We start from the raw sequence: 142,305 nt of genomic DNA, 5'->3' as shown, positions 1-142,305 counted from the left end.
CTTCTTGGGAATTATTAAACCCGAGCAATGTGGGACTTATCATCCCACCGTTCTTCACCCTCCCTCACAATCAAGGCTCTAATACCACATCGGGAGTGTTAGTCGAGTCGAACCAAGCTATTTTGTACAATTAGCATTAATTCTTTAAAAATCACGATACACACAAGACGTTTTTGTTTTTGTTTTTAAAAAACGTACCCTTAGCAAAAACCGCAATGTAAACTTGCAACATATTATTTTAAAAAAATAAACCATGAAGATTTATATATACATGTTGAGATATTTTACTGCTTTTATTTGAAAATTTTGGAATTACTCATTAATACCTTTCAAATTAAAGCCTAGTACCCCTTCGGTCTTTAATATAGGACTTAATTATTGAATTAATTTTGATCTTAAATATAAGATCTAATATCATACTTATCAAATTTTCCTAAATCATTTCTATGAATATTCCATCAACTATAGTTAAGTAAAAATGAGAAGGAAAATATTAATAAAGATAATCATGGTATTTTAGAAAAAACATGTCATATTTCTTATAATTAACTAATTTACCTAACTTTCTTAATCTAATCAAATTAGTTAAATAGATCTTGCATTAAGAATTAAGAGTATAACGATATCAAAATTAAGGAAAATTGCTTCTACTTCTGTATTTGACTGGGGATATATCAAAATCAAAAATAAGAAACACACAAAGTAAATAGGGGCATGGTGGGGGCAAGCAAGACAAATTAATTAATAGTGATTAATAATAATAATAATAATAATAGTTAATAGCATGGAAATGAGGGACTAGTATGAGGCTGGAATGATGGCTTATGATGAGGGGACGTGAGGTTAATAATTTAATAATGAGGATAATTGAGAGAGTGTTTGGATACAGGGACATGGTGTCCCAGAAACGTGGCACGCGTTTCACAGCTATTAGCTGGCACTTTCAATTGCTACAACCAAACAGGGACCCATCATATAATGGATATGATCCACACAGAGAACTTGTTATTTGGCTCTTGTGCTCTTTAATTTCTTACCCAATCTTTAACAGCTTCCAGATAAGGATTGTACCCAATAAAGCTCTTAATATCCATTTATTTCTACAACATTTATTCTCATGCTTCAATAAGGTTTATATATAAATATAACCTGATTGACTTGAGTTGGGTTGGATTAGTTAAATGAAAAAAAAAAAATTGCCAACCGAAAAAAAAAAAGAGTTGAATGAATCATCATCATCAATTTGTTTTTAAAAATATTTCTCGCGCGTACATTCTCCATATACCAAGTAATCTACTGTATTAAATTGATACAATTTTTTAAATGTGTTTTTATTAATTTTTCTCTCTCTATATTTATAAATTATTTTCATCTTTTTCCAATGAAAATTAAATAGGAATAAAATTAAAATGATCATTAATAATTCTACAAGCGATTTATACTACTTCAAGTTCTAAATATAACATCTATTTTTGAAATCAAACTTTTTTCTTGTAGGTAATTTATAATAAGGATAAGAGTGATACACTAGACAAAAGTTTAATAAAAATAAAATTAGACAGGTATCAAGTCAAATTTTGCAATGGCTTTAATGTGAGAACACCCATTAGTTAATGGATTGACTGTGTGCGATTAATATCAGCAATTTTGTTAAAACAATAAGAAATGGGATGGATAATGGCAAAAGGGGTATTATAGTTATAATTAAATTGAAATTGTCAAAAGATTTCCACAAGTAGTAATGTGGTATCAAAATAGTACATAATTTTACAAATACGTACATGCATACATATAGTCAGTAGAGAAATTTAAATAATTTATTAAATATACAAATATCTAAAATTTTCTATTAACCAACAAATGCAAAGGCGAATTTAAAACAACGATAAATTTAATAGAACAATTCTATTAAACTCAAATTTAACAGCAATTTTAGTATATGTAAAGCTGAACTCAAACCAGCGTGTACTCTTTTGAATTTATTTACAGGTCATATTTAATATTTCGACTTGAATTAAAAAAAACTTAAATCTTATTAATTCTGTTTTAAAATTTAATAAATTTTTAACTTTATTTTTATTTAGTATGTACTATGAGAATAAAGTTTATATAATAATAACTGAAGGATAAAACTATACATATAATCAATAAATTGAAAAAAAAAAATAAATCTTCTCTGTATTTTACAAATAGGACTAGGAGCATCATAATCTCCCTAGTTCAAACATTAAGGTATAAGAGGGACACATATTTTTTGTTTCGAAAATAATTATCTTTAAATAAATGCATTAGGGTTAAGAAAATTATCAATTAATAAACAATTTAGGTTATACGAAATTTTAACTGTATTTAACTAATTAAATTATTATTTCTTGGATTGAATCAAAGGTACATCTTCTTCATATAGATGAGGGAATTACAAGTATTGAATTCCACAGGAAATAAAACAGTCAAAGATGATCAAGTCAGAATAAAATCATTGAAATCATTGACTGTATGTCAAAGATTCTTTGGAGGTGTTGAAACGTGGTTGTAATTAAATTAACCAACAACATATCAATTTCCATAAGAATGATTATGAAGCGAAGCTTAATGACAAAATGATACTTCATGTTTCACTTATAGAATCAGATTTATACAGTTAATTAATATTAATAATTAATCCAAATTTCAACCACTAGTTCAGAATGCATTGAACCATATACAGCTCTCAACATTGACTGGCTGCATAATTTTCTAAGCGGATCTTCACCTCTTGAGCTTCAGAATGGGACATAAAATGGGTCTGATCATATCATGCCATTCATTATTTTAATCCAAAGATTATTAATTTATTAATTAATAATCTCATTATAATCTCAGCTGGCAATAAAATTCAACCACCAAGATTTCATCACGTCTTATTACTTGGTCAATTCATTTTGTCAGGTAAGGATTAAATTACTTATAGCAACTACTCATTTGATTTTTAATATAGATCTAATTGTTAAGTTAATATTACCCTAAATATAAGACACATTTCTTATATTTATAATTTTTTTAATTACCTTTCATTATACTCCGTAAATCATAATCAATTAGGGGAGAGAGAGAAGGAAGGGTATTGAGAAAGATAATTATAGTGTTTTAAAAAACATATCATATTTATTATAATTAACTAAATTACTCTAACTTTCTTAATCTAATCAAATTTGTTAAATGAGTCTTATATTAAGTATTAGAGGAGTAATAAGTTTCCACTCTAATCATATTTATAATTATAATTTACTTCCAGCACATTTCACCAAAATAAGAAAAACCCTAATACTCATTAATAATTCTGTTTAAAAGTTTCACAACTTTTCAATTTTATTCCTATTAAATATACATATTTTAAAAATTAAGTAACATGTACCAACATTTAATGATAGGTGAAAAGGGAAAAACTAATAATAAATAATAAATGACATGTCTTATAATTATTATCAAAATATTTCTTCTCCCTTCACGACTAGAGTGGCAATTGCAAGAGAGGGAGGGGTAACATGTGATATTTAAAATTAAACAAGAATCACAAGTATAGCTTCCCGTGTAATCATTTCTTGAATGTGAATTCTAGCCATACTAAGAGAGCTAGGTTACGATGACAGTAACTTCTTTCAGCTAATCGTTTATAATACTTCCTGTCATAATTATAAAACCTCATTTATAATCTGTAAATAAGACCTTATAATAAGGACCAGGGATAGTATTAGTGAATCAAGGATTAAGGAAGTTAAAATAAACTTAAAAAATGTGGGAATTCAAAAGATTGGTGGACATATGCTTTCCTTGTCTGACTATATAAAAAAAATTATGCTCATCGATCTCTTATGTATGAAGCTTTGGAGGATTCTCATGCAGAAATATAATAATGGTATTATTTCGAATCTTCACCGGTTTGTCAATCATCATGGGATTCAATTCTTGACAATTCCACTTCATTGATTTATTCTCTCTTGTAATACATATAACTAACTAAATATTGATTTAGTAATAGCCAAAATTTCATCAATATATATCCAGTAGGAGTCTGAAATAGTATATATATACACTAGGAAAAAAAATTAGTAACACCAATAGTTATATAAATATTAATATTTAACTAAATATTGGTAATTTGATTCTCATCCAAAATCATATATTTCTTACTGTCAACAACAATAAGTTTTATCCCACAAAATAAGATCGATTATCTAAATCACATGATATTATTGTACTCTTCTGATAATCAAATCCATGGATAGATATATAGTTAACCATCCAATGATTCTTTGCATATGAAACAAATTTAATTGAAACAATTTTGCTTTTTTACCCTTTATATATATATATTAAAAATTTACTTTTTGCTATCAATAAAGAATACCCGGTGTCTGTGGGAACCAATTGCTCAGCACCATTACTACAGTGATAGGCACAATTCAATTGGAACAGTGACAAAGGAGGATTCTTCTTGTTCCTCACTATCCCTACCTTTTCTTTTCTGATTTTTTTCATAACATTCTTTTTCATTTATAAAGCATTTCGTAATTTAATTCAACCAAACAATAAGAGAGATAAAGCAAAGCTTATCTTTATATAGCTCACAAAGCCCCAAATACGCCTCACATTTGTGGATCTTTCTTTCTTTTTCAATAAAGAAAATATAATACTACCTCATGTCCTTAATATAAGACCTTATTTATTTTTATTTTGATCTTAAATATAAGACCCCAATCCATTTTATCTCTCATATTTATATTTTTTTTTTTCAAGATAGTCCTTCTAACAATGATAGTTCTAGCTAATACACTTGATTAATAAGAATATTTTAAGAAAGACACCACCTATTTATTACAAATAACTAACTTAACTTCTTTCCTTAATCTTTTTAAATTAGTCAATTAGCTCTTATAATTAGGACTCGATGTGGTATTTCTTCCACCTCGAGCGCTGATCATGAACTCGATCGCCTTTCCACTAAATATCTTCAGTTCATATAAAGTATGCTTATTAATTCTCTTATTACAACATATATATCAAAGCAACCATTCAATCTTTTGGGATTCAACCATATTTTGTTCATTAGTATTCTCTTATATCATTTTATTATAGGATCTATTTTTGCCCTATTTAATTTGGAAAAGATGTTTGAATCATGCAACTTTTTATCTTTATAGACTATATATTTTTCAAATACAAATATAAGAGAACGGCTATAATAATAATAATAATAATATATTTTTAAGCAAAACTTTTTATATTTATCTTTTCTATGGCATAACAAGTATGGTTTATATAGATTAATTTACTAAATCTATTCTACAATAATAATATTTTTAAATTTTGAGACATGTTTCGACAATTTAAATATCTTCCATAAAAAGATAGAGTTAACATGTTAGATTCAGATCCTAGTAACAACAGTAAAAATCACGAACATGTTGCCTGTTAATTAACACACACATAATTTGTGTGCGTGTGTGTGTTATCTTTGGCTGATGAAAATTAAATGAAAAACAGCATAAAATTTTGTTTTGTGGGTGTGCGTCTGATGATAAACTTGCTTTATTTGCGTATTACGCGTGATTATGAATATCCGAAAGCTTACAAAATAAAGTTGAAGCATATGAAAATCATGTTTGATCACAGCTTTTAATTTGATCATCACTTTGGTCAAAGCTAGTCTAATTGAATTCAATTCATATTTATAATCACGTGCTTATTTTTGTTTGATTTGGCCACTGATTAACGTTGTTAGATTATGATTTGGCTTAGAGGGTGTTTGGCAATCCTCAGAGAAGCACTTTTTTACAAAACGAGACAAACTTCTCCACATATTTACTTCGTAAACCGTAAAAACACTTTTGAAATATTGATTTGGTTTCCATCCAAATACCCCATTAGCATCATCACATGCACCAACCAAACAAGAAAACGACTTGATTCATTTCTGTCATTATCCATCCTCACGCAGAAACCCACCAGTTTTGGCTCTAACATATGGATAACTTTAGAATTTGTTTGGAGTTCCTTTCAAAGCTGACTTTTAAGTAAGTTTACGTATGCCGAACCAAAACTCTTTTTACATATTTACCTCATGTTTTATAAATCACGTTTAAAAAGCCACTTATAAGTCAATCCAAACAAATCCTAAAACATCATTTTTAGGGGTTAATACTACTATCCTTATAGTTTAATCAATTTTTTCTGCTCTCTACAGTTTCAAGTTGTTAGTTTTAGTTCTTATGGTTTCATAATTATTTGGTCCGAGCTTAACGAATAGTCCATATATTTTTAATGAATTTTGATTTTGGTCTTTATACTTAAATTTAGACCGGGCACTTATAAAATTATAAGGGCCAAAACTAATAGTTTGAAAGTAAAAAAAACCAAAAATAAACTGCGGTGAATTCTCTAAATATGGTAGAAAAAGAATAGAAACAATCCTAAGGACCAATAGTAATAGTAACTCCTTTTTTTTTTTTTTTTAGTAAGACCATCAGTTATCTTAAGCAAGCCTGATTAGGACTTAGGCCAGTCTTCTCACCAATTCGCAGGTTAGGACCAAACCAGTACGGCTCAGTTATTAGACAGTGCATAATTATTTTTGCCAGGTATTGGACTGCATAGTGCACTGACAGTGTTTTTCCCAAATAGGAAGGGCAGAGAAAAATAAGATGAAAAACGTACTATAGGAAGCAAACTTCCAATCAAACATTTTTTCCGGTACGGTGAAAATTCAAAAGTGAATCATTTAATAGAGCGTCTAGGCCGTCCAAGCGTAACACGGGTGAATCAAAAAGTTCATTTGGCTGCTCTACTGTTTCAGAGGAAAAGCCTACCATGTAAACACTAGACCGTTTCAATATGGAAAAATTGGAGATAAATACCAATTGAAAAATTTAATTGGCAAATCATTTCTAAGATGATGGGTTGCACAAAAGAAGATGAATTATACATAAAAAAAGAAGAAGCTGAGTTGCAAATAATGAAAGATGACATGCAAAAACATTATTTGAATATAAGAAACTAATTTGCATTTAAGGAATATAACTTGCACACAGAGACAGTTTAGTTACATAAAGAGAAGATGTGACGTAAGGAAAGATGGATTGCATATAAGGAAAGTTAAGTTGTACAAATTGTTTAGAGATGATTTGCTAATTAATTTCTGAATGAGAAATTTATCCCTATTTTCTCTTAGAATATTTAAGCCTATTTTAATTTAAATTGAAAAGATAAAAATATATAAATTTTTTGAGAATTTGTAGTTTGGACTTACCTTTGCATATGGTTTTGACATAAAAGAAAAGAGTAGGTAGACTTGCATGAAGGTGAGATTATGAAGAAGGGGGGATGCTGTGATTCCATTAAATGAGACTGAATAAAAGTCTGTGAGACTGTGACTGCTAATTCATAATGCACTGTTCATCAGACGAAGCACAGCCTGATCGATAATAATGCCACACATCTGAGAGAGAGAGCTGCAGATTGATGGGGTAAATTATGCAGCTGCTCGGCTCCTTTTTTCCCCAGAGATGAACTTTGATGAAAGCACATTTTCTTGCTGCATCACATTCAAAGACGCCCACTTGACCGAGTGGTCGTTTTCTTCTTCCCTTCTTCTTTTTGGAATTAGAGGATCTCAAGTTACAAACAAAATTGAACCTGTGACTAATAACCTCTTACTTATAGTAAAGTTTTTGCGCTACTAAGCTACAAAATCATTGAGCGGGTCTGCTCCTACACTGTCACTATTTTTTTTTTTAAAATTATAACTAAATAGGATTAATACTTAATTAGGGAGTGCAACCTAAAATTTTAACATTGTGTTTGAACATCACATTTTCCCCCTTTTTCTAAGAGGGTATGTGTGTGTGCATATGTAAGGCCATTTGTTTTTGGTGCAAAGAATTTGGCTCTTTCTAGAATGCTTGACTCTAAATCAGTCACTTTCTTGAGGCCAACCAACCAAACCCACTCCCATCACCTTTCCGCCAAGGAAATTCAACAAGGAGAAGAAATTGTCAGCCTCCTCAGGATTATACTCTTTCTCATCTTAAACATAGGAGCTCGCAGACATATTTGGTTTGGTCCTAAATACTACATCGGATCTTTAATATAAAAATTAGATGACTAATTTGAGTAGATTAAGAAAGTTTGTTAAGTTAGTTATTTGTAATAAATCTGTGTTATCTTTCTTAGAATGCTTTTGCTAATTATGTGTATTAACTAGATTTACCATTTGATGGAATATTTAACATGTGCAAGTGCAACTACTACAAAAACTATTTTAAAAAAAATTGATAAATATGAGAGGTAAAGTTAAAGTAGATTGGACCTTTATATTTAGAGCCAAGCTGAATGTTAGATAAATTTATTTTGTCTCCTATACTCATAATTTCTTTCTTCAAACTATTCCTATTAATTAGATATATTGGAGAAGGGTTTTCATATGAATATAATTTTTATTGCAAATAATTAAAAAGATATCTTAGAAAAATCAACACATATTTTTTAGTAAAAAAAAATATATTTTTGCAAATAACTAACTCAATAAGTTTTTTAAATCCCTTATAATTTAGTTATCCAGTCTATATATTTAGGACGGTGGGATTATATAATTTGAAAAACAAATGAATAGTAAGTCAGTAATAAAATAACCATCATAATTGATTCTGCTTAGTGTATATTATACGATCATATGTGAATGAAGACAATTCTAGAACACATATAAAGACTTATAGTTATCCTTTCTAAAAGATCAATAATCAAATGTTAATAAAGTTAATTGCTCTCGACAAGGGTCTGATCTAGAACAGCCATTGGGGGAAGATTGACTTATTAGTCCTTAATCAAATGATTAGTCCTTATCATAACAATTGACATTTAATTTGAGCATGGGGGAAAAAAAACAAATGACAAGACCCTTTTCTTATCCTCCTCCTAAAAAGTTAAAGACGATGAGTGCATTATCTATATATATGTGTGTATGTATGTATATTATCATTATTTAAGGATAATTATTTGAAGGTAATCATGTCAGATTTAGAATTTGTGGCATTCACAATCTAATACCCCTCCAGTCCTTAATATAGGATTTAATTGTTGAGGTGATTCTAATCCTAAATATAAAATCTATTTCTTATATTTATCAATTTTTTTTAAATTATCCCTATGGATACTTCCTCAGCCATAATCAAGTATAAAAGGAAGGAAGGATATTAAGAAAGATGATTACGGTGTTTTTAGAAAAAATATGTCATATTTTTATAATTAACTAACTTACCTAACTTTCTTAATCTAGTCAAATTAATTAAATAGATCTTATATTAAAGACCAGAGAAGTACAGAAGAATATCCCTGAGAAAATGCTTGGTTTGGAGTAATAATGCCAAGCAAGATATACAGTAGGGCTGTTCACGGGACAGGCTCGTCCCGATTCCGTCCTGATGAACAGTAACAGGACAGATTTTCTGTCCCGTGTCCCGGCCAGTCCCGGTCCTGGTCGGGACGGGACGGATCCGGGACGAGACCGGGACGTCCCGAACTTTTTTTAAAAAAATTTTCTTTTAATTTTTTAATATTTTTAAATTTTTAAAATTTTTTTAATAAAATCTAATTTTTTTTAATTATTTTTTTTGGACTTAAACCTTATAAAAACATCTTTTTATTTTCTTTTTTATTTGTTTGGCACTCTTAAACAAAAGCTTAAAATATTACATATAATAATCATTAAAAACTCTAAACAAAAGCTTTTACCACAATAAAAACTTGCTAAAAATTCTAATCATCAATAATCTCAAATCATTAACAAATATAAAAACTCTAAATACATATATCCACAGTTCCATACAATAGTCTCAAATCTTAAAAAAATATGAAAAAAATGATATTATATAAATATGATAAAAATTAAAAAAATAAAAAAAGGGACCGGGACCGGGACGGGGACGGGGTCGTCTTGTCCCGTCCCTGTCCCTTTTTTTGTCTTGTCCCGAAAAATTTCGAGACGGATCCGTCCCTCCCAATAAGACCGGGACCGGAACCAAAACGGGCCGACGGGACGGGCCAGTCTTGAACACCCCTAATATACAGTATCCCGTATTGTAATTAGCTACAAATGAGATAGGAGCTTCTGGAATTGCAGCTTCAACTAGAAAAATTCTAATCCTTAATATAAGAACCAGTTGAAGGGTTAAATTTAATTTTAAATATAAGATCTTAATTAATTTTATCTTTTAAATTTATAATTTTTCTCCTAAATATTTCTATTTATAAGTTGTTTTCACTAAAGAAGATAATTTACGAAAGCCAACCTATATTTGTTATAAATAATTAACTTAATTAATTTTATTAATATTTCCAAATTAATTATCTACCTCTTATATTAGGGATTGAAGGTAGTTATCATAGGATGACGCTGAAACAAGTTTTACCGCGGTAGCTGATTCACACTCACATATTAGTGTTTTTTTGGTCGACCCGGAAATTTCACAGTGATGCTTGTAAATTGCGATGTATCATGATATATATAAAAAAGCTTATAAATTTTCACATAATCTAAGAAAATAAGGACTCTTCCCCAAATAATCTGAATAATATTTCCTGACCAGAATAATTTCAATATTGAAATTTATTCAGAACTAACATTTTTCAGTGGTTAATATATAAAATAAGATTTATTTGAAAAAGAAACATACTTTTCTCAAGTGGTACAAGACAAAAATAAAGCTCCAGATTGAATCAAATAAAAAGTTCATAAGACTTCTTTCTCAGATATTATACTGGAAATAAGCTTTAAAACAATTCACAGAAGCCCAGAGAAATCGCCTAAGAACAACCCCATTTTGATGTTCAAAATGGGCCTTTGGATCGTATCATCACACGTAGCCTCAAAAGGCATGTATAATTCAGCCCACTACTCGCCTTACCTTCCCTCCCTGGTCGGTGGTACAGGAGAAAATTGCAATAAAGTAGAGAATTAAATATAAAAAAATTCCTTAAAATCATTAAATTATTTTGAAATTTCAAAAGACCTCATTACAAGACATTTTATTTTTCTAATTATCAAATTATTTTTATCTTTTTTTAAAAAAATATACATTGATAACTAAAAGAACAGTATTGACAATTTAAGATGTAATGATTAATATTGGACAAGTACTAACAACATATTTTCTTAGTACATCATAAAAATATAATGCATGAGTTGTCACTATCTTTTGGAATAATTGTTAATCATTACCCCCTCTGTTTCTTATTATAAGATTTTTTTAACTAAATTGCGTAGTTTAAAAAAGAGTTAAAATGAGTTAAAAACAATTAATATTTAACAAATATATATTTTTTCAAATATACTCCATATATAAATGGGTAAATGTGAGAAAGTAACAGTGAGATAAATGAAGACAAAGAATGTATCAAATGCATTAAATTAGGGATAAAATAGGTAATAATGCATTAAATGTTTAGACAAACTCAAAGAGGATCTTATAGAAAAAGACAGATCCATTTAAAACATTGAATCTTATAATAAGAGACGAAGGGAATACACTTTAACTTATTAATGACTGCACTTTCAGTTGTCAATGCATATTTAAAAAAGAAAGATAAGGAAAATTTGGTGATTAAACAAATGAAATATTTTCTTTAGGACTTCAGAATAATTTGACAATTTTAAGGAACATTTTCGTATTTAATTCTCTTTTGTAGGACCTTATTGCAATTTTTTTGTTTGATATAATTATAATTATAATGCTACCTTTGGTCCTTAATATAATAGTTTATTTGAATTTTATTTTGGTCTTAAATATAAAATTTTAATTCATTTTATCTTTCATATTTTTTTTTTTAAGATAATCCTTGTAATAATAGTAGTTATAGTCAAGACACATGATTAATAAAGATGTCTTAAAAAAGACAATATATATTTATTACAAATAATTAACTTAATTAATTTTTTTAATTTACTCAAATCCGTTAACTAATTTAAGAATCGGAACTAAGATAAACAAAAAAACAAATTAAAGAAAAAAGTTAAATAATCAGAAGAGGGAAATTATCCAGTCAATACGTCCGGGTGGCTAAGGAGACGGACTCGAAATCTGTTGGGTTTTCCGCCTGCGCAGGTTCGAGTCCTGCTGTCGACGCATTTTGAGCCGTCCGATTTTGTGACGTCCTAGCACCAATCAACGGATATTCAAAAAGTATTTAAGTGGGGTCCAAGAAGAATCCCGAGCTTAAGCAAGTAATGTGTTCATTATTAATGAATCCGCGTTTTGTATATGATTAATTACATCTTAAAATATGATTTGCATCCTGACGACTAATAAATCAATTTTTATTAATTATTTACGCATAGCATTTGAAACTCTAATAAATTATATTATTCATGAGTCATAAATATTATAATTTGTATTAAACATTTTATAAAACTTTGTATTATCATCAGGAAAAAAAATCATTTATATTAATTTTTACTGCATAAAATAAATATGTTTTCATTTTTTTCTATGTGCAAGTATTTTGTTCGAAGTAATTTAATTTAAAGTACTGTTATCTTGTAAATATGAGTATCTTTTAATCGTGATTTGAATTTTAGCTCACTAACTATTAAAACATGTTTTGCTTTGATTAAAAAACTAAGTAAGCTAATTGTTTAAGAATTTTTTTATATAAATTTTAATTTTGAAAAATGATTGTATTTGTAATATACTACCTCCGGTCCTTAATATAAGACTCCGTTTGACTTTTTGTTTGGTCCTAATTATAAAACCCCAACCCATTTTATCTCTCATATTTATGTATTTTTTTCCAAGATAGTCCTTCTAATAATGATAGTTCTAACCAATACAATTAATTAGTAAGGATATTTTAGGAATGATAATATTTATTTATTACAAATAACTAACTTAACTTATTTCCTTAATCTCCTCAAATAAGTCAACAGGGTTTTATAATTAGGACCGGAGGTAGTAGTAATTAGTTTTTAATAATTTCTACAAATGTAAGGTAAATTTTCTTTTTCTTTTTAATCTGTTCTTTTCTTTCCCCTTTTTTTTTTTCCTTGGACGGACTGGAAAATTGATTTGCGATCCTTCTGCTTCAACCGCCTGGCTAGAACAGTGGTGACCAGAGCATCCTAATCTCACTTTCATACACACTTTCTCTTCATTCCCCTCAAAGCTCATCTACTTCATGGACAGAGAATCGCCAGCCTCTTCATCATCATCATCATCATCATCACAACAAGCACAATGACCAGCAACAATCTCCCACCACCCGAAGATGCTTGGCTTGATACCTGCCACAAGTTGCTGCCTCGTTGGGAATCTCATTCCCTTTCTCATCAGGTCCCTCTCTCTAATCCGCCCAAACTTAGTCTCACTTCCTCAATTGGATTCTGTCCCGTAATTTTCCACTTATCTCGTGAGTTAGGGTTTGATTCTTTTTCGTCGGTCAACTTCTTGCTTTTCATGTTATTTAATGTTCATAACTTGAGTCCAAAAAAAAAAATGTTCATAACTGTGCCTTCTGTGTTGATTGGTAATTTTTTTCCAATTACCTTTCCTCTTTTGGAACGCAATATACGATTTCTTTGACGTTTCTTGTGCCACTCCCCTTCCACCAAAATCGGTTGCGTGTGAGCCGTGGAGTAATGTCTATCTTTCATCAATGAAGTCCAGTAATTTTTTGTTGTGCAAAATGATAAGCATGCCTGACCCTGCTATATTGCCTGATTGTTACTTTTCTGTGTAATATGATTTCCTTGCATTGTCAATTTTCACTGTAGGATGAATACGTGTTCATGTCCCCGCACACGGTTGGTTTTTTTTTTTTTTTGTTTTTGTTTTTGGGGCCTGACCCGCACACGGTTGATTAGTTTGGTTGAATTTCCTGCAGTCAACAATTCCTATTTCTATATCAAGAGTTAACCAAGTTGATGCTGCTAGGCTCGATGTTGAAATGTCAGCTATGTTGAAGGAACAGTTGGTTAAAGTGTTCTCTTTGATGAAGGTAAAGTAATGTCTTGCTTTCATATGTTATGAAATTAATTAACGTAGTAATCTTGGACCTTCTCTGAACATCTTTTAAATTCTCGTTGTTTTTGGATTTAGCCACGTAGTAATCTCGGACCTTCTCTGAACATCTTTTAAATTCTCGTTGTTTTTGGATTTAGCCAGGAATGTTATTTCAGTACGAAGCTGAGCTTGATGCTTTCCTTGAGTTTCTTATTTGGAGATTCTCAATTTGGGTTGATAAGCCAACTCCAGGAATTGCTCTCATGAATCTGCGGTATAGAGATGAGCGTGCAATTGAACCAAGAGAAAAGGGTAAGAAGGTCTGAATATCATTTAGTTGAATATGTGATATGTTTGAGTTAAAAAGGAGAGATTTAGTTTTCTGTAAGTTGCACAAGGCTATTGTTGGTATTGCCAGCGTTATGAATGACTGTCCTGTAAATGGTGTAGATGCTGATTTGCTCTTAATATCATTTTGTGAAACGTACGAATTAAGGTTGATTCAAATGTATCTTTCAAGCCACTGATGTGAAGTTTTTCTTGTATTGAGCTTGAATCTCTATGTCATCTGTGATTCTTCTCCTCTGGATTATGTTCACATGATGCGCCAATAGAAGGTTGAAATATGATCATGTGGAGAGGCTTTTCCTTGCTTTAAAATAACCAATAACTGAAGTGAGGAAAATTTACTCTGATCTTTCAGTGACCAGTAACCACTGCATGTATATTGTCATTAGAGTATATTCATTCTAGTGGTATGATGGCCTGTACAAACTTATTATAGTGTTTCTTGCATGGTAACTACCACAGTCAGAACCGGTCTTGAGGGTCCTGGACTCACTGTTGCTCAGAAGATTTGGTATTGTATTGCAACCGTTGGTGGTCAGTATATCTGGGCCCGCATTCAATCCTTTTCCGCTTTTCGTCGGTGGGGTGATTCTGATCAGGTAATTTCTTACCTTTTTGGGTCCCCAAATTGACAGATGCTTTTATTCTCCAGATGGAGGTGGATGGAAATGAGTTCTCATTTGGTTTTTATTTTATTTAGAGGTCACTGGCACGCCGGGTATGGATCCTTATACAACGTATAGAAGGAATTTATAGAGCTGCTTCATTTGGCAACCTGTTGATATTTCTTTATACCGGAAGGTATTTCTGTTCATCAAATGCTATTTTTATGATTCATGTATTTTCAATTATTTTCTACTCTAATTGAGTGATTGGTTTTCTCTAGTGTTGACTGTTTCTAAGAGTTCTCTAGGATGAGTGCATCTCATAATAAACTCCGCTATTATGCTAATCTTCCTTTTGCTTGTGCTAATGTAAAGCAGATATAGAAATCTCATTGAAAGAGCTTTACGAGCTAGGCTTGTCTATGGGAGCCCAAATATGAATCGTGCTGTTAGCTTTGAGTATATGAACCGGCAGTTAGTTTGGAATGAATTCTCGGTAATTTCCTCACCAACAAATCTAGTATCTTGGTGACTTGACAGTACTTTTGAAAGTAGCTTTTTGTTTCAGTGTTTTCTGTATTGAAGTTGATCTGCATTGTGCCCATCGTTTGCTTATAGTGATGAGAAATTTGCTCTTGCTGATGGTTATATTTCGATTGAAATGAGATTTAGACCTTGGATTGTTTTCACTGTTGAACTCTCATACTCTATTGCTCCCCCAGTCCTTTTTATAAGGCACTTGGAGCGGAAATTTTTGTTTTTTCCAAGAAGGCATCATATGGGACGTTGGTTACATTTTCTCCATATTGCCCTTGTTTAATACTATTGGTTTATGTTTCTCACTCATCTTTTCAAGAAGGTGTTTAATGGGGGTGTAATTGGGAACTTCTTTATTTTTGAGACAGAGTTAATAAGTTTTAAGTCTTTTCTTGGTGCCGATGAAAATGCTGAGAGTGACTTATAAAAAAAATCAGAGGGAGTATTTATGTTTCTAGTTTGTAGGAATATGCAATTGTTTTTTGCCCTCATTTCCCGCCTTGGAGTTCATATGTTGTTCTGCTGGCAGGAAATGTTGCTGTTGCTTCTTCCTCTTCTTAATTCATCGTCTATGAGAAATCTCCTTCGACCATTTTCGAAGGATAAATCCTCAAGTTCAGATCAGGATGACAACATTTGCCCCATTTGTCGTTCTACTCCAACCGTTCCTTTTGTTGCTCTCCCTTGTCAGCACAGGTGCATTTCTAGACATACAATCCAACTATTATGTTGATGGAACCTGGAATTTCTATCTGTGAGAGTATCCTTTCTGTGTGTGTGCTTTAAATTAAAGAAATAGTCATTGAAGGATCAAAATTTCTCTGAATACAGATATTGTTATTACTGTCTTCGAACACGCTGTGCTGCTGCTCCATCATTTAGATGTTCCAGGTGTAGTGAGCCAGTCGCTGCTATGCAGCGGCATAATGGTGGTGTCACAAATGGATGATTCATGCGCAGGGAGAACAACGGAATAGTATTGGAGAGCATTTGATCAACATACAGAATTAGCGATATATAAAACACTACCCAGAATCAGGGTGGTATTTTTGTCCCTTTTGTGTTGCTTCCCTCTTAATATATTTTTTACGAAGAAATCCATATCTCATTATAGATTTGTAGTTATAGGTTTATAGCATCTCTTCATCCATTGAGTGATGTATCTTATTTTGTAGCAATTTCCGGTGTTTCCACGCCGTTCTTTCTTTGTTTTTCTTATTTATTTTTGCAAATCAAGTTATAATCATTCATATAATGTTCTGTTCCTCTGTAATGTGGTTGCTTCGATGTTGATTATCTCGCGGGCGTTAATTTTGCATCCACTTGATTCTGAATTGAACAATGTTAAAATATCGTGGACGATAATTGAAGGTGATTTGAGTTCAGTTGATAGAATATTGGGCCAAATTTGTAATTATGATTTCACAATCTTAGCTGAGAAGGAAAAAAAAACTATCTTTTGATTAACCTTTAGCTTATGTTTTGGATTGTAGTTATTTATTTATTTATGTTCTGCCTGACAAATTGCTTTTCTACTTTATTTATTCATGCAAATCCAATTCTGTTATTCTGGGAGTCAGGGAGGCGGAAATATGGCGTGCAGCCAACTTCAACAATTTCGGCCATATCGGATCACCTTTCTTTTTCTTTTCATTTATTTCTTCTTTTTCTTTTCTAGTAAATGCTAAACTGTATGTCCTAAATACTAGCTGTATTCTTAATATAAGAATTAGTTAAAAATTGAATTTGATTTTAAATATAAATCTCAATTTATTTTGTTTATCATTTTTTATCCAAAATACTCTCCATAAAAAAAATGATTTCAATAATTTAATGCACATGATTGAAGATGATAGTTTAGGAAAATTAATATGTATTTCTAACAACTAGTGAATTTAATTAATTTTTTAAATATTTTTAAATTAGTTATCTAATTTTTTTTTTAAAATTAATATCATGGAAGACCGTTTTCTAACTCTTATATTAGGTAGTAGCCCCTTGTTCACTGAAACGTGGTTCGGTTTTGCACTCCACGTGTTGAAAGAAAGCACCGCTGATGCTAATTCTAGTTTGCAAGGCACAAGTCTATTCCTTGCAAGATGCATGTTGAGCTTAAATGGGCAGACTGGACGCCCTCTGGCCTAAAAGCAATTAAATATTGAAAAATTGTTGAAATTTTTCTTATTGAAATTTGTTTAGAGATTTAGTTACAATTCATAATATGTAACTATTCTTTAGTTACGTGCAATTAATCTTTTATGCATGTGCAAAATGACAGGCATTTTACATAACTAAAGATACGTTGCACATAATTAGAGAATAATTGTACCTATTTAATTTGAATCCTTTCAAGCAAAAAAAAAAATCTTAAATAGGGGTTTTTTTAGCAATCTTTTTCTTAATATTTTTTTAGTTTAAGATAATATTCATTCCGTTTAAATGATTACAGAGAAGGGAGAAAGTTTCAACACGTCAAATTCAGTCAAAGCCTCTTTTCCCCCTTTTCCTTTAAGTTTTTTTGGCTGTTTCCGTGCATGATTAAAATGAAAAGCTCATAATTCATAGAAAAGGGGAATTAGATGAGACCGCTTGGGATGAAGGATGTTGGTGAGAGTGGAAGACCAACGGTCAAACTCAAATTCTATCTCATCAATTTCTTATCATCATCTTCTTCCCCTCAACACGTGGCGTGTGGAATCCAGAAGCTTTTTATGAAATAAAGAAAGAGGAAAATTTAAAGGTGCGAAACAATTCCAACTTTGTTTGTTCTTTGGAACATTAGGGATCATGTTTCCTTTTCATCTATTCGTACTGTGATGGGAAAAAATTGCCGGGACAACGGATGCGTAAAGGGTTTCAACAACTTGGCAATTTGCAAAACTTGTCTACTTGCACAACTTCCCCACGTTATATCTATTTTGTAAAGTATAGTTAGAATTTGAGCTTTTTTTCCCCCATCTAATTAGAGGTGATGATCCTCCGAATACATTTTCTCTAAGCTTACGATTTGGTACGAAGGAATTGGAAGAGACGGGGGAGGTTGAAAAATTTTAATGAGTTCGATTTAAAAAATTGAAATAGTAGGGTTTTAAAATTTTAATTAAAAAATATATAAGATAGAATAGGAATAAAAATTTAATTAAAAACTTTAACTCTACTTTTCTAATTTTTTAAATCAAGCTCATTAAAATTTTTACCCCCTCTTTTCCCTTTCTCTCATACCAAACGTAAGGTAAGTTAATATTATTATTGGCCCTTATAATTTGATCGAATTTTGACTTTGATCTTTGTAGTTTTATTTATTGATTTGGATCCTTATAATTCATAGATTTAGGGGAGATTTGGATATAGCCAAACCATGGTTTGAAAAATAGCTTTTGGAGAATAGATTATAGAGAAAAGATTTTTTGAAAAAATGATTTTAATAAAGTGAGAGTGTTTGGATAGTTATTGTCAGAAGTGCTTTTTTATATATAAAAATTTCTAAAAAAGAAATAAGTTTAAATGATAACATATAAGATATATTTCATAATATATGTTCATTTGAAGTAATAAATTTGTTAATATATATATTTGGCAACGTAATAAATAAGACATAAATAATATAAATAATAAAAAATTAATTTTTATATATTTAATAAAATAATTAAATATGTTTTTAGGAAAATGATTTATTTTGCCAACAAAAAAATATTATTATTTCACCGTTGGAAAAGAGGCGGAATGGGAGAAGAGGCACTGGATGTTTTTCACTGTTAAGTGAAATAATGATGACTCCAACTCTTCAAAAGCAAAAATGGGGATGCGTATATTTTTCACTGTTAAGTGATTTTGACACAATAATGATGACTCCAACTCTTCAAAAGCAAAAATGGGGATGCTTATACGAAAACCATGGTTTGGCTGGCTAAAACCATGATTTTTTCTAAAACCTGGGTTTTAAAAAAAAAGAGTGTTTGGCAATCAGGCCAAAGTACTTTGAACTGATTGCCAAACACCCCCTAGTCTAAATCTAAGCATAGATACCAAAACAAAAATTCATTTAAAGTATAAGGACTTTCCATTAAATCAAATCAAATCCCTGTAAAAATATAAGATAAAATACAATGATTTGAAACTACAGCCATCAAATTTTAAATTTGACCAAATTATAAGGAAAAGTAATTGTAGGAAAAAGAATATAAGTATCTTAAATGATATAATTTTTATACTATTTTCGTGAAATGAATAGACTTAAAGGATTCAGTTCAACAAACAGTAAGAACCAATAGCAGAGAGGAGCAACTTGAAATTTTTAGGGAAAAAAGAAAAAATTTGAAATTTGGGAAATGAAATTGTTTTTGGGTTTGTTGTGTTGTTTATTGTTAAGCTCCTTGTGGATTTATCAGAATGCTTACACTTTCTGATTCTCCTGGTCGGTGCCTTGTCATCTCATGTTATCCCCGCCCAAAAGCAATGCCTTCCACATGCTAGAAATTTCGTTTTCTCAGACAAAAAAAAATACAATTAAAAAAAAATCCAATAACATAACTACATAAGTAGTTTTCTTTGAACCCACTTTTACATGTAATTTGAATTTTAAAAAAAATATTATCGATTTAATTATTTTGGCTATCACGTTAAAATAATATAACCACAATTTTATATTGCATGAAAATTTAATATATTAGTTAAAGATTAAAAATGATGTTTTCTAAAATAATTAAGATTAACCAACAAGCTATTTTTTGGCATGTTAAACAATTTCATCCTGTTAAAAAAAGAATACAAATTTAAATTTTGAAAAAGGCAGTAATTGATTACCCCAAAAAATAAGATTAATACATGTGGGTTAAGTAAATTGCGCTTGAGCCGTCTCAGTTCGTTCATGTTGTCGGTACATTGTTGTTGATAATGTACTCATTTAGTCTTGTTTATAAAATATTTTTAATATATTTTATACAGATAAATAAATTTTAAAATACCTTAACTGTTGAAATATAATAAATTTTTAATTTTATCACTATTTATTATATATACTTTTAAAAAAAAACCTATTTACACTATAATAAATGAAGAACAAAATAGTATATTTATGTTAAAAATTTAATAAAATATAAATAAGATAAAAAAAAAAACTTCTCTCCCTGTTATAAATAGGATCAGATGAGTATGTGTTTAGCACGCCTGATGAGTCATCTAACTACCCCCTCTCTCTCCTATATTATCATAATACCCCTATCCTTGCATATCCTATTAATATGATAAAGACATTGAAGACATAATTTTATTCTTTTTTTATTATATAATTTTATTATTGTTTATAATGTATATTAAATAAGGAAAAATTAGAAAGTTGTTAAATTTAATTATAGAGTTAATAACTTTAAAATTTTTTTATGTAATACATATTAGAAATGATTTATATTAACCAATTATTGTGGCTCATAATGCTTAAATAATTTCGATCGAGACGTGGGAACGCAACTCCAAGGGGCCAGGGGCGCCGTCCGTATGGATCCTTGCAAGCCCCCGAATCCGGATTAGTCTAGGGACGTTGTTACGGCTAAAAGAATTTCCCTAGATACCGATGGGTAATCAAAAAAAATAATAATAAGTGAGCCACATATTTAATGGTGTCAGAACTGAACTAAGGAGCTTGTTGTTAATTATTGTCATATTGGGTGAGGAGTATTATAATGAGCCAGTAAGATTCCAAATTTTTGTTTGTACATGTGAACCTGAATTATTGCTTCCTCCACCACATTCCCCCTCTTATTGTTGTTAATTGTTATTATTGTTGTTATTATTATTATTATGCATTCTGACATTGATCTCAATACCATTATTAGGCCCTACCTCTACCCTATTCCTACCTAGCTCAGCTAGATATGTCTCCAAAAACAATCCCAACGTGTCATGTTGTTATTATCTATTTATTTTTCTTTTTTTAGTTATTTATTCTTTAAAAAAATCCCACAAAAAACATCGCTTCAATTTCAAAATTTAAATTAGTTTTATTTCATCTACTTTAATAGTTATTAACCTTATTTAATAAACAAATAACAATAAATTTTTGTAAAAATTCTTGATTTGAGATTTCAAAATTTAAGTAGTATTATTGTGGGATTTTCTTTTTATCTTTGTATTTTCTTTACCATGATACTACTCTACTTGAATTTTGTTAATAGTTATTTTACAATTTTATTTTATTTTAATCAAATTATTGTCATATTTTTAATTATGTCCTTGTTGTTTCACATAATTTTTAATCAGATCTCTTAGATGCCTAATAGGAAAAAAATCACAAGGAGATAATAAGAAATTAGATAAAATTATAATTAAGTACTTGATAAAAATAACTGTATAGACTTGATTGAAAATCAAGTAAAATTATAAACACACAAAGAAAACTATAGGGATATGATTAAAAATAGGAACTGACAGATTAATTTTTCATATTTATTGCTTTGGTTTCGTTTCAAATTTATATATTTATTAATGTTTTAATAAAAAGTAGTAAATAATTACATGTTATTATTCATTAACTTTTTAAAATTGAAATATATTAATGATTATTGGGATTGTATGTTTTGTGACTTGTGTTGCGAGAACGCTCATGATTTTTTTTTAATTTAATCTTTTTTCTATCATATTTCAAAGGAGACTTGAATCTTTTAAAATTCAGGCACTTGTACGCTATTAAGAAAAAAAAGTGGGAAATTTCAACCATATTCCAAGAAATGGACTTAATTAATCTAAAGTTTGTTGACAACTGAAAACAATACAATGACAAGTTTTAATGTAAGAAATGACAATTGATTTATACTAATTACTTGTTATTAAAACTTTTTAATAATTAAATTTTTTTATTGAGACTTTATGGTAATTCTCCCTTAAAAAGAGAGAGAAAGATGGATCTGAGTAATCTACACGCTCATCCTCTCTGAAGCCTTTTGTTTTACACTTCTAATTATAAAAAAAACTTTTTACTTAAAGACAAATTTTTTTAATAGATTTATATCTCATAGAAGGAAAATCACTTAAAATAAATTATAATTGCGCACTCAATTTAAATAGTGTAAATTATATTTTAAAAGTAGGTTGTAAACTCCTACTAATCACTATATTAATATATTCATAAAAAATCATAAACGGATACACCCCAAACCCAAATTGAGGAAGCTAATGAAGCTGCCACTAAATACTATTAATTGATGTAATTAATTCACAGAGAGCTCTTAAATCTTAATGCACTGCAACCCATCAGCTTTTCTCTTTCCAACCTCAACTTTATTATTATTATTAGTATAATAAAAGCGAAAAAGCATCCTCAAAAAGGAATGCTCGATGAAAGAAAGAAAGAAATTAAAGAGAACTCATGAAAATCAAGAGCCACAATTCAAAGTTTAATCTTTTCCTCTCCATCTCTATAAAATTCTGAGACTCTCCAACACTTTCAAGTTCCTTCATCGACAGGTCCTCTCAGAAAATTGAAAATACTGTGATCAAATTTAAAGCTTTATACCATATATATACAGCCTCCTTGTTCGACTTCCTCCCAATCGCATATCAGCAAGTTAGAGAGAGGAAGGTAAAGTAGGAAAAAAAACCCCCAGAAAATTAAAGAACAAGAAAACTTGTCTGGGTTTTCTGGTTCTTCTGAAGGTCCGGGCATGAACTGAGGAGAGATCTGTTTCAGTAAGTGATCGTGGACATGGGTGGGAACCCTAATTTGTGGAGCAATATGCATGACGCTGCTTATGTTCTTGGATCTTCCATTCCTTTCAATCCGATCCCTCAAAACTCCGAGCCTCGTCCTTCCACCTGGAGCCAACTCGTCTTGTAATTCTCTCTTCGCTCTCCATAATTGCTTCCTGTGTCTTCCAAATGTTTGATAGAATGGTTTATTGAACTTGATCCAACAACTATGCTAGCTAGATAGCTAGCTTTCATGGCCTGTTTGGAAGCTTGATTAACTTCCATATTCTTATCTCTTTTCTTTGACCCAGCTTAATCATGCGGCATATCTTCAGTATTGGCACTGATAATTTTCCTTGGGTTGGTTTTGCGCAGCTCAGGAGCACCGGGAGAAGAGAAGAGACTGAGTTTTGATCATTTTGAAGCAAAGAAGTTGGGAAGGTGGGAAGAACAAGTTCTGAATCCAACCCTGTCGAGATTTCATGTCGACGAAGGAATAATAAAGCAACAGGGTTGCCTGTACGGCGGCCATGGCGGTGGTGGTGAGGAATTTCAGGGTACTCATTCTTCATCTGCAGGTGGGTCAGTAGTAGCTAATTGGTCACACATGGCGGGTCCTGTTTCTTCTTCCCCTAGGTCGTCTTGCGTCACTAGGCTGACTAGTAGTAATAATAACTACAACACTGTATGGGATTCTTTCTCTTATAAGAACGCCGACACTAGGAAAAATCATCTTCCTGCTGCAGATCACTCGTCTGAGGTAAATATTAATCATTAAGACTTTCAACCTAGCTAGTTTCTTGATTTAAGCATCTATGAAAACATTGTATTTTGAAAGTGATTAATTAATATTTTTTCTTATGATCTATCTATCCATGTACATAGTGTAGCACAGCCACTGGGGGAATCTGTAAGAAGGCTAGGGTTCAACCAACTTCAAGCCACCCTCCTCTCAAGGTCATCACCTGCAAATCTCTCTCTCTCTCTCTCTCTCTCTCACTCTCTCATCATCTTATTATATTTGAAGGACAAAAAACAGGTATTATTTGTAAAGTTCCTGTTATTATCTGGTTCGTGCCATACTGAAACTTGTGATATATAAAATAGTAAAATACTACTATGTGTACTGCCTCCAATCCTTATTATAAGTTTCAAATAAATAATTTATGGATAATAAATAATTAGTTAAAAATAATAAATACGTTAGAAATATATTTTTGTTTTTAAAATACCCTTATAATAAATAGAAAAAAATGAAAGAGAATGTGTAAGAAAATATGATAGAGATAAATAATTAAGGGTAATATTAGAAAAAAAATGTATTGAATGTCAAGACAAACCCAAATTAAACCTTATAAAATAGACAACATCTTTTTCTAATTTTAAAATTTATAAATCGAAGCGTAGGAAGAAGTCGAGTATATGATGAGGTTTTTTATACTTCATTAATACTAGTATATTGTTCATTCTTGTAATTAAAACGTTAAACTACCTTAATGAAAGAGTGGGTGGCCGTCTCTATCAAATTAAAGACAGCATTAATTAATATTCTTTGTGGTACTGATCGAAGCAATTAAAGGTGTAATTAATGGAAGATGTGAAAATATGAACAGGTGAGGAAGGAGAAGCTGGGGGATAGAATATCAGCCCTTCACCAACTGGTTTCCCCCTTCGGAAAGGTAACTACCTCATTTAATTAAATTTAATTTATACTATTCCACATTGATGACCTTTAAAAAAAAAAAAAACAAGTCGTTCTTATCGTTTCTCTTGTCTTCCGACAAACTGGTGTTTATTTTTTTAATTCTTGATATATATATATATGTATGTGTATGTGTGTGCGTGTGTGTTTGTGTTTGTGTTTGTGTGTGTATGCATACTATTAAATAAAAGAACAAAAAGGAAAAGAAAAGGATGACAAGAGTGGGAAATGGTTTGCCTGTGCAGACTGACACAGCTTCAGTGTTGTTCGAAGCCATTGGATATATCAGATTCCTTCATGGTCAAATTGAGGTGACATTTCTATCTCTCCCATCATATTTTTTTTAATTTAATTAGTCTAATAAATATTTAGATAGAAATCAAATTATAATTTTAAAAATATTTTTAAGGTTGACGAAATAAATATATGAAATGATTTGTTTCGTTTTTGAAAAATACTTATGAGAAGTACTTTTCAATGTTGTTAAATACCCCTAAATAGTACATTAAATTCAATTTTTGATAAATCAGTTATATATTAGTTTATTTAAACGGAATGAAAAGGAAATAATTAAAATTAAAATTAAAAAATTATTAAATATTAAGATAAGTCTAAATTAAAATTTATAAAATAAATCATATTTCTTCTCAAATTTAAATCTTACTACCATTACAATTATTCTAAACAGTTAAAAACTAAAAGCAGGTGTTCTTGGTATTGTTATTGTACGAACTCTGCAAACTGTTCAGGCTTGAGAGTCAGTGACGAGAGCACGCAATTAAAGTGAAAGTTTCATCAATTTTTATGTTTCTTTCTCCCCAAAAAAAAATTTAATTTTTTATTATTTTGAAAGTTTCTTTTGGTTTTTTTTTAATTCTTATTTCATGTTCTTCCATTCCCCGCAGGCTCTCTGTTTTCCTTATTTCGGAAATTCATCAAAACACTTGAGGAATCATCACTTTGTAAGTATTTGTACTTTTCCTTTAGATATTCCATATCCATGAATCGATTAAATGAAAGGATATTTAAAATTTTTGCATGAAATTCAAAAATTTATAAAAAAAATTAAATATACAGTAAAAATACACTATCAGTTTATTTTGTTTTATTACAATTTATCGACAACATATATTTGCTATTATTTTTTATTCACACTAACTTATATGGATATCCTATGGTCTTTGAATTTACACTAACTTATTTTTAAAAAAGAATAAATTATTCTGGTATATATATCTTTAATCTATTTTGAAATCAGTGTAGACAAAAAAATTTTCTATGTATTTTGAAAAAACATTATGCATAAGCAATCTCAAAGAAAAAATAAATATCTTAATTAATAGTTTACTCTATATATGTTTGTTGAAGAAAGGTTTAATATGTAGCATCGCATAAAAACCATACATGAAAACTATTCCTTCTTTCACAACACACCAACACAAATGTGATGTGTGTGTGTTTGTGATATATATATATATATATATATATATCTATTGGTGAGAGTGTGGCACATATAATGATATGGTTTAATGAACAGGTGAATCATGGAGAGAGAAATTCCGTATTCCCAGAGGACCCTGGACAGGTACCCGTTTATCATATTATATCATAATAATAATAATAATTATTATTATTATTATTAAATTTTTGTGCAAGAAATGATAAAAGTCCTTACTGTTCTCAATTTCTGTCGATTACGTTGATTTTCCTCAGGACTTCACAGTGATTTTGTTTTTTCTCTTTTAAAAAAGATAATGCTCTCATGAGAAACATATCATTTTGTTTTATTATTATTTTAAAGTTATAACGCGAGATTTAAAAAAGGAGAGAAATATTATATATAATATATACACACAGACTGATGATTTCTTGTGTTTTGCTTTTGGGTCCTTTCTGTTCCCTTCGCGAAGCTCTTGAATAATGATGCTTCACTCAAAAGAAATGGAGCTTCAATCGCAAACCAGGTATTCTTTCTTTCTTTAATTTGATTTCAATACAAAAACAAACACATACTTTAATTAAGGTCCTTGATGATTACACATAAATATATACTACCTACGGTCCTTAATATAACATTTTGTTTGATTTTTATTTTGGTCCTAAATATAAGATCTCAATCCACTTTGTCTCTTATATTTATGTATTTTTTTTCTAAGATAATCCTTCTGATAATGATAGTTCTAGCCAATACACTTGATTAGCAAGGATATTTTAGAAAAGACAACACATATTTATTATAAATAACTAATTTAACTTTTTTTCTTAATCTCCTCAAATTAATCAACTAGCTCTTATAATTAGAATCAGAAGTAGTATATATATATGGACAATGAAAATCATATAATATTGATATAGGTCAGTTTGTTTATTATTGTTATTATTAATAATGAGGATGGGAATATATAATATGTCAGGAAAATGGAGAAGAAAAGGCAAAGGACTTGAGAAGCAGAGGATTATGTTTGGTGCCAATATCTGTGAGCCACCATTTTGGAAGTGATCATAATAATATCGGAGCTGATTTTTGGTCATCCACTTACCGCAGCGGTTTTTAATTAAGTAACTCCTTTCCATTAATTAAATCTGAGCCTTAATTCACTAATTAAATCCGTAGGCTCAGTCTATATATAGAATATAATTATAAGCAGGTTAAATTAATCCATCTCAAAAATAAATATGTAAACGTTACCCATAATTTTTAGTGTAATCCTTTTATGATGATGATACATATTTACATGTTCACCACTTTGCTTTGGTTTGCTTTTTAATTTATTCTTCCTTCTATTCACATGCGTAATTCAGTTCTCGTAGCTAGCTTCTGCATCCTGAGTAATCAATTTATCCTAGTACAAGACTGAATTAATATGAATAATGTTATATATTGCATTCGATCCTTTTTTTTTTTTATTGCATTCAATCCTTAATATAATAGTTAGTTTGACTTTTAGTTTAGTACAAAATATAAGACCCAATTCACTCTGTTTTTTTGTATTTTTTTTTTCAAGGTAGTTCTTATAATAGCTATACATGTTAAAGATTTCATCAAATGATAGTTCTAACTAATACATATGATTGGTAAAGATATTTTAGAAAAAATAACAACTATTTATTACAAATAACTAAACTAATTTTTTTAATCTACTCAAATTAGTTAACTAGTTCTTATATATTAAAGACTGAAGGTAGTAATATATATATATATATATATATATAATATGTGCGTTCAAGGTTCAAAAATTATCATCATCATCGTCATCATCTAGCATTTTCATTTTATTTGTCCCTGAATCTAACTAAGATAACTTATGTTTTTCATAAATGATATGTCAAGAAAACTGTTGATTGATCTGTAATTTTGGTTTGAGATTTGGTTTTTTTCCCACTAAGCTATTCATCACTATGCCTCCATGTAGTCTCTTGTGAGAACTGCTTAAATTAAATTTTAATCATGTATTAATCAATACTTAAAAAATTTAAGTATGTTTTTAGTCCTTTAACTTTATACAATGTTTTATTTTATTCTCTTAATTTTAAAAAGTATAGTTTAAATGCTAAAATATTAAGTTTAATTTTTTAAAATATTGTGATTGTTACAAAAAAAATTATTTAAGACTAACGATTTAAGATTAAATTATTAAAAATACACTTTAATGAGTCAAATTAAAATTTTATAGAAAGTTAGATGACTAAATATATACTTTAGCTTTTTTAAATTAAAAGATTATATGTATACTTTAGTTTTTTTAAAAAAATCATTTTTAAATCTGAAACAACAAATTCAATTTGATGAGGCCTATATTGCCTGCAGTTCAGAAGCCATTTCTCTTTCAAATATGGAGTTTTATATAAAGTAGCAACTTAATTTTTTTTTTTTAAAAAGTAATTTAATCATCCTCTTTGAAAGAAATAAGCATACTCTAAAAGAATACTGTAGAAAGGTTTATATAAAGTGTATTTTAATGAATATTAAGTCAATTTACAATATGATTATATGTGATTGGAGAATTTGATATAGTGGATATAAAGAACTTGATATATGAAAAAAAAAAAACCTCTTCTTAATACATAATTATAAAACCATTTTTAAAATGATAAACATAGTAGAAAAAGAATTGAGTTAGAGTGTTAAAATACTATCATAGTTATAAAGAGTTTAGGTTATTCCGAAAACATCCCAAGTGACTCAGGATACATAAAACACCCATGGGTTTAACAACACGTAGAACAAAACCTCAAAGCACAGTAACCGCCCATAAGCCCAACATAACATTCATCTCATAAAGATTTAGGGCACAAGAAACATAGGGTGCTTAACTCAGCCCACAAGTCATACACATAAAAGTATCACATACAGCACAGTCTTATGGCCTTCAGCTATTTTAACAGCATTCCATCAAATACAATCATTTAAACAAAAGAAAGTATATGTCAACACAGTCGTGGGTCCTAAGATAGCAATATACATAACATTACATGCCTAAACCAAAAGAGGACTACTAGGCTGTGTTCACTTATGCCTTTGGTTGCTTCCCTTCACGCCGAGCCAAACTAGATGGCTCTCTTGAAAAGCATTGATGAATAGCAGGGTGAGACATAAAGTCCCAGTAACCAAGTATTAATTTATGACATATACAAGTAGGATGGCAAGTTGGTGAAGTAGTACTCAAATATAGTTTAAGAAATAAATGATATTTTAATAGGTACAATCACATAAAAAGAGTATATCTCTCCATCCACAACATAGTTCATATGAAAGTACATATATGCAACAACACAATGAAATATGCCCTCCCATCACCTTACTCTTTCTTATGACTCCTTGACAAGGACCCGGGCTTTTTGTGCTGAGTAACCAGGTCAAAGGTTACCCCACTCACATCAAGCAACGGGCTTCCTCCTGTACCTACACTGCCCAAGAATGGACTATGGTGCAAGAGGTGTCTACCCAAGAGTTCGTTCTCAATTCCAGGCCAAGTAAAAGGAAGAACTACATGGGTCTAACAAAAAGGTCAAACACTGGGATCAATAGTGTAGGCATGCAGTGCGGGCTTCAAGAACAATTATCCTCCACGTAACAAAATCCCAACCTCCACATATTAACCCCATGCATAGTCATGATATATATATAATCTCATAATTTTTCAAAGTAAGATGATATAATTTCAAACAAAGTACGACACATTTTCATTTTTTTTTCAATAACATAATATTAGTATATTAAATTCAACACCACAAGAAAACAAAATTTATAATAAAGCACCACTCAAGTATACTTAAATCAACATACTTCTCACTTCACCAAAATTTGTCATGTAAGAAAATATACACTTTATTCACAGGCATAATTTCACAAATTAACTTGAGAAAATAAAAACATAATAAACACCTTACAATCCAAAGCATGTATATAAAATAAATTAACCCGGTTACCTCTACTTCAAATTTAACCTCACAGCTTGAGAAATAAGAGCACAAATTACAAACTCCGAAGTACAAGATAATCTACAAATAATATAGATACAATTTAATATACATACAAATAATTAACTTAAATTACATAGAATTTATTATTATTAATATTTATACATATATTTACTATCCAAAAATTCTTACTTCAAATAACAATTTTTCTCTACCCAAATAACTCATTTAAATTATAAATATTCATAAAATATTTTTTTATCTAATATTGTAAGAATCTCAATTTATAACTTAAGTTTCTAGTTTCAAAATTTTTCTAATAATATAGTCTTAACCTATTTTACATTTTAAACCGATTAAAATATCAATAATATATTAAGTAACCCAAATAAGTTATTTAACTTAAATTTAACTGGTAAAAACATTCTATATATCTTGAATAGTACATTTTCCAACTAAAATCTTAGTTTAAAATTCTCAAAACAATCAATAAAAAAATATAAACCGATTAAAATTTCAATAATATATCAAACAACCCAAATAAATTATTTAACTTAATTTTAATCGGTATAAATATGATATATATCATAAATGACAGATTTTTCAACAAAATAAATTTGATTTTAAATACCATAGGTAATAAATGGATAAATCTAAATTAATTAAAATTTCTTAATAATAAATCTTTAAATTTTTACAGTCAAATATTTTCGAAACTCAATACTTACTCTATATTCAAATCACAAAATTTTCTCTAAACATTATAATGATACTACTAATATAAAGCTCTAAATATATAGGAAATACTCATGGAGAAAAATTTAATAGAAAGAAATGTTTAATATATTTATATGATTCCCAGAGCTTGTATGACTCTTCAAACTGCTAACACTTCTCTTCTTTCCTCTCGGTCTCTCCTTCTTCGCATCTTACTCTTTCTTTCCATTCCTTGTGATCACTTTCTTTTTTTATCCTTCAAATTCCACCGTTCTTTTTCAATTTTTCTTCATTCATTAATGCTCTCTTCGTATTTTTCTTCCTTCAGTGAAAAGCTTTCCCCCAAAATTCCTCTCCCTCTTAAATACGTTCAGCTTTCAACGTGTTGTCCCTTTCCCTTTTTTTTTTTTAATATTAATAAAATATTATTATTTAATAGTAATAAAATATAATATAATATATATTTTTGAAATAATAACTTTTTTTTTAGGATGTCCAATTACAAATTACAATCCATTCAAAACCATAAATTAATCACAATTACATCCCATTTAAGTTATTGTGGAAAACACTAACGATGTTTCTTTCCTTTCACATGTACTATTAATTAATTAATTATAAAAATGTACGCTGATTAGTCAAGTAACATGTGAGTCAATTTTCAGTTTTTTATTACATCCTTTTTGCCACGATAAAAATAATAATTAAATAAAAATGGTAAAGCTGGAAAACAAAAGTAGTTGATCCTCATCTGCAAACTTTTCAAACAATTTCCAGAGAAAAAAACAAAGCAATACATCTTTATAATCCAACTTCGTAAAAATTTTGACACCACATATATATATGTGCGTGTGTAAGAAAGTCAGTAATATTTTAACAAGATTTACGATTTTTTCTATTGAAATTTACTTGTTTAATTTTTTTATATTAAACGATGATAATTTCAAAACCTAATCCAGGATTAGGTATATGAAACTTTTCATCAATGTTTACTTATTTGTAATTATTCCTTAAAAGTTGAAGAAGGGATAATTGTTTTATGTTTTTTTTTTTGACCAGGATAATTGTTTGTATGTTACCTTTTCACTTTGAAAAGTAAAGCCAATGAGATAATGACTGTGATTACCTTTCTCCACTAACAGATTTAATTTATACAATATACTAGTATAATACTGCCTCCGGTTTTAATTATAAGAGCTAGATGACTAATTTGAAGAGATTAAGGAAAGAAGTTAAGTTAGTTATTTATCATAAATAGGTGTTGTATTTCCTAAAATATCCTTACTAATCAAGTGTATTAACTATAATTACCATTGTTAACAGGACTATCTTGGAAAACAATGCCTAAATATCAAAGATAAAGTGGATTGGGGTCTTATATTGAGGATCAAAATAAAAGTCAAAAGAGATTCTATATTAAGGACCGGAGGTAGTACTGATCATGAATGTTTTGATTAGTTATGTGATAGTCCCATTCACCTAAGGTGGCTCTTAAATATTCTTTTGACCTAATTAATTGAAAATATGTTGAGTTCCAAAAAGCCTTATAAATATACTAGTAGTTTATAAGTTTGAAAGATTTTCTCATAAGATAAGCTAAATTTTTTTGATATTGGGTTCTTTTTTTAATTCTTTACCCATTATCAATGTACTTTTGTTATGAGATAGATGTTTAAAAAGAAGGGTATCTACATAGTTCAGAATCTAATCGATAAGAGATTAAGTGAAATGTTATGACATGAAGTCACTAAGAACGCCGTCTCTCGAAAGAGGCCCATTGTTATGAGTTTTATATTAAAAAAATTTCAAAAATAAAATGTTACTACTCGTTGCTAAATCATTCATAAAATTGAAAAAAAAAAAGGGCACTGCACTTTGTTTGTGATTGCATTATTTCTCTGCTAACCAATGCTTGCGACAAATTGAAATAATATGTAATTGCGCACATACAAAGAAATTTTAAGCACGCAAAGGAAATTACTATGTTTTTTCCTTTTTGATTCCTTTAAGTGCTTTCAAAGTGGTGTCACTTTTCTAGTGCTTGGTGACTAATTCCACACCCCAATTGAAATAGGTCTTCTTGACTTTTTTTTTTTTAATTTTCTTTTTCGATTCATTTGCGATTAAAATATTATTTTGGTATAATCCTTGCCATGATTTTGTTCTCATTTCGCAATATTATTGTAAAACTTGTCATCTCAAATCAATTGTCAAAATATGTTTTTCATCAATAAAATTATTCCGTGCGCAATAAGTGTTGAAAATTTCATGTAACGCTTTTTTTTAAGGAAAAAAAATTACTGAGATACTACAATTATTAAAAAAGAATGTAATTATTAAAAAGTCTTATAAGCAGTCTGTAATGATAAATCATGGCGTTTGAAATGACAACAATTTTATGTTGCTTCCTTATTATGAAATTTTGTGGTAATTATACTCTATCTGATCTTTAATATAAGATCTAGTTGACTAATTTGAAGAGATTAAAAAGCAGTTAAATTAGTAATTTGTAATAAACATGTGTTGTATTTTTTAAAATATCTTTGCTAATCATGTGTATTAATTAAAACCACTATTTAAACATTTAACATGTGTAACTATTATAAGGATTACTTTGAAAAAATAGATAAATATGAAAGATAAAGTAAATTGAGATTTTATATTTAAAATCTAATTAAAAATTAAATTAACTTTTATATTAAAAACTATTTGAGAGATTAAACGAAAAAAAAGACGTTAAAATGGGTCAAAGCCGGAAGCCTCCTTGTTTAAACAGCAAATCCAATGAGGGAGACGTTAAATATATTTGGGCTCGTTCATATGAAGCCCAAAATCTGTGAACATAAGCCGTAGCCCACAATTGCTCTTAAACTCTCTTAAAAATTTTTTTTTATCAACAGACTATTAGTTGAAATAGTAAGTCGTTTTAATTCTGCAAAGAAGAAAACACAAGTTCAAATTTAAGGAAAAAAAACCTACTTATTAGAAAGGTTTTAACACCACAAAAAATGTCTTACAGAAGTATTTATAAGAGAAATTTGAACTTGTAATTTTGCTTGTTATTAGCCCAATTCCAATGGGCACGCTAATTATTCTTTCCAACGATGATATGGTATTTTGTTTCTCCGCTTCTTCACTATGTTCATGGATCCAGTCCAGATGATTTTAAGATTCTTAATATGGTTTGATTTTTAAAAATGTTGGCAGAAAATGGTGAGAAAACATTGATTTCCATTTCTGACCTCCATGAATGTTTGGACTCGCTATTAATCTATTATCACTGCCACGGCAATTCTCAATTGCCAATTCAAGGCACCAAACACGGGAGGCAAACAGGTTGTGTTGATTGGCAGAATTGAACAATCAACAAATCAAAAGGAAGAAAGCAAAATCAGAAGAGGAACGCGGAGCGTTACAGGAGATGGCCACGCTTAAAACCTACCCATCCTTTTCTGGGTCATCTTGTTTTCCCCCGCACTGCAAGCTCACGCCCTTTTCATCTCTGAAATTCAGTGTACCCGATTCTCGTTCTGGGTATTTCCTTCTCTTCACTCTGTTTTCTCTAATTTCGACTGCTTAGTGATATATATACTTACTAATTTCGGTTTTTGCTTCAAGTGCCTGTGCAGTGGGCTCATATATAGTAAACCCAATCCCTTGAGGAATTCGTCTCTGCGCTCAAATCTCGAGTTTCAAAAGGCTGCGCCTTTGGAAATGGCAGATAAGTGGGCTAACACGGCTCTTCTTGTCATCGACATGCAGGTACGCTCTTATCACTCCTCACTCAGGCCTTACCTCGTAGTATTAATCTGAACAAAGTGTAAATTATACTTCTGTATGCGAAATGCATGCTTGTGACGGGTCTTTCTAGTCCTACAAATTTTTATCTTGTTTGCCTCCAATTCTGCTAAATTAAAAGCTATGCATGTGGGGAGTTTCAATATGAGTGCTAGCAAAATTGAAAACACGCTGGTGGAAGTTAGCCTGTGGGATCAAATTTCTGTCTTACTCTCCGTTCTCTTTTAACTAGTACCTGGAGACCAAATTAAGGACTTTTAAAGGATCAAACTAGAATGTATGTGAGACGGATGAGACATAATAATTGAATCTTGGCGAAAGTAAAGTTTCTCTGGGCTTGGTTATTGCAGAGAGACTTTATAGAAGATGGCCGCCCCGTGGTAGTTAAAGGAGGCAAAGCGATAGTCCCCAATGTCGTTAAGGCTGTCGAAGTTGCTAGGCAGCATAGTATGCTCATAGTTTGGGTAAGCACAATTCATGCCCACTTTTCATTCTTGCCATTTCGTTTTGACCCGATGAACTGTGTTGTTTATGGCTGTGATAATGAAGATACAAATTTACAATATGTTAACCTTAGAGATTTGAACATCCAATCAGAATGTTCTATGGGGAATGAAGGAGGGATAATGGTTCGCATGTAAATGGAAATTTTTTCACGAAACAAGCCTTGCTATGAATTAATTGTTTAGTTGGTGGAAGCCTGAATGCTGAGTGAAGTTTCCAGGAAAGGTATATATAGTTGGAATAGTGAAGAAATGAAAAAGGCAAAGTTGTGAAATGAGTTTTATAATTCGTGTATTTACTTCCCAATACATGTTAGCTTATAAATACCCTGCACTGCTGTCAGCAGTTTTGCACATTTGCTTAGCTGATGTTTGTTTCCATCTCTCTTGAAGAGTCTGTATAATCTCTTATTACTGAAAAAAATAGAGTCTGTATAAGTAAAGAAAATTGAAGAGACATGTATCTTTCATTGTGTTATTAATTTTCAAATTTCCTTTCTTCTTGGGTAAAGTTGCTCCATTTTATTAGAGCAACTAACATAAAGGTTCCAAAGAAACATACTTGTCAAGCAGTTTATTATTTGCACTCATAGTTAGGTCAACAAATTTTATATTTGAAGGTCCAAAGGCATTACTTGTTTTGAGGTGCTTCCGCAAAATGTTTCCAGGTTGTACGTGAACACGATCCCTTAGGAAGAGATGTTGAACTCTTCCGACGGCATTTATATGGAGCAGGGGTAGTCGGACCAACTATCAAGGGAAGTGAAGGTGCAGAATTAGTTGATGGCTTGGTAATTAAAGAAGGGGATTATAAGTTGGTGAAGACTAGGTTTAGTGCATTTTTTGCTACACATCTTCATTCATTCCTTCAAGGAGCAGGGATCAATAGTCTAGTGGTCACTGGTGAAAAGTTCAACCCAACAAACCGAATTTATTTATGCTTTTATGCGTGCATATATTGAATTCTCAAATTACTATTCTTAGGTGTTCAAACTCCAAATTGCATCAGGCAGACGGTATATGACGCTGTAGCATTGGACTATCAACCTGTAACTGTTATTGTTGATGCCACTGCTGCTGCCACACCTGAGATCCATCATGGTACGTCCTTTTCACTTGCTTAAGAGACTTGCAATTGGCTGAAAATTTATTTGGGATAACTATCGAAGATAGTTGAAAACCTTCTTTACAATATTTACTTATGAAAATACTGTGGCCAGAACAATTTCCTGTTAAGCTCTACCATGTGTGTGTTTTATTGAATCCATTCAAGAATGATAAAATTGTGTGTCTTGTGATATTCATCTAAACTTTCTGGCTAAAGATCGGGTTTTTATTGCTGTTGTAATAAGCATGGGTATATCAATATTTGTACTATGTCCTAATTCTTGCCTATACGTCAATGTTTCTTGAAAACTTCCTGTTTCACTTCTCCACATTTTGCACTCGTTTCTCCAAGGATCACGAATGAGGGACATGTATGTCTGATCAATGAGTTGCTCACTATTGCAAGGGTTGGTTGATTTGTGTTTGATGGTCAATATAGTTTGAATTTCAGGGGAAATTATTTGTTTTTGCAGCTGTATAATGTAGTCAATAGCTTATACATCTAATATCTATTGATCAGGACCCATTAAAATTGATTTTAACTTGGAGAAAGTCATGATCCAGTGGTATGCCTGTGAGAAAGAACATGGTTGCATTCTGGGATGCTACCCTTTCCCTTGTGAATATTATCTTTTTATACCTTTGTGTTGTAGATTGTAGATGCCCTTTAGTCAATTTATTTTTCCTTTTAGTTTCCCCCTTAAAGTCTCTGTGATAATCAAAGTTTACATCACTAGATCTTCATAATGGGCAATGGCTAATGTCTTTCTTTGTTTTCAGCCAACCTATTTGACATGAAAAATATTTGCGTTGCAACCCCAACATTACAAGAATGGAGCAATATGTATGAAGCTTGATCTGTGTGGAGCATGCAACTGTGGGACATCTCAGACTCAGGCTTTGATGTCTTCAGTATGACAAACAGTGAAGCGAAATGAAACGCATGCATTGCTTAACCTAATGGGTTTGTAGCTTTTTTTCAATTTGACTTTCAAAAAAGTGAGATTGGATAAAAGTTAACTTGGATAAAGTGTATTGTGTTTGGATTGGAGTTTAAAAAAGTCAGTTTGTAAAAGTGAGATTGATAAAAAGTTGTTTAGATTATGATTAAGTAAAAGTAAGTTTGTTTGTAAAATTATCAAAATGGGTATGAGTTTTAATAAATAATAAAATATGATTAAAAAATAATTTTACACGATACAATGAATTTAAATTAATTTAATATGAAGAAATAAAATTTAATGAGTGAATTAAATTTTAAAGTTTAGAGAAATCATAAAAAAATATTTTAAATATATCCAGAGGTTAAGAGAATATTATACGAGAGGCCCCTTCTGATTGGAAATAACGAGGAGTGAGAAAAACAAAACCCATCTGACATGTCCAACGGTCCAATAAGCTCGGTTTTCATTTCAATTGGCTCCTAATGTGAGCTTATTCTAAACGAACGTTTTTGATAGCTTTTGGTCCCAAATCTAGATACTTCAACAGCTCTCCCAAACAGGGTTCAGCAAAAATTAAAGCTACTTTTGGGTCAGCATTTGCTGGCCCACAATAATGCAGATGTAAACGGAGGGGGGAGAGAGAAATAAGAGTTCATCCCTCAATTCGAGTCTCTTTGTCACTCCACATCTTTGAAGATCTAAACACTGCATCCCCTAGCACGCAGTTGTTTTTTCTTTCCTTGGAATGCTTCTCCGATAATAGTTTGATCAGTATCAACAGTATGTAGTAAGAGCACAGGATGATCTTTCAAAAATAATATTTTAGAGAGTATAATATTGATAGAAATAATAATGGAGTTGATATTCTTATTACTAGGTTTACCTAAATATAACAATTTTATGTTAAGGTGCAAATTTGTCTCTAAAATTTTTCATTCAGGAGTTTTGGGTATTTGGAATTTGTTTGAGAGCAAATATGTCTCAGAAGTTTAAAACTGTAGCAAAATTATGTTATACCATTAAAAATATTAACATTTTAATAGTCAACGTTAGTTTTTTATAATAAGGGGTAATATTGCTAAGATTTTAAACTTTCATAACAAATTTATTCCCAAAACAAATTTATGAATATCCAAAGTTTCTAAGTAAAAATTTTTATAACAAATTTGCACTTTAATTCAATTGTTTTTAGTAAAATACAAAAAAGAACAATTTTCTTGCACACAATTGTATCACTCTCTAAATGAAGAAAATATTATAATCAATTATATATTTATTATATTTTGATTGAAAATTTGACACGTTTTTCTGAAAAATAAATGTATTGTTTGAGTTATAAATAGTATTCCCTCTGGTCCTTAGTATAAGACTAATTTTGTAATGTAAATTGTATTACAAAATTAGCTTTATATTAAATATCAGAGGAGTATTATTTTATATTGATATTAATTTCATATGTAAAATTGACAAATTATACTCCCTTTGGTCCTTATTATAAGGGGTTAACAAAGTAATTCACACAGACTAAGAAATAATAACTGTATCATAAAATGTACACCGAAGGTATAAAATTTTTCAAACCTATACTCATAACAAATTTCGACGAGTTATTGAAAAGATATTTACATGAGTAATATTATCCTCAGTCTTTAATATAAGAAGTAGTTGATTATTTGGGTAGATTAAGAAAATTAGTTAAATTCATTATTTGTAATACATAGGTATTATCATTTCTAAAATATTATTGTTAATAAAGTGTATTTGATAGAACTATTGTTATTACAAAGACTACTTTTAAAAAATAAATAAATATAAAAGACAAAATGAATTAAAGTGTTATATTTAGGATCAAAATAAAATCTAAACAAGTTGTTATATTAAAAATCAGAGGTAGTAATAATTTGTAATTGGGGATAAATTGGGAAAAGATTTATCAATGACCTTGTTGACTCCTTATAATAACGATCAAAATTTTATTCAAGACAACCTTTTGTCATAGGGACCAGAGGGAGTATGAAAGGAGATGAAAACAAGAGTGAAGCTAGTCGATTGCCTAAACAGAGTGGTCTAACACTTTAGCTTCATAACTCATTGGTCAGAACTCAGAAGCTCATTTTCAATTATGATTTATAGAATGAGATATGTAAGAGGAGCACTATCTCAATTTATGTGAAATATGTATAAGCATTTAAATAAGTCAACCTATTACATTAAAGGAGAAAAAAAAAAAAGCCAACCTATTTGCTAGCATACTGGTATTAGGCAGAACTGATTAATATACATATTACATAAAAATTAGTAATATTCATATGATTCTTAATATAGGACCTAAATTAAGAATTGATGTTGGTTTTATATAGAAGACTTATTTTGCATATTTATCAATTTTTTTAAAATTAACTCTATTAGTATTCTTTCAACAATAATCAAATAGTCGATCAAACGAGGAAATTAAGAAAGATTATTAGAATGTTTTACAAAAAATATAACTTTTTAGCTAATTTAATTAATATTTTTAATCTACTCAAATTAATTAATTAGGGTTTATAGTAAGGACCACATGAGTAATATATTTTTCTTAAACTATAAAATACAAAATTTAAACAATAATTAAAAAAGACACAACATTTTCAGGCAAAAAAAAAAAAGACACATAACATTGTAGGCAAATTGATTTTTCTTTCCTACCAACCGGAGACATATTGGGTGCTACTGGTAACAAGTTTTAAACTCTTGAGCATGTAATATGTCTAGTCTTATTTATAAAATTTTATTTGTAAGCTATAAACGAGTTATTATAAATACTTGGTAAAAAAAAAAAACGAGTTATTATAAGTAGAATCGGAGATACTAATTGATAAAAAAACAAAACGAAAAACGTTAGTGGGAACAGAGCAATAAATGATCATGACAGCGGCCGAAAAAGTAATAAATGAATATGACAAAAGAATGAATAAAATAAGAGAACTCGAGCAGCACGAGCGGTTCAGTGAACAAGGTGCAGAGGTTTAAGCAAGCACGCACTGCTTAATGTGGAACCATGAGCACAAAGTTTGTGGAATTGTGGGCGCATTATCTGAAGCTCTGATTGAAGTTATTTCATTTGGAGTAATAAAACTATTGGTGATTCATTTTTTAAGAGTTTGATGCAATAGACAACCAAGTAATCCCATGCTCACCTTAGCTAAAGAATTGGTTTTAATTTTATATGCAAGACATTAATTCATTTTATTATTCATGCTTGTCCTTTTTTTTAAAACTAATTTATATGATTTATAAATGACTGATAATCAAATAATATTATGTAAGAGTATTTTAAGATATTATATCACATTTGTTATGATAAAATAATTTATTTAATTCCATTAATTTTTCTATATTAATTAAGCTGCTTTATATTAATAGAAAGATACATCCTCATTAAGAGACGAGAGATATACATAGTCCAGTGTGAAACAGAGCCATGCAAAAGCGGCAAAGCTCTATGTCCAGACAATTTACCGAAAGGAACGTGGGACCTACTTCCCCCCTATGTGCTGGGCATGCCATGAAAACACAATGCCATAAAAGGGCATTAATCAACATATCTTCAAATCAATACTAGTACCATATTTAAGCCCAAAAATAACGAATTAATAATAGCTAAGTTTTTTTTTTAAAAAAAAAAAGTTGCAAATGTTCATTAAAGTTGGGGAAAAAAGTCAATTATAAATTGAGAGTAACATTTAAAATTTAAATGTTTAATTACAGTTTAATCTGAGACCTGATTCTCTGAACAATCTTCGCACACGTACATTGTGTGTCCACAGAAAAAAAATTGTCATCTCCATGTCATCTTTCAAGCGTTTCCCACTTTTTGTTCAATTAGTTTCACTTTTTCCCTTCTTTTCTCCCTTGAACTGCAGAAAAGATGATGAGATGTTTGGACTGTATCTTTAGGGACCATACAGTGCATTACTGGTATCAGTTTTGAGTCTCACCTCAGGCCTATATCTTTCAATCAACACCTCTTCAAACCCAAATGGATCATAGCATAAATCCCTGAAATAATCATCGTCCTCTGCACGTAAAGTTCTCTGCTTTTTCCCACTGTGTCACTTTTTTTTTTCCTTATCTCTTCTATAACGGAGATGGAAGCCATGGGCTCTTCTTGTTCTTCTTCAGGTGAAGGCGGAACAATGGCTCGTCCTCCTCTGCTTTCTCAAACCCAGAGACGCAAGGGTGGCTTCATCACTATGCCCTTCATTATAGGTATTACTTTGCTCCAATCCATTCATTTCCAAACAACATATTTACTGGTTTTGTTACATTATTGATTTCTGTGGCATAATCTGGTTTTGGTTCATAATGTTGCAGCAAATGAGGCACTTGCCAAGGTGGCGAGCTTAGGGATTGGGCCGAACATGGTTCTGTATTTGATGGGGCATTACAGACTTCATATAGCCGCAGCCACAAGGATACTCTTATTATCCTCTGCTGCTGGAAATTTCACTCCTTTGGTCGGTGCTTTTCTCGGTGATTCTTATCTGGGTCGGTTCCTCGCTGTTGGCTTAGGTTCTGTCATCACTTTCCTGGTATTCTTCCTTTTCCCCTTCCTTTTCTTTTCAGGAAGAAGCAAAGTTCAGTTCACAAGCGTATCTTGCTCTTTCACTGTTTAATAATTGCAATACATAGTAAGGAACTCATGAATCCTGCTAAATATATAGCAGACTGATTTGACTACTGCAAAATATATATCGATTAATTATTGCAATACATTACTATACTTCATTAATTTGTTGACCAAGCTGTTTTGACTGAGTCTGTCATAATCTGAACCATCTCAATTTGTGCTAATAACTTCAACGGGCCAATTTTCTACTAATAATAAACAATCTGTAAGATCTTGCACGTTGCTTATTGTTAGTAGAACAAAATAGACTAACATGATAATGACCATAACTGAATTTTCATAAGAGGAGAGTGAAGTGATAGGGAGGAGGGAATGATGATTCACTGATTATTACAGGAGAAACCCAAGTTTATGGTTCACCAAATGTTATATTAGAATAAAATCATAAAAATAATGCTTATATTGGGATATATGGTGATTATTATGGGAAAGATTATTCCTAGGAATCCTGAAGAGTTGAAGCAAATGAAACCTTACTTTCTATCGTACAAATTACTCCGTCAGTCCTTAATACAAGATCTGTTTAACTAATTTGATTATATTAAGAAAGTTAGATAAATTCTTTAATATCTTCTCTCCTTCTTCTATTTGATTATGGTTGAGGGAGATCCATAGGAGTAATTTAGGAAAAATTAATAAATATGATAAATAAGTTTTATATTTAAGATCAAAATCAACTCAACAAGTAGGTCTTAAATATAGGACCGGAGGAGTATTAACTTCCAAAGTAGCACATAGACAAAGCTGGACATTCTTCATGTGGTATGTTAGAGAATGAGGCCTACAAGAACAAAGTTTTGGGCTTGATGCACTAATATAGCATCATTAAAGTTGAATAATTTATCTAACTGTATTGTGCAGACTTTAAATTACCCATTGGGTGAGTTGGCATTCAAAATCTGCTGAAAGTAATGTTGTTTTCTTTAATGACAGGGAATAACACTCTTGTGGCTAACAGCCATGATGCCACAGGCAAGACCACCACCTTGCAACCAGGCAACAGAAATAAGTAGCTCAGCAACTTTAGGGCAAATGATTCTCTTACTCTCTTGCTTTGCTCTCATGAACATTGGAACCGGTGGGCTTGGTTGCTCATTAGCATTTGGTGCAGATCAAGTGAACAAAAAGAATAACCCCAATAACCAGAGAGTCTTAGAAATATTCTTCAGCTGGTATTATGCTTCAACTGCTGCTGCTGTCATAATTGCCTTCACTGCAATAGTTTATGTCCAAGATCATTTTGGGTGGAAACTGGGTTTTGGAGTCCCTGCTGCACTAATGTTCTTATCAACCTTCTTGTTCTTCCTTGCTTCTCCTCTTTATATAAAGCAGAATCCAACAGCTAGCTTGATCACTAGCTTCTCACGTGTCGTTGCTGCGTGGTATAAGAACAGAAAACTTCAGCTTCCACCCAAGAACTCATCTGGAAGGTATCATCATGAGGAGGGCTCAGATGTCCTTGTTCCATCTGATAAACTCAGGTGATATCAAAACTCCCATTTATTAGACTTTAGAGAATTAAGTAGATATTAGGCTTGTCTTTCTATCAAAATAGCTTTAGCCATTTAATAGGACTTACCTTCAGATTATTTATCTTTAATTCATTCTTCACTTAAGTCAACATGGGAATCTAATATCTTTTAATACCATTCTTCATGAATCAATGTGCAACATTAGATGACACCTTTATTTGTACAGGTTTCTGAATAAGGCTTGTTTGATCAAAGATCCAGAAAAAGATATAGCCCCAGATGGTTCAGCAACAAATCCATGGAGTCTCTGTACTGCACGGGAAGTGGAAGAACTAAAAGCTATCATGAAAGTGATTCCACTGTGGTCTACTGGGATAATGATGTCGGTTAATGCTAGCCAAGGCTCATTTCCGTTGCTCCAAGCCAAATCCTTGAATAGACATATCACATCAAGCTTTGAAATCCCAGCAGGCTCATTGACTGTAATCATGATATTCACAATATTTGTGTGGGTAGGTATCTATGACCGTCTCCTCCTTCCTCTAGCATCAAAGATCAGAGGCAAACCAGTTAGGATTGGTGCAAAAAAGAGAATGGGAATTGGGTTATTCTTCTACTTTCTCCAATTGATTGTTGCAGCAGTCGTGGAGACTATAAGGCGAAGAAAAGCCATTGAAGAGGGACATATTGATGATGTTCACGCAGTTCTTGACATGTCCATAGCGTGGCTTTTCCCTCAACTTTGCCTTGCAGGCATAGCAGAAGCATTCAATGCAATAGGCCAACAAGAGTTCTATTACTCGGAGTTTCCAAGGAGCATGTCGAGCATTGCCTCGTCATTGTTTGGGCTGGGAATGGCAGGTGGCAACTTGGTGGCCACCATTGTGTTCAGCACTGTGGATGACATAACTTCAAGAGGAGGAAAACAGAGCTGGGTCTCAGATAATATAAATAGGGGTCGTTATGACAGGTATTATTGGATTCTTGTCACAATGGGTGGTGTTAATCTGCTGTATTACCTGTTTTGTAGTTGGGTTTATGGACCAACTTCTGATGAATTACCGAAAGAAAATGAAGAAATTGCTTCAATGGAGGAAGACTTTACTGAAGCAAAAAATGGGGATAACGATGAAAAGGACAAATAGGAGAGGATTGATGGACATGTTGAGAAGTTCCAATAGTTTCTTGGTTAATAAACCAGAGATTGAATAGCCATGATTGTTTCCTTCCCCTTAGAAATTTATAGTTAGAGATGTGAATAGGCTTCATCCATATATATATATATATATATATATATATATATATATTGCATAGTTTCACTTTTATATCAATAATCTTGATTGTGGTATGGATGAAATTTCAATGCTGGAGATGAATACACTTTTGAAGGTAAAAAAAGGCCTATTTGTGAAAGATATGTTGGTGATAAGGAGAGGGCTTGATTTACCTGTCATCTAAATTAATCATAGCTATAAACTGTCAGCTAATAACCAAAATTTAATTATATCAACAGCATCTCAAATTTAGACAATACAAACCCTTTAGTCCTACTCCTATAGTGTTAACCTTCAATGATAAGAGATCCGGGCTGGTTTTTCAGTTTTATCTGGCCTGTTTATTTGATCTTTCATAGGCTTCCAAATGCAAAGTAATATTCCTCTTGTATTAAATATAAAACTTATTTTATAGTGTAATTTATATTATAAAAAAGGTTTGGAATCGGAGGAGTAATTTTTTCTTCCCATAAATAAAACTTCATAAATTATGTCACCGTGCATCTAAATAAGAGTAATTTATTTTCACTAATTTTGCTCAAAAATTTGTTTTCACTAATTTCGTATTAGTAACACCTCCAAACATTATGGCAACATCGAAAATTGTCCTTGTCTATGGATCTGCCACATAAAACAGCAAGATGCATAGGGCACGAATGTGTAGTATAATCCGAGAAAAAAGAAGTTCAATTAATTAACATTCCCTCCTCTCATTAAAATAAGAGGTCTTTAATTACTTTAAATAGATTTACTAATACGTTTTTTCTCCAGAACGAGTTCGCCACCACTGTAGCAACACCATCAAGTCAAATGAATTAGTTAGTTATAATAAATATAACAAGATTTATTTAAAATACCCATTTTTAAGTAGACAGATGTTTTATATTTAGAATCAAATTTAACTCCCAATCAGTTTTGATATTAGGGACCGAAAGGAAGAATATACTACCCTAATCTTTATTATAAGAGCTACTTAATTAACTAATTTGAATATATTAGGAAAGTCAAATAAATAAATAAATGATAATAAATATAATATTGACTCCCTAAAGCATCCTTCTATAACATTAAAATACATACATATATTTATATATATCAGTTTTTACATTGGATAAATTGATTTGAAAGAAATGATAAATATAACAAATAAAATAAATTAAAATCTTATATTTATGATAAATTTTAATCCCTGATTAGTTCTCGTACTAAATATCAGAGTGAGTAGTGTACACCTGGCTGAGGTTGGAATCAAAATCATGGACGGCTTTGATAAGGGGTGGGCGGCCGGGTGGGTATGATGCAGACAGGTCATATGCTAATCCGGTATTGCTTAATGCAGGAACACGTTAACAATGTCATGTGAACGTTGACGCGTGGATGATAAGGAACAAAAAAGCACAAGATCTCAACCCTTCTCTCGCACGGTCTTGAATATGCTACTTTCTGCCCTTATTGTAAAAACTAATTAAATAATTTGAATAAATTAAGAAAGTTTGTTAAGTTAGTTACTTGTGATAAATAGGTATTGCCTTCCCTAAAATATTTTTGCTAATCATATGTATTAGTTAGAGTTACCATTTGATGAAATTTTTAACATGTGCAATTACTACAAAGACTACTTTAAAAAAATAGATAAATATGAAAACAAAATGGATTGGGATCTTTTATTTAAAATCAAGTTAAAAGTCAAACTAGATCTTATACTAAGGAATAGAGGTAGTGAATTAAAGAGAAGAACCAATAGGGAGTAATATTTATAGGAAAGAATCATAAAAATTAAAATTATTTAAATACAAATTTAAAAATATTATATTGTTCCTATTCAAACCTCCCGTATTTTCTCATATATTTCTTCCTACATTTTATTTTTCAAAATAATACAAATTAATAAATTTTACTAAATTAAACATGGTTTCTCTCAAAATTTACAACCTACAACCTAAGTAAATTTTTTTAAAAAAAAATAGAGAAAATATTGTTCAGCCATGTAAAAATTAAATTTTTATTTTCTTTATAAAAATTTTAAATTTTCATTTTAAAACTCTCACAAAATTTAATTGCAAATAAAAGTTATATAATTTTATTTAAATTTAGATTATTATATAATTTATCATATAAATTTTTTTTAAAAGTTCAAAGAAAATGATTTCTTTAAATTTCTTAACATTACATGAATTTTTTTATTTTAAATCTGATATAAAATTTTATCAAATAAAAAAATATTATACGAATTTTTTTGAATTTTTTTAAATCATGTGTATAATAAATTATTTAATCATCTAAATTTTAATAGAATTATATAACTTTTATTTTCAATTAAAATTTGTGATGATTTTAAAAATAAAATTTTAATTTTTTATAAAGAAAATAAAACTTTAATCTTTACATGAATTTCCATTTTTTTAAATTAATTTTATGCAAGTTGTAAACTTTGTGAGAAATCAGGTTTAATTTAGCAAAATTTGCTATTTTTCATTAGTTTTAAAAATAAAATGTAGGAGGGAATATAGGAGAAAATATAAGAGGTTTGGACAGGGACAACATGGTTTTTTTAAAATTTATATTTAAATATTTGGTCATTTTAAATAATTTTAATTTTTATGATCCTTTCCTATAAATATCACTTCCTATTGATCCTTTTTTCTAATTCTATTATTTTTCTCCTCTCAATAATTGATTTAGAAAACTTAAGCGGCGTTTGATTAATAAAAACATTTTTTAAAATGTTTTCACGTAGTTTGATATGAAACTATTCTTACATACTTATTTCATGCATGGTAAATTTGTTTTTATAACTATAATTTGGTTTCTGCCTAAACATTATCTTAGAAGAAACCATTGGCTTTTACTCCTTCATTGTTACTCTCACATTAAAAGCTTTTGTCCAATATAATCTCCTTTCTATATCGATAGAACAAAGCCTTTTCTTTTTCGTGCCAGCCATGGAACAAAGCACTTGCTCTCATAATATAATGCCATTTTTCTGGTAGGCACCATCTCGAGCTATTATTGCATGATCTTAAATAAGATGATACATTTTTCAATTTTAAATGTAAAAATTCAATAATTACTTTATACAAATAAAAATATATTTGAATATGTTATTTATAAAAATGTTTTCATTTCCCTGAAATAAAGTACAACTTTTCATGATTTATATTAAAACTATTCTTTTAATAGAATACCTCTTAATATGTGTAAATAATTGAGTTTATAAAAAATTATAAATTAAAAAAGGTAGATTAAAATTTTATATTTAGAATCAAAGTAAATTATTTTATTTATTTTTATATTTAAAGTGGGAGGGAGTAGTAGTTTTTCTTATATAGAGTATTATAAAAAATATTATTTTTTTGTTTAATATTACATAGTACTAAGATTTGTATTAATGGATGTCAAGTGTTCCACCTCCCTACTGCATGACTTTTTCTTTTCTTCTTTCATTTTAAAGATAGATCATTACACCATTTTCATCTCGATTTTAAAGATGTCTAGCACTTTGTATATGCACATATATAAATCATTATATATGTGTGTGTATGTACACACACAACATGCTAAGTGTTTTATTTTAGCAAAAATTATTTGTTTAATTTACTTGATGAAGGATATAGCCAAATCAAGTTAATTACGTTGTGATAAGCATACAGTATATTTAGAGTTTCGAGAAAATTTTAGGGTAAAGTAGTATCTAACACTATAATATTATTTGTTTATGGTGCATTCAATATCTTAATTTTTTTATATTTTTAACACCTTAATCTTATTTATAATGTATCTAGCACCTTAAACCATAAATAAGATTATGATGTTCCATGTAATGATATTGAGGTGCTGAATGTGCTATAAATAAAATCAGGATATGAGATGTAACTGTAAAATAATATCAGAGTATTGGATACAATTTTACTCTAAATTTTATTAAGAATTTGTGCCCATTTGATTTATTATCGCTCCTTTGTTTATCGCAGATTTCTATCAACCAATAGAAGCAAATGAACGTAACTTCGTCTTACAAAAAATATGGAGCACATATATTAATGCGGTCCTCATTTTTTTAAAAATCTAATTCACCACCTACTTTTCATGTATAAACGAGGAAAGAGTTAATTATAATATAATTATTAAACGTGGTTTGACTCATTGTATTCAAAATTTGATATATCATACAAATAAAAACCTTTTCTCCCGATCAATTTTCTGTTTGAAAAATCGAAAATTTCACGTAAATATGAATCTCTTGTACTATTGTCAATATGATAATAAAATAAACTCAAAACATGATAAGCTAGTTAAGAACGTAAATTGATTTTCAATGTGAATAAAAATAGTTGAATAATTGTTTTTTTAATTAAAAAACAGAAAGTATGTAAGAAATTAAAAAAAAGCTTACTTAATTTACAAAAAATAAAATGAAGAAAAACTAAGTCCAAAGTTTTTAGTAAAAATATATCCTAAGTAATATGTGTGTATAATAGTTCAATGAATTGGCAAAAAACAAAAATTCAGTAAAATCTAAATCCAAGGACATAAAATAATAATAATCAAGAAGGAAGCTACTAATACTAGAAAAAATTTGATTTTTAGTATCGTTGTTGAAAGTCTAAAAGTCACCACTAAAAACTAAAAGTCGCCGCTAAAAACTCACTGCTGAAAACCAAAAGTCATCACTGAAAGTTTTCAGCAGCGACCTTTTGTCACTACTAGATCATTGCTCTAATGGCTGTGACTGATAAGTATTTGTGGCAACAAACTTATCAGCAAAACCAATAATGTTTGTTCTCTTCCTCGTAGATACTTGCATCGATGGCACGATGGTAATCTTAGCTTCTACTGTTCTGCACTTCTACGCTACGTGTGGCCGCGTGTGTGTAACAGGGAGGGAGGGAGTGAATTGACCAAGCGTCGAGTGAATGTGAATATGTGATTACTGGTTAGGGATTTAGGGTTTTGCTTGGACAAGTAAACAGTGGTCAAGCTGAAGCTGTACAAAAAAGATATAAATAAAAAAAAATTTTGGTGTGCTTAAACGGGCTGGACTGCAGCCCTACAGGCCCGACCCTTTTAATTTTCAGCCCTGTAGGGCTGACCCTTTTAAATCCAAGTCCTTTTTGAAGACCCTAAATTATAAGCTCAATCTTTGACTTAAACGGGCTTAAATGATGGGTTTGACCTGTTTTTCTGACTCTAAATTGGTGGGTAGTGGTAGTAGAAGAGGAGAGGAAGTTTGAGTTGTGAGAGAAATAGAAATGAAGCTGTGAAGACAGAAGAAGCCTGAAGCCATAGTGCTAAACTCAGTGCAGAGGGTTCTTCTTTTGCTTATTTGTTTTGCAAATGACACTGTATGAGTCCTCTTTTTTAATTTTACAACATTTAAGCATGGTTCAAAATTTCTCTTCCTATACTCTTTTTTATTTAAAAAAAATTGTCTCAAATTAACAATATATTTGTGGTAAAAAAAATAACAATAACTTATTTGAGGATAGAATGTGAATGTAAATTTTTATAGTATTAAGTAAACAAATAATGTAGAATTAAATAAATAAAGTTGTGTGCTAACAGCCCATCAGAGGTAGTGTTTTAAAAGTGAGACCAAACACAAAATCAGAAAGACGAATGAGTCACAATTTTTATGGTTCAACCGGTCAGACTGCCAATACAACCAGTAATGTCATAAATTTAACAAGAAAATATTATATGTGTATATATAATAATACAATGTAAGAAGTAAAATTTTAAAAAAAATTAAACAACACATATATACAAAATAAACAAATTACACCAACAAACATATTACATAAACAATTTAGAAGACAGTTTAAATAATAAATAAAAATAATAATCATAAATAAATATTAATGAAAATTGAAAAAATAAAAAAGAAGTTAAAAAGCAAAGCATTTTGCAATCAATTGGTCATTTTTTTTAGCCATTTTAAAATATGAGAATTGGTTTCTAGATAGAATAGATGGCGCTCCTACTCTACGGAATCATTTTTTATATTTAGTTTGTTTTATTTTCTTCTCATGAAAAAAAATTGAGTGGATTAAGACTTTGGGTAAAGAATAGCTTATTTATTGTCAATAGGGTTTTATTTTTCAACCAAGTGAAGGAAGGTCGCCGACATTAGTTCGTTCTCTCCTAGCCATGTTCATTAAGCTTCTGTTGTGCTATTATTTTTCTTCTATTGTCGAATCTAAAAAAAGAGGTACAATTGTTGATTTGTGATCTTGTTTCCTATTTTCTTTCTCTCATTTCTCTCTATTTTCTTTCTCCCTTCCATCCCAACCATTTGTACTTGCTTTTGCTACTTCTTTTATTAACAAAAAGCATGAATGATTTGATTTCATAAAAAACCATTACTGTTCTTGGCTCAAAAGCCGATTTTTAGTGGTTCAAAATGATTAAACTTTTCAAATAGTTAAATTATAAGAAATGAACTGTTAAGTTTTTTAACTGCCGACTGGACTAGTCTAACTATCTAATTTAGTCCAAGTTTTAAATCCATGAATGGTGATGGAAACAAGTGTGGTATCAGATGAAGACTAATTATTGAATGAACTTGTTGTTGCCAACCAGAAGGAATGGTCATTGAAGAGCTTGGTACTATCAAACCTGAGGAGTATGCTATTATTGTACCTTGATCATCTTGGCCTTGCAAATTCAGGCCCATTATGACTACTCTGATACCATATAGTTTTATTTGAGGTTGATTGACTTATTTATTGAATAAATAGATACATAAACCCTCAGTTAATGATATTTGGCCAAGACTTTTAGTGATATAGAATCAAAAAATAAAATACAAACATAAAAGATATTTAACACAATCTAAATTAATTTAAATTTGTGGCAGCCTTATTAGAAAAAGCTAAACCTCGACAGGAACATTTCTTATAATGTGCGAGTTTCTCCCTATTATGTATGCACTACACTTCATACTTCCCATTAGCCATAATTTTTATAAATTTTAATATTTTATTAATATATAATCAAAATCAAAACTTTTGTAGAATTTTAATATTTTTATTGCACACAGTTATATATAATTTTTAATCAGAATTATGAAATCATATTATTAATTAATTATAATTGAATTGGATAGCCATGATCCTAATATTATTTTTAGGAAGAAGATTTTTTTATTGAATTAGCCTCAAAGATTAGAGTATTGTTATAACTATTTGAAAAAATTGTCTGTTTTAATTTGAAAAATATGGTCGTATTGTATCAATAGGATACGATCGTCAAGTCGCCCGGCCAAAAAAAAAAATTTCTAGTAGCTTTCTTTTCAAGTTTTACTTGCCAATGCCCAATTCCACCGTACCAAACGTGATGTTATAGGCTATGTTTGGATTTCCGTTTGAGAGGGTAAAAGCACACGGGAAAGCGTGAAACTGTGGTTTGTGGCTTATTGCAACTCAGAAGATTGTTTGGATTGAGCTTTGTTTATAACTGACTTATGAAAAAAAGTAACTTTTCTAACTGACTTATCCAACGCAATCTGGATCAACTTTTCTAACTGACTTATGGAAAAATTGTGCAAAACTTATAATCTAATTAGTTATGTGATTCTATTTACTTTAATTAGAGACCAAATAAATTTTAATTTATATTCATGTTTGTTCATCATGTATATTTAATTAATTATCTATAATATATTTTTAAATTTTTCTCTGTAACAAATATTTTTATTTTATAATTTTACAAATAAACTATTTATATTTTATCATAATAATTTTACGTGTTTCTTTAAATTATTATCATATTAACAATATAAAATTTTAAAGACTACTCCATATCCTTTTCAGTCATTTTACAAGTAAACTAACTTTTCTATTAATCATTCAAACAACTTTTAACTTTTTCAACTGACTTTTTAAAAGCATCTATCCAAACATAAATTGCATTACACTAACTGACTTTTACTCTAACTTCAGTTACAAAAGTCAGTTAAGTTAAAAATCAGTTTTGCCCAACGCCAATCCAAACATACCCATAATCCTGCCATCCACAAATAAAAAATGTATTAGTGGAATATGGTCACATGTTTATCAGCCGCAAATTCGGAAACGACAGCGTTTCGGAAGCCGCCGGCTGGCCTCCTCGTGGACGGTGATAAGATGAGTGCCACCGGCCATCGCACGCTTCAAAAGCCTCGTAGCTCTCCTCTCCTAACGCCTTGCTCTCAGCTTCTCCTCATACAACAATGGCTTCAATGGCGTTTTCCAGAACCTTCTGTGCCCTTAAGATTTTCAGCAAAACCAATAGCATTCCCCGTATCCAACTCTGCAATAAAAAACCCCACGACAAGCCTCCAGAGCAAATCAAACGCAGGTCAGACTTCTTCTTCTTCTTCAGAAACTATTCCGTTCATCTTTTATGCTCGTAGGTTGAAATTTGTTATGCTTCTCACATTTTTACACAGGGAGCTAATTCTCAAGAGTAGCGAGATAGCCACCATTGGTGCCATTTTCAATTTCAGGTCCACAGCTGTTTTTCATTTCCTCCTAATTTTTTTTTTCTTGTTTTAATCTATGGGTTTGGACTTGGTGATTGAAGCGCATGTTAGGAACATTTGGATTATTCTTTTTTTTATTGAAAATGAGGTAATTTTGGCTTGGATTTGTCCTGCATTTCAGTGGGAAAAAACCTGATTACCTTGGAGTTCAGAAAAATCCACCGGCACTGGCTCTGTGTCCGGCAACTAAGAACTGCGTGTCGACATCGGAGAATGTCAGTGATCTTGCGCATTATGCCCCGCCTTGGTAAAGCTTCCTTTCTTCTTCTTCTTCTTCTTCTTATTTGAACTCTGGTTTCTGAGATTGAGTGAATTAGTTTAATTTATTTATCACTGAAGGCCCGAAATGAACTCTGCAATCTGATAAACCTCTGAATGAAACAAACCAGAAAAGATGAACCGTACGGGGTTTGGTGTACAAGGGGCGGCTGGAAGAATAGAGAGCGTGCCCATGTGAATCATGTTGGAATAATTTAACACATTTGGAATTGGAAACGTGAAATTAGTGCGGTGCTATAGTTGGGCTGTGGGGCATTGACTTTGCGAGAGATTCTTTGACTTTGTCATTCATGAATAAACGTGTTCGTTTTCTTATTTTTAGGCCAAATAAACACCATATAAAATATAAAATCTATGTGGAACATGCTATTGATAAATTGTAATTGATTTGTTTTTTTTTTCTCGGTTTTTGTATTTACTTAAAAAATTTTCTTCACCCATGTTATTCAACCTTGTATAATTCTTTTTACCTTTTCAATCTTTTTGACCCCTTTGAACAAGGTTTAAGTACTCGAAAAACAAGTATAACATAAAAATTTGTAAATTGTTATCCTTCCGCTCCATCAACTTACTGGTCATTCCATTGGGCGTTATAGATTGTACCAACTAATCCAAACCATTGGACAATAGTAGATATACATAGTATATTCAAAGATGTAATGAAGACAAAATTTGGGTCTTACATGTAATTGTATATTCCTGACTCTTACAGGAACTATAACGGTGAAGGTAGGAAAAAGCCTGTGAGCAGAGAAGAAGCAATGGAGGAACTGATAGACGTGGTAAGTCTAAATTAAAATTATGACCCCGAATCTTTTGAATAATCAAATTTGTACTGTCTCATTCCTCTCTGAAGTAAAGCTTGGTGGCCTCATTTCTGGCTAATTTTGCAGATAGAAACAACTCAACCTGACAGATTTACACCACGAATAGCAGAAAGAAGAGAAGACTATATTCGCGTGGAGTACCAATGCCCAATCTTTGGGGTATGTTAAGAGATTTTTCATAAGATTGTTCAGAGATGTTAGTAACACCATGGCAAAAACCAGACAATCTGATGCATTTATCATTATGTTCTATCAGTTTGTGGATGATGTTGAGTTCTGGTTCCGACCTGGGAAGAACTCAATTGTGGAGTATCGATCTGCATCAAGACTGGGAAACTTTGATTTTGATGCAAACAGAAAGAGAATCAAGGTAATATAAGCAAAGCATAAATCTTTTTTGTGTTATTGCTCTGTTTGCATGCATATTTGGTATGATTGATGAAAGAATCTTGCTGGGTTAATAACAGGCATTGCGACTAGAGTTGGAGAAGAAAGGATGGGCATCTCAAGACACATTATGAGAAAAATCTTGTGCAGAAAATTTAAGCAATCATAGCTGCCATCAAATTTAATTTAGAATTTCGGTTGTTTCTTTTTTCAAAAAAAAATTCATGGCCTTGAATAGTATCTCTTATGCTGGACTGCAAAAGATTAAACAAATCTTTGACAGTGAAAAAATTGTGGTGTGATTCTTTGTCTCTCCTTCCCCCTTACATATGAATTTCTCCCTATTCGGGTATAGTCTGTACAATATGTGGATATTTCAACTCCTGAAGGCTGTACCGTTGGAGAGTCTATATGTTTAATTGACAATATTTAATCAAGTAAACTTTCTAAAATGTTTATTATGAAGTGGTCTGTCAATGATTTTCTGTTTATTATTAAAAAAATCATTAAATGGATAAAAATACTAGTTTAAAATTTACTTCGGAGGGAGAAAAACTTAAGGACTTCAGTTAGTCTTTTTTTCTTGCTCCAGTTAGAACATTTATATTTTTCTTTTCTCGGTGCATGTTTTATCTTTTAGCTAACTCTAAAATTAACGTTTTGAAAAAAATACAGCAAGTACCTAAAGCTTCTCCTTGATAAATATTTTACCGAAATTTTCTCCTTAATAACTATTTAGGAAAGACCCAGTTGTGATTAAATTAATTCTAATTAAACTATTATACTCTAATTTTAACTTATTATTTTTATCAGTTTTCAATCAAATTTTACCGGCTCTATTTTTTACGGGCTCTGCTACGTAGCAGAACTCAATTCACACATCAATCTAGTTGACACAATTTCTTCCGAAAAATCCAACCATGCAATGCTGTAAGAAAATTGATAAAAAAAAAAAAACATCATTTAGTTATGTTTTGATTTAAGAAATTGATAATAGCTCCTCATGCCAAATGGTCATGTATTATTTGGTCTCATATCAACATCCATGTTCTCTGGGTTTTCATTTTCAACTACATTAACCACTGGTGGTTCAGTATCCACCGATATCAAGTGGGATCTCTTGTTCAAGTGAATATCAGAATCTACAGCATGAGACATAACTGTGGACGTACCATTGGCAGTGTTCTGCTGGCTACAATGCTTTATAGTCTCCGTTGGTGATCCACAAGAAGCACCATTTCTGGAAGAAGACATCTCACTCCCTGTAGGAGTCAGAGCCCCCTCTCTGTCCAGTGGCAACATGTTACTCACGACAGCCTCATCAACAGAGTACAAACCTGGTGGGATTGGCGAAACACAAATCCTCGATGGGTCGACATCCATATCAGCCGGTAACGTGCCTTGTCCATCACCAATAACCTGATCTCCCGAACCAACATTTAGTAATCCAGGAGCTTCACTTCCTTCTGCAGAACCGTCACCTTCACGAGATGAAGCATCATTTCTTTGTCTCATCCGGCCCAACAATGTTTCTAAACTGGATGTTAGTTGATTGGTGTGATGAATGGTGTGTTTCTCACCAGGAGGATCCATAACATTCTGGCGGCTTTCTGAATCAAGCAGCATATTTAATTGCTTCTGAACAGAAACTGCCAATGACACAGCATGATCACGAATCAAAGAATCATAGGGTGGACAGTGCAGCATGTCTATTAACGCCTGGTGGTACTGAAATAAGCTGATAGATGGAAGAATAGACCTTTTCTTCTGACAAAAACTAATAACTTTTAAGATGTGCTCACAAAGGTTGCCTTCTTGTGCCCAATCACAATTACAAATTCCAAACATAGAACCAGGATTCCAGACAACATGAACTTTATCTTGATCGAGTTGATCAATAACCTTAGCACATCCATCATCCATGACAACATCAGAATCTTGTATCTTCAGTGTTTTGCGCCATGATGTTAAACCGCTTGCCCATTCATTTTTCCAATATCGTGCAAAATCATCTTTTCCCGTATATTCATCAAGCCAAAAATAAGAATGAACTTTGGTACCCAACTTGTCAACTAACCAATCAGCACGCTGATAAACACTGATGTTTTTCTCATTCAACAGTCTAATCTTCAGTTGGTTGTGGTAAAATTCTATCGCTGCACAAGTCTCATGGCTGGCAAGAGGAAGAGTTTTTAGTGCACTGGTCCACCTCCCTGGGTCAGACATACCAAAAACGTCATAATACAATTTAAAATAATATCAAAGTCACATTGTTTTTCTCCTAAAACAAAAATGATTTTATTCATCATTTGACAGCCACTAAATTGGCAGACCAATTATCCCTAACTACCATGTCTGAAAGCACAAAGTAACAGCAAGAGCCACATGAAAGTTTTTTTTCCCGCTTTTTTCAGCCAGAACTGAAAGAGATAATTTAAATTCCAGAATAAAGTTTATGGATTTAATCCACACTAACACCAGGTAAAGAATTATTATAGTGGAATCACAATTTCAAACTCCAGGTACACAATATTCCAAGGTTATATAGTCAATTTGGAAAACTAATTTTGGGCACTAGCTATCATTATCAGTTATAAAGATTACTCAACAATATTATGGCTACATCTCTGATTATTAGTACAACTTTCTTACTGTCACAAGTTCAAAATCATGGTTGAACAGTAGATATCACATACCAATATTATTAGGATAAACAACATTAGTTCTTCAAGTTTGTTACCATAATAACTTGAAAGTCCTTAGTTTCTATATCTAGTTTTAGAACTTCATGAACAGCCCTTTATAAGTGCAGAGTTTCAAAACAAAAATTCCCATAATTTTGACTGAGGCAAAACTATTCCAAAGTAGGCGAAGACTGTTTTTCCCCTTTCAAAACAAAAGAACATTGGTAAACAAGAAGAACTGTTCAAAGGGAATGATATTCTGTTAGCCAGATAAAATCATCAACCTATTCTGGGATACCAAGTAGCCTTAAAATAATCCATAAAATCTGATTCATCAACAAAATCTTCAATAAAATCTTCAAAGAGGACCACTGTTCCCTGGCCCCGGCATATTTTGTCCACTATTTGTCCAAGGCGTCTTGACATTTCAGCTTGCATCCCAGTATCCAAACACTTCTTCATAATGTTTTTATGCAATGCATGACGAATCCTCCAGAAGCTTACCAATACTGAACACTGAAAAACATCCCTGAGAAACATATAGGAAAGGTTGATACTCAAAACTCGGATTTTGATCAGGAGGGGGGAAAAAAACACCTTTTAATGAAAAGTATTCAAATCCACACAGCTTCATGTTTGAATTAATCATCAGCAGTCAGCACTAACATACACACAAATCTATATCACCTGGAACACGTCTCATGACTAGGACCAGAGGACTCAGTCATAGTTACAGTTCATTTCACCCATTTTCTAGTCCTAGTAACCTATACATATAAGTTTAATTCTTATTCTTGGAACTTAAAAAATGAAAATGAAAAGGATCAATTTTTGATTCAAAGAGAAAAAAGAACACATAAAGCACTGATCCCATGATTGGCAACAGTGAAAACAGATGCATCTACACCTGTTACCCGATGATAAAAGTCAAATATAGCTGCAGAGTCACCAGCTTTTGCAGTGCATTCCAAAGCACCCAAAATTTATAAGCAGGTATCAATCATCAATAAATGTCTTCTCTCCTTTGCAAAATGTCAAACAGAAACTAGAATTTATTATTCTACTATTTGGAAGTTTTAATCTGCATATTAGAAGAAAATTTTGAAAAAAAAAAAAAAAAACATATATAAGCACAGCCAACCTGATCGCAAGGATATCACATAGAGGATCATCTACTATAAAGCCAGCCAACCTCCACGTAGGATCTTTAGTATGGACCCTATTATAAAGGGCTCTCATCCATCTATGTGAATCCAAACTTGAAAATCTTGGCATTATTATCCAAGCCACTGGTATGGCCTTCTTGTCAGAGTTGAATACTAGAAGACTGTGAATGGGGTACTGGATGCATTTGTAAATGCGCTTCCAGTTAGTTTCAGTAAGACTAATAATCTATGATAAAATGTTTTAAGATTTTCATTACTTCAAATCAAGGAACAGAAGTCAACAAACCTTCAATTTGTTGGTACCAAATTTTGAATCTGAGACAAGGAGACTACGGTTTCCAAATCTAATCATTTGTTGCAACTGCCACTCAGTTTGAATGCCTAAAGTGAAAGGGTCTGAATCAGAGAAATCTTCATAAAAGAATACATGACTCTGGTGGCTTTCAACCCACATGCTGATACTGACAGCATCATCAGGATCAAGTTCATATGTAGACCGACGTATTGCCCGCTCTTGCCGTCGAACATAACGATGGGTTAAAAGGTCATCACGGTTAGATGGACCGCCTTGTCTCTCCACTGTTTCATTATGCCTCTGCATAATGGTCTCCACAGAGACACCAACATATAGAAGAGATAACACACGAAGTCTAAGATCTTCTGAGATGTACGGAGCAAACATAGCACGTGTTCCAGCAGCCATCTTGTCCTGAGGACCATGGCATGGCAACCCCTTTTTATCCACATGCTTATCATCATTAAAAATGATAAGGGCAACTGATGGTTCAGCTATCAGGCGTTTCACAATAAAGTGACATGTGCATCCCCTTTTGGTATTTGGTCGACCAGCATTTTTTTTCTTTGGAACATAAGTACTCCGACTGGGCCGTACAATGCCACCCTTCCTGTGGTCATCGGGACCAAAGGAACACCAATACCTACACACCAATAATAAGATCAATTTCTAAACATTTAGGATAGTAGAAGTTGGAGTATCGACTAAGAGTTGTTTAACAAATAATTTTGCAACGTACAGAATATATTCTAGTATGCCGTCAACCTTTGGCTTGTAAGACATTGATGCAGGCCTCCTACGTCTGGCTTCAACATGAAATCGTGTGGGACAATCTTTGTTGGAGGATTCACCCCGAACAAAATCATCAACTCTAGCAAATGGGATTAAAGCTACTCTGTCTAATTTGTCATGCCAACCTTCAACTTTTGACCATACTAGATCAACAGAAGAAAACTCCAGTGTAGGAGGATTTTGTACAGGAAGAGAAAGAATTGCATCCCATCTAGCCATCTTTTATTGAAGCTAAAGAAAATTCACCTGCATAGGGATAATTAAAATAAAAGGTATTACTAAATCGACTTACATGGTCCAATAGCCAAAAGAATCATAATCAGCATAAATGAAATGTTCCTAACATCTCCCAACATGCATGGCGCCAAAATCAAAATTTAAAAAGTATCAATGAAAGAACGATGGCCAAGATTCTTTTAATATCAATGAAAGAACGATAGCCAAGATTCTTTTAATGATTAACTAGCATGTGCTTCCTGCACAATGCAGGGGAAGTTCGTGAATTTGAAGTAGTTTCATCTTAAACTTAATTAATAAAACAAATTCATAGCTTTCACAACAAACAAATATTTTAAAAACAAAAACATTTCGTGAATTCATGATAGCATGTCAATAATATCTCATTATATGTTTTTTATGTGATATGTTAAAAGTTCATGACACGCGTAAATCCTAAATACCTTCATAAAATATTTGTTCTCTATGCACACACAGAGAGATTAATTTTTCACTCAAGATCAATTGAAATCACCTAAACTTACCCTTCATTGTATCTAGACATGATTTGATCCTTAAAACAATAAGTATTATTGTCAAATTTATGAAATGAATATCATCAACCGAATCAACATCCTATCATTTTGTTACTGTGATGTCAGAATTTCAATATATTACTTCTTCGTAAAAGCATGACATGCCCTCATTTTTCGACCAAATATATGTCCTCAATAGGACAAAATTTGCCGATCAAATTAAGTTAAAATATAGAACTAAGATGATTCAACATTTCATTTAAGCCTTGTGATCAAAATGAACCAAAAGACAGGCAGAAAAATCATCTAAAAATCTCGTTAAATATAAACTTCAATTGACCACGGAACAAAATGCAACTTTAATTACCACAAAACAAAGTTGGCATTTCTCGACCAATCACTTCCAAATAATGAGCAAAATCCATCTCTAGGATAACTGTCCAAGTGCAGGCAAAAACGAAAGGAAATAAACATTTCAGAGGGGAAAACGAAATTGGCTCCTTGAGCTGAACCCTATTACTCTTCCAGTTCCTTAAAAATGACCATGTAATTGTTCTCTGGGCTTTATGCCGAGCCTTCGCCATTGTCAATACTCTTTTTGTCCAGAAAAATACCTAATGATCAAACTTGTCATACCCTTTTCATCTCGACTTCTCAAAGATAAGAGCTGAGCCTACTACGAATTTATGAGAAGAGGAGATTCTGACTATGAGAGCATGATTTGTTAAGTTGAAGCTTTACATCAACCCACAATTGCAGGAATTCGCCAATAATGAAGGTAACATTGTTATTGTTTATGTAGTTTCTTCTATGCTTAAAGGGATAATGCAAAATTATGAGTCATAGCATTGATATGATTTTTTTTTTTTTCAGTGACAGTATTCTATTAAATTAAATACATAGTTTTTAACTTCAAGCATTCATATGGATTAAATATACACATTCTTTGATTCATAATATGGCACAACAACACGCTCTTAGTTTCCATGGTTTCAATGGCATATACTCCTGTACAATCATGCCAGCTAGCAAGCACACCTAAAGCATGCTTATAATTAGAGTACCCAATACCCTCCCTTTATTTGCGTGTGTTTTTCAGAAATTGCTGCCTCCACCTTCACATAAGCCATAAATTAAAGATAAAGTTTACTAATGAACCACATCAAAAAACACCAAAACAGCAATATACAACACTTAACCCAGACATCCCAAAACTTTTTAAAGATACATAACATTATTGAGCTTCAATCAATAAAACTAAAATATGGTTTTTATATATCAGCAAATTTGAGATTTCCTATTGAAAGGCAGGAGAGATTATGAAACCTACCCGCGACCTTCAATTCTACAAATTATTCTCATGAATTATGAAGTTTACATTGAATTGGATGTTGCTTGTTTTAAAGTTATGTTCAGGTTTTCATCTTCAGATACCTATCTGTTTTGTGCAACTCCAATAGTGACAAGTCATACTAAGCTTTTCATTTCGAATTATTAGCATTTTCAGGGAAATCGTATACTAATGGATACAGTAAATTATAATTAACCTGCCTGCCATTACACCAAATTTTTAAGATGCTAGTTTTATTTTCTTCCTCAGTATCATCACCATATTTTTCTTGATTTTCTTGACACGGCATCCTTTCAACCAGATCCAATCTCCCTAAATACTTATGACGAGCCACAATGAATCATTGGGTTGTTTCAAAGGGTATATTCTCTTGCTCTCTTCATCTACATTGCCCCAGACAATCTTTTGAGCTTAGCTTTAACTCCAATTTGGTTCAGATATTTAATATATAGTGTCTGACAAGTCCCATTCTATGATAGCATACTTTCTGCTAGCTTTTTAAATCTGAAAAGTAAACCAATGCATGAGAAGCCAACTTAACTAAGCTTTACACTACAAACTCATTAAATGAAGCACTGCTAAAAGAAAAAAAGAAAAAAGAATTGGTAGGTGAAAACAATATACACACACAACATTCAAATTCCAAATGCACAGCACGGAAACACTAAAGAAAGAAGAATTCCGCGTTACTCCCAACATCACAACAAATCAATAAGAAAGAAGAATCAAAGCTCCTTAACCCAGCCAAGCACATGGATGTAGCATAAAGGGAGAAAAATCTTGACCTTATCACACACCTGAGGAGAAGGAAAAGCGGCGACGGAGAAGAGGGGAAGGAAGAAGACACTGAACCAAAGAAAGGACCGAATCACACAAAAGATCGCCTAAGCTTCTTCAACAGGCACTGGCGACGCCGACGATGAACAAAAGAAGAGGAAGAAGACTGTGGCTTCAACAGGTCAGGAGAGAAGGTGGCTGACGAAAGTGTGAGAGATTTTAGGGAGAGTGAAAAAGATTTTTAAAAAAAACGGAAGAATTAACCCAAAAGACCTATAGAGAAAAATATTTAGTAAGAAGGGCTATAAAAATTAGAATTATTTAAAAGAACTAAGTGTTTAAGTACAGATTTTAAGGTGCCAAATTACCCTTATCACTTTATTCGTTGGATTCTTCTAATTTTGTTTACATTGAAGGACTTAAAAAAACGAGTAAAATACATCAACATTCTTTCTAATTAAATTACAAATATCTCTTTTTTATTTTGAAAATCTACATAAATATTCTTAAAATCAAAATATATATTGTACAAGCCTTTCTTCTAGTTCTAAGATTTATCTTTTATCTATAACCATTAAATCATAGTGTTAACTTATTATTTGGACCAAAATAGCCTTCCTTAACACAAATACTATTTAATAATTACTACCTCCGGCCCTAATTATAAGAGCCAGTTGACTAATTTGAAGAGATTAAGGAAGTAAGTTGAGTTAGTTATTTGTTTTAAATAGGTGTTTTCTTTCTTAAAATATCCTTACTAATCAAGTGTATTAATTAGAACTATCATTATTAGAAGGGTTACTTTGAAAAAAAAAAGTATAAATATGAGAGACAAAGTGGATTGGGGTCTTATATTTAGGACCAAAATAAAAATCAAACAGGTCTTATATTAAGGACCAAAGGTAGTACATTTAATCACATATAACATATCTTTATTCAAAATTAAAAATACATATTCTAATATTTTTGTTATGCAATTAAATCAGTTACCATATTATAAGTTTAATTAATTTTATAAAAATAAAATTTTATTTTGTAGTAATTTAAATGTTTAATTTCATTTATTTATTAAAATTTTTTGTGAAATATTTTAAATATATGTGTTCGCTGAAAATATTTTCAATTGTGTGTGTATATATATATGTGTGTATTTTTAATTAAATTATAAAGGGTTAATTAATCCACAAGTCTTTATAGTTTCAACGAATTTTGAATCAGATCTCTATAGTTTTTTTTTCTTTTTATCAGGTCCTTATACTTTTATCTTTTTTTAATTAGGTTCTTATATTTATTTTTCTTTTAATTAAGTCCTTATAATTTCACTAAATTTTTAATCAGGTCCATGTAGTTTTAATTTTTATTTATTAATTAAATATAAGCTTAATTAAATAGATTAATACTAAAATATAAAATATTAATAATTAAATTAAATTAATAATTATGTAATAAAAAAGTAATAGAATTAATTAATTCAGGAAAATTTTTTAGAACAATTAATTTTTTTGCTGAAAAAATTAAAATCATTATAATAATTCAATATCTTTAGAATATTATTGTTTATAAACTAATATTAAATAATATATACTATTTTATGTTTATATAATAGTACTATTAGAATTTATAAAATAAAGAATAAAAAATTCAGGGACTTAATTAAAAATAAGGTGAACTTATAAGAACTTGATAAAAAGAAAAATAAATACAATGACCTAATTAAAAATAGGTGAAAGTATAAGGACCTGATAAAAAGAAAAAAAAACTATAAGGACCTGATTCAAAATTAGTTGAAACTATAAGGAGCTGCGGATTAATTATCCCAATTATAAATTTACATATATTTTTAATTAAATTAAATCAATTGCTAATGGAAAACAGAAAAACTCACTAACTGTCAATTTTTGAAATATCTTATGAGATAATATAGGAGGATTCGTTGTGGGCAATTTTGTGTTTCTAAAATTATATTTTAATATATGGTCTTTTAAAATAATTCTAATTTTTATGATCCTCTGCACTAAATATTTTCCTCTACAAGTCCTTTGTTCTAATTTTCCCAAAAAAAAATTATATCTTGCTGGTCTGTGCAGGACTAATTATTCCTAATAGCCTCTGATCTGATCCGATGACTTAGGAGGTGCTTGGATGGAATGAAAATCATGATTTTTTTTTGTTGGAATGAAAATCATAGTTTTAAAAGTATTTTTACAGTGTACGAAGTAAATATGTGGAGGAATTTACTTTATTTTATGAAAAAACACTTTTTGGGTGCTTCCAAACACTCCCTTAGTCGGGTTCGGTGAGTCTAATTGCCTCATCTGGTTGTTTTAGACTTGATCGGACTGGGTCAAACCGGGTCTATTTACACAACTGCCAGTATATTCTAAGTAGGCACCAAGTAACTTGTGAACCTTTTTTTTTTTGGGGCCAGAAGTAACTTGTGAACTTTATTTTACATTATTCTTATCCAAAAGAATGGTCAGCTTTTGAAGAAAGTCAACCTGGTTCTTTTTAAGGAGAATTACAATCAAGTTTCACAGAAAAAAAATAATTACCAAAAAGTCTTAATAACAACGTCAACAGCTTATTATGACAAGTCTTATAGTGAGAATAACAACCTCTAGGACTTGTTTTTAATTATTTTTCTTACTTGGGATCTAATTATAATTCTCTCTCTCTCTGTTTTTTTTTTTTTTAACGTGAATGCAGCCTAAAAGTGACAAAGTGATTAGCTGCTGGCAGAAATTAAAGTTTGGTCTGACGCATGCTGCAAATTTTTGGGCAAAGCATCTCTCCATAGATCAGAAGGGAGAAGCAAAAGTTTGGACATAGCAGGAACAAAAAGAAGAATGGAGCAAGATTGAGAACCATTTCAAGAATCTAAATCTAAAATGAAATGAAGAATGGAGTAAATGGAAGATCTTTATGTATGTGTACGTCACACAGTAGAGAGATTTGATAAACAGAAGAACAGCATATGCATCTAGAAACAAACACAACGGAATTTGTGAAACCTTTGGGTGCTTATAAGATTCAAAAAAAATGTCACAGTCTTCTCTATCAACATTTGTATGCATGGATTATCCTCTGCTGTTGGAAATTTACACTCCTTTGGTCGGTGGTTTTCTCGGTGATTCTTATCTGGGTCGGTTCCTCGCTGTTGGCTTAGGTTCTGTCTTCACTTTCCTGGCATTATTCCCTTTTACCTTCTTTTTCACTTTAAGGAAAAAGCAAACTTCCAGTTTACAAGGGTATCTTGCTCTTTCGCTTTCTAATTATTGCAATGCATAGTAAGGAAGTGATGAATCTTGCTAAATATATAGCAGATTAGCAGATTGATTTGACTACTGCAAAATGAATATCGATTAATTATCACAATACACTATTAATACTTTATTAATTTGTTGACCGTAGAGATATTTTGACCGAGTCTATCATATTTGAAGGATCTCAGTTTGTACTAGTAACTTCAACGAGTCAATTTTCTAACGATAAACAATCTGTGAAACTCCACTCTAAGGTCCTGTTTGTCAGTTGGAAAGATTAGGAATGAAATGAGCTGGGATGATAGAGAATAAAATAGACTAAAATGATACTACCTCTGGTCCTAAATATAAGAGCTAGTTGACTAATTTGAGCAGATTAAGGAAATAAGTTAAGTTAGTTGTCTATAATAAATAGGTGTTATTTTTCTTAAAATATCCTTGTTAATCAAGTTTATTGGTGAGAACTACCATTATTTGAAGGATTATCTTGAAAAAAAAATAAATATGAGAGACAAAGTAGATTAGGGCCCTATATTTAGAACCAAAATAAAAGTCAAATGACATCTTTTATTTTGGACCAAAATAAAGATCAAACAAAGTCTTATATTAAAAACCAGAAGCAGTAATAACCATACATAACTTTTCATGGGAGAAGGACAATGAAGTGATGGAGAAGTGGGAATGATGATTCACTGATTACTACAGGAAAGACCCAAGCTTATGGTTCACCAAGTGTTACATTAGAATGAAATCTTAAAAAGTATGCTTATATTGGGATACATGATGATTATTATGGGACAGATTGTTCCCAGAATCCTAAAGAGTTGAAGCAAATGCGACCCAACTTTATATCGTCCAAAATGTTAACTTCCTAAATAACATATAGATAAAGTTTGAGATTTTACATGTGGTTTAATAGAGAATAAGGCCTACAAGAACAAAGTTTTGGGCTTGATGCACTAATATAGCCTCATTTAAGTTGAATATTTCATCTAACTGCAGATTAATTTTAAACTACCCATTGGGTGAATTGACATTCAAAATCTGCTGAAAGTAATGTTGTTTTCTTTAATGTCAGGGGATAACACTATTATGGCTCACAGCCATGACACCACAGGCAAGGCCTCTACCTTGCAACCAAGCAACAGAAATCTGTGGCTCAGCAACATTAGGGCAATTAATTCTCTTACTCTCTTGCTTTGCTCTCATGAACATTGGAATCGGTGGGCTCGGTTCTCGTTGGCATTTGGTGCAGATCAAGTGAACAAAAAAGTCTTAGAAATATTCTTCAGCTGGTACTATGCTTCAACAACTGCTGCTGTCATAACTGCCTTCACTGCAATAGTTTATGTCCAAGACCATTTTTGCTGGAAACTGGGTTTTGGAGTTCCTGCTGCACTGATGTTCTTATCAACCTTCTTGTTCTTCCTTGCTTCTTCACTTTACATAAAGCGGAAACCAACGGCTACCTTGATCACTAGCTTCTCACGTGTCGTTGTCGCGTGGTATAAGAACAGAAAAATTACAGCTTCCACCCGTGAACTCACCTGGAAGATATCATCATAAGGAAGGCTCAGATGATAAACTCAGGTCATGTCAAAACTCCTATTTATTAGACTTTAGAGAATTAAGTAGATATTAGGCTTGTCTTTCTATCAAAATAGCTTTGGCCATTTCAATAGGACTTACCTTCAGATTATATATCTTTAATTCATTCTTCAACTAGTCAACATGGGAATCTATGTATTTTAATACCATTCTTCATGAATCAATGTGCAACATTAGGTGACACCTTTATTTGTACAGGTTTCTGAATAAGGCTTGCTTGATTAAAGATCCAGAAAAAGATATAGCCCCAGATGGTTCAGCCATAAATCCATGGAGTCTCTGTACTGCACGGGAAGTGGAAGAACTAAAAGCTATCATGAAAGTGATTCCACTGTGGTCTACTGGGATACTGATGCCGGTTAATGCTAGCCAAGGCTCATTTCCGTTGCTCCAAGCCAAATCCTTGAACAGACATATCACATCAAGCTTTGAAATTCGAGCAGGCTCATTAACTGTAATCATGATATTTACAATATTTTTGTGGGTGGGTATCTACCTCCTTCCTCTAGCATCAAAGATCAGAGGCAAACCAGTTAGGATTGGTGCAAAAAAGAATTGCAGCATTTGTGGAAACTATAAGGCGAAGAAAAGCTATTGAGGAGGGACATATTAATGATGTTCATGCAGTTCTTGACATGCCCATTGTGTGGCTTTTCCCTCAACTTTGCCTTGCAGGCATAGCAGAAGCATTTAATGCAATAGGCCAGCAAGAGTTCTATTACTTGGAGTTTCCCAAAAGCATTGCCTCATCGCTGTTCGGGCTGGGAAGGGTAGGTGGGAACTTGCTGGCCACCATGGTGTTCAGCACTCTGGATGACATAACATCAAGAGGGGGAAAACAAAGCTGGGTCTCAAATAATATAAATAGGGGTCGTTATGACAGGTATTATTGGATTCTTGTCACAATGGGTGGTGTTAATATGCTGTATTACCTGTTTTGTAGTTGGGTTTATGGACCAACTTCTGATGAATTACCCACAGAACATGAAGAAATTGCTTCAATGGAGGAAGAGTTTACTGAATCAAAAAAGGGGGATAACGATGAAAAGGACAAATAGGAGAGGATTGATGGACATGTTGAGAAGTTCCAAAAGTTTCTTGTTTAATGAACCAGAGATTAAATAATAGCCATGATTGTTTCCTTTCCCTTGGAAATCTACATGCCGTTCGGTACGAAACACTGAAAATGAAATGCAAAGATAGGGATTGTGATTAAAAAAATATATTAAAAGAGTGTTTAGCATGAATAACTACTTGTTATTTGAGATTAAGCAAATCTATATATGTGAGATTGGACAATACCATAGAGAGAGGTAATATTCTCCCATCCCACCTACATAAAATTACTAATTCCATATAACAAAAAATTACTCATACAAAACACTTTTCAAGGTTTCTTAATCTCAATATCAATCCTTATCTCTTATTTTCAATACTTTGTACTAAACCAGACCTTATAGTTAGAGATGTGAATAGGCTTCATCTATATATATATATATATATATATTGCACTGCTAATGACTTATTAATAGTTTCACTTACATGTCAATAATCTTGATTGTGGCATGTAATGAAATTTCAGTGCTGGAGATGAACACATTTTTTACGGTTAAAAAAGCCTATTTATGAAAGATATAATGATAGAAGGAGAGGACTTAATTTACCTGTCATCTAAATTAATTATAGCTATAAACTTTCACCAAATAAACAAAATTTAATTATATCAACAGCATCTCAAATTTAGACAACACAAACCCTTTAATCCTATTTTTATAGTGTTAATTTTCAATGATAAAGGATCTGGGCTGTGTTTATTTTTTTCATTCATGGGCTCTCAAAGACAAGTTCATCAGAAAGTAGTAATTGTTTGCTTCGCATAAATAAAACTTCATAATAAATTATGTCAACGTGCATCTAAATAAGAATAATTTTATTTTCACTAATTTTGCTCAAAAATATTATTTTCTCTAATTTCTTATTAGTAACACCTCCAAACATTATGGCAACATCGGAAACCTGAGTTGTCCTTGTCCATGGATCTGGCTAATAAAACGGGATGATGCATAGGGTGGGAATGTGCAGTATAATCCGAGAAAAAGGAAATTCAATTATTTAATACTCCCTCTGCTCATTGAATAAAAGCTGCTTAATTAATTTGAATGTATTAAAAAAAGTTACATAAATTAATTAGTTATACTACCTCCAGTCCTAATTATAAGACCTCGTTCATAAACTATAAACAAAATCTTATAATTAGTAATAGTAATAAATATAAAATATGATCTCTTTAAAATACATATTTCTGAGTGGACTAAGGTCTTATGTTTAGAACGAATTCAATTCTCAACCAGCTTTGATATTAGAGACCGAAAGAAAACCAAATTAATTAATTAATTATAATAAATGTAACATAGACACCTTAAAATATCCTTGCATAACATTATGTGTGTGTGTGTGTTTTTTTTACATTAGATAAATTGGTTTAAAAAGTGATAATCATAATAGATAAGATATATTGAGATTTTATATTTAAGATCAAACTTAGTCCTTAACTAGTTCTTATATTAGATATGAAAGTGAGCATTATAGTAGGAATCAAAATTATGAACAGATAGCTTTAATAAGGGGTGAGCGGGTGTGGTGGGGACGGGTCATATGCTAACAAAAATTAACAAATTAACAATGTTATTTGAACGTTGACGTGTGAATAATAAGGAACAAAAAAGCACATGATCCCAACTCTTTCCTCGTACGGTCTTCAATATATTACTTTCCCCCTCTCAATAATTGATTTAGAAATCTTAGACCAAACCATATTTTTATCAAACCATTGGCTGTTCCTCCTTATTTGGCACTCCCACATTAAAAGCTTCTGTCCAAAATAATCTCCTTTAATTTGTGTATCCACAGAGCAAAGCCTTTTCTTTTGTGCAAGCCATGAAACAAAGCACTTGCTCACATAATATAATGCCATTTTTCTGGGAGGCGAGCACCATCTCGAGCTATTATTGCATGATCTTAGATAGCATGATACTTTCTTCAATTTTAAATGTAAAAATTAAATAATTAATTTATAAAAATAAAAAAATATTTGAATTTGTTATTTATAAAAATTATTTATACACCTTTTGATGATTTATATTAAAACTATTCTTTTAATAGAACACCTCTTAATATTTGTAATTAATTGAGTTTATAAAGAAAATTATAAATTCAAAAAAAATTAAGATTTTATATCTAGAATTAAAATAAATCATTTTATTTAGTTTTACATTTAAAATAGGAGGGAGTATTAGTTTTTCTCATATAGAGTATTATAAAAAATATTAATTTTTTTTGTTTAATATTGTATAGTACTAAGATTTGTATTAATGGATGAGAGGTGCTCCACGTCTCTAGTGCATGACTTTTCTTTTCTTTTCTTATTTTAAAGATAAATCATTACTCCATTTTCATCTCGATTTTAAAAATGTCAACTTGATTCCATGATCTATTAATTATCGACAAATAGTACATACAGCCCTCAATATATTATTTGGTAAATTTGCTTGATGAAGGATATAGCCAAATCAAGTTAATTACATTGTGAAAAGCATACAGTATATTTAGACTTTAGAGAAAATTTTGTCATGAAATAGCATCCAATATCATAGTGCTATTTTCAAATTGGATCCAACAGTCTAATTTTATTTATAGTATAATGCATTCAATACCCTTATTTTATTTTTTTAAAAGTATTTATAGCATCCTAAACTTATTTATAGTGCATCCATAAATGAGACAATGATATTGGATGTAAATGAAAAATAACACTACGGAATACCAGATGGATAAAGAAAATGGCAATGACGTGCTAAATATGTCATAAATAAAAGTATAGTGCTAAATGCTATTGTAAAATAATAGGATGGTGGATGCTATTTTACCCTTAATTTTATTAACAATTTGTGCTTATTTGTTTTATTACGCTTAGTTTGATTTATCACAGATTTCTATACTCCAGTAAAGTCAACCAGTAGAAGCCTGTGAACATGTTAAGTTAGCCTTACAAAAAATAAGGAGCACACATATTAATGTGTTCATCATTTTTTTAACCTGATTTACTACCTACTTTTCATATATAAACGAGAAAAGAGTTAATTATCCTATGATTTTTGAACGTGGTTTGACTCATTATATTCAAAATTTGATATATCATATGAATAAAAACCTTTTATCCCGATCAACTTTCTGTTAAAAAATTGAACTCCACTTACACTATTGTCAATATGATTATAAAATCAACTTAAAAGATGATAACCTAAGTAAGAACGTAAAGCAATCTTCAATATGAATAAAATAGTTAAATAATTGTTTTTATTAAAAACCACACAGTATAAGAAATTAAAAGAAAGTTTATATAACTTACAAACAATAAAATGAAGAAAAACTGAGTCTAAATTTTTCAGTAACAATACATCCCGAGAAATATATACACAGAGTAGTTGAGTGAAATCTAAATCTAAGCAAGGACGTAAAATAATACTCCTCCGGTCTTTAATATAGGATCTAATTCTTGAGTTGGTTTTGGTCCTAAATATAAGACCCATTTCTCATATTTATCAATTTTCTCTAAATTACCCCTATAGATACTCCTTCAACCATAATCAAATAGAAGAGGGAGATGGGGTATAAAAAAATGATTATGGTGTTTTAGGAAAAATGTGTCACTTTTCTTATAATTAACTAACTTACCTAACTTGCTTAATCTAATCAAATTAGTTAAATGGATCCTATATTAAGTACCAGAGGAGTAATAACCAAGAAGGAATATAGTAATGCTATAGGTCTTCCCCTATGCAGATTAAATAGGCCATAGCCTATAAGATCAGCACTGGTCACAAGTACACCAAGATTTTGTATTTAAAACTCTCTCACTCTCTCTCTCTCTCACACACAGTTTCCGCTGAAGCAAGAGGCCAAAGGGAAGTGAGGGATCGTGGACAAAGAAATGGAGGCAAGTTCTTCAGTTGGAAGGCGAAGGGGAGGCCTCATTACTATGCCTTTCATTATCGGTACTTAATCTTTAATTTCTCCTTCTGGTTTAATTTGTTGGGAAGATATTTACACACACACGCGCACACATGAATATGAATATATAGATGTTAACTGATGGAGATGGAGATATTGAAAACGCATGCAGCAAATGAAACATTAGCGAAGGTGGCCATGGTGGGTCTGATGCCAAACATGGTCTTATATCTGACACAGACCTACAACCTTGAAGTCCCCAGAGCTGCAAATACCATCTTCTTCTGGTTTGCTGCTTCAAACTTAGCTCCTTTGTTTGGTGCTTTCGTTGCTGATTCTTTTATTGGTCGCTTCTTCTCCATTGCCTTTGGTTCCTTCTTCTCTTTCCTGGTCCGTACGGCACTCTTATTAATCTCTCTCCCTAATCTCTCTCCCTTTTAAATTTCATCATTACCGTCTTTATCTTCTTTACTCTTCCTTTTATATTATATGCTTAGTTATATCTCAACAAGATCAAAAGTCTAACTTTCTAGTCGCTCCCTTCGAGAAAGAATATATAATATGTGTAGGATTCAAAGCAGTTTGGCCAGAACATCACCGATTTCAAGGATTTGTATATTTTACTGTACATCTTTAGTCTTCACCGTCCATGTTCATGTAATTATAGCGTGACTGACTCAAAGTATCTAATTATATATGCAACTCAGATTCCATCTTTTATATTAATCATTTCATCTTACTATTTGAGCTAACCTATACTTGTATTACCCAACCTAGGTCTAACCTAAATTGAGTAAAGGGTTGGAATTGGATCAAATACTACTAGACAACAAAGGGATCACGCCTCATCTTTATATCCATTATATATATTGATTTTATACCATTCTATACATGACCACATGCACTATATTATTCGATTTTATAAGTGAAGAAAAGGCCAATTAGGGGGGACTGTTTTAATTCTTTGCTTTTGTCTCATGGAATCATTCCTAAGATCTCATGAAAATTTGCTTGTTTAATTTTATACATTAAAGTATCCTGCATTTTTAAGACTGATTTATCTTTTCTTGATATCAAAGTGGTCTCTTTTTATAATATGAAATCCATAAGCAACCATAGTAAACTTCATGCAAATTATAAATCCAAGATCTAATTTTTAAAGTGAAGTTACAATTTTTCTTATGCTTGGGTTACAGGGGATGATATTGTTGTGGATAACATCAATGATCTCATCGTTAAGGCCAAAGCCAGGCCAATCAGCAACATCATCCCAAATGGCATTCCTAGTGAGCAGCCTTGGTCTGACCTCCATTGGAGCTGGTGGCCTCTCATGTTCACTAGCATTTGGGGCAGATCAGTTCGACAACAAAGCTAACCCTAATAACCAGAAAGTGTTAGAGACCTTTATCAGCTGGTACATTGCTTCTCAAGCTTTTGCTTGCTTGCTTGCTTTGACAGCAGTGGTCTATGCCCAAGACCACCTCGGATGGAAAGTGGGTTTTGGGATTCCCCCAGGCCTTATGGTCGTGTCCATTGTCTCCTTCTTGCTTGCTTCTCCTCTCTATGTCAAGCACAAACCACACTCCAGCATGTTCACTGGATTTGCCCGGGTCATTGTTGTTGCCTTTAAGAACAGAAAGCTTCCTTTTCCTCCTCATAACTCTGCCGGAAAGTACCATCATAACAAAGGCTCAGATCTCCTTGTTCCTACTAATAAATTAAGGTTCAAATTCCATCATCTCTATCATAACAAATTTCATATTTATAGGGTGAAATGCAGTTCATTTTGAATGATTTGAACGGTTTTCACTTTTTCATTAATTTGTGCTTAAGAAATTTGACTTTTTGTTTATCCAAGGTTTTGTTCACAACAATGTACTTTGAGGAGTACATTAATAACTGAGTCCTTGAATTGTTAAATCTATTTTATTTTTAATAATATTTTGTAAGTTTACAATTAAAAAATTGATTTCATCATGCGTCTTGCCTCGTTTAGAAAAATGTTATAAACAGTTCATATTTAATGCAGAGTATTATTTATATATGATTTGAAAATAACACCAAAACCTGTTATTGCTTGCAAGCAACAATTGAGAATCCTAGCACATTATTTTGACATTTCCAATTAACTTGATGGAAGAGACAAAGAGCAATGCTATTGTTATCGCTAATATTTAAAAATTTTGAAGACTAAAGTGAAATATGCCTTAGAATTGAGGAATCAATAGAAAAAAAAAAAAAGAATTTTGGAACTGTTATGCTAAACCAGCAATGTGAAAACAAAGGAAACAACTTAATTTTGTTTCATAGTTAAACTTTATGATAAGCCCGAAGTGTGATGAGTCTTTGTTGTGTGTTGTTATAGGTTTTTGAACAGAGCCTGCATAATCAAAAACCCAGAGCAAGATATAACCCCCGATGGCACAACTTCAAATCCATGGAGTCTCTGCACAACAGAGCAAGTAGAAGAACTAAAAGCCATCATAAAGGTTCTTCCTTTATGGTCTACAAACATCATAATGACAGTGATCAGCACTCAAACCTCGTTCCGTGTCCTCCAAGCCAAGACCATGGACCGACACATAACCTCGAACTTCCAAATCCCCCCAGGTTCCTTCAACGCCTTCACCATGCTCTTCCTCTTCATCACGGTCGGCATCTACGACCGCGTCATCATGCCACTAGCTTCAAAAATCGCAAGAAAACCAGTCCAAATCAGCGCCAAGGCCAGAATGGGAATAGGGCTGTTCTTCGGAATCCTCGACCTCATAGCCTCTGCTATAATCGAAAGAAACGGAGAACCGCAGCGATTCGACAAGGGTTTGCAGATAACCCAAAAGGGGTTGTGGACATGTCGGCAATGTGGCTTCTTGTTCATCTTGCATTGGTGGGGATAGCAGAAGCGTTCAATGTGATAGGACAATCAGAGTTTTACTACTCGGAGTTTCCCAGGACGATGTCGAGCATTGGGTCGTCTCTGTACAGTTTGGGAATGGGAATGGGAAATCTGATGGCTTCATTGATCTTAAGCATTGTGGACGGGGTTACTTCAAGAGGAGGAAGACACAGTTGGGTTAGCAGCAATCTGAACAAGGGGCATTACGATTGGTATTTCTGGGTTCTTGCAGGGATCGGTGGAGTGAACTTTGCGTACTACTTGGTTTGTGCTTGGGCCTACGGGCCTAGCGCTAGAACTGGGTCAGTGGATGAGGAAGAGAGGAATGACGTTGAAGGTGAAGAATAATCTGAGAGAAAATGGCGAAGATTCTGTAATTTACAGCTTTGCTTCATTACTGCAAGCTCGTGTACTAAATCATTATGGAGGTTTGTGTGAACATGCAGTTTCTTAGCATGCTTAAGTATCTTCTTTGCGTGATATTATGTTCAGATATGCATATGGCTTTGTATTATATATTTAGATCAATGAATAATCGCGTGAGCTAGCTAGCTTAAATCAAGCCTAATAAATGCAGGGATATTGACTACATGATTTAATGCTACCCTCTCTTGTGAAGTACTGATGATTCCGGAAGTACCGGAAGGGTGCGCAGAGCTATTTTTAGCTAACAAGTGTCACTGCGGTCAACTGGGTTTTATAGATTCTTAAGATGACATCTGGAAGTTAATTTTTAGATATCATCTGTATCTTCTATCAAGTTTTTGCTTGCTATTTCATCTCAAAAAAAAAAAAAAAAGAAATTATTTTCGTTTCATGTAACTCTGTGTGCGTTTTATATTATATTTTTATTTGCCAAGTTTTACTTTTGCCTCTTCATAAACCATAAGCACGTAACCTAGGAATAAGTCCCCTTCATCCGAGGGAACCAGGGCCTGCTAAAAAAAATTTCATGGCATCACGGATGTTACTTTTAAATATAGTTTTGTCTTGATATTTAATGTGATTTTTATTTCTCTAGTAAAAAATATATGATTTTTATTTTCATTTTTCCATCTTTGTCATATAACAAAAATTTCACATTATTCATAATGAAAATCATGGATTTGCATTAAAAAGAAACATGAAAACTAATAAAATACTCTAACTCAACATTAAAAATTGAGAGATTTTGCTCATAATAGAAAAATACCACTATTTGTCACTCGTAGGAATTTTTCAAATATTAAGAAGAGTATTAAATAGATAAAAAATTTTACTTTTGCCTTTATTAGGAAGAATATTAAATATTAGTATATTTTTTCTCTCTCATTCTCCCTGTTCACATTTATTAATAGGGAAGGAATTGAAAATGAAACATTAAAAATAATACAAGCCACACATAAAAAAAAAAAAAAACCAAAATCACTACCAGTGACATATAATTATGTCTCATCATTAAAATGTTTTACTGCTTTTATTTATACTGTCTCTGCTCTGCTGGTATTTATAAATCACATGACTTCTTGCATTGATATAATTTATTACTAGTTTTTACGTGTGAAGTGTTCCAAGAATACTTTGCTCATACTAAAGTAAAACTGATGATGACATTTTTGAAGCTGCGTTGTATATTTAATGAATATGGGTTAATTTTTTTTATATAAATATTAAACTATTGATATTGTTGACAAATCACTCAAATAATAAAAATAACATATAAATACATGAGCATCATAAGCGGAAAAAAAAAAATATATTCTTCACAATACAAAAGAAATAAGGGGTGCTGCTCCCTGTCATAGTATTGGGAATTAAAGAAAAAGAGGGAAGAATTAGTCTCTGTTTGGAATCACCTATGATTCTCGAAACAAAATTCCTCATGTGTTTCTCGTACTATTCTAAACGCTCCTTAATCAAAGTTTGGAAGAGAGAGGCTTTTTGTTTGTTTGATGAACTCCTTTCTTTTTTGCAGGAGAAGACGCCACCCACATGTCGGCGGACGCAACCATTTGTCCACCACGGACCTTGCTCCTGAATATTAACAACATTTTTACAGTGAATAGGTAGAGCACTTTTGCATTGTAACTTTTATAGTAATTAACGACACATTTAAAGTAAATATCAAGTTCAGTAATGACATTTTCGACAAACCAGAGCATCGCTGATAATATTTAAAAAAATATGCAATCAATGACAAGCTTTCATGCCATAACCATTACATCAATTTCAAACTATTCTAATATTATTGATCTCAAATCTTCAAGTCTTATTTCTTTTTTTATTATTTTCACTCTCACATTTCAACCATTATATTTAACTTCCCTTTCAACATTCTTAAAAAGTTTCTTTGAGCATGTTAACCTAATATTACATGTTTTTTTGTATTCTAGCCTGTAACAAAAAAGAAAAAATTCATCATATTGTCAGTTCTCTAACAAAAATATTTTATCAATTTTTAAAATCAACCCAACATAGTCACTTCTTGCATTAACAACTTCAATATAGCATTTTACAACTACACTTTCACTATTAATCGCACAGTTCACAAATTATTACCGTTCATATTTAGACTTCCCATCTGCAGAATCATCACCAAGCTTCTTCAAAATTTTCTAAACTTGCCCAGAACCCAAACCCTGTCCAATACTAACTAAGCCATATGTTCAAATTTCTAATTGTTCTTACACCTAAAAAAAAGAAGAACCAACACCTAATTTGAAGAATCCTCGACTTCCGTAACGCTGCACTTTAGCTCTGAATATTTGATTACCTAGAATCCAAAACCATCAAAATGAAAAAATAGAACACCAAAGTGATGCTAGGAGGATGATCGAAAAGGGTCCTATGATTTCAAAATAATACTTATACTTTCGAACCAGCACCTTCTCCTTACCTTCTATCTAGCATTGCGCATGTTCTCTGTTTTCTCTTTCCTACTAGACTTCATCTGATGCAAGTAAATGTGGTGTCCATATTTTGTAATTGATAAGGGTAGTATGGTCATTCCATTTAACTTGAAAATCCTAATTTGGTCCGAAGTGACGAAAATGGGATTTGCCTTATTCAACTGATGATTTGAGGATTTCCAAGTTTATATATTATTTTTATGTCATTTTCCCAAAAAAGTTCCATGACACCACTAATGATACTTTTAAATATAGTTTTGTCTTAATACGTGATGTGATTTTTATTTCTCTAGTAAAAAATATATGATTTTTATTTCCATTTTTCGATCTGCTACGTAACAAAAATTTCACATTATTCACAATGAAAATTATGGATTTGCATAGAAAACAGGAAAACTAATAAAATGCAATATCCAATCTCGTTATATCTCTTAACTAATTAATCACGTCGAAGATTTGAGATACCAATAAAATTACATAAATTATATCTGACGCAACATTAAAAACTGAGAGATTTTGCTCACAACAGAAAAATATCACTCTAGTAGTTATTATTTGTCATTTGTAGGTTTTTCATATACTAAAAAAACATTAAATACATGAAATTTTTTACATTTGTCCTTATAAGGAGAATATTAAATATTAGTATATATTTTTTCTTTCTCATCATCTTTGTTCACCTTTACTATAATTAATAAGGTCAGAATTAAAAACAAAACATTAAAAATGATACTAGCGACATATGAAAAAAAAAAACCAAAATCAATACCAGTGACATATAATTACGTCTCATCATTAAAATGCTTTACTGCTTTTATTTATACTTTCTCTGCTCTGGTATTTATAAATCACATTACTTCTCGAATTGATATGGTTTATTACTAGTTTTTACATGTGAAGTGTTCCAAGAATACTTTGGTCATATTAAAGTAAAACTGATGATGACATTTTTGAAGCTGCGTTGCATATGTAATGAATATGGGTTAATTTTTTTCCCCTAAATATTAAATATTGATATTGTTGACAAATTACTCTAATAATAAAAAAAAACACATAAATACACGAGCATTATAAGCGAAAAAAAACATATATTCTTCACAATACAGATCAAAGGGTGCTGCTCCCCATTGTGGTATTGGAAATTAAAGAAAAAGAGAGAAGGATTAGACTCCGTTTAGAATGATGTTTGAAATTACTTATAATTATATTTTCTGTACATTAAAATAAAACTTTATATATTTACCTCGTATTCTATGATTACTTAATTAAAGTTTGGAAGCGAGAGGCTTTTTGTTTGTTTGATGAACTCTTTTCTTATTTGCAGGAGAAGGAGCCACCCACATGTCGGCGGACGCAACCATTTGTCCACCACGGACCTTGTTCCTCACCTCCACCCTCACCGACGTCATCCTCCCTTTCTGGCCAGTCACCTTCCCTTCTATTTCCACCATTTCCTGTCATCAGATCACCATCATGATTCATTCATTTCCTTCCTCAATTATTGTGGAGAAATAAAGAAAAGATGCGAAATAATAATAACCTGGAGGTTGGGTTTTGAGTAGAAAGAGAGAGAGAGATAAACAGAGACGTGTTCTTGTGATGTGAAGGTGGAGGCCGTCCAGCCGCCTATGACGTCCATCACAGTGACCATTGCTCCTCCATGCCACTTCCCATTTTCATCCTATCAAAGTATATATGTCACTCACTCAAATCCCACACCCAACCATCATATACATATATATATATACACACACACTCACATCACTGATTCATTGATTCTGAATCATGAGAAGAAGGTTTAGGAGTTATGGCACTAAGTACTTACTGAGACGCCATGATGAACTCTGAAATCGCAGAGCAGAAAACCTTTGTGAAGCTTGGCAATTGAGAGGCCTCTCGCAGCTTCTCCCTTTGACAAGCTGCTTACATATTTCTCCAGTCTTTCCTGAGCTTCTGGGTCGTCCATCTCTCTCTCTCTCTCTCTTCGCTTCTGCTTTGCTTCAAACAAACCAGAATTAATATGCTTAATTCCCACGCCTTTCTCTTTTCTCTCTGCCTCTACTTGCCACTATATAACACTCCACATAACCCCTTCTACTTTCCATTCCTTGTAATTAATCAGGAATCATAAGTTGTCACAGGGGTAAAGGTAAAAAGGGAACTATACCTCCTAGGTACGTTTCTTCTCCATTACTTTTCCTAGAGGTGTTCACGGACCCCGTCCCGTCTTAGTGAACAGGGATAGGACAGGGATTTTGTCCTGTGTTCCGTCTCGCTTCCCCTTTTTTTTATAAAAAAAATACTATAATTTTTTATATAATTTTTTTATGTTATAATACTTAATTTTTATTAGGTTTCTAAAGATAAAAACATTATAAAAAAATATTATGTGGAAAGCTCAATTATATAGTATAAAAAAGGTGTAAAAACAATACTGTAAAAAAATACTATAAAAGAAACACTATATAATGACTTTACGAATTATTTTATTGAGGAAGGAGATTTTATTGAAATAATACTATAATTTAAAAGCTAAAAATCACTATAAAAATAAGAATTATTATTAATAAGTAAATTGAATAATCTAATAATAATTATTAATAAATAATTTTGTAAAAAAAAATCCCGAGACAAGACTGGATGGGACAACCCCGTCTCGCGTCCCGTCCTGTTCTGAACTCACCGGGACCAGGACGGGACGATTGGGACGGAACAAATTAATTACCCCTAATGTCTTTTTCAATGTTTCCACCGTTTGACTTAGGAAAAATAATACTCCTCCGGTCCTTAATATAGGACCCAATTCTTGAGTTGGTTTTGGTTCTAAATATAAGACTCATTTCTCATATTTATCAATTTTCTCTAAATTACCCCTATGGAAACTCCCTCAACTATAATTAAGTAAAAGAAGGAGAATGGGTATTAAGAAAGATGATTATGGTATTTTAGGAAAAATGTGTCACTTTTCTTATAATTAACTAACTTACCTAACTTCTTTAATCTAATCAAATTAGTTAAATGGGTCTTATATTAAGGACCGGAGGAGTAGTATCTAATATACCTGGTAAAAAAAAAGTATCTAATATAAAAAGATCTAGTTATATTATAATACAGAAAATTATAATACAGAAAAAGTTGCAGCATAAAATTTCCCAAAGTATGAAGCGGGAGAAAGAAGTAAAAGTTGTCAATAAATATATGATTATAACCCAAACAGCAAGAAAGTAGTTCCAACTTTATCTGTTATGACTGACCAACAACATTAGATGGATTTCATGTGGTAGATAAAACAATATAAGTCACTTGATATGAATATCATGACAAGATTCAACTCACCATTTGAGATATATTAGCTGTTGTTATTAGTAAAAGAGCTCATTTGACATTCAATATCATGACCTACGCCGGTTCCCTTTGACAAGTTGTTTATATATTTCTACAATCTTTCTTGAGCTCACTACTAAAAAAAAGTCTATTTTCGTATGTTCTAGAGGTCCTTTTTCATCTGTTTAAAGCGGGACGTGGATAAAAACAAAAGTAAATAAAAATTCGATATACATTTGTTTCCAACAAACAAATATATGCCTCATATATTCGTTTGTTCTACTAGAACAAACGAATATGTACCTCATATATAGTCATCCCATCAATTGACCCGATGAGTATATGGGCCCCATACTCATCTGGTCCAATAGACCAGATGAGTATCTGGCCCCTTACTCTTCTGTTATGACTCAACAGACGAGTATGAGGCCCTATACTTTTTTATTTGGTATAATTAACCAGATAAATGTATCATCTTTTTTCTTTGTTTTTAATTTTAGATGAAAATAAAGGACGGAAATAGATTTTTTGTGATAGTGGCTTTTGGGTCTCTCTGATTTGATTTTAAAAAAAAAAACAGATTGCTTAATTCCCACGCCTCGCTCTCTCTTCTCTCTGGCTCTTCTCGCTCAGATAACACTACAAATCATCCTTTTTCTACTTTCCTTGTTATTAAAAGAATCATAACTCGTTACGTCGGGGTAAAAATTAAAGGTTAAAGAGGAACCCTACCTCCTGGGTATGTCTCTTTCTCATTACTTTATTTTACATCAGCTAGCGCATCTCACCATCGTTTTGACTTTAGAAATGATAAAGCTCTTTGCCGCTGAGTTGGCTTTTTGGCAGGGGAAGATGGTTCTATTCTATGTTCCGATTATAGAAGGGTTTCGTCTTTCCTAGGTTTAGTGGTAGTGCTAGAGATTACTGTTCCTTTTTCTTTTTTGATTCTCCTTTTCTTTTTTATTCTGAAGAATACTCATAAACGAAAAGGACAGATTTGGCCAAGAAGATATTTACAATAATAAACAGAAGACAAACATAACTTATACTATCGGCACTGAGTGAAAATGTGATTCCCCGTGCTTCCACTTTCTGACTTGGGAAAAATATCATTATAAATATAAAATTTATACTAAGCATAGCAATTTCTTTTATCCTTCTTCTAGATTTTCCACTTAAAAAGATCAAATTATGTTATAATATATCTTGTGCTTAATAGAAGAGTTGGATTAGAGTTAGATTTGATATTAAATATAAGACCTTAATTTACTTTGTTTTTTTATCTTTCTTTAAAATATTCTTATTGATTGCAAATGATTTTTACTAAGGGATAATTCTAATAATCCAATACACATAATTGAAAAACATATTTTAAGAAGATCAACGCACATTTATAACAAATAATCAACTTAACTAATTTCTTTAACACCTTTAAATTAGTTATCTAATTCTTATTTCAAGGATCAGTTGCCAAAGCTTGAAATGGGAGGAAGAAGTTTAAAAGTTGTGAATAAATACATGAATACAAAGAAACAGAACAACAAAGAAGTTAAGAGAGGATAATGATGTCGTGAATGGTATTTTGGAGGTTGCGTTTGATGAGGCTAAGATTAACCAGCGGCTTCTTAGAGCAAAATATCCTTACAAAACTTGTTGCAGGCCTCTGGATATTAAAATCCATTACAGAAACATGCGGATTGAAGGTAAGCGGGGATGAAAAGTTCCTCATTGTTTCATTCGATTATACTTTTACAAGTCAATCTTCTTATAATTAGCCTTGGGCAGAACACTCTGGGAACAAACCGTGAAACACTAAATTATGAGATTTGTTCAACAAAAACCAAATGTGTTATAATTTTTCTTGATGATTCATGACTCAGAGATGTCAATGTTTATTAATGGCAAGTCATCTTAGTTGTAGCATCACTCATCATACTTGAATGAGGTCCTATATTCAAACCTGACATTGATATGTCTGTGTGTGCACCAGGGTTCGAATTGTACAAAATTTAAAAAATCTGAAAAACCAATGTGAAAATTATAATATAAATTTGCTTGTAAATTTATAAGATTGTCGGGTGAATATTAAAGTATTAATTTTTTTTTAGAGATTTACTTGTAATTTTAAGAAATTTGACAAGTAAATTTGCAACGTTTAATTAACTTGGAAATATTAAAGTATTAATATTGTAAAAGTTTGACGTGTAGCTTTTAACCCGTTATCGATGGTCAACGTTAGTCAAAGGCAATAAGCATATGCGACAGTTCGCAAGTGAGGTTAATTTATAAGCTACAATCAAATCGTAGGAATCTTAATTGAAAAACCTACCGCCTCCAGTCCTTTTCTTTTTTAAACTGAGCCTCCAGTTTTTAATAAGAGCTAAAAATTGATTTATAATTATTATAAAAATTAATTAAATTAGTTATTTATAATAAATAAATGTTATCTTTCTTAAAACATCTTTATTAATTATATGAATTGAAATTACTCTTAAAAGCTCTTTAAGATGTGCAATCACGATAAAAAATTTTTGAAGATAAAATGAATAAATATTAGAAGTAAAATATGTTAAAATCTTATATTTATAATCAAATTTAATACTCCATTGGCTTCTATATCAAGCACTCAAAGTAGTAATTTAGTAAATTCATAAAAGTTACTTATAAATAATTTTGTATTTAACACGTATACGTAATATTACCTAATGCAAATGGAGAGATGCGTTGCTGACAATTTTTTTTGTGCCAGGGCATCGTTGACAAATTATTATTAGTATAATAATAAAATAATATAACAACACGAGAAACACAAGTGAGTATATATATATATTTTCATGATAATAATATAATAAAAAATAACAATGATAAGGGAAGGCGGGGAGGGACCAATAAAAATTAAAAAGTATAATTAAAGTTTGGAAGGAAGTGGCCTGGTAGGATTGGGATGAGAAGGTGCCATCGACATGATTCCTAACGCCACCGTTTGTCCGTCTTCCTTCTTCCTCACTTCCACCTTCACTGACGTTATCTTTCCCGTCTTCCCCATTGCCTTCCCTTCTACTTCCACCGTTTCCTGCCATCACCATCATCATTCTTTTCATATTCTTCAATTCAAATATTACACTATTACGGGTACTTATAAACACCCAAATTATTTTTTTAAAGAAAATAATAATAAAAAATACCTGTTCAATTTCGAAACGATAAATAAATGGTTTTAGCATGTAAATTCAACAGGTATTTCTTAATTTTCTTCTATTTTTCTTTGTAAAATCTCAAAATTATAAATTACTGATAATTAAATTATACATAAAATTTACGACATTTTAATATTTTATTGTTAAAAAAAAACAATGACATTTTAAACTTTTTAAGATGTTTAAAGAAATAAATCTATGTAAAATATTTGAGAGGTTAAGACATTAGAAGGGATTATTAGCAGGTAAACACAAGCCCATCTTAAACTTCAGATTCATATGATTCTAATGTAACGTCAACACATACAAATTAAAGGAACTGGAAAATTAAGAAGAGAAATAGGAACCTGGAGGTTGGGGTTAGAGAAGGAAGAGACAGAGAGATGAACAGTGACTTGGTTTTGGGATGTGAAGGAGAAGGCCGTCCAGCTGCCTATGATGTCCATCAGAGTCGTCATCGCTCCTTCATGCCACTTCCCACTTTCATCCTATCAATCCAATCTAAGATCATTCATTCATAAACCCAAGACTCAATCTGAGAGAGAGATGGATCAGAATGTTAGGTTCAGACTTACTGATACGCCTCTGTGAACTTTGAAATTGCAGAGCAGAAAGCCTTTGTGAAGCTTCACCAGCGTGAGGCCCCTCGCAGCTTCGGCCTCCGCCTCATGACCTGCCGCCCCCTTTGACAAGCTCCTTATCCGTTCCTCCAGTCTTCCCTGACCTTCTGAGTCTTCCATCTCTCTTTGCTCCCCTTCAATCTTTCAACAAACAGACCACCCCCAATCTCTCTCTCTCTCTATATATATATATATATATATCTCTCAATAATCAATGGGTCAACTTGCTCATATAACTCTTAACTCCCCGGTGTGTCCTTTTCTTTTCATTATTTTACATTTTTATTTACATCTGCACATCTCACCATAATTTATATTATACTCAACCTACTGATTGACGGTAACAGACAAATACAGAAGAATAAAAGCCGTTTGCCGCTGAATCCGCTTTTTAACTGGGGATGATGGTAACAGACAAAAACACAAGAATGATCTCTTATCCTTCCCTTCCAGGTTCAGCGGTAGACATGACCCTTCTTTTTTCTTTCTCTTTTTTCCATTTCCTTTTCGTTTTTTCCGAAGAATACTCAAACGAAAAAAAAAAAAAAAAAAAGACAAGTTCGACAAAATAATAAATAATAATAATAATAGTAGCAGTAATAATAAACGAATAGAAAAACAAAACTTGGTCGGCAAGATGAGCCTTTCATGATAATTCATTCTTCTTTTTTTTTTAAGTTGTTTTTTGCGCGTGTTTGTGTGTACGTTCCATCTTTGCAGCCCTTGGCCCTGCTTTAGTGAACCATGTTTCCAACTTCTTGACTTGGGAAATAAAAATTTATGTTCATCGTAAGATTGGAACGGCCTCATAATGTTTTTGAGCTTTCATGCGAGCATATTAAAAAAATGATCAATAATTCAAATGCATTTTTCAAAATTCCATGGCTATATTCACTACATTATTAGACGTCGAGAAAAAAACAGAGGATGAGCATACGCAAAAACAGAGGATGGCTAAATAGCTGTTGTTTTGGCTCATAATACTAAAAAAATAGCATTGGCTCGTAAAAAGAGACCCTGAACTAGAATTTACTGCTCCTCAGCCAGCAATTTCTTCAACTCTTTTTTGTTGACCTGAAATTTCACACACAAAAACACATTAACTTGCATTCTGAACAAGTTAAGATCAATTCATGGTCTAAAAAAAGCATACGTCGTTTGTTTGCTGTAATCTGGATTCTCTCTTTCAAAGAAATAATGCATGCATATATAACATATTTCGAAACAATAATGCGAGTGTAGCACAAAATTATATACACATACACATATATACAAGTATATCTCTGTGTTATACCTCAAATATATGAATTATGTAAGGATCTATGTCTGTTGTACAGCTAAAAAGTGAGAGCCATTTACCTTCCCCATTGCATTACGAGGAAGAGAGTCCCAAAGGAACAATCGAGTGGGTATCTGGCAACATAGAAATATAAGGACCCAAATGAATTGGCGTCAATGAAAATAATGATTTATTCTACATATGAATGGAATGCACAGTGACAGATGATGGAATACCTTGTAAGGTGCAAGTCTGTCTTTGGCCCAGGAGGATAATTCTTCTAAGGTTAGAGCAGGTTTTGACTCTTCCTCTCTCTTTCTCTTAGACTCGGCCTCTGGCACAATAATTGCACAAACTACTTCTCCGTAAGCTTTGTCAGGTAAGCCCAACACGCAACATTCTGACACAGCTGGGTTCTGCACAAAAATTGAGCGTCATTGTTAGTATTATATCTTTCCTTCTTATCTGTTTTCTCTCAATTCTTGTATGAAAAACAAGTGTGACTGTGTGTGCGTGTAAATGTTTTACAAACGCTTACACAAGAAGTTAAATATCCTTCAAGAGAGAAAAGGCATATCTAAAGGGGCATAGTCTCGACTTGCCTCTAGTATAACTGATTCAATTTCTAGTGCAGATAATTTGTAGCCACCAACCTTCATTATATCCGCATTGGTACCTGATAAACAACTTGCCTCATAAGATGGTTCAAACCCTTGTGATTTACTTTTCAGGAACATAGTAGGCCAATGCAAAGTAGGCCAATGCAAGACGCCAATGCAAGACATTAATTCCACAAATCACAAGTTCAGAGCAACAGAAAAAATGAACCTCCTTTTACACCCATGACCCATCCATTATCTAGTTCTCATTCCTTTCTCAGGAGATCTTGATTTTCCATTTATAGCTCATAAACATAAAACAGTGGATGGGTCATACCACATCAAACTTTTTTTGGTTGCTCAGAGTATCCTCCCACCCGAGCGGTAAGAAACTAATCTCTCGGGGTACTGTCAGGCGCCATAGCGGGGACCTCTCCCAACAGTGTTTTTTCCATACGCACCGCCCCAAGGATCGAACCCAGGACATGATGTTCAAGGGGCCCAAGTCCCTTCTACTTGGACCAACACTAGTTGGTATACCACATCAAACTTTGTATGCCAACAAGAGTTCATTAAAGGTAAGAACCATAATGCAGGCCACGCCTCAGGTCTGAATCAAACAGACAGACCAGTGGATTTTGCAAAGAACAGCAACATAAACTTGAATGAGTCAAAAGAATTTATAAGAAACTGCACCATGACAAATTATATCCAAAACACACGGCACAAATCACCAAAGCAACACAAGACAATGGACTCCTGTTAGAAAGAAGCTAGCCATCGAATACAAAATGTACATTTAAGGAACAAAAATTGATAAGCAATTTGCATGAAGAAATCCAGAATTTCTTACGTCCTAAAATGATGTAATACCCATCTTGATCCGTAGTAACTGCATCTCCAGTTTTGAAGAAGCCATCATCAATGAATGATTCCTTTGTTACCTGCACAAGAATAATAAGGGCGTAGGTCAAAAAGGATACTGAAAAGAAAGATCATTTTTTCTTTTCTTTTCCTTTTTCTCCAAGAAAGTAAAAAGAAATACTATTGTCCACTTGGTGTGCTCTATCATTAACATCTTGAAACTCGGCTAACTTGGTCTTGGTGCTCAATTCAATTAAAAATCAGCTTAGACGAGCGAAAGCACAGCCTATCTATTATTTGATAAAAGCACAGCGCAACAGTGGCAGGTGTACTCATTCATATCAAAGCCAAAAGCTGAAATATAGAAACATACTAACGAATGTGAAAGGAGTAACAGGATGTTACAGCAGGACGCGTAGAACTGTGTAATATGTTAACTGGAGAAAATACTGGGGCATCAAAATTTAATTTACATTGTGGACTTATGTTTTACACAGTCTAGTATGAGCTGCTTTATTTATGACTTACAAACAATGCAACTTCATATAGATTTTATATTATATATAGACATATAGATAATAGAACACTTAAGAGTCTAGATAATTTCAGAACTGACAAAGAAACAATGCATAAGGTTCTCTAAGTACCTCAGGAAGTTTCCAATATTCTTTAAACAACGATGGGCTTTTAATGCAAAGCTCACCCACTTTATTTACATTACTTTCACTCTCCTCGTCTGCAAGAATCTTGACCTGCCATGAGTACAGAAAAGACGCCAGTGAAAATTCATTTGATAAAAATGTTCACATTGTACATAAAAAATTCACAATAAATACCAGAAGAAAAATCAAAATAAGACTCTTCTTTTACTTTTGGCTTCCTAGTTGCATCCCGTAACGAGGGAAAGTTGACTTGATGTAAAACCACACTCACAAACACTGTCTTAGATGAAAACAGAGGGATATGGAAGAGAAAGATAGAAATAGAGAGGGACGGGTGGGGGAAGAGAGACAGACCGAGGGGAGATTCTCAATAAGCAACAACTGTCATTAATCAAAAGAAAGTCTCTTACATATGCTGACTGACATCTATTTATGAAGCAAGATTTTCTCCTCATGAAGGAAATATAATCAGCCCACTTTCAAGATTTCCATCCATGAAGGAATCAAAAAGAAAAAGTAAAATAAAATAACAATCAGCTACTTGCCTAGGTGTCCTCTTGATGAAGGAATGTTACAAATTTTCTAATAAAATTAAAACACAATAGCAAAAAGCATGTTCATTTCTTTCTAGAATATATTTTTCCATATTTCCTATCATAACTTTTTCCACATTTATTCTTCACCCAAATGTAATCAAATTGCTTTCAGAATATTAAACGAAGTTTTCATAACCTAAGTTGAAAATTTTTTCCCAACCTATTAGTCAGTAAAATCACCTTGTATGTTGTTCAGCTATCTCATCATATCACATAAATTCTTCCACAGTAGAATGGAATATCACAATCCTATCACCCATAGGAACCAACAGAGGGAAAAAAGGATGATTCAACAGACCTGCACACCAGGAAAAGGTTTGCCAACAGTGCCTGCCTTCCGCTCACCTTTCAACGGATTTGATATTGCCATGACAAACTACATATATCATATGAACACAATGAGGTTAATGTCAAACAGAGCAAAATGAAGGGGAAGAAATACAATCTCAGAGCATATGACACCAGTAAAACAAATGGCATGCGCTCCTCCCGACTATGCACATAAGTTCTGAAACCACAGGATACTTACTTCGGTCATGCCATATCGCTCCAACAGCCGATGCCCAGTGATGGCTTCCCATTCTTGCATAACAGGTTGAGGAAGCGCAGAGGACCCACACATCTGAATAATGATATATGTGTAATTTAAAATTTCAGATTTAAAAAAATTAGTCAGCTCCAATGCAGGGAACAGAGTCAAAAGTTCCAGGGTGGGCATGATTTGTCAATCGCCACATGCCTAAAGTTCACGTTAAGAAAGTCAAATTTTTGTTCTTTAATTCAAAAATTAATAAATAAAAAAATCATCTGCATTTTAAAATCTATAGAAGTTTTTCTGATCTACATTTTTAGAATAAAAATATCTCGTGATGGACCCTGGCTTCTCTTACCATAAGACGCAAGTTCCTTGCAGCAGCAGCTGAAGCAGCTTGTGACTGAGGGTCCATTGCTTGGTAACCCTGTATCAACCTTGTATAAATAGTTGGAACCTGTATTTACAAGAGAACTACGTGAGCTCAACGAAGACATGTTCTAAGATACACTTTCCAGAATATATAATATTGATTGTTGATAGCCATTAGCAGCTAAGAAAAGGTGCCATTTCCAAATCTTGCAGGCATCAGAATGAATGATGTCAAATGACCAAGTTATGCTTTATTAAAGCATGCTTAGTTACATAAACATACCAATGTTCTGTGGGGATTAAGTGACGCGTAACAGATAAATGCATAACTAAAAAGAATAATACTTACTCCAGTGAACACAGTAATAGCATCCTCAGCCTTCGTTCCTTCAACTGGATAGGATTCACGCCATCTCTGCCAGATTCCTCTCACGCTAAATTTGGGCATAAAGTCCACCTTCATGAAAGACGTTAGATTCTCAAGAAGTTTAGAGGCCAGTAGAACATTTAAAAAGCTGTTTTTCTAATTTTCCCTTTGCTTGGGAAGCAGCATTGAAAATTACCGTGGAACCTGCATAAAGTGGGGCCAACAAAGCATTGAAAAGTCCATGAACATGTATGGTATGAGTTAAGGATTCAAACCATAATAGTATAATTTCCAACCAACAAACCAAAGATGAGAATATGCTTAATCAAATTATATGAATTGCTGTCCAAACAAACACTAGAGATTTCATGGATATGGTGGAGAGGCAGACAGTGCAGAAATTGATCAGTAGAAGTGTATCCCCATGCTTCTGTCAAGGTTTGAACCTGAAAACAAGCAAAATTTGGAAATAAAATAAAATAAAATTGTGAGAAAGAGAATACCAGAAACTTAATGGATTTACTGACTCAAGTAACCAGGGTTAAAAACACATTACAATCAAAATAAACTACAAACAGCTATTTTTGTGAATTTTGATATTTACACCAAATATAATATGCTATGCAAACCTGTGCACTGATACTTCGATGTGTGTGAACGACTCCCTTAGGTTTACCTGTCGTCCCACTGGTGTACAATATCAATGCTGGATCTTCACCTAAGCCAATTAAGTGAGAAAAAAATATGTAAAATAAAATGTTCTGATATTGCCATCAAGAGCCTCCACTTAAGTCATTTTTGAAAGCCAAGAGCTTGTTTTTCTTACTTGTTCTTTTGATATTCCCCTGGTGAACTCTTTCTGCCTGCATTTCTTTATTTTGTGAATCTTCATCTCTGCTCTTCTCCGAGGATTTATTGGGAACAGGAGGAATAAGAAAAAACTGAGAAGAGCTTTTAATGGCAACACTTTGCATTGTTTGACTATGATCTTCAGTACTCAATATTGCGGACACATCCTATAACCAAATTATTATAAATCTTTTATGAGATTGAATCGACAAAAGATAGCATAGCAGGAGCGGACAATTGAGGATAATGTATAGTGAAATTTGAAAAAAAGATTCGAGCACACCATTCGAATAGTAAATAAGACATGTTCATAAGTAAAAGAAAACAGAGGCCATAAAAAAGGAGGGTTTTCCAGAGCTCACCGCGTTATTCATCACATACAATAGCTCTGTTTCCGGATAGCTCAGTGCTAGTGGCACGGCAACACCTCCACTAAGCCACGTCCCTAGTATTGCAGCAACAAACTCAGCAGAGGGTTTGGCTACAATTCCTATTCGAGCTCCACCAAGATTTCCCTGGATTTTAGTAATTCAAGAATTTACCAAAAATGGTTTTCTCTCTTAGTCAATAGCATACTTATATAAGGATGAATGCCAATCAACAAACTAACTGTTCAACCTCTCTTCAATCACTGGTTGATGACCAGGCTAACATGACCGGTTTCACAGATGATGACTATAATAATAACAGTAAAAAAGTGTACGATGTAACTCACTGATTTCATGTCATTTCCACATAAGAGATTGGATATCTCCTGCGCAGAAGATATGAGCTGCTTGTAACTGTAACTCTTCTGATCAGCTCTAATGGCAACACTGGCATGAGCTGCAAGCCCATGTTTAGCAACCGCTGTGACCACTTCCATGATTGCAGAAGGTGATGCTGCATAAAATGGATATAACAGTCAATTGCCTTTCCAGAACATGGTTTCTCCTTCATGTAAGCTGAACGAGCAGAAAAGATCTTTGTTCATAAATGTGACAGCTCAACAAACTAATTGCCGTTCAGAACCAAGATGGCCAATCTTATATCATTGCTGCTATATTGTCTTGAAAGTCAATCAAAATCTCAACTCATCGGAGCTCATCCACTAATAGGTTTAATATAAAATTACAAAAACTGAAATTTACAGCAGCATCCAGAAATAAATCAATGCAGGTACAATGGGTCCACCCAAAGGAACTCTATGACTCCCATCCCTTTAGTTTTTCCTCTCCCTGATCTTTCAAAGTTTAAAACCAAACATACCAAAAGCAACAACCAAAATAAGTATGTAATCACGGGGAAGAAGACTAAATCTAAATTTAAAGTTTATGCGTAAAAGACAGATGATTGCTCGTAACTTTATAAGGCACTCGATAACACAATTTCATCTCTCAACTAATGTTATCTACGTTGAACTTTAAGAAGAAACCATAAACTTACAGCTTGCATTCCAAACTTTACTGAATTCACTATAAACAAATGAAGGGCTCAGCCAAACGATACAGATTTCTAGTCTTGTGCACCCTCTAGTAAACAACAAAAATTATGCAAATTGTTATGCAGACAAATGATTTGCCCGTTCTTCAGGTTTGCAGAAAAAACTTGATTTAATTCATCCAGACATACAATATGATAGAAAAATCACAGTTTAATCAGCAATTAGGGACTGCATAATTTTTTGTTTTGAAAAAAACAGCTGATTACTTGTCCATCTGGTAAAGACTATAGAGGCAACTTTAGGATACATTCTATCCACTACAGCCACAGGAGACATTTTTATCTACCCAGATGACGTAACAAATTATTACCAAAAAGGAGAAAAGAGAAAAAAAAATGGAAACCAAAACCATAATATGTGAACCATAATCTGATCGGCGGTAACCAATCAAGAATATCTAGAGAACGAGAAAGAAGAGAAACCCACATGAATATAACCGAAACTGCGAGAAACAAAACCTGGGGTATGCAGGATGCGATGAGGGAGTGAGTGAAGAAGAAGCTAATGAATCACAAGAAGTTGAAATAAGGGACCGTTTATGGAAAAGGAGGAGCCTGAACTGTTGGCTCAAAGCCTTAAATGAAGCGCCCATATAGACGGTTGTGCGCGGCACTAGTAATTTATCAACGAGTTAGGTGCGTGTATTGACTGCTTTATGGTACAGCAAATGCAGTTTCACGCTTTAACTGCGCCGGGTTGTTCAGAGCTTCTATGGCCAATGGCTTCTCAGGCTGCAAGAACTTGTCCCAAGGGACGGAGTGAATGGAGGTGGAAAAAAAAAAAAAAAAAGGGCCTCTGTTATTTTATAGATTTGAGGAAATATATTTTTTATTTTAATTTTACAAGTTATATTCATTCAGTTCAAACATGATGTCTCAGCTTTTTTTAAAAACCTTTCGAGCATAATCTGTCATTCATTACAATATTATATTTTTTTATAAGACGTCACAATATTATTTAATTCGTACTCTTTTGTTACAGACACCGTTTCATGGCTGTCACAAATATTAAATGAAAATATTTTATAACATCAGAATTTTAAATCCCAAAAAAATACTCCTTCCGTTCCTTATTATAAGAGACATTTGATGCTTATGGTATGTTTCTATATATAAGAAACATTTAAAAGTTGCCTCTACTTTTTGTGTTGATTTCCTATTTTATTCATATTTATTGTCTCCAACTCACTCTCTCCCCCTCCTACTTCTCTTTCTTTTAATAATTTAATTGTTCTCTCTCATACTTTCTCTCCTTATTAATGAGGGCATTTTTAAAAAAAAATATACTTTTTATAATTTTAACTGTTTTTTTTATCAACGTAATTTTGTTATTCATCTCTTGTAATAAGAAACGGAGAGAGTATGTTATTTAAAAATTTTTAAGTATTAATTTCGTTAATTATGTATGTGTTTTTCAGTCCTAAATGTAAAACTTAGTTCAAAAAATTAGTTTTGATTATAAATATAAAATTTTATTCTATTTTATGTCTTGATTTGCCAATACAATTGTTTTTTTTTTTTGGGGGGAGGTCAAATATCCTCAACGTGAATATTATTCCATCTATCACCGAACCTTTTATTTTTCTTCTTGGTTTTTTCTATGCTATATAGGTCAATAGAAATACAAAGGGCAAGTGTATAGTACAAATGAAGACGCAGCCACCATCCTTCTGAATGATTCATAAGTCCATCCAAAGGCAGGGCCAAAAGGCAAGGCTGGCATATGAATAATTTCTCATATTCTCTTAAAATTGGGAGAACAAGGTTTCATTCAAATGTTGATGGGAGGAGAAAGTTTTACATGTTTATATCATGATTAATTTAATTTAATTGAATTTAATGTAGTTTAATTTATCTAAAAATTCCCAATTCATCCAACAGTGTAATCTGACATGAAATTCCATTCAACATATCCATATATAGTCCTATTTCATAATTCCTCTAAAGCTACTTCCTTTTCCTTTGGATATTATCATCCAGCTAATCTGGTTCCGTTCATGACTTCCCCTCCCCATAAAAATGTCTCGTATAGAATTTGACCTTAAGATTTAAACAGATCCAACTGGGCCTTACAGCGTGGGACCGACTTTTTTGTTGGTCCAGCTGCTTTATTGCTACAATACAACATCTGCCACCACACCTAATTATCCTGTCTATTAAATTATGTTATTATGCAAAATAAATGCTTTCATACGTAGAATGTTACCTTGTTGACTAATACATGGGTGCTATCGAATCCAATACTAATATCCAGACCTTTTTTTTTTTTTGAGCCCACATCCACTGATACATTTTTTCTTCGACAAGAACGAAAGAAGATCCGACTTTGTTCTCACGGGATCAAGTGTAAAATTAAGATAGAAAACCATGACGGCTAGAGTAAACTAATAGAGAAAAACACTATCCCCAGTCCTTACTGTAAGACATTTTCTAGAAGAAATTTTTGGTCCTTTTTATAAGACCTGATGATAGTTTCGATAAGCATTACATTTTTTCCTGTATATGCCCATATTTAATTAGCGAGAGATTAAAAATTAATATGAAGTTGAAATTTAACACCATTGATAAGGATAATATTGAGCATTATTTGAATTTTATGACAAATTCAGTGCTTTTAACTACTACAATCAGTAAACTAGTTAACAGTCTCTTATAATAATAAGGACTAGAAGGAGTACTATGAACATATATCTTAGGACAAATGATAGATACACGACAGCTGAAGAAGGAAGTCGGAAGGACTAAATTTTATAGATATATACATTAGCTATAACTTCACAAAACACTGATGGCACCTTCTGTCCTACAGAGAAATTATGATGTCTATAACTCTTGATTATTATTCTGAGTCCCTAACCAAAACTTTATAACGATGCAGGGATTGATCCAAATCCTGAAAGGAGACAGTATGAGATCATTACCCTCGCCATCTCCTCCACCAGAAGGGAGTTCTTGGATTCTGTGATGGGGGTGGTGTGAGAAGATCAAGCATGGTTTGTTTTTCTTTTGGGGTCAATGGAACACCTCTGATAAGGTTCAAAGCCATGATATGAACATTAGTCTTCTTCCTGTGCTTGTTGTAAGCCCATACTCCAGCTGCCGCACCTGCAACTAGAAGCTATTCCCAGAGAACAAGTTATTTTGGAATCAGAATGAATATGAATCAGATTAAAATAAGTTACAAATTCAAGTGTTATCTTTCGGCCAAAAACAACTCAAGTGTTCTCAATCCTCCTGAGAAAAACTTACAGGGCATAGCCATAAAGCTGCAGTCTGCAAATCAAACTTTGGCGTATAGAGTACAGTCTCTCCATATTCTTCCTCAAGCTTCTTGTATATTTCCTTGTCTGTCTTCCCACTACGAATCTCATCACGAATTAACTGCAAAATAATACAAATAATACGGATTACTATATGTCACAAAGGCTTGCTAAAGAAAGCCATTAATTTTCATGGTTGACTAATTATTTTACAGAAAATTTGTCCAGAAGATGATGAAAAACGCACAAGAATTGGCAGCAACTTCAAATATTGGATCAGCCTGGTTTTCGAACACAAGAAAGCAGTTAAACGTCTTATATTTCCAAACAAGTCAGGCCTATTTTGTTTGATCTTCCCTAACTCCGCCAACCCAAGGCCCAAATCCATCAATTTATTTCTTGATATGCCCAGGCTAGCTTCCTAAGAATTATCATATGAGCAATTGCCTTAGACTAGGGGTAAAAAAGGGAAACAAGAAGGAATCTTAGCATATTAATAAAACTTAGAAATTGGATCTCTTTAAACCACTAAAATTCAGGGGAAAAGAAGGTGGGAGAGGGAAGGGAGGGAACCTTATCTGATTTTACCCACAAAAAAAAAAAAAAAGGGCATACGTATTCTCTAGGAAGAAACATGGAAAGCAATTTAAATCAAATCCCAAAGCTAAAATAAGCATGAAAGAACTAAATAAAGTGAGAAATGACTTAACAAATATCGAAATGCCATCTTCACCTTGAAAAAAGGATTGAAGTGCTATGATAAGGCAAAGCAAAATAACAGGTAATTGCAACAAATAATGAAATGAAAACACATATGAGACCAATAAAACCTAAGCTTTCCTGTTACATATTACTTATAAGTTGCAAACAGAAAAACAATCTGAATAGTAGATTAATTAATCAAATTTGCGAAAAATCATGCACCCATTTCTGTCAACTTTAATTTTGGTTACAAGTAGATGTTCTAAACATATAGTTTAAACCAATGAAGTCTACCAATCATGACTTAGTTAGTAAAAAGACAACCCTGCATAATATTCATATTGGCCAATTCATTTCACTCATGGTCAGAGCGCTGTCATTACAAGATGCTGCAGATATCGATTTCATTTTTCATGATACTAAAAGGTTTGACCAATTATTGTCCAAAACAAAGCTACTGCCGGATTGGGCTGTAGAAGTGACCTTAATTAGAAACTACAAGTACTGTTACCTTTCTAAGCAGAATCGCAATGTCTGCTTGAGAATCTTCAATGGATTGACTCCCACATTCTGTGCACCTCACATTATGACTGATGTTTCTAGCCCGGGCATCCACTATTTGGGCCTCCTTTACTGGATCCGCCTCACTCCCCATTACCAAAGGCAGCGAAACACTAATATTTATTTATCTTGCTAAAGGCAGCTGCAAAATCCATTGAGACATAATAACAAATTTTGTATGTTAAAAGTAGAGATAGAAGGAATTTTCTTTCTATCAATACATTGAACCAAAAATCTAAAAGGCAAGATCAAACAGCCACAATACAATCAAGCATGACGACTCACTGAAGTTTAATATCCAGTGATTGCAAATGCAAATTCATGAAGAGCTAACACCTATAATGTAGACTAAGAGCTTAGTACAAACAAATTGCTCATCATAACAAGACTAACAAGATAAAATATGTAAGATTTCTGCCTGTTCGTTGAAAAACTTCCTGTGCAGGCAGTGGAGGTCAAGAGTGAAATTAGCATATTCTTTTTTTTCTTTTTGGTGAAATGAAATTAGCATCTTCACAGAAAAAACATAGAAGACATGCAGCTCCGCTTTAATCCTAATCCCTGATTTCTACGGCCAACTCTTTGAAACAATGAAAACAAATAGAGTTTCGCACCTTTAAAGCAATGACAAAAACAAAATCTTTATGTTCCACCAACTCCCCTAGCAAATACGGAAACCCTCATAATATTTAATCATAGTATTTAAACTTCAATTCATTGGAATTAAACTTGACGTCGCAGAACACAGTGTTCATATCATATCAGAAGGACAACCACAAAGGACCAAGAAACCAGGGCCCTAATAGTGATGTAGCCGGCCATTACCGAGTTCTGCACACGTCATGTCAAATTTAGGTAATTAAATGACAAATTCAAAGGGCAGTAAACTCAGCCTACACATAATTCCCATCCACGCATTCTCTCGAACACCTTGCGAGCATTAAATTCGCACCCAGTCTTAAATATAGTCTGAACAGTGCTAGTGCTTTACATCGTTCTGTTGCTTGAAATATTGGAACTATATTTCTGCAATATATAGCAGTTAAGGACTTCAGGCGAACACAGGATTTGGTTCCCAATAAGTGGAGTTACTTTTGGTCCACAGCCACTACATCATCTTAAAATTCTTAAGTCTGAAAGCTGAAGCTGAACAATTGAAAGAATTTTAAAAAAAAAATTACAGGATAAGAAGTAAGAAGACGAAGCAGGGAGAATGGAGGGAATGAAGGAGTAAGGTATGCTACAAACACCCTGGCAATGGCAAATTCACGGAGACGCAGAACAACGCTGCCAGAGTCACGAAGCAGAGGCGCAGCTAAACGATGATGCAGGAGAGGACGCTCGAAGCCTGAAAGCTGAAACTCAGAAGCTCAACAATGGAGGTGAAGAGGCCACGAGGGTAAGAATCGAATGGAGACGTTGAGAGGGAGAGGATTCGATGAAACGGGACGGCAGATGGAGAAATTCTAGCTGTTGATCGGGATTTTTTTCGCTGCAGAAGAACCTGTTTGCCAGGCTCGAAGTGCCACATGGAGCTGTGAAATTTCCATTGATGGAGGTGCTTCCTAATAAAAATAAAAAGAGTAAAATATTCCATCCTCTCTTATATTTTTTCTTAATTATACAGATTTTTTTTTTCAATTTAAAAAATATACACTTAGATCCAAACTGTTAATTATATTAAAAATATTTTGAAAATTAGAAGGATAGTTAGCGTATTTTACTCAAATTAAAATTTTGGAAGTTGAATTCTTATGTATCATAGTATAATTTTGCGTGATTTAGATTTTATATGGTAAAATTAATAAAAACATGAGCCCCAGCGAGATGGGGAGGACAAAAAAGATTTACAAATTGAAAACTTCAAATATGATAATTTAATTAGATAGTCAAAATTCAAAAAAAAATAAAAAATAACAATAAAACTTTATCCTACCAAATGGGCTGGCTACATATTGTCATATGATAATTTAACAATAATTTTTTCATATTATATTATAAGTATGATTGGCGAAAAACAAAATTGGGCTTAAGGAGCCCTTTGTTCGCCCCGGGGGGGAGGGGGACGCAATGTCATTAGACGCGTTAAACATCTTATTGAAAATTAAAGCAAAATATTTCCAGAAAATTGGTCAAAATAACTATTTGGATATTTTAGTGGTCACTAAAGCCTAATATGTTTTCATGCATAGAAAATACCAGTAATGTTCAGATTCAAGCTTTTATGACCAATAAAATTTATAATCTGGTACTTTTAACCAATTTGTTAAATTCTTTAAATTACAACAAAACATCCGTTCAAAACACAAGTTTTGCAGCAGCCTCATCGATCTCGCAGACTCAAGTAACAAGCGTCTTTAGCCATTAAATAAAAAGGAGGAAGAAGTAAACGACAAAATAATGGTGAATTGCTTTCGGCAAAACAAAAGGCGCAATTGATAATTTTATATGCTTTTTAAAAGGAAAGAACCTAAAGAGATTGTCAACTGTTAGATTTCAGATTTTCTGTCCCGATAGTTTGTGTTAATGTTTGTCTGTTTATGAGTGCATCTAAAACCTCGCAGATAAAGATTGTGCCTAATATTTATATTTATTTTTTTTCAATATATTACATGCATTTATTTCCACCAATTCACATGACTAAAATAGTGTCATATGATTATTAAATTAAGAAGCATATAGTTATATCACCAAAAGGTTTAAGCCTCCCATTGCGAATTGCGTAAGCTACAATCCATGGGAACGTCTAAAAGACATTTAACAGTTTCCCTCCCGAGAGAAACCAATATTTTTATCATACTGAATTAATTATCATCCATACTAATTTAAATAAAATACTAGCTTTAGTTTCAATTATAAAATCTCGTTTGTAATTAAGACCGAAGATAGTATAAAACTAAAAAAAATTTCTGACTGTTCATCGACTGTAGCTTAATTTTCTCTGAGCAATGGACAGGAAACCAGATACCACAAGCATACTTGTAGATGTTGGCCTGCAGCCCTGAATGCATCCTTCTCCTGACCTGTACAGGACTTTTTCTTAAGAACCAATGTAACCAACATCAAGCCCAATTCCCATGCCTATCCAATATGCCTCCCTTGATTCTCATACCACTACATCTCTCATAAAAGAGCCATACGTTACTTCCCTCAAAAAGGGGGCAAAAAGAAAACCTTCTGTACCTTTATCATCATGCCTAAATCACAAACAAACCATAACTAAATCACAAATCCAAAACGCAATATAATGACTTCTCTACGTACAGCTATCCATGCCCAGGGCACGTCCAATGACATCATTCAAGCTCTCGAGGCAGACAAATGATAAGCTTACTACTGTAGCACCCATCATTCAGATCTGGGCCATATCAGTGTCTTACATAACATATATGGTACAATCATTCTTCAACGAAGGAAGATAGCCACTTTCTTCCCCCTTTTTTCAGCTGTAAGACTGGCCAAATTTTTTGAGTGAATTACCATGGCCAATTCCATTAGCACTGATACCATCGACGGTGCTTTCATCACAAATAACTCAAATGTCATTCCGGTCAATGCAAAAACATTACGACTTTGCTACTTCCATCAGTGGTCAGAGTTACCATCAGCATCACCTTCCAAGAAGAAATGATATAGAGTGACACTGAAACTAAGACATCGCCAGAGGAAAAATGAGACTCCACATATATAAGACGAGTGAAGATTGACATGGGCCCAAAACTAGGCCAGGTCAAACGATCTCATAAGTTCATGTCACTCAGAGATCACGCATCAAGTCAAACGAATGTCCCATTCCCAAAACATCAAATATAGCACGACAGACATAAAACTCATCATCTTGGTTTCCTACTACTTGAAATCCTAGCTACTACAAAAAATAAAAAAAATATAATAAAAACTGCCCAAAAGATGATGCATAGAAGGAACACAGGCCATGGGAACGGTGTGTCAAAGGTAAAAAATGAATGGCCAACTTTGGGATCAGAAGAGTTGGTTGTTCAGATCACAATCCGCTAGCGTATAATTTGACTCAAATGTGTATTCATTGATCAGGCTTGGTTTTCTGTATATACAAATACGATGCATATGCGATGCTCACAGAGCTAATCACTTGCGTTTTGCTCTAACCTTTAGTCATCAATGCAGAGGTCTTCTGCTTCCATGACAAAACTCGGTCAACGCCATAAGAGAGAAGAATTATAAGAAGCATAAAGACAGACAAGTGGCTCTAATGGATCATACTGACTATCTTAAGGATTCAAGAGCTATGAATCGACCCAGTAGAAAGATAAAGTGAATCTCAAATAACTATTAGCAGAACAAGATTTAAGACCTGAAATTCATCTTAGCTTAACCATGAAAAACACAACGTAATCTTGCTCATAATTTTTCAAGAATTCCCCAAAAATGACGAAACCAGACCTGCTCCATGCTGCAAAAATTAGTAGGCACAACTGCCATCAGATAGCTCAAAAAATAAAAATAAAATACAATAATATTACAGCGAAGAAGGTAATGCAGACCGTTCTACCTTCCACATGCCATTCATGGATAAATCAGCTAAGCTGAACAGCCCTTCCCATAAGTCCATGGAGAACGTCTGTTATGAGAAAACAACACAATCAACAACAACAAACATCCCAACCATTGCATGGAATGGCTACGTGAAGCATAAATGGAAGGAAAATAAGACTAACCCTGTTAACCCCAAACATGAAGCACCAGCTAAAGGTGCATAAGCTCAGCACCTAAAAGGTCCTCCAATCAAACCAACCATTCAACTGTGATGGCGTATGAGCATACCCACTATAAGAAGACCTAAACACTAGAAGAGAAGAAAAATCTAAATCACTACTTCCCATTCAAATTTGAAACAACACTAAAAATGAACAAACTATTGAAAAAAACACGGCCCTTCACTAATTGCAGCAGAGTTCTAACGGAAACAATCTACTAAATTTGCATGGAATCAACTGAAATCCAAGAGAAAATGATACTTGATAGTATAAATATTGACTTAATCATATAAAAGGAATCGCATTACTTCCCACTGCTCACAAAAGATAAGGCCTAGGTACACGAATCAGTACTTAAAAGTTAACATCAATGTTGCCAAGCAATTATAAGATCCTGAAACCTTGCCAATACTAGCTTACACATAAAGTCACCAACATTAATGAAGCACCAAAGAGTTTATGAATATTATGAGAAATTATATGCCCAATAATAAGGCAAAAGCTCCAACGACAACCTTGAACAGATGGGCAGGCATGAACTCATCTCCTTCTACCACCACGCTCTCTTAATGTGAGAGAGAGCACCTCCCCTCCTCCCACATTGTAATAAGCAAGTGACATATTATCCTTGAGAAAGCCAGGTTTTCCACTCAATTTCTGTTTGTTAGCAGGGAGCTGAATCTCCCCAGCAATTTTCTCCTTCAGATTGCCAATAGTTTCAGACAAAGATTGCATGGTAATCTCCAGAACCTGTCCTCTGAGATTTCCTTCATCAACATTAGGAACTGACACACAAATACGAACTGGTCCCTGGTTGCACCAAGACAATGTCAGCAAGGATAAATATTGTCGCTATTTTTTGTAAATTAAAAGCTAATTTATCATTAATTCATTATCATTAAAAAAAGATGGTATCAAAGTCCCTACCGGATGCTGAGCCAAAAACTGATCTTCTGGGATAAGAGCAGAATCATCAAGCTTCTGCTTCTTTGGTTCTGGTTCTTCTGGAAGCGGAGGAGGAGCTTCCTCAGGTGGGGGCGGGGGCGGCACTCCTTGAGGCAGAGGTGGTGGAGGCATCATAGGCATCCCAGGTGGAGGAATAGGAAGAGAAGCATAAGGTCGAGGAATTGAAACAGGAGTGAATTGAGAACCTGGGGGTGGAGGAACAGGTCCATTCACAGAAACTGATGACGAAGGCAATGGAGGTGGTTGACTGGACATGAATGTTTGCTGCCCAGAAGTCATTGGCATTGGATGATGAGCTGGATGAACAGATGGCATAATGGGTAACGGAGGCCTTGGAGGAGGAACTGAAAGACCACCACTGGTTGGGGCAGGATACTGGACTGTTGGGGGAGAAACACGGGGAAGATTCAGTGCTAGTCCAGGGGGTGGCGGAAGAGGACGAACTGAAGGCATACCAGGTCGAGGAGGAGGTGCAGCAGGGCCAGGGAGGTTTTTAGCCTCATTATTAGCAAAATAATTTTGATCCTCACCACCCAAACTCTGTGACATGGCTTGGTTCGCAGTTCGCCCAATGCTACCAGTGTGACCATCCCATATAACCTGCTTAGGTTGCTCATCTTTCTTCTTTTCAATTTCTGCCTTGACAGCATTGGAAACCTCCTCTTCAGTAGTACCAAAGATATCAGGACGTGTCCGTGCAAGTCCAACAATGTTTCTTGAGATTTCATCATCCTGAGCCAGTGTTGTCTCACGAATTTTGGCGAACATCCTTTCTTTCTGTTCTTTAAACTTGGGATCAATGAGAGAAATCCGCATGTGTTCCGACATTTCATTAATTGGGATTAGCTCACCAGTAATAGGGGAAACAACAAACTTTGTTGGATCTCTTTCTGCAGGAATCCTTTCCTCTGGTCTTTTCCAGTTTTTCACAATCCTCATAGGTGGTTCAGGCTCCTCTGTAACATTGACTCCACCTTTCTTCCCCTCATCCTTGTCTTCCAAACTAGCTGCCCTCATGCCCTCTTCAACAAGTTGGGCCTCTTCCTCGTCCATTTCCATTTCAACTTCCTTTTCAGGTTCAACTACATCCTCTTCCATGGCTGAAACTTTGCTCCTCCTTATAACCTCCTCAAGCGTCATTGGGGGAGGCAGCTCCTTATCCTCATCATCAGCAAAATCTATTGTTTCAACCACTACAAAATCATGCCAATCTATCATCGCCATTTGAATCCTTTCCTGCTCTATTTCATCCTCAGCCTTTTGCCGAGCTTGCTCCTGTGAACGCTCCCATTCCAGCCTGTTCACACACCGTTCGAGGACAGTAGTCATGTCAGAAACACTTTTCCTCAGCTTCTCTGTCAACCCTTCGGAGGCATCAAAACCTTGGAATATGCATCCGCAAGGGAAGTGAAAAATGTAAACATGCTGTGGGTTGGTTTCAAGAAATGAAATTGAGGGTTATTAACCTCCCTACTAGTCAACCCTGTCAAAAATGATTTTCCATTTCGAGCCACAAATTGTGCCGTGAGCTTTATAATATCTAGCTCTTCCCCTGTAATCCCTTCAGGAAGCCTAACTGTATACTGCTCAGCTTCTGGAGGTTCAAGTACTTTCCTCACAGGCTTAAACTGAGAGGAGGGGTCGGGCTTTGTTGCTGCTGTTGGTGCTGCTGCAGCATCATTAATGTCAGAGGCTGGTGCAGATAAGGTTGGTTCGGACAAAGCTGAATCTACAGGTTGCAAAGGAGATTGCAGGGTAGAAGATTGGTTTTGGGCACGAAATTCTGCTAACCGATGTTGATAGTATGCATGATAGGGATCCGATGAATTCAGGAAATTGAACTTAACATTGCCGGTGTTATTTGCAATGATCCTTTTCTCAAATTCGGGCCCGTTTTTAGCAACGAACTGGGCAGTTTTATCCACGATAGTTCTAATATCTGGAGGGGGATGTATGATTCCAATAGTTCTAGTGTGCGTAGCAACTGATGTAGAATTCGATTTGGCCTCCTCCTCCTTAGACGATTTTTCATCCTCCCTCTCCTCAGGCAATTGAGCCTCAGGGCGAGGACCTAGATTTCCATCAGAGGGAGGAGCAGGAAGAGGCAATATCGGTAATGAACCCAACATTACGGCGACTTCAAAACAAATTCCAAAGCCTGTTAGCCCCTTTCTTCAACGTTGGGGCAAAAATAGGGCATACAAGTAGGCGCTAGCTATCGAAACCAACCTGCAAAATGATGACGCAACATGAGTGCAGCTTAAAGCAAAATCTAAACAAAAATCAAACAAAAGAATACCAAGACAAGAACTCAGTGAGACAAGCAGATCAATAAACATGGAAATTATATTTAACCAAAAAAACACAAGAAGAATAACGAGAGACAGGGAAGACAGTGAAGGAGAGCCACCGACGTTTACAATTTCGCCTTTACGGCGACGAAACCGCGGTGAGGCGAGCACGGACGGGCACACGGAGGCCGAAGGAGCTACAGGCGATTCGAAGAGGGGAGAAGGGTGAAATGATGCGGAGTGCCGGAGTGGGGCGGATTTTATCGGGTCGGACCACATTGGGCGGGACGGCGGCACCGACCTCAGTTGGCATATTGGCTGGATTTTGTCGGGTCGGACCATATTGGGCCTTGAGTGCATACGGACATCAAATCAAGATATGTGTATTATTTTATACCACTAATTATAAGATACAAATGTGTTGTATAAAATAAAATAAAAAGATACAAATGTGATCTTATAATTAGATTAGAACCGAAGGTAGTACTTTATATACTTATTTCCAATCAAGTAAAAATATGTCTATTATTTTATTTTTAATAATTTTTAAAATTTACTTATAATATTTAATTAGTAATAATTATACTAATCTTCATCATATATATTACATCAAATTTTTTCTCTATTTCTATATTTCTTAAATTAAAATGGGAAAATTTATTTTTAATCTCTTTTTGCTTAATTTGACATATATGTATATATAATTTAATCACTTATAAAGTTATAGATAATACATCTCTCACCAACTTAATTTGTTTTTTATGCTACAAATCATATTATCTTTATTAATCAATATTTTATTTGTGCATATTTTTACAATTTTTCTCGAATACAGTCACCTTTATACATAACTTTGAAACATCTTAATTTGTATAATAGTTTCGAGCATACAACCTCTCAAGATGAAAATTATAAATTTAATAAATTTTATCTTAGTTAACCAGATGAAGAATTTTTTTTCGGGAAAAATCTTCTCTTTCTATTGTTATTTGAGAATTTATGACTTATGATTACTGCGCAGTTTTGGGGTAGAAAGTGAATGCCAACAAAACCTGTGTGTCCTTTTCCCGAACGTCAATCACACTAGAGTAAAGGAAATTAGTAATTTTATAGGCTTCACTTCCACCCTTGACCTCGACAAATATGTTGGCATGCCCGTTATCCACCAGAGGGTTACCAAGGCATCATATAAGGTGATCCTGGATAAGATGGACAGTAGACTATCCTTGTGGAAAGCAAATAGTTTATCACTGGCTATGAGAACCACCTTGGTTTCTTTAGTCCTCACGACTATGCCTTCTTTTGCAATGCAAACCGTTCCCCTCCCGAAAGATACTTGTGATAAGATTGATAAGAAGCGTAGGAACTTCCTGTGGGGTAGCACTAGCTCGAGCCGTAAGATTCACTTGGTATCTTGGGACAACGTCTGCCAACGAAGGTCCGATGGAGGGCTTGGATTCCGGTAAGCCAAACATCAAAATAACGGCTTCATGATGAAGTTAGGTTGGTCATTAATCAAGCGTAGAGACCTACGGTGGGTCAAGTTCCTACGTGAAAAGTACAAATGTGGGGTCGATACTATCCCTAAAGTTGAATGTCACAAGGTGGCATCTAGGACATGGTCTGGTATCCAAGCAAACTAGGAAAGTGTGAAGGAGGGGCTGGCTTGGCGGATTGGTGATGGCTGATCAGTATCTCCTTGGAAGGATGCCTGGGTCCCCCATCTGGGGAAGCTTAAGGACTTGGTGCCAGAGATCCCCACCAACACTGTGGATTGGAAAGTGAGTGACTGTGTGTCTGCTTCGGGGTCCTGGGATTGGAATGCTCTCAAAGATCTACTCACGCATCATGTTGTTGAAGCTATTTCTCACGTGCACCTTCATGATAGTAGGGAGGATAGCCCAGTTTGGTGTTGGTCTCTAAATGGGACCTTTTCAGTTAAGTCAGCCTACGACCATATTAGTGGGTGTAGTGAATCTTCTCATCATAGTATCTGGCGTATGTTGTGGAAGCTCAGGATCCCACAGTGTTACTATTCCTTTATGTGGCTATGTGTCAACGACCGTCTTCTCACGAACGAAGCCAGGTTTAGATGTGGTCTTCATGACACTAGAGTATGCGGCGTTTGTGGTCTTATCCTAGAATCTGTATTGCACGCCCTTAGAGACTGTTAGGTTTCGAAGCATTTATGGTGCTTGTTTGTCCCACACAACATGCAGTCATCCTTCTTCGTAGTCAGCAATTCCTTGGAGTGGTTAACTGGGAATCTCAAGACTTCGCTAAGGCTCTGTGGACACAAGTGGAGTTGGTGGTTTGTTATGTTATGCAGACGCCTCTGGCTAGCTCAAAATGATCGCATTTTCAATGGATTCTCTGCATCTTGTACTGACATAATGGAACGTTCTAGATGTGTTCTCGCTTGGGGATCTGTCAATCTGGGTTCTTGCAAGAGGCCTCTAGAAGGTGGGGTTCGATGGGTTCCGCCCGCATGTGGTACCTTGAAGTTCAACACGGATGGGTCCTTCAATGCTGCCTCTGGTGCTTGCTCGTGTGGTGGCCTTACTCATGATAACACTGGGAGCTTTGTCCGCAGTTTCATGTATAAGTTTAGGATTGGCTCTTGTCTCTCGACAGAGGCATGGGGGGTTCTTTAGGACCTCAAGCTAGCTTGGGAGTGGGGCTGGCGGTCCCTCCTTATAGAATGTGATTCTTAAGAATTGCTAAACCTGGTTAATGCTGGAGCCTTGCAAGATCACCCTGACTACATTTTGCTTTCTGAAATTCGGAGTATGCTAGATCAGCAGTGGAAGGTGGCCCTGGCTTTCTGTGACCGTGAGGCAAACTTAGTTGCTGATATGATCGCCAACGAAGCTCAAGCTTTGTCTAATAACTTAGTGATCTTGTCTGAGCCCCCGGCAGCGTGTCGCCAATTCTTCCAGCATGATATGGCTGCAGCTTCTTTCCTTTCCTCTGTTAATCCTTAGTTGTTTGTGTTCTTTCCTCTCCCATTAAAAAAAAAAGAATTTATGACCTGAATTTGGTTATTCTTAACTTCACAAAATTATTAATCATTCCATTCATCAAAATGATGAATAGTAGAAGCCAATTCTTGAACATCACAACTTCATAACCTCCACATTGGATTTTTTTAAAGAATTTTTAGTAGGTAGTATTTTAAAATTCCAAAACAGGTCATATTTTGCGCAGATTACTATTTTCATTTATATCATTGTAACTCCGTGAGTTGGTTTTTTCAACCAAAAAATAAATTTGAAGTCACTAGGCAAAATGAACATTTTGACAAATTGAAATAATGGATCTTAATTCTCTACCAGCACTTTTCGTATTGCATCTCAACGTCTTCAAACCAATATTGTCTAAGTGAAGAATTTTCTATCGAATCTGCCAGCTCAATTAACACCTTGCCCCTTCTTAAATCTTACTATGGAATTGTGTATTCGGCTACAGTCGAGAAAACAGACCGAACCCATTTAAACTTATTTAAAATAAAGGCCAAGCTTATAATTTGAGGCCTCTAAATATAAGTTAAGCTTAGAAAGGCTGGCCTTGTAGAACTAAAAAATAAAAAAGCTAACCCTCTAATACCCCTGGCTAGCCCATTTAATCAATAAGAGTTGGGTCTAGCAGAAGGGACTAGTCCCTCACAACATGACAAATCAATGTTTGAATTCCTGTTGGAAAATGTGCCTACATTTGGTACCCAACAGTGTCTCGAAAAGAATTGTCTCCAATTAGAAAATATATATGCCTTGAAAAAAATATTATAATTATATTTATTTTTTAACCTAAAAAAGAAAGCCCTATGATTGAAATAGAAAAAGGAATACACCTGGTTACTCATAGCAAGTCACTTAGCATATTTGAAGAAAATGGATAAAATTACAATTTTGTCACTTTTTACCCCAAAAAAAAAGTTATTATACATGAAAAATTAATATAAATATAATATAAAATGATTACAATCTATTAATATTATTTTAAAAGCCATCATTGTGAATAAAAATGAGTATTATCTCACTGAGCATAATCTACACATTTTATAGCAATTGTAGATGTATGGTTCAAAAGCTGTTTTTCTTGATTAGCATTTGTTGATTTTTTTTTGTTACAGTATTCTATGATTTTAATATAAATAAAATTTTTAATTTGAAATTAAAAAATAATTTACATCTTCAACTTAAAAAAAGGTAACATGTGAGTTAGCATAATAACAAATTTTCTTTAGAAATTACATTTTTATTAAAAAGTTAAAAAGAGCATGGAAAAAAAATTAAGGAAAATTAACTTTAAAGAAATTTATTATGAAAAAAATAGAACTCAATCATATATCATATATCTCAAGAGCTAATATCCATACTACTAGTTTTTTCTTTCTTTTTTTTCAAGACAATATCTTTAATAAGTCATTTTGTCATTTTATCATTATTTTTTTTAAAACTTGTAAGAAATTTTTTTTGCTAAACGGGCAAAAAGTCCAAGGACTAGCCCACGAGTTCATGGGCTGGGCTTCATAAACGAGCCAGCCCGTTTAAACCTATGGTCCATGAAAGACAGGCCTTGTAGGGCTAGCTTGACCCGTTTTCCAGCTCCATTTCGATGTTTCATGAATGCACTGAGCGTACGAGTTTCTTCAAAGTGAAGAATGACAAAAAATAAAATATCAATAGTTGCCAGACCCTAGCACTAACCTTAACTGTCAGAACCGCTTGGCTCAATTGACAATTCGCATCTCCTTAAATCTTGCGTAAGTATGAAATTGTACGTTCAACCCTCCGTGAATTCCTTCGACCAAGTGAAGAATAACAAAATTTTGACATCAATTGTGTAGCTATAGTCGTCCTCAAAGATCATTAATCACAATGTGGCCATCAATCTTACATTTGACAAGAAACATAGAAAAACACTCGAAATTTACATAGGCCTTCTAGTAAGCTATTAATAGAATTACGTTATATATGGTGACCCTTCCAAGAGGACAGGTACATGTGCCAGAAGATTCCCTGCAAAACACAGAAATATATAGCATTAGTCCCAACACAAAATGTCTTTAAATCAATCCTTTAGTTTGGCTTTTTGTTATTTTTTTCTTTGTTGGACTCTTGTATTCAGCATAAAGGCTTTCTGTTGATACCAATCCATCCCCATAAGAAGTCAATTTAAGCCATTATAAAATGCTATTCATGAACCAAATGGGTTAAGTTTAACAGAAGAAGCTCATCCATCACAACGTGACAAATCAACATTTGAACCTCTGCTGAAAGAGATACTCATATTTAATACCTGACAGCACTTCAAATAAGATTGGCTCTAATAAGAAGATACCTATACGTAGCCCCAAAAAAAAAAAAAAACTATTCATGAATGTGCACTTAAGAATTTGAAACTCTTGAAACTTTTCAAGAAATCCTTAATTGAAACCCCTGAAAGTGGTTTAGAATTTAATATTTGCAACCACATCTTTTCTTGGCTAAAACTATAAGCAAGAGTATGCTTCAAATCCACAGGATTTTCTTGAGAAGTGGTATGCTCTTAGAAAGCTATTTACGGACTTCTCTTTAGGGGCTTAAGTTTTTGTGTTGACCAAGTTATTGATGTGTGCAACAAGGTAAGTACTTTTTTGGTTGAAAAAGGGACCAATATGAATATATACCTAACTCATCTTGCCCCTCTTTAACCATTTATGCTGCTTCTTGTGAAAGAAGTGCAACTTCAATTTCTTGTAGTGACTTTCCTTTTGTTTCCACAACATTATTCTTCACAAATATCACTGCCACCAGACAGAATGCGCCAAAAATAGTATACAGGAGTTGTGCCCCGAGTTGTTCCAGCAAGCGCAAAAATAACAGACCAACAAAGAAATTAATCATCTGTAAAAGAAAAGCGCATCAGCAATCTCTGAACTTGATTCCATTGGGCAAGAAAGAGGATAGAGCAGAGAAATAAGGAAGAAAATAATACAGATAACCGTAGTAAAAAATGACATGAAACTCAACAGAATTAAACATGTCACGACAGGATTATCATGACCATACTTTAAATCGTCAATATTTAGAGTAACTCACCGCTACTTAACCTCAACCAAACTAATACACGAGCCATGAAAGTGAACAGAATTACACATGTCACGACAGGATCATCAAGACTCAAACTAATAACCATCTCAATATTCATAGTGATGTAGCATTAGGTCACCAATTATCTGATTCATAAGCTTAGCTCACAGACAAAGGAGCCGCAAACACTCCCAGGAAAGATTGCCAGTGGAAGTTAGTTTTAAAACTCACATTATAAACATAACTAGCAGATCTGTCCAAGGTGAATATGGTAATGGAAAATGCAGTGAGGGCAAACATTATAAACTAGTTTCTAATTTCATGAGATAGGTCAAAAAAGGGAATAGAAAAAATGAACAATTGTCCGCTGAAAGCATTAAACAGGAATAAATTCAAAACGAATTACCCAATGCACAGCCAAGCAAATTGCCAATGCCTTTGCCCTGATCCTGCTGGGTAATATTTCTGATAGCAGAAGAGAAGGTACGGGACCGGCTCCCACAGAGAATGTCAGGACAAACCTGCATGGTCCATTCCACTTTTAGCAAACCCATCATAAAAAATGATTTTTTTTAATAATTTGAATTAGATCTTTCTCCATTTTAGTAATAAATTACACCCCCCATAAAGAGATGTCCAAGTTACATGCCGCCATTACGTTTTCCTGTTGCTCTGTGTGTGTGTGTTTTAATTTAATGTATGATATATGATTTCTGATAATTCATTTACTCTTTTTTACCGCACAATTAGATGTGAAGTTCTCTGATCACTCACATCAACATGCCACCAACAGATAAATACATTGCTCCAGACCCTGACGCCAAAGAACTTGCAGCAATAACTTGGAGACCCATTGCCACCGCCTAAACCAACAAAAAGAGTAAGGTCAGATAATAGAGTTCTCATGACCTAAAGTCAAATTCTATGGGAAATTTTACATTTGGAGATGAACTAAACTTGGCAATAGTGTCATATGCATGCGCCTACTATTAACATGGCTCAGAAAATTACAATAAAGAGTATAATGAAATTCAATCTTTGAAAATATAGTTTCAGCAATATTCTGGTATTCAGGTTTTTTTCCTCCATACCATGCCCAAAAAGCTCCACAGGAGAAGCGCTTTCCTTCCAAGTTTATCCATTAGAATCATTGCAAGAACAGACCCTAAAGTTACAAACAACATGATCAGTCAAATAGAGAAATCACCACAAAAGCAGTAAAAATAGTTTGGACTAAAAAAAAAGAAAAACATACCCAGTAAATTGCAAATTCCTACACATGTGTTTGCAAGGCCAGATGGGACACCAAAGGTTTTAAAGACAGCCGAAGAGAAATAAAAAACAGCATTTATGCCAGATAGCTGCTGTAAAGCAAAAAGCGTAGATCCAATGAACATCACTGCAAAAGCATTACTCATTAACTATCAAGCATTTATCTAGAAGAAACTATGTTGTACAAACGACCTAAACAATATATATATATATAGATATATAGATAGATAGATATAATATGTACCTTTGAAATGACGGCCACAGAGTAATTCTGAAAGTTTCACCTTATCAGTCTCATCATCTCTTCCAGTCCTCAACAGTTCAGTCATTGCAGGTTTCACATGTATCCCTCCCAAGAGCTTCTCAAATTCTGCTTCAGCCTCATTGCTTCTTCCCCTCTGAGCAAATTCAAAAATTCAAAAAAATTACAAGCGCCAGGATAGACAGATTATCTTAACGGATCAGATAAATACGAAGCACATATAGAAAGAATTAAAGAAATACAGACAAGAGGGATGTGCCCGGCACGTTATTCCTGCTATAGGTTAGTTGTCCAAAAATGCTTTGAAAATGGACATCAACATTGTTTAATCCTTGTTTAATTTTTAGGGGGCTATCAAACATAATGAGGGTGCAAAGTCACGAAGAGAAACAAGGAGAGAGAATCTCATTCGTTTGCATGATTAAAGGCAATATGCCTTTAAACAACATCACATCAAAATATTCTCCAGTCTCCACAGAAGGGGCGCAAGAGAAACAGCACTTCAAACTCCTTAATTCAAAACTGTTATAATAAACAGCAAAAATAGTAACAAGCTTTATGCGACTAATTAAGGCTGGCAATATTGACCACACAACATCATTTGACTCTATCGACAAGTAACTTTTCAGATATTTAACTATTATGACTGGTTGTGCCACTGCTTCTACCTCTGAAGCTATCTGTCTGTCTATCCAGGCAATAAACTTGGTAAATCTCATACTTAAACATCTATAAGCTGTGATGAGGACCAAAATTTTCTATTTCACTCAATCAATGAAACTCACTAAAATGATCAAATAATATGAAGTTTAAAGCATGTTGTGCTGACTAGGTTCATGTAGTTAGTTACGTATAAATGAAATGGAAGAGTAGATAACCTTATAAAGCCAATGAGGACTCTCAGCGCAGAACTCCATGAAAAAGGCCAGTATTGCAGCAGGAATGGCAGATACCCAGAAACAAATCCGCCACCTGATCATGTTACATAATTACCTTTCAAAAATACAACTCCAAATCAAGGAAATTGAGAAAACTGAGATTAATAAATAACTCTACAGTAAAAATATATTCATAAGCTCTTCAAACACACACAAACACATCCATCAGCTTCACTTAGTCCATTTAACATTCCATACCAACCCACTAATTCTTTGGATGGGAATCCAATAAATAGAGAGCCCATAAGTCCAAAACATGCTGCAATTTGAGTTACGCTACCAAAAGCACCCCTTACAGCTGTGGGTGACACCTATTATAGCAAAAGGATTTAAAGTAAGTATTTGGCCAAAAACAAAAGTTCAAAAGATCTTTACAATTGAGAAATAATGTGATCTCATAATGTAGCAAAAATCTTGATGCTATCGTCACTTATATATACCTCAGCCACATAAAGAGCTGCAACAGGTGGGCCAAGTCCCATTCCAATGCCAACAAATAACCTTCCCAAAAGCATACCCCACAGGCTTTTTGTTGTTGCACTGCAGTAGCAATTCATTAGTTTATAGCTATATATATCTGATTAAATAGAAGGACATCTTGGAGCAAAAAGACATTAATTTGGACAACCCTAAGAAAGAGAACTTTAACTCATATGCAAGAGAGAGTACATTTGAATAGAGAATTCCACTATTTCATCACAATGATCATTAAAAGTTGCAACATAATCTTTTCTCATTCTCAATTACTTCAGCTTGAAAGCAAAGACATTATCTGGACAAAGTTTCTTGCATCAACTAAGAAGCTAAATTAAATGATCACCCATTTATTCACTGAACAAAAAAAAAAGGAAATTAAATTTCACAGCTTGCATAGTTAAATAAACAAATTAGAGAAAGATTACCCCACCCTTCAAACTAAAACTTTGATAGCATGGATATATATATACGCACTCCTCTGGTTTTATTTATTACGTACTTCCAGCATGTTTTACACAAACCAAAGAAAACCTTAAACTGCATTAACTCTCTATTAAAATATAACAACTTTTCAACTTCACCCCTATATAATATACACACTTTTCAAAACATATAACTATCTAAATTATAATAATACATTCATGCTGAAAACTATCTATAAATAGGACCAAGAAAAATCTTCTCTCTCTGCTTTATAAATAAGACTAGAGGAGTATATTGCTAATAAGAATAAGAATGATGTAAGACGGGAAGATGAAACGGGGAGAGATAAGGAAGCAGGAGAGAGAGAGAAGGTTTAACTCTTTGAACATTATCACAGCAAGCAATATGCAATTACAATCATCAAAAGAAGTCTCTTTCCAAAATACATTGAGTGTGTGTGTGTGTGTGTGTGTGTGTGTGTGTGTAAAAGAACGCACTTGCTATTTGCTAATGCTTCCTTCTCAGGTAGAAAACAATCCAGCTGCTCTGCCAACTTAATAAAGTAAACATAAAAAAATAATAATAATAATAATTGAAGCATGAAGTATCCTTCTATATTGAGTCTTAGCAAATTTCCAATCAAAGTATGGGTTTATCATTTTTTTTCTCAGAAGGCCTCTTTATGTCTTGTAGAACAAGATCACAATATTCTACATATATAACAGTAAAATTTAATTTGCAATCAAGCGGAAGATACCTCATTGATGCCCCAATGATCATAGGCAAAGCACATAACTGGAATGCCCTTCTACGTCCGACCCCATCTGCAACCCACCCACTGAACAGAGATCCAACAAAAGCACCACCCAAAGATGTACTTACTACCAGACCTTCATCAAATATAGAAGAAGGAAAGTACATATTTTAGATCCATAGAACAAGATAAAAGATTTAAAGCCAACCAGATAGAGTACCTTCAGCCATGGTGTTCCCTCTAAACCCAAGGTCTATAGAAATGCTCTCTAAGGTTTCATTGACTACTCTGCATTAGTACAGACAAAAACAATTAAAGCTAATAACATCTTCCCGCAGAAATTACAGACATAAGAAGAATGAAGATCAGCCAGAGCATCAGCGTGAGACGCACCCAAGATGATAGCCATATAAAAATGAAGAAATGGAAGCCACTAATATATGCCGCAATGAGCGCTTCCAAGAAGGTTTTCCAGTCAGTAAACGCCCTGAAGACGTGAAGAGTGAAAAGCAACAATATCATGAGAACAAATTTCTAACTAGTATTCATAAACAAGATAGAGTAAAAAAACAAAAATGCAGACTCAAAATTTTCACTCCCATAGAAAGGAAAAATGTGAAACTGGGACAAAAGAAGAGATGACCCAGAAGCTCAAAAAGTTTGTGGAATTGTTACATAGACTTTACCTAAATATAGAAGGTATGGTTTATCTTGTTTTCTAATCTTATGTGCATGGGTGCATGCTGTTTATATTTATTTCAAGTAAAAAATAACAAGCTCATAGGATGATGACTTGTCAGTGTACAACAAACTTGAGCGTACTTTCACATTAATTATCATCAGTATAAGTACGACCCAAACCAATATCGTACTTCTGTTAGCATGAATTTTCAGGAAAATATATCAAAATATCTAATGATAGTTTATTGAATAGCTGGTCTTAATCTGTTTTGAAGCGACCTTTTTATTTATCCATTTTCTAATCTAACCCCAAAAGTTCGTTTAAGATGCTATATTCTACTCTGGTTTTCTAACTATGTTTATCACTAATAAATAATCACATTATAAAATCACGAGTGGCAAGGTTTAGGTGATGATCAAGGGTTCAAAACTGTGTGATGCAATTGGAAAAAAAATAATTAAAAGTTCCTAATTTGAAATTTTGTTTCCTAAAACAAACGCAACTAATTTTATTAATCTTTGAACAAACACGTATGATCAACATATGCTTTAAAAAGATAGTAACATCTGAAAGGTAGGGGAGGGGGAAATACCTGAATTTTCTTCTTTGTCATACGAAATTATGTGATCCTTGGAAGCCACTCGCTTGTACGGATCAATAAGTCGTCCCCGCATGTCGAAATGGTACAAGCCTTTTCCAAGCCCCGCAAGAGAAAAACCTTCCCCCGACTGCATCAAAATAACAAACAGCAACCATATAGTTCTGAGTTATAGTAATCAACCAGCTGTACGAAACGACTAATTCCTTAGATCTAACACTCCACAACATTTTGATCGCATGGGCAAAACAGGGGAGCAAGATGGTTTAGCATTTATCCTCGTTTCTCAAACCCGGGAAAAACCGAAACTTACCATTTCGTTCAAAATAGTAGGACATACAAATCGGGATACTTCTCCCAATAACACAAAAATAGAAATGCAAGTGCAAACGTAAAGAGAAAAGTTACGCGAAGGCGCGCACACATACATCCGTAAGTACCTGCATTGATTTATATACTCAGAAAAGAGAGATAGAGATCTGAAAAATGAGTACCTTCCTCTGTGGTGGAGACCTGGAATGGCGTTTCGAATGCAGAGATCGAAAGAAAGCGATGCGGTTGAATCTAAAAAGCGTGTGCGAAAGAAGATTATGAGAAAACTAAGTGAATGAGATAGCGGGCCCCAACGGCTGAAATGAGAGCAGAATGCTGCAGAGCGACGTCAGTGTCAACTTCCTCACAACAAGAAAATGAGGAGATCAAAGGCGAAGATTTCAAAGACCGTTTTCCGCATAGGACGGAGGGGGAGTATAAGCACTTTTGCATTCAGAGATTTTAGGGAAGAAGGAATGCAAAATGTAATGAAACTACGCAACCACCCACTTTGGTGGCGTCATTTGGCAGAGAGCTCTCCGTGGATAACACCTGTGCGAGGAAGAAGGGGAGGAATTATCTGATGCCCTCGCGTGCAGCGTAGGCTTCTTGCTCCTCCTTCCTTCAACTGTAGGTGTCAGTAGAGCTGCGTTGTGACCAAGAGTATCGCCACGTGTCCGTAGGTGAGAATCCACCATAGATTTCGGAGAAATAGTTTTGCTGCTCTTACAAGTCTTCAGTTGTTTTCTTTTGTTTTTCTTTTACCTTCTTTGTCCTTTCTGTCGGTTTTCACCCAGAAGTTTGCCTGATGTTTGGTCAAATTCAACCATATTTTCCTCAAATTTAAGTATTAACAGACATATTGGTAAATTTGGCAAAAACATGTTATAATTGGTGAGTTTATGATTATCCGCTCTCTATTCAGGCCAAAAAAGAAAGAAATCTCTGCCCTCTAAAATCTAACAGCATTTTGAAAGTGAGAACAGTCTAAAAACTGCAACATCTAATCTATAATCTATTTAGATTAATTAGCCCAATTTACCTAGTTTTTAATTTTAAAAAAGATACATTTAATACTCATCTAATTATAAAACGCAAGACACATTTTATAATATAAAATTAAAAAAGTATTTTATCATTGAAAAAGAAAAATCCTAGCTTTTTATGTTCTAAACATGCTTGCTTTCTAATCACATCAATGTATGAGTATTGAGTATCTTGTAACATTTTTTTTTTATGTTATCAATACTTTAGAATTCTCTTATTTTGATTAAAATGGACCAAGGTATATTAATAGTATAATTTTTTTTCCTACTGAAAATTATACATTGATTTGATTGTATCTCTTCTTTTTTTGACTAGCTTGATTGTATCTTATTTTAAAAAAATTAATGAAAAAGATACCCAAAAAATCATGCATTCACACATTCATGTGTTTGACAAAGAGAGGCGCAAAGAAGATTATGTATGAGATAAGTAGTGCACTATTACATTCATTAATTCTTGTTTCTATATTCATCGAAGAACGCACAACATGCAGTTTTTCGTTGGACTGTTTATAAATCTAGACTGGTCAATAGATATTTCGATTGGAACTTCTGTATATTTAAGCATAACATTTTTTTTTTTGAATAATTTTGCTTAGTGATTAATTAACTATGCTAATTGAATAATTGAATAATCTCTTTTAAAAATTGGAAACATGTGAAAGAGCTCCTTTAAATTTCGTTTATTAAAGAAAAGCATTAACATAACATTAGTGTCATTTAAATAAATGATCTTGGATACCATTTTCTTTATTAAATAAAGGAAAACACAGCCATGATATGTACCAGTCTCAATGTCAATAAATGAATAAACGTACACCAGTCACCCCATCAAGAAGGTATTGCGTTAAGTGGAGAGTGGAGACCCTGCACCTCTTTATATATAACTCTCTCTCTCTATCTATCTATCTCTCTCTCTCTCTCTATATATATAATGTGCTTTCTAGTTGAATTCTAATGGAGACTGGTCAGCAACTTTCAAGTAAATTGTGTCTCATTTGATAATTATCAAACCTCAATCAAGCAAACCTTGTATAGGTCTTCAGTCTTTGTTGAAATCACAAGCTTAAAAAAAAAAAATCCATTTCTTGGTGCTTTGTCTCAATCAGAAGTTTCAAAATTCTTTGGAAGTTGCAGTGATTTTGGCGTTGAGAAAATTGACTATACAACCTTGTAGTCATTATACAGATTACATATAACAAGGTGACTTAAAGAATCTGATTTCAAGATAGGCAATATATATATATATATATATCTCTCTCTCTCTAGAGACTAAAGGCATTAAATTTCAATATAACCACCTCTTTTCTCCAAGCGAAGTTAGGCGCTAGCCGTTGATGAACTCACTCTCTGGATCTGTGAACAGATCAAGCAAGGTTAGAATGAAAAGTGGACAAGATAGAAAACAGAAATAGCAAATATGAAATGGAAGCAAGAGATAGCAAGGGCGAATACCTTGTTCACAAGTAAATTGACTTGTTCCCTGTACATTTCCTTCAAGTCCACAATATCCGCACGAAGTTCCTCCAGCTAGACAAATTTAATTACTTTCAGATAGAAGCTAACTATTTCTTTCTTTTCTAAGCTTTCATTAGTTAAAATGCTGATAAGCTACAAGATCAATTAAGACAAACATATTTCTCATTTGGCTGCTAGTGATAACAACTGAGACAATAATTTCTAAGAAAGTTTATGAAAAGGGGCCATCACGATTGTCATGTTTTGCCATGGTTTATCTAATCACTGTCAACAGCGAAATAAAATATAACATGTCATATTTTTTTAACTTAAAACGTACCTCCTCATCACGTTCTCCCATCAACTCCAAAGCAGCAGAGTGCCTCTTCCGCAAAGCTTCTAACTCTGCTCGTAAGCCAGGCAACATGGCAGCCTCCCCACGCAACTTCTCACACTGCAGTGAGTGGAAGAGAACCAAATTTAATAATATGACAAGCAAAGATACCATAAAGTATGAGAACTCGGAAGTTGAAACTCACCTGTCCCGTCATTTTCACCAACTCCTCAGCAAGAGAATCACGGATAGATTCCATTGATGCCTGAATTATAATTAAATATAAAGGTCATCAGTATCACAAACTTATATCAGTTATGATGCATGGGTTCGTACCAGTTGGCTTGTACATTATAACAAGTTTCTGATGCAAAAGAAACCATAGATCTATGATTGGGAAGTTATTATGTTAGATCAAAGAACATAGAAGAAAACCATACCAAACGTGACATATATGAAGCAAGTTCGCCCTCCTTTTGACGAAGTGCAGCTGCAAAAGCATTAGGTGTCATGCTCTTAATATAGTAAGAACTCATGCTTGGCTCTCCAAGGTTTCTTCTTTCGGTGAAACTGTCAGATGTGTCCAGTGACGCCTGCAGAAAATAGCTTTCTTCCATGCTTCCCAAGGAGCTTGCACTAGAGACTTTCCGAGACAGGTTGCCTACATAATGAAATATAATTTAGAGAATATTACAGGCTCGTAAATTGAAGGGAATCAGAGAGCATCCTACCATTCTCAGAAGCAGGAATTTTCTTCATTGCGGGAGTGTGGTCACGAGCAGTCCTCTCCAAATCTGCCCGTGCAGCCTTTTCCTTTTCAATCTCCTGGCCAAAATGAAGAACTCAATTCGGTAAACTTGATAAACAATAACCGGAAAGATTCTAATAAGATGTCTAGAATTCAACCAATAATCAGGAATATGAGGCATTGTCAATTTTTGATACACGGATCATGTACCATATACAAGCTCCGTATTCTGGATTAGATTGCTAATATTTCTGTATTTTTGGTATCAGTATCCATTGCAAACAACGCACAGAAGGATGCTCACCAGTCCCACACTCTCCAAGCTCTCCTCAGATTCTAAATGTAACTTGGCAACTCACAGATGTTTATGCAATTTTCGTGAACCAAGAATATCTGATTTTTATTCATCTTATTTTCACCGCCCTTCCTAAAAGTTCTTCCTCGTTCATGTTTTTTTTATGGGCATGTAACATCTCTGACTCCACCATTTAATGTTCCATAGGATTAACAGGTCCACACAACCCTAAGATGACATTTTCTTTACTATTTACCCATAATTAAGAAACACGAATTGGATCACATTTATTCCATTTTGTCCATTAAGAACATGATGAAAAGTGCATGGAGGTATCTTGAATACATTTTTACAAGCTGATCTTACATAATAAAAGCTGAAGTTCCATGAAGGCAATGATTCTGTTTATTGTTATTAAGAATACTGATTAAAGAGGAAGAATTAATTTTAAAAGCTTGCATGCTTAATGAGGGGAAAAAATACCTTAGATCAATTCATGCCATTAACCCAAGAGTGATAAAGATGCAAAATATTATGATTAAAAATGTAAATTTCGTTTTACCCAAAAAAAACAAAAGTAAACTTTCAGAGACAGAAGCAGAAGCTCTACCTGCTGTAGACGTTCCCTCTGAATTAATGCCTCCTGCAACTCTTGTTTGTGTTTCTGCCTCAGTTCCCTAATCTCATCTTCAAGTTGTCTCACACGACCTTCTTGAGTGTCCGCTTCCTCCTTGGCTGCAAGGTATTCCTGCCTATTTTCAGCCGCCCTTTGTCTCTCCTTCTCAAGGGATCTACTTAACTGGTTCTGTTCAGCTCTTAGGCATGAAATCTGCAATTCATACCTAGAATAAGTAATACATGTGCAAACCCATCATGGTCATGGTTTACTCAAGAAATTACAGAACCTGAGCCTCAAGGACATTAATTCGAGACAAGGTTTGAGATAAGCGTTCATTTATGGACCGCTCTCTTTCTTCAGCAGCTGCAGCTTTAGCCTCTGCTTCCTGTAGACTCAATGGGAAAAGGGCTAAGCAGTCTATTAATATTTCGATGAGATGATTTTTAGAAACTCAAATAAGGAAGAAGTCCAGTCACCTGAAGTCGAGAATTAAGGGTTCTCTCAACGGCAGCCCAAGCTTCTGCCCTTCTGGCATTTGTTTCCTGTTATCATGCTTAATTCTAGTCAAATACAACCTCCTAACTGAATTAAGAAACTAATGAAAAAAGTATTTTTCATATATAACAACCGTAAAGAGGGGGGAAAAACAGAGAGAGTCTTAATATGCATGTTTACCTGCATGGCTTCAATTTGCCTTAAAAGCGGTCTTGTAGATTCTGGAACTTGTGTAATCAGTTCCTCACAACGTCTTTCACTTGCCTACATTAGACAGTAAACGTTGAAATGCAAAAGAAAAGTTGCTACAATTTGAACAAATCAACAAGGAAAAATTTATCATTTAAAATACAAGCAGAGCAAGAAAGCAGACCTGATATCGGTTTTGAAGATCCTCAATGTCCCTGCGAAGCATATCTTCTTTGAAGACTGCCTGAAAATGGATAATGAATACATTGATAAGAATAAATTTTTAAAAGCCAACTAATTAGAAAGAATGACATGAAATGTGACAAAAACCTGCTGTTCCTGTCTACTCAAAGTTTGCCTCAATTCTTCAAGTGCCTGGACCAGCATAGATTCACGTTCCTCAGACTCTCTTAATCGACTCTCTACTTCAGTTCTGGCTTCAGTGTTGGCACGTGCCTCTGCTAATGCTTCAGCCTCCTTCGCAGCAGCCAACGCATTAGAATAATATTCTTTCTGTGCAGCAATTTCTGTTTGATGTTTTTCTATTGTTTCCTGCAATAACTTCTCTGTAGCCAACTTGTCCCTCTTGATACTCTCTACCTTATTCTCCTCCACCTGGCTTACATGCCATGAGCCAGACAGCAGTTTGCAGGAGTTTAAGATACAAGCAAATCAGTTATTCAAACTTAGACAACAAGATCAATGGTAAAAGAGTGTTGTACCGCTTATACCACATAAAATTTCTATGCAATCAGGTTTCACAAGAGCGACGAGATGAACTTAGGAAAAAATTACCAGCTAACAATAACTCCAAGAAATGGTTTCATAGCTAAATTACCTGAAGTTTAGTAGTCAAACCTTTCTTCTCCTCCTCAAGCTCTCTAATCTAGCTTTCAAAAAAAATTTAAATAGAACTTTTAATGCATTATGTAGGAAAACGAAAATATTACAATTTAAGGAAAAATGCAGTTAGTAGCCTGCCCACCTGAGCCCTTAATTTCCTCATAGTAGCTTCCTGAGCAGCCTGCTTTTTTGAAAGCTCTTCACCTGAGATGAACCCAATCTAAAATGAAGAGGATTTATTTTTGCTCAACTAACTGAACTCTTAGGATGCTACAACAGATAAACTTCTAACTTACAAAAGCAATTCCAATTTGACGACAAAATTGAACAGTAAGGTTCACAAAAATGTGTGTGTGTGTGTGTATCCATGACACAAAATAACTCTTCCCCGTCTGATGCTCTTTTTCCTCCAATATACCTTGTCTATTACAAAAGCAATTCCCATGATATGGCAGTATATGTTTATTAAATAAATTAAACGACAGTAAGGTTCACAAGCCAATTTTAGAATACATTATTCTTTACATCGAAAGCTCTCTTCTCTCCAATACACCTGGCACAACACATTTCACCACTGCTGTAAAGTGAAAGATTAAGGGCATGGAAGCGCAAGGTTTCCAAATTACACTTCACAAGTCCATTTAGGAGAACTCACCTCATAAGATAAGTGAAACTACATTCAAAACTTTTTTGAATCTTTAGATCCCATGACTAGTCAAATATATCCAAAATAAACATCCAATCAGCATCGAGATGTTCAATACCCCAAAAATTTGAAATTACCATCACGTGAGACTACGTTCTCAGTTAAGCTTCTTCAAAAAAAACATTTGGTGTTTTAATAATAGTGCTAGATCCCTCCAATATAAATCCAAATTTGAGACTGCACAGGGGCCAATTCCTGAATCCAGCTAAGTTTTGGACACAATACCCTAATGACCTGTTTATTTAGAGTCGTAGTTTATCATCTAAAACATCATCATGTCATCATATCTAAAACCATTAAAAAGTCAGAAAAATTATCTATCAACAATTTTGACGAGACATTTTTCATTGGTTTTTTAAAAGCATATCATGTTCGTCAATAATATAGGATTGGTTACAGATATCACTCTACCTTCAGCCATAACCTGAGTAATTATTTCATCCTTTTCCTTCAATAAAGCAGCTGCATCACTTCTTTTACTCTGCTCTCGTCGAAGCGTATCTCTTTCCTTAGTGAGAGCATACAACTGCAATTATTCACAAAAATGCAGAAAAACTGCAACAGTTATTGCAGAAACTAGACAGCCTAGTATCAAAAGCTTAGACATAAATCTAATAATCCACTTTGATAGATCAAATTCTGCAAGAAATTGCTAACATGGAAATACCAACATGGCAATGCGTAAATTAAAATACTAAGGCCTCATTTGGCATCACATTTAAAATCACTTATAAACACGTTTCATGTAAGTCAAGACAAAACTCCTCTCACATAGTTATTTTGTACTCCATAAATCACAATTAAAAAGCTGTTTATAAACCATTCCAAATGGGCCCTAAATCTTCCTTAGAGTGAATTTAAGTTCTTTCACTAAGGTTTCACGGGAACCATATGTATATCATAGGCACTGTTATTGCTAACATTTGATTGGTAAACCTTCATTGGCTCATAATATAGACAAAGCATAGGCCAAATAAAACAGAAAAGTCTTAAATCAATCAGAAAACCAATATATTTCCATGTTATAGGACATTAACAACGCAATTTGTTCAAATCCACCAATTTCTATACCTTCAGATTTTAGCCGAGATATAAGGCATATGACCTTATGCATATTGCTCAATGAAAAACAATATAAAAGGTTGAGATTATGCAAAATACAGAAACAAATTTCAAATGCAAGAGCCACATCGCATCAAGTTAAAGCACGGGGTTAAAATTTTCTTATTATTAAGAGAAACTCCAGGCTCATCCCTTAAATTTTTCGGGCATTAATTGGGGAACTTTATGAACTTTATACTGCATCTAAGGTAGTATCCTAAAGAACCTAATGCCACATCTGATGATAGATTATGTCACTTTACTTTCAACATGCTGCATGTTTTGTTGGCAGTAACAAGGTTAACTGAAAGTATATTTAAAGTTTTAAACTACAGAAAGCTATACACAGATTTGCATCCAGCCTTGAGTGAACATTATAAATAACTTTGACAGACAATGCAAATGACAAAGAATTACAATGAGCTATACCTTTCGCTCAAGAGTTGCAACCTTCTGATGATATTCCTCTCGCAAAGTCTCAACTTCTGCCTCACTGGATTTTCTCTATTCCATGAGCAACAAGAATAAAGAAGTGGGAAATCGGGATAAGCAGAACATGATAAAATTTATATTTCAAAAAAAAAATCCTCCAAATACTTTACAAGGACACAAAGGGACCTCCCCGGGAAAATAAAAAAATGGCACATGATAAGTAGGAAAAAGAAGCATCCAAGCTTGGTTATAAGTAAGCAAAAGAGTATGCACATAAAAGTTCTTTACATGCATTGCCTAAAAACAATAGTCTTTGTTTGATTTATAATACTGCTAGATCTGACCCAAGCTGAATTAAGAAGTTAAACGATTAAACCCAAGAAATTCTTGAACTGCAGAAAGTTCTAATAGAAATGACCATTATGCTGCTGAATGCCCACATCGTCATAACTCAGGAACAGCTCATTTTTTCATGACATCGACACAAATCTTACACATATTGTCCAAATAATAAAATATGTTTTTCCATAATATCAGATCATGTAAAGGAAAAGGAAAATGGGATCCAAGGCTAGCACTGATTCGAAGTAAACAAAAAGTGTCAATTCAGCAGACACAAATGAACACGTGAATGACATTTAAACGACTTGAACGTTGAGGAACCAAATAAAACACTAGGGGACAAACAAGGAAATAAAAAAAATGATATACCTTTAAATCCTCAATCATAGCTTTCATGTGTTCATTTTCACCCATCAATCTGGCTATCTCATCAGCTTTGGCCTGCAAAGAAATTTAATAGAAACATCAAAATTACAAAATTGCAATAATATGCTGGGTTCAACACATGAACAGAGAAGACCAAAGGAAGAGTAGGATAGATACAACAGGCATGCAGCTTATTGATAAAATGAGACACTGAGAAGAAAAGTACCAAGAGCAAATGAGATTTGACAGCTAATAGATACCTCATTTTTGGGGTAAGGCAATTGCAACAATTTGATACCTTTAAAAGGGTATGGATGGCAAAGGTAGTCCTTAAGATTTGAAGAGATTCAAGGACTATCAGGATGGTAAAATTTTTTAACAAGACTTGATATTATCGGAATACAGCACAATGTGCATTAGGGAAAGTGAGCATGCAAAACTGACTGTGGTAAGAATATTTATCACAGGACAATTATCAATCAGACTAAAAATTGCACAAAAATATGAGCTTTTGAAAAAGTGAATTGGGAGCAGGACTTTACAATCTGACCTCTGAACACTACTTTACAATCAATATTTTTGTTATATAGACAAAAGGCTTGATAATTTATCTGCTCGAAGACAAAAGTGATTGAAACTTAAATTTTTTTAATTAAGAAGAAAAGGATGAAGGCAAGTTTCATCATGTTCTCATGGTTAAACTTTACAAGAACTCGTCCCTAAATTGCCATCCAGCCTGAACTTTTACAGTATCAAGATTCAAGGAAAGTTACACGTCAGGGAAAAATTTTTTTGCTAGGATGATTAGCACAGAAAATGAAATACCTGAGCTTGTCTTGCAGCACCTTGGAGTGCAGTTTCCATCATTTTCATCTCGCTCTTCACTTTCTCCAGCTCAAGCAAAGAATCTGAGTCAGAGTTATCCATTACAGAATTGGGATGCTGCTCTTTCTTGTCAGTTTTAACATCATTGACTAAGTGATCCCCTTCAACTGCCCTGAGAATTTCTTCATTTTCGTGCAAACCCAAATTGGGTAGCACATTAAAAGACTCATTTTGAGGACTAGCATTGGTTAAGTGTTCATCATGTGATAGATTAATGCTATCAGTTTCCTCAGTAGCCACAGAATGCAAAACAGGAGGCTTTGTCTCATCTCCACCTTTGCTATTACCAGATTCCTCAGATTGTGCTGGAGAAACTTGCTCCATAATAGCTTCTTCTTGCACCCTCTCTTCTTTCCTCTCCTCTTCTGTCTTGGCTTGGAAATTATCTTGCACATCAGTAACACCATGCAGCTCACTTTGCTCACTCAAACTACCCTCAACTTGATCCTTCCCAAGATTAACAGGCTTGAGTTGTGCTGGCACTGGACTTGCAGTATTCTCAACTTCATCAATTTCATTCTCTTGAGGACCGTCAACAGAAACAGAACGTTCAACATTCTGCATGATGGGTTCAGACGAATCAGCTGGCATTGCAGGAAACTGGTTTTCTTCCTTTTCATGGTCTGACTTCTGCACCATGGTTCCACTTTCTGACTCTATAAGCTTATCACCCTCCTCTACTGTGATCACTTTCTTTTCTTCTCCAGAAGCAATTTCTTCAGTTTCGGTACGGGCCGCATTATCATTTCCAACTCCTTCTACCTCAGTAATTGTTGGATGATTTGAAGGCTCAGTATTTTTCATCATATCCTGGGATACAGGTTTTTGTTGGGATGATTCAGACTGTCCAGATGTTTTTTCTTGTACAATGTAATTACCTTCATTGCTGGATTCAGACTTCCCTTCAAACCCAAGAGCGGAGTCAAAATTTTTCTCAATATTCTTCACACTCTCCTGAAGCTTATTCACTGCTCCCGCCAAATCAGGGAAGTTGCCCCATGAATTTGATCCACTAAACCAAGCCATCTTCAAACAAGAAACCAAAAAAAAAAGTCATCCCACAACCAATTCAAATCGCACCAAAAATTTTAAATTTTTATTTTACACAACTTCAGATCCCACTAGTCAAGAAAAATGAAACGGATCAAAAGCGATCAAATTCAACCCATGCACCACAAAATATCATCACTCCAAGCATCGGAAAACAGTAGCGTATCCGAAACTCATTCGTGTACAGAAAATGGGCACACCTAAAGAATACTAAATTAAAAAAAAATGCAAGTTAAAATCCGGCAATCTGTGAATAACAAAACAGAGATCAATGCAGAGAAATCGAATTCGTGAAGCGAAACAATGGATAACAAATGCGAACCTTGGTAGCCCGTGATCAAGCAACTGCCTTGGATCCGGGAATCAAATCATCGTCTCAACAAATTGAGCTCATACTTGCGTTAACGAATTTCGTTTTTAAAATGCAATATAAAGAAGATGAGGGGGAAAACAGAATTGCCAGTGAAATTCTCTGAACTCAAAGAAGCATAAGAAAAGGAAAGTGGGTGTGGGAAAAAATAGGAGAAGAGAGTGATATGGTATGGTGGAAAGGGGATGATTTGATGAGCTCTGCAAAAACAGGCGGTGGATTGTCCGCCGCGAAAATTAGCTCCCAGACCCGACGACGTTGGTGACGAATGCAACGGTAGTCGTATTAGGCTGTTTGTTTCTCTGTTTTGCTTTTTTCAGCCCAAAATTAGCGTCTCATTGAAGACCCAAGTCCTAACTTTTTGAATAATTTGTATTTTACCTGAATTCTTCTTGGAGTGTCCCAAGAGCTGAATCATAAAAATTTTTATATATGAATTTTTATTCAATTATATAAAAAAATACAAAATTTGTGATTGAAACTTGAATACCTTTTCATGAAATTTTAAAAATAATTATATGATTATAAAAAAAAAAATCAACCAAATCCATTTATCCATTTACGACCAACATGAGTTCATTATATTACACGGACAAACGAACCAAGTTATTCATAACTAAGAATCATAAAGTTTATTGTCAAAAATTTTATATTATACATAAATATATAGATTCTCTGTTTTTTTTTTCACTTTGTATAAAAGTCATCACATTTTTTTTTTATATATATAAAGAAATTTTTGGAAAGGGGTTGGGCTCACCCACAATCCAAGGACAGGGCGAAATCTCATCACATTCTATTGTCACTGTAAAGTAGGATAAATTGAGTTCATGCACCTTAAATGAGTATCAAAACTTAGCTCATGAACAAAGATCTTTTTCTTCTTTTTTTTTTTATATTGACTAACCATTTTTTATTGGGAAATAACATGTTTCTATTAAATAAGATTTTGTATAGAAACGTTATAATTTTCTACACATTTTTTAGTATTTAAATCATGTCACCATTTTACCATTCACGGCATAAACAAAGGCTTTGGCTGCTATGAGACCAGTTGCATCGTTCTAATTATTAGTTCTCAATGGAATTTCACTTATTTGATGATTTTATTTTAGGGCTCCCCAATATTATTTTATAATAAATTAGGAGGAGCTAAACTTTCCATACATACCCCAATCTCCCCTTGCCACTTAAACTAGCCTCAAGTGGATTGCTCCCCAATATTTTTTACTCTCTCATTACCCAACTTCATGATTAAGTAATCTTATTTGATGATTTCCATTTGTTCCAACTAATAAACTCTCCTCCATGGTACCACAAGCTATGGTCTTATTGCTCAAAACATCAAATTTTCTAACAGTTATACACATTTCAAAACTTGCTTTATAAATTTTTAACGAGGTAAAGTGTAAATTTATTTTAAAAATTTTTAGTCAAGAATGTTAGGCACTCAAAAGCTTTTTTGATTGCAAATTTGTTCTGAAATGTTAAAATTATAGCAATTTTACCTCCTCTCATTAAAAAAAATAATTTTGATTGTTAAAACAGTAACATTTTTAACCATAGAAACCAACATTATTGCAATTTTAAACTTCTGACACAAATTTAAACAAAAACTTTTGAACGCCCAGTGCTCTTAAATGAAAACTTCCAAAACAAATTTACACCTGAACTTTTTTTTAATTCACAATCTCAACATGCACTGAATGAGTTGGAAACCAGACACTTGACTTCTCATACGCCAAGACAACGAATGCCAGCTTTTAATTCTTTCATGTAATAATGGTATTAAACCAAGTACATTTTTTTTCCTTTGCACAGTCATTTAAGCCCGGCAACAAAACCCTCAGCTCTTCTTTTCCTTCCAACCCTCTCACAAGAACAAGTTGCTTGGACCTTAAGAATCTGCACCAAAATCACGCTCTATGGTTTAACTTTGGCGGCAGAATACACTAACCCAAGATATCTGAAATTGATTTGTTCAAGATTTGATACAGCTCCTGCCTGTATCAAGAAAGAACTTTCTAGTGAGAGAGTACACCATCAGCTTAGCAAATTTATTCTTTCTTTCTTTTTAGATATTCACTAAAATTGTGATATGACATGGCAGGTCCTGTCCTATTAAAGATCTTTATTAATATAGGATCATTCTGATGGAAACTTGACTATAGGTCACCAAATTCTTCTTACCGATCAGGCTTGAACAAGAGATAGCGGTAAGTGAACCACTGAAACAGAACAGAGAAGTTTCAATTAATTAGTAACTGTAAATTAATCAAGAATCTAGAAGTGCCAGAAATAGAGACTTAGAATGAAAGTGAATTTGAATGATCTCAACCTATGGCGTTTTAATTCCTCATGCATTACTTAGCAATGCCTAAATTATGAGTGCGGCACTTACTGAGCTGAACAGTATTCCAATTAATTCCAGTAGACCTGGGATGAGCGGCAATTTGTCAATGGCCTACACATAGAAGTCACAGATTGAGGAAAACAAAAAGAATTAAAACAACAAAGTCAGAGGACTAAATTAAAGACTCAATAGCTATATTTTAAAAAAAAAAAAAACGGGGAATGTGTTTGAAAATCAGTACTCCCTCTTACCCTCAATTTAGGATATAGAAAATTAATTCACATATATTAAGAAAATCAGTTAAGTTAGTTATTTGTTTTTTTTTTTTTTAAAAAAAAGTGTGGTGGTTTCCATAAAGTATCCCCCTTTAATCAGTTACATTGGAAACTACTTTTATGAATTGCACACATGAATGTGTACAATCAAGAAGGGTAGCTTGAGAGAAAAATAGTAAATATGGGAGACAAAAGGAATTGAGATGATACATATAGAACCAAAACAAACTCCTCAACCAGCTCCTATATCTAGGATCAGATGGAGTATAAACCTTAAACAACAATAACCTGAATTTCTGTTAAACTATGGTATAAAGGAAAAGTTTATCACCAAGCTCTTGTGGAACACTGTAACTGACACCTCAAGGCTAGCTTGGAGAGTTACAGATAGAAGGATATACCAAAAACCACAATCAGTAAACATTTGCTTATAGCTCAGATGTAACAATCCAAATCTAAAATGAATTTGTTCATGAGTCCATATCAACTTGTGAAACCATCAGCTCTAATCCTTGGTAATACTGTTTCCATGTCTTCATAGTTCAGAGCAGAAGACAGACTCATTTTCCAATATAATTTTAAAAGAAAAAAAAAATAGTGAGCATTACCGTAATCAGATTTACTGATGCCCAAAGTGCCACTACAGCTGTAAAACCCAAGCCAATTAGTCCCACCCGATCCTCAGGTTTATCCCACTGTTATTAAATAAACAAAGAAGAAATAGACAAGCAACTCAAGGTACTTTCTCTTTGTTTGAATGAGATAGATAAAAATAGATAGGTAGACATGAGAGTGAAGGTATGGAGAACTCACAACATTCTGAACAGACTTGATAACAGTAAGGGAGGTAGAAGATTCAGAACTTTCCCCGGTAGCCTTTACAGTAAATAAACCAGCAGGATGATTCTGTCTCCCTGCGGTGAGCGCGAATACCAGAATTCATGAGACAGAATTTAAGCGTAGGACACAGCCGTACCTATAACATTCACTAGCAATAAAATGAATAAGTAATCAAATGAATATCAACGATCATTATAGCTTCCCAGAGCAGCTCTCCCGCAGAAATTTATCAAGGACATTCACATGCACTAAATTATACTTTATAATCACTTGCAAACTAGACTTCGGATCCAATCAATTGTAAATTGCCATTATCTTCACTTCTACAAAGAAGTGATGTTATTCCGCAATCACGTGCCCGTATATTCCAGTTGAACATCTGTAGGTTGCAACTACATCGCTTGATCATGTTTTCCCAGCCTCCCCACCCACATCAAACACACTCATCTCCGTCAAAAATCAATTTCACAGGAGATTGGAACAGACAGTTAAGTATTTCTGCCAGATTACTCACTTGGACTTAAGCCACCTAAGCTTAAAATACCTAATTAACATTCAATTGCATGCTAGCACGGTTAAGCTGTGAATTTATATGAACAAATACATCTGGAATTAAATATTCAAAAACCCTTACACCGGCTGAATACACACAGGAGGAAAAAAAGAATAAGAAATTGACATCTGCAAGAAACGCAAATAGCCAAGACAGGGTTACCCGGCACAAGAAAAATAGGGGATCTTTTCAAGTTCCCTGAAAAAGGCTTTACACCATGGACCAGCAATGCCGGAGGCAGGTTAGCAGTAATGGAAGCCATTTGCCCTCAGAAGTTCAGCACAATCTTGTGAAAATGAACATAGAATATAAATTTTTAATGCATGGCCCGTCATTGAAAAACAGAGACAATCAGATGAAAGAAACCAAAAGTTAAACTTTGACATCAGGAAGCAAATTATAGAGGTTTACCTTCTGCTGCTTCTGCAGTGTGTGAGCCAAGGAGAGGCAGAGCTTCAGAGCATTCTAGTCAAACAGTATTCACCTTGAAAAATAATGGCCGCTTTTCAACCTTCGACTCGTTTCAGCCACAAAATGCTGAGAGGTTGGTTGGGCCTATCAAATCAAAAGCCTATGATCGATCATGGCAAAACGACAAACCATAAAAATGCTACTGTGCCGTTTAGTTGGGTCCGGGAAAATTGGCACTTAAAACTGTCATTGATTTTTCTTCCCCCTCATTCTATTGATCAAATTATCTTGTTCCAAAAAATACATATATTTTAAACTTGCCACACTAGTTGCAACTAAGTTTGATCATTTTATTCTAGTTATCAACAAAAGTATTAAGGTTTCTATGATATTCCTATGTTAGACAAGGGAGAAGAGAAAAATGTGATTTATAAAGTCTTGAATTGCTATCCAATCATGTATGGCAAGGGATTATATCATTCAAAATAGCTATAACATTTTATTTTTTTAAAATCATGGCATCTTTCAAGAAATAATTAGACCATTTTTATTTTAATAAAATTGAGAAAGAATGACAGTCAGATACCAAAATGTCAATTTAATGACAATTACATTCTTGATAAAAAGAATTTTAAGAAATGCATTGCAAATGTTGATTCAAACTATTGCATATTCTAAAGTCTCAATTACAAGGTATTTAAGTTTAAAATGTAATTTTCAATTGCAGCTGAGACTTCTATCTGCAACTGTATGAATTAATATTTGCAAACCATCTTTTTAGAAAATTTTGACTACGATCTAACTATATTTAATTTGATATTTTGGTCTGTAATTGTCATTCTCCCTAAGTTAATACTACTTCCAGTCATAAAACCTTATTTGTAGACTATAAACGAGATCTTATAATTAGGACTGGAAGTAGTGCATGCATTTGAAACATTCTAAGGTTAAATAAATTAACAGATAGATGTGAGACTAATGTGATCATCAAGCATTCATTTGTCATATAAACATGTCATATTTGACAAAATATTATAGCACTCAAAACAGTTCCAGCATTTTGGTGATGATAGTCACAGCATATTTCAAAGACAGGTAGACAGCAAAATCATATTCACTTTAAATGATGGTCCCTTTTTTTTTTTGTTCTTTTATATCTTAATATCTCAGCTTTGTTAAATTCTTCAGATCAAATGTTGTTTTGGGAATAATAGATCATTTAATAAACTCATTACGTTAACTCCTAATCAGTGACATGGCCAGTTCCTCCCTCCATAATTTCATTGCATACAGAAACTAGTTAAAACTTGTTTAGAATAACAGCACAATCTTTTAAAAGCAGTTTTTCAATCATAATTTATAAAATACGAAATAAATATATAAAAAAAAATTATTTCTAATTATGTAAATGAATACTTTTAGAACCTTATCGCAATTCCAAACAAGCACTTAATCATTTCTAATAGACATGACTCCAATAGGGACCAAGATAAAACAGTGGAATAATGACGCTGAAACTGATTTGGTTGCACAAAATACTTGGTTACGATACAAGATATCTCTTGAACACCTCACACTCAAGGAACAACACACAGAAAATGATGAAGGGTGTGTTTGGATAGAATCCAAACTATGGTTTTAGAAGTGCTTTTACGGATTACGAAGTAAATATGTGGAGGAGATTATCTCGTTTTGCGGAAAAGTGCTTCTGAAACCACGGTTTGGGGATACCCAAACAGGCTCGAAGAAAGACTCTTTTCCTCCAAACCTAACCTTGCTTTCGAGAAGCTAGTCCTCTCCTCACTACCCTCGATACAAAATAAGTCCTGCCTTTACCTGAGAACCCAAAAAATGTTAATAGTCCCAAAAAAGTGATCCTCACAAATACAACGCTTTCCTAGGTCAGGCCTATAGCCACCCTAGAGTAGCTAATATGCTCAGTATCTTTCTCTAAAAGAGAAGAAAGTCCAGGATAGCAGGAAGTGATTTTACCCTTTCATGTATCTTGCTAATTTTACTTTTATAGGTCTGGCGAGTAAAGCCAATTCTATCAGGCTCACGACTCCCTAGGTATGTGGAGTTCTGCTGGTTATGCTGCAGATTTTCTTTTAGGAGTTTTAGTCTATAAGTTTAGGTGTCTAGTGAATGTTTAGTGTCCTTGGTTTTTAAGCCATGACCTTGCTGCTACTTGAAAGAAGATTCATACAATAAAAGGTGTGGAACTGATCATCATTACGCTCCAGTTTCTACTGGTTATGTTTTCTCCATATTAAAATCTACCACTATATGTTTCATTATTCATGTTTCATGATGACTTATCTTTATTGTTGATCACCATAATTGTTTTCAATGGACCTAGATGAGCAGGAGGCCCAAAGAGCTCCATCAGGCACTGTCAGAGGATCAGATGATACCTAGGTTGTTCACGGACAATTCTCAATCTGCTAAGCGGATCAAACATTTGATAATAAGTGGAATCTTCGAACAAACTTCTAGGGCCTGTTTGTTTAAGCTTGCTAGAACAAATTGAAAGAACTTTAAGCTAAGCATGAAGAATTTGTTTGAAAACCTGTTTCCAGCTTATCTTGTTAAGATTAACCACGGCTCTCCCAACAAATCTCATGTTTAACTTAATGAAATTCACTTTTTTTAAGCTTAAACAAACAGGGCCCCTGATCTTGAGGATATTGTTTACCTCCAATGAACTTTCATTCTTAAAGAAGACCATTCAACTAGTTCTTGAACGTTCAAAGATCTCCCTAGGAAGGTCAACCACCAAATGAGACAACTAGTCACGATTCAGATTTATGCACATGAAGATGTTAAGGCTTAGTTCAATCCCTTCAACCAAGTGAGGCAAGCCGTGTTGGCTTACTTTTCTCTTTAGATGCCAAATATGCCTAACTAAGGTTTACTAAGAACATTTCCCGTTAAATGTTAATTTTTATTTCTGTGTTTGTTTCTTTCTTTTAGTTTGTGGAGAATATATATGAGATTCTTTCCAATTAGATCTTGCCTACCCTCCCTTTTAAAGAAAAAAATAATGAAAAAAATTGGAGCTTTTAGTTTAGAATTCTATCTCAAGCTACTTTTATTGATCTTTCATTAAGTTGAATGAATTGTACTTGAAAGTTTGTTATTTCTCTAATACTACAGACATATCAGTCCAAATCCTATTCTGTAATGACCTATGCAATTATGTCTTAAAGAAACTGTTAAAAAATGCTTTATGCCATAGAATCCTTAATTATCTGGAAAGTAAATTATCTGACATAAGAGTCCTTACAGAAACTACTGAACAAGGCCTTTGTATTGTACTTACAAGTTTGAATAAGAGATTACTCTTTACCTAACTGAAAATGAAGCTTGGTTTTCTCTTTAGAAGAATGATTATCAAATTTTACTCTATTGTTTCCACAGTAGAAGTGAAAAATGGCAGAAAATTAAAGGTTGCATGGACATATGAAAAGAAAGCCGCTAAGGGCGCTGGTAGAAGAGTTGAGTAAATGTTCTTTAGCCCATAAAAGAGATATGAAGAAAGATCAAGAAGGACACTCAAAAAATTTATCAAACCAAACAGTCTCTCGGTTAATGTGAAGAGTTAGCTAACAGAGCACTATGCAATTTATGTAGCCAGCCTCATTGAGTGGGATAAGACTACTTGTTGATGTTGTACGGATTCTAAATCCATATCTTGTTGGTCATCCTAGAATCAAGTTTTGAGTAAGTATCTAATCATTCAAGAAGTTGAACAATCTGATAAATATATTGCTTGCACTACTTGATGAATGACCAATCTTATGGATCCAAGCCTGCAATTTCTATTTCCAAATTTGTTTGCATTCTGTATTATTTTTTTATTAATGTCAATCAACTGTTAAAATTTGAAGGTAATCAGTTAGTTGTAGACTGGTAGTTGAAATAACAATATTATTTTAGTTTTGAATGGCCAAAGTTTCTAAATGGCAAAGCCATCGAAAAAGGATGTGGTGGATTTAGAATGAGTCAATATCTATAACTAATATTTGATGGTCCATTATTAAGCCTTCCCTACGTGATAAATTCTGATAGCAAACACATTGAATAATGAAATTTCCTAATGGCAATTTGCTTGGTGTGGATATTTAAGAAGATGAAAGCCAGCCTATAGCAATTTCATCGGTATGAATTGAATATAGAATTCAATTTTATGTGTTTGGTGTGAACAACGAAATTTCCTAATGACGGTTTGCTTGCTTTAAATATTTTAAGAGGATCAATAATCAGCATAAGACAGATTCATCGGTGTGAGTTGAATAAAGAATTCAACTTTATGAATAAGATATCAAATAAAGCTATTCATTGGTAGATCTTTTGAGTTGCCAGCCCCATTTTTCATAAATAAATAAAATTTCTACACAAGGTTATAACTTATAAGCCATATGATCCCAAGCTTGAAGCCAAGGAAATTGCATTAAAAAATGCCTTAGGAATTGAATATTTCTCTTAGTTACCTTAAATGGTGCTTGACACTAAGAGATCATGATCCAATATATCATATATTGTAGGTTCCATAATGTGAATCATTCCAACTGTCACCTAATTTTATTTGATCTTGATCTGCTGGATATAAATAAATATAAACATGTTTAGTAATAATCAGCTCAGTGGCATCATATGATATATAGAGCATTATTATATGGATAGTTCAAAATCCTTAGTTTTGTCCTCTTTTAGGTTTCATTCTCTGCCTCACTCACTCTGCAATGCCTGCAAAATGCTAATTGGAGGATAACATAAAAGAAGAATGTGAAGTCCTGATTCATATATCAGTAAGCTTACTAAGAAGGGACAAACAAAGATTAATAACAACCCATCCCTACATATAAATACTTATAATCATTTCATGCAATAGCATTGGCTCATGGCTATACATGAAGGAAGTCGCTTTGAAAACTTTGTACTCCTCTACCTCTTATATAATTAAAAGACTGTGTACTCCATATTTCCAAATCAAGTAGTTCAAAATTTACAAGTGACAGCTATATGGTAGCAAACAATTAAAGTTTTCTATGCTTAAGTCTTGTTCTCAAGAATCAAACCCAGAACTTCTTGTGCTGCAGAAAACTCCATAACAGTGAATTGTACGCACCCTTTTCGACAGCTATTTCAAATTTATTATAATTCAAATCACATGTGACAGCTATATGGAGGAGGTAGCTTTTTTACTTCATATCCCCATAAAGGCTAGTTTCCTTTCCATCTAATCGTCAAAACTAACTGTCTCTCAAAGTTGGTTGATATGATTTATTTCATTTTTCCTATATTCTATTTTTTTACATTAGTTAAATAACCAACCTTTCATGTTAAATGTGCTAAAACAGACTCTTCTGGAATCCTTTATTTGACTAGACATCTACTGATTCTATATTAAGGAGGACTCATAATCAACTTGTCGTCAATTTTTTTGAGTATATCTATGAGGCCTGACAGTTCCTTAATTACTTGTCGTGTTGGAATTTATATGTTAGCCTGGTTGTTGGAAATTTCTAATTCAATAACATGGTGCTAGTCTTAACCTATGCCAACCACTGTATTGGGATGATGCACATTATGCTTGTTTTAAGCAAATAGGCTCTTTTTCTTTGATTCATGATTGTTATGACAACCTATGAAATGCAGTACCAGATAATATTTATTGGCTACAATTGGATAGAACTTGTTTCAACCTATGCATGAGGATTCTGGTGTTGTCTCTCGGGTTTCAGAACTGATTCTTAAAGGCCTTAGTCTTCATCTGATCATATTGAAGCTGGTTTAGCATATCCAAGTTCTGAAATAGACACCGAGGTTGCGTTGTTTCTAAAGTTGAAGTTGTAATATGCACAGTTGTTGCTTTTCAAAGAAAAGGTGTTTTGTCATCAAAGAGAGAAGAGAGGTTTTGCAAAAATGAATAGCCAGAGATAGAAAGAGATGAAGCATTGGGCATAAAGTAGAGCATCCAAGAAACTTGAGTCCTGCATCTAGGAATTAAGCAACCGATTTACAAAAAATTAAGAAAATTAGTTGAATTAGTTATTTATAATAAATATGTGATAACTTTCTTAAAATAATTTTTTTAATTTTCTGATAGGATTGTTTAGGAAAAGAATTATAAATTTGTGAGATACAGTGGATTAAAATTTTACATTTGAAATCAAATCAAATCCCTCAAACTAGTTTCCTGAGATAGTTCCTATGTATATTTAAGACCAAAGGGAGTATCTTTTGGAAAATAAATGAAATCATTATGGTGTAATCTGGTTTATTATTTTTCTAATTATAATTGTGTTTTTGTGCTGAGGATATTAACCATTGGGTTTTATTTTCTCATGATTCAGTTGAATTTTCCATGTGGGAGTATTAATTGACCTCTATCAAAGCTCATCTTTCATCATATACATGGATATAGATATTTTATGGTCGCCGGCCTATTATAAGTTAACATCATAATTAAAGCCCATAATGAAGAACATGTGGATCGAAATAAGACTTTTCCAATGAAATAAATGAATTGAAGGTTAAAAAAATCTTTTTTTTTTGTTTTCCCTCAAAAGAATAAGTCCTAAAAAGTTTGGACTAAAAGAATTGGAAAAGGGAATACAAAAAACAGTTTAGTTTGAACATAGGATAAAAAAAATCAAAATTAAATCAAATTACATTATAAAGAGATGTCATCCACTGTCACCAATTATATTGTGTCCCCAAAAATATGTTTGGAAAGTTGATTTCAATCTCTTTATTGATTATTAAAACAAATATATGATTAATTATTATGACATAATTTGAAACCTATTCGTCTGATAATTAAAGGGGCACAGTGGCATCTTTTGTTGAAAGCAAAAACTTGTGTTACAAGAAAGGGACAAATTAAAGGCTTGGAATGTAAGAAAGAGAGATAGCACTTTTTGGGGAAGGATTTTTTTTTTTTTTTGGGTTTCTTTTGAAGTTTCCTTAATGGAGGAATGGAAAGTAAAATTATTTTTAAAAATTTCAAAAAATGATAATAATAAATAGAGAATTGAAAGGAATATGTAAGAGAAGGGAAAGAGATGATGATAAAGGAAGGACAAGTGTGAAAGTAATCTTCAAAATAATGAATGCTCTTATTCATTAGGTTTTGTAAATGGAATCATGTGATTGCTTCAACTCATCTACCCTTCTCAACCACCATAACCACAACAAACATTATGCCTCACTTTATTTTTTTTTATTTTTTAATTAAAATATACACATAGATTTTTAAAAAAAGAAAGTCACATAGTAAGAGTCTAAAAGATACTAGACAACATTATGCCTCACTTTTTGATTTAAATGTTGCTCAAATTATAATTCGACTTGATTGACTAATTTCTTTTATACTTGATAATAATTAGATAATTATATTTTTTTCTTTGAAATTCATTCAAAATAAAAACTTAGATTATGGGATTTACTCCTCTAGTTCTATTTCTAAATATAGAGAAAAAATTTCTCATATTTATAAATCATATCATTAAATATTTAATATAAATGTATTATTTTTGCCTTCATTTATTAAATTACAGAAAATGTGTATATTCAATGGATAGTTAGAAAGTGATTAAATTTTAAAGACGAGTTAAAGATTTAAGATTTTTCTTATTTTATTAAAACATGTTAGAAGTGAATTACTCTAGTATTATTATAAATCTCTTATAACTCATTTTATATATCAAATAATACATTAAATTAATATTAAACTTTTTATCTCCACATTTACCAATCATTCTCACCTTTTTCTCCTATTTTCTTTTTGATTCAATGAGAATTAAATAAAGATAAAATTAAATTAATTATTAAGTACTTTACCAATAACTTATATTAGGACCAAAAAATTTCAGCACGGGTGACTTGCAATAAGTAGTAGAGTTGTATATATTAAGGTTGACCAAAAAAAAAAGAGTGGTATATATTAGATACTTAGATTCAATGAATTTCAAATTAAGTTTGAAGTGAATATGAATTAAAAAAGCCACCTATCATAACGCAAATGGCTTAAATAGATAAGCTTAAGGATTTTGTTTAAAATTACTTTGTTTTTTACTTTATTTTTCAAAACGTGTATTACTTTCTCCTAAAATAAAAATAAATAAATTACATATACTTTTAGAAAAGTCTTGTTCGTGGTATACCGTGCATCTCGTGTATTGTATATGGAGATTGAGAGGAAGGGCACCGCAATGTTCATGGCTTCTAAATAATTTCACATTCTATAGATTTTAAAAATGTGTGTGTGGTGTCCACATTTCCATATCTCTCTTTCTATAATCCAAGTGTCTATTATTATGCCGTACACAACACAAACAACTAAGAAAAGGACTTCTGTGTAATTTTATTTAAAAAAATGTAATTATTGTTTGTGTACATTTCAAAATAAATAAGAAATTTTTGCAATTGTAATAAGCTTCAAATGATAATCTCAATGATTTGATGTGATGGATAAATAGTTCCATATAATAAAGAGATTTACGTCAACGAGTATAGATTTCAATATAAATTATCAAAAGAAAATATTTTAGAAAAATTAATATACATTAATTATAAATAATTAAATTAATTAATTTTTTAATCTCTGTAAATTAATTATTCAGCTCTTACACTTAGAACTGGAACGTGTATATATGAAAAGTTTAGCATATTAAGTTTTAAAAACAAAAGGTATAAATAATCTTAATAAAACTGAAAAAAAATACCAATATATGTAAGTTGTTTTAAAATTTACCTTCTATTAAATAATTAAGCCAGTACTTTAAAAGTGATTTAGCTGGTCTGAATAGGGAATAGATAAAATCATAATCATTGCCCACATGATACCAAAACTTTAATTATGGATGTGATGACTCTATGTGACTATTTTTGACTTCTTTATGAATCATAATCTTTGTTGTGACAACATTAACTAAAATCAAGGTTTTTATTTGTCAATCAACAAACACAAGAGAAGAAAAGAGATAAAAGGGGATGAAATTCCAAGTTGCAATAACTGCTATTATAATTAAGTTCTCTTTTAGGTCTATTTAGTCAAACATCTTTCATTTTTGCTTTGTAACCCATTAGCATCTTTTGTTAACTCATGCCCATCTATGTTCCCCGCCTGCCCCATTAAATAATGAAAATATAAATCATAACTAAAATACACTTATTACCCCCCCCCCCAAAAACTTTCATTGATTGTGCAAACAAAAAATGCTGTATAATTTT

At 33.0% G+C, this 142,305-nt stretch overlaps 13 protein-coding genes, 1 long non-coding RNA gene and 3 pseudogenes across 24 annotated transcripts; 8 read left to right on the top strand and 9 right to left on the bottom strand.

Annotated features, from left to right (window-relative positions):
* The first annotated feature begins 13,100 nt into the window (after positions 1-13,100).
* Positions 13,101-16,563, top strand: LOC114745047 (peroxisome biogenesis protein 2-like). 2 transcript variants are annotated; one of them, XM_028933195.1, is made up of 8 exons: positions 13,101-13,358; positions 13,909-14,022; positions 14,186-14,339; positions 14,838-14,974; positions 15,076-15,176; positions 15,359-15,476; positions 16,047-16,213; positions 16,349-16,563. In XM_028933195.1, the coding sequence occupies exons 1-8, from the start codon at positions 13,263-13,265 to the stop codon at positions 16,464-16,466; spliced, it is 1,005 nt and encodes a 334-aa protein (XP_028789028.1). In that variant the 5' UTR covers positions 13,101-13,262; the 3' UTR covers positions 16,467-16,563. The 2 variants fall into 2 exon arrangements, with proteins under 2 accessions (XP_028789028.1, XP_028789033.1); XM_028933200.1 differs by lacking the exon at positions 13,101-13,358 and adding an exon at positions 13,570-13,660.
* A 6,481-nt stretch (positions 16,564-23,044) lies between these two features.
* On the top strand, positions 23,045-24,897 carry LOC114745184 (transcription factor bHLH68). Its single transcript, XM_028933339.1, has 4 exons — positions 23,045-23,341; positions 23,573-23,957; positions 24,083-24,154; positions 24,811-24,897. The coding sequence occupies exons 1-4, from the start codon at positions 23,214-23,216 to the stop codon at positions 24,895-24,897; spliced, it is 672 nt and encodes a 223-aa protein (XP_028789172.1). The 5' UTR covers positions 23,045-23,213.
* Positions 24,898-25,137: 240 nt separating this feature from the next.
* LOC114745065 (uncharacterized) lies at positions 25,138-26,871 on the top strand. Its single transcript, XR_003740165.1, has 4 exons — positions 25,138-25,210; positions 25,805-25,861; positions 26,437-26,484; positions 26,810-26,871. It is a non-coding gene; the product is annotated as an uncharacterized LOC114745065 (long non-coding RNA).
* Positions 26,872-34,438: 7,567 nt separating this feature from the next.
* Positions 34,439-37,480, top strand: LOC114745438 (probable inactive nicotinamidase At3g16190). Its single transcript, XM_028933597.1, has 6 exons — positions 34,439-34,571; positions 34,667-34,799; positions 35,186-35,299; positions 36,007-36,241; positions 36,323-36,439; positions 37,226-37,480. The coding sequence occupies exons 1-6, from the start codon at positions 34,459-34,461 to the stop codon at positions 37,300-37,302; spliced, it is 789 nt and encodes a 262-aa protein (XP_028789430.1). The 5' UTR covers positions 34,439-34,458; the 3' UTR covers positions 37,303-37,480.
* Positions 37,481-41,377: 3,897 nt separating this feature from the next.
* Positions 41,378-44,838, top strand: LOC114745385 (protein NRT1/ PTR FAMILY 1.2-like). Its single transcript, XM_028933539.1, has 4 exons — positions 41,378-41,640; positions 41,746-41,963; positions 42,995-43,542; positions 43,760-44,838. The coding sequence occupies exons 1-4, from the start codon at positions 41,520-41,522 to the stop codon at positions 44,676-44,678; spliced, it is 1,806 nt and encodes a 601-aa protein (XP_028789372.1). The 5' UTR covers positions 41,378-41,519; the 3' UTR covers positions 44,679-44,838.
* Positions 44,839-53,016: 8,178 nt separating this feature from the next.
* Positions 53,017-55,112, top strand: LOC114745173 (uncharacterized). Its single transcript, XM_028933330.1, has 7 exons — positions 53,017-53,144; positions 53,236-53,292; positions 53,450-53,575; positions 54,320-54,389; positions 54,501-54,593; positions 54,691-54,804; positions 54,902-55,112. Exons 1-7 carry the CDS (start codon positions 53,017-53,019, stop codon positions 54,953-54,955), a joined length of 642 nt encoding a protein of 213 aa, XP_028789163.1. The 3' UTR covers positions 54,956-55,112.
* Positions 55,113-55,799: 687 nt separating this feature from the next.
* Positions 55,800-62,828, bottom strand: LOC114745364 (uncharacterized). Of its 3 annotated transcripts, none has more exons than XM_028933519.1 (6): positions 62,647-62,828; positions 59,706-60,004; positions 58,958-59,609; positions 58,647-58,846; positions 57,790-58,034; positions 55,800-57,034 (listed from the first exon to the last, which is right to left on the bottom strand). In XM_028933519.1, exons 2-6 carry the CDS (start codon positions 59,975-59,977, stop codon positions 55,836-55,838), a joined length of 2,568 nt encoding a protein of 855 aa, XP_028789352.1. In that variant the 5' UTR covers positions 59,978-60,004; positions 62,647-62,828; the 3' UTR covers positions 55,800-55,835. The 3 variants fall into 3 exon arrangements, with proteins under 3 accessions (XP_028789352.1, XP_028789357.1, XP_028789363.1); XM_028933524.1 differs by having other exon boundaries at positions 62,659-62,828; XM_028933530.1 differs by lacking the exon at positions 62,647-62,828 and having other exon boundaries at positions 59,732-59,967.
* A 2,882-nt stretch (positions 62,829-65,710) lies between these two features.
* On the top strand, positions 65,711-68,567 carry LOC114745164 (protein NRT1/ PTR FAMILY 1.2-like; annotated as a pseudogene).
* A 3,932-nt stretch (positions 68,568-72,499) lies between these two features.
* LOC114745160 (protein NRT1/ PTR FAMILY 1.2-like) lies at positions 72,500-75,763 on the top strand (annotated as a pseudogene).
* Positions 75,764-79,533: 3,770 nt separating this feature from the next.
* On the bottom strand, positions 79,534-80,269 carry LOC114745148 (uncharacterized). The gene is made up of 3 exons (XM_028933295.1): positions 80,129-80,269; positions 79,844-79,984; positions 79,534-79,757 (listed from the first exon to the last, which is right to left on the bottom strand). Exons 1-3 carry the CDS (start codon positions 80,267-80,269, stop codon positions 79,569-79,571), a joined length of 471 nt encoding a protein of 156 aa, XP_028789128.1. The 3' UTR covers positions 79,534-79,568.
* Positions 80,270-84,532: 4,263 nt separating this feature from the next.
* Positions 84,533-85,640, bottom strand: LOC114745532 (uncharacterized). 2 transcript variants are annotated; one of them, XM_028933701.1, is made up of 3 exons: positions 85,400-85,640; positions 85,220-85,312; positions 84,533-84,700 (listed from the first exon to the last, which is right to left on the bottom strand). In XM_028933701.1, the coding sequence occupies exons 1-3, from the start codon at positions 85,562-85,564 to the stop codon at positions 84,536-84,538; spliced, it is 423 nt and encodes a 140-aa protein (XP_028789534.1). In that variant the 5' UTR covers positions 85,565-85,640; the 3' UTR covers positions 84,533-84,535. The 2 variants fall into 2 exon arrangements, with proteins under 2 accessions (XP_028789534.1, XP_028789526.1); XM_028933693.1 differs by having other exon boundaries at positions 85,172-85,312; positions 85,400-85,638.
* A 667-nt stretch (positions 85,641-86,307) lies between these two features.
* LOC114745194 (malonate--CoA ligase) lies at positions 86,308-93,765 on the bottom strand. Of its 2 annotated transcripts, none has more exons than XM_028933348.1 (17): positions 93,474-93,765; positions 92,280-92,446; positions 91,927-92,079; positions 91,542-91,731; positions 91,345-91,433; positions 91,092-91,161; positions 90,912-90,964; positions 90,698-90,805; positions 90,335-90,433; positions 89,974-90,066; positions 89,743-89,820; positions 88,834-88,938; positions 88,176-88,266; positions 87,326-87,399; positions 86,960-87,139; positions 86,804-86,857; positions 86,308-86,518 (listed from the first exon to the last, which is right to left on the bottom strand). In XM_028933348.1, the coding sequence occupies exons 1-17, from the start codon at positions 93,637-93,639 to the stop codon at positions 86,474-86,476; spliced, it is 1,815 nt and encodes a 604-aa protein (XP_028789181.1). In that variant the 5' UTR covers positions 93,640-93,765; the 3' UTR covers positions 86,308-86,473. The 2 variants fall into 2 exon arrangements, with proteins under 2 accessions (XP_028789181.1, XP_028789187.1); XM_028933354.1 differs by having other exon boundaries at positions 93,506-93,587.
* Positions 93,766-95,913: 2,148 nt separating this feature from the next.
* LOC114745422 (cytochrome c-type biogenesis CcmH-like mitochondrial protein) lies at positions 95,914-99,011 on the bottom strand. Of its 2 annotated transcripts, none has more exons than XM_028933581.1 (4): positions 98,751-99,011; positions 97,520-97,711; positions 96,296-96,427; positions 95,914-96,164 (listed from the first exon to the last, which is right to left on the bottom strand). In XM_028933581.1, the coding sequence occupies exons 2-4, from the start codon at positions 97,661-97,663 to the stop codon at positions 95,964-95,966; spliced, it is 477 nt and encodes a 158-aa protein (XP_028789414.1). In that variant the 5' UTR covers positions 97,664-97,711; positions 98,751-99,011; the 3' UTR covers positions 95,914-95,963. The 2 variants fall into 2 exon arrangements, with proteins under 2 accessions (XP_028789414.1, XP_028789421.1); XM_028933588.1 differs by lacking the exon at positions 98,751-99,011 and adding an exon at positions 98,561-98,670.
* Positions 99,012-102,548: 3,537 nt separating this feature from the next.
* On the bottom strand, positions 102,549-105,796 carry LOC114745229 (probable splicing factor 3A subunit 1; annotated as a pseudogene).
* Positions 105,797-110,274: 4,478 nt separating this feature from the next.
* On the bottom strand, positions 110,275-117,849 carry LOC114745240 (probable plastidic glucose transporter 3). 2 transcript variants are annotated; one of them, XM_028933398.1, is made up of 15 exons: positions 117,537-117,849; positions 117,037-117,172; positions 116,156-116,249; positions 115,983-116,050; positions 115,766-115,898; positions 114,549-114,648; positions 114,307-114,419; positions 114,049-114,142; positions 113,153-113,306; positions 112,892-113,035; positions 112,728-112,801; positions 112,411-112,499; positions 112,043-112,157; positions 111,234-111,450; positions 110,275-110,583 (listed from the first exon to the last, which is right to left on the bottom strand). In XM_028933398.1, exons 2-14 carry the CDS (start codon positions 117,116-117,118, stop codon positions 111,262-111,264), a joined length of 1,449 nt encoding a protein of 482 aa, XP_028789231.1. In that variant the 5' UTR covers positions 117,119-117,172; positions 117,537-117,849; the 3' UTR covers positions 110,275-110,583; positions 111,234-111,261. The 2 variants fall into 2 exon arrangements, with proteins under 2 accessions (XP_028789231.1, XP_028789224.1); XM_028933391.1 differs by lacking the exon at positions 117,537-117,849 and adding an exon at positions 117,356-117,435.
* A 1,531-nt stretch (positions 117,850-119,380) lies between these two features.
* LOC114745254 (golgin candidate 5-like) lies at positions 119,381-128,917 on the bottom strand. Its single transcript, XM_028933409.1, has 19 exons — positions 128,586-128,917; positions 127,154-128,239; positions 126,332-126,403; positions 125,618-125,692; positions 124,499-124,613; positions 123,524-123,585; positions 123,377-123,424; positions 122,869-123,153; positions 122,723-122,782; positions 122,530-122,613; positions 122,331-122,396; positions 122,141-122,239; positions 121,846-122,064; positions 120,924-121,017; positions 120,633-120,853; positions 120,398-120,457; positions 120,199-120,312; positions 119,856-119,930; positions 119,381-119,756 (listed from the first exon to the last, which is right to left on the bottom strand). Exons 2-19 carry the CDS (start codon positions 128,237-128,239, stop codon positions 119,721-119,723), a joined length of 2,871 nt encoding a protein of 956 aa, XP_028789242.1. The 5' UTR covers positions 128,586-128,917; the 3' UTR covers positions 119,381-119,720.
* A 1,255-nt stretch (positions 128,918-130,172) lies between these two features.
* On the bottom strand, positions 130,173-133,166 carry LOC114745263 (protein CURVATURE THYLAKOID 1C, chloroplastic). 4 transcript variants are annotated; one of them, XM_028933425.1, is made up of 7 exons: positions 133,066-133,166; positions 132,817-132,940; positions 132,075-132,175; positions 131,870-131,956; positions 131,035-131,097; positions 130,824-130,861; positions 130,199-130,637 (listed from the first exon to the last, which is right to left on the bottom strand). In XM_028933425.1, the coding sequence occupies exons 2-7, from the start codon at positions 132,914-132,916 to the stop codon at positions 130,586-130,588; spliced, it is 441 nt and encodes a 146-aa protein (XP_028789258.1). In that variant the 5' UTR covers positions 132,917-132,940; positions 133,066-133,166; the 3' UTR covers positions 130,199-130,585. The 4 variants fall into 4 exon arrangements, with proteins under 4 accessions (XP_028789271.1, XP_028789258.1, XP_028789251.1 ...); XM_028933418.1 differs by having other exon boundaries at positions 130,199-130,538; XM_028933438.1 differs by lacking the exon at positions 131,870-131,956 and having other exon boundaries at positions 130,173-130,637.
* Positions 133,167-142,305: the final 9,139 nt, after the last annotated feature.

This window comes from Neltuma alba, unplaced genomic scaffold (genome assembly GCF_004799145.2).
Source record: "Neltuma alba isolate B1F8T4 unplaced genomic scaffold, ASM479914v2 tig00000769_pilon, whole genome shotgun sequence".
Classification (NCBI taxonomy): domain Eukaryota; kingdom Viridiplantae; phylum Streptophyta; class Magnoliopsida; order Fabales; family Fabaceae; genus Neltuma; species Neltuma alba.
This window is presented reverse-complemented; position numbering and strand designations above follow the sequence as displayed.

Coding starts and splice junctions, on each gene's coding strand:
- LOC114745184 (XM_028933339.1), top strand. CDS start 23,214: ATGGGTGGGAACCCTAATTTGTGGAGCAATATGCATGACGCTGCTTAT. Junction 23,342..23,572: donor ACCTGGAGCCAACTCGTCTT/GTAATTCTCTCT, acceptor GGTTTTGCGCAG/CTCAGGAGCACCGGGAGAAG. Junction 24,155..24,810: donor CAAGCCACCCTCCTCTCAAG/GTCATCACCTGC, acceptor AAATATGAACAG/GTGAGGAAGGAGAAGCTGGG.
- LOC114745194 (XM_028933348.1), bottom strand. CDS start 93,639: ATGGGCGCTTCATTTAAGGCTTTGAGCCAACAGTTCAGGCTCCTCCTT. Junction 92,447..93,473: donor GCAGTTTCGGTTATATTCAT/GTGGGTTTCTCT, acceptor CATTTTATGCAG/CATCACCTTCTGCAATCATG. Junction 91,434..91,541: donor GGGGAATATCAAAAGAACAA/GTAAGAAAAACA, acceptor TAATTGGCTTAG/GTGAAGATCCAGCATTGATA.
- LOC114745173 (XM_028933330.1), top strand. CDS start 53,017: ATGGCTTCAATGGCGTTTTCCAGAACCTTCTGTGCCCTTAAGATTTTC. Junction 54,390..54,500: donor TGGAGGAACTGATAGACGTG/GTAAGTCTAAAT, acceptor CTAATTTTGCAG/ATAGAAACAACTCAACCTGA. Junction 54,805..54,901: donor CAAACAGAAAGAGAATCAAG/GTAATATAAGCA, acceptor GGTTAATAACAG/GCATTGCGACTAGAGTTGGA.
- LOC114745240 (XM_028933391.1), bottom strand. Junction 116,051..116,155: donor TTATATGGCTATCATCTTGG/GTGCGTCTCACG, acceptor GTACTAATGCAG/AGTAGTCAATGAAACCTTAG. Junction 113,036..113,152: donor CTGTGGCCGTCATTTCAAAG/GTACATATTATA, acceptor ATGCTTTTGCAG/TGATGTTCATTGGATCTACG.
- LOC114745047 (XM_028933195.1), top strand. CDS start 13,263: ATGACCAGCAACAATCTCCCACCACCCGAAGATGCTTGGCTTGATACC. Junction 13,359..13,908: donor CTCATTCCCTTTCTCATCAG/GTCCCTCTCTCT, acceptor AATTTCCTGCAG/TCAACAATTCCTATTTCTAT. Junction 14,975..15,075: donor GGTGGGGTGATTCTGATCAG/GTAATTTCTTAC, acceptor TATTTTATTTAG/AGGTCACTGGCACGCCGGGT.
- LOC114745254 (XM_028933409.1), bottom strand. CDS start 128,239: ATGGCTTGGTTTAGTGGATCAAATTCATGGGGCAACTTCCCTGATTTG. Junction 123,154..123,376: donor GTTTGACTACTAAACTTCAG/GTAATTTAGCTA, acceptor CATGTAAGCCAG/GTGGAGGAGAATAAGGTAGA. Junction 122,065..122,140: donor TTAATGTCCTTGAGGCTCAG/GTTCTGTAATTT, acceptor TATGAATTGCAG/ATTTCATGCCTAAGAGCTGA.
- LOC114745532 (XM_028933693.1), bottom strand. CDS start 85,564: ATGGAAGACTCAGAAGGTCAGGGAAGACTGGAGGAACGGATAAGGAGC. Junction 85,313..85,399: donor AAGTTCACAGAGGCGTATCA/GTAAGTCTGAAC, acceptor TTGGATTGATAG/GATGAAAGTGGGAAGTGGCA. Junction 84,701..85,171: donor TCTCTAACCCCAACCTCCAG/GTTCCTATTTCT, acceptor TGGTGATGGCAG/GAAACGGTGGAAGTAGAAGG.
- LOC114745263 (XM_028933418.1), bottom strand. CDS start 132,916: ATGGCTTCCATTACTGCTAACCTGCCTCCGGCATTGCTGGTCCATGGT. Junction 131,957..132,074: donor TCAAGTCTGTTCAGAATGTT/GTGAGTTCTCCA, acceptor ATTTAATAACAG/TGGGATAAACCTGAGGATCG. Junction 131,098..131,869: donor CATCAGTAAATCTGATTACG/GTAATGCTCACT, acceptor TTCTATGTGTAG/GCCATTGACAAATTGCCGCT.
- LOC114745422 (XM_028933581.1), bottom strand. CDS start 97,663: ATGGGGAGTGAGGCGGATCCAGTAAAGGAGGCCCAAATAGTGGATGCC. Junction 96,428..97,519: donor TTGCGATTCTGCTTAGAAAG/GTAACAGTACTT, acceptor ATTATTTTGCAG/TTAATTCGTGATGAGATTCG. Junction 96,165..96,295: donor CAGCTTTATGGCTATGCCCT/GTAAGTTTTTCT, acceptor CTCTGGGAATAG/CTTCTAGTTGCAGGTGCGGC.
- LOC114745438 (XM_028933597.1), top strand. CDS start 34,459: ATGGCCACGCTTAAAACCTACCCATCCTTTTCTGGGTCATCTTGTTTT. Junction 34,572..34,666: donor GTACCCGATTCTCGTTCTGG/GTATTTCCTTCT, acceptor GTGCCTGTGCAG/TGGGCTCATATATAGTAAAC. Junction 36,440..37,225: donor CACACCTGAGATCCATCATG/GTACGTCCTTTT, acceptor CTTTGTTTTCAG/CCAACCTATTTGACATGAAA.
- LOC114745148 (XM_028933295.1), bottom strand. CDS start 80,269: ATGGACGACCCAGAAGCTCAGGAAAGACTGGAGAAATATGTAAGCAGC. Junction 79,985..80,128: donor GAGTTCATCATGGCGTCTCA/GTAAGTACTTAG, acceptor ATACTTTGATAG/GATGAAAATGGGAAGTGGCA. Junction 79,758..79,843: donor ACTCAAAACCCAACCTCCAG/GTTATTATTATT, acceptor ATCTGATGACAG/GAAATGGTGGAAATAGAAGG.
- LOC114745364 (XM_028933519.1), bottom strand. CDS start 59,977: ATGGCTAGATGGGATGCAATTCTTTCTCTTCCTGTACAAAATCCTCCT. Junction 59,610..59,705: donor GGCATACTAGAATATATTCT/GTACGTTGCAAA, acceptor ATTGGTGTGTAG/GTATTGGTGTTCCTTTGGTC. Junction 58,035..58,646: donor TGTGATATCCTTGCGATCAG/GTTGGCTGTGCT, acceptor TATGTTTCTCAG/GGATGTTTTTCAGTGTTCAG.
- LOC114745385 (XM_028933539.1), top strand. CDS start 41,520: ATGGAAGCCATGGGCTCTTCTTGTTCTTCTTCAGGTGAAGGCGGAACA. Junction 41,641..41,745: donor CACTATGCCCTTCATTATAG/GTATTACTTTGC, acceptor ATAATGTTGCAG/CAAATGAGGCACTTGCCAAG. Junction 41,964..42,994: donor GTTCTGTCATCACTTTCCTG/GTATTCTTCCTT, acceptor CTTTAATGACAG/GGAATAACACTCTTGTGGCT.